Below are 138,340 nucleotides of genomic sequence, written 5' to 3' on the forward strand. Positions count from 1 at the left end.
ACAGGAAACGGTTTGGTTTGAAGACCACGAGTGCTCATCGTTCTACTGAAGATAAACTATAGAGACTTTCACACAGACACACACACACATGCTCATATCTTAACATGAGTCAATGTGTGATTTCCTGTAATCATACACCTACAAACCTCGCATCAAGACTTCAGTTTATGCCCCTCAATGCCTCCATACTTCACTATGATAATGAGATTAAAGAGACAGTTCAACCAAAAATACAATTCTGTCATCATTTACCACTCTCATGTTGTTTAAATTTGTTTGTTATGATGATTACAAAGGAAGATATTTTGAGGAATGTTTGTTAACAAATTGTTCATGAGCCCCATTCACTTCCATGGTCTTCGTTATTCCTACTATAAAAGTGAATGGGGCCTCTGATCGGTTTGATTACAAACATTCCTCAAAATATCTTCATCAGAACAAAGACATTTATAACAACCTGAGAGTGAGTAAATGATGACAGTATTTTCATTCCTTTAAGATATTCAAATGAGTCCTTCAGATGATGTTTAGACTAACAGAGAGTTAAAGTGTGTTCAGATGAATGTGATGTGTTTGGAGGTCAGAGGTGAAATAGCGCAGTTATTTGACAGCGGTACACAAACACAACCCATCTCTCTCTCTCTCTCTCTCTCTCTCTCTCTCTCTCTCTGTTTCTTTAAGAAATTACTCTGTGAATGAGGCAGAAAATCACATTAGTGTGGAGAATGAAAGCATCAGTGTTTAAACATACATACAGACAGATGAATATATGACTGTGAGTCTCTGTCAGCCCAAAGAAATACTTAGAAGAATGAAGAACTTTTAAAACCATCAAGAGGTTAAAAATCATGAAAACATCTTCACCTCCTGTAATGCAACTAATAACACCGAACTGTGAAGGATTTATTCATCCTGCTAGTGTTTCTGCATTATTATTATTATTATTATTATAACCTCTTCATATTAAAATACACATTTCAATAAAAGAGATAGTCCACATTCAACTAATTACAAGTAACTCTACAACTACATGTTAACTAACTCTCATAACAGTATTAGTAGACTGTTCAGGTTAGTAGAGTAAGATAACATGTAGATGTAAATTCAGTTGAATGTCTGTTTGAGAATCCTCACAATAAAGTGTTAGTTGACTACAACTACTCTAATGACTGACAGCTAACTGACAAGTTACTTATAGTTAGTCAAATATCTAAAGTGTGGAGTATTGAAATGAAGTCTTAACCAATGATGATTTAAAGTATTTGGGTGAGTGTGACTTGTACATGACATAACAACATTAATTAAATATACTTTAATTTCCTTTTTATGCCTTTACTCGCTTACAAAGAATAGAATCTCTTCTCTACAAAACATTGTAAGTGACAGCTGTCAATCAAAAGACAGATAATGACTGACAAACAAACTCACACAACGAATCATTTCTGTCCCATCATCATGTCTTATATGGCTATAATGACTCACACTAGCTGACTGTGTGTGTGTGTGTGTGTGTGTGTGTGTGTGTCTCAGTGTGTTTGTGTGTGTGTGTGTGTGTGTGTGTGTAAGATTTGGGCTGTCTGATTGTGTGACTGATGAGCTGTGCAGCATGGGTGCAGCTGGTCACAAAAGTCACATTAACTTATGGGACATAAAACTCAAAATGACCCATAACAAGACACAACTGATCACACAAACTCAACTAAACTAAACTAAAAGAAAAGAAAAAGTGCATCTTTAGTGAAAATCATTCACAATGTAACTGTGTCTGTATGCCGGAGTCACTTTAGAAAACTGAGAGCTTAAAGTCTTCTGCTCATCATCATCATCATGAGGATATAAAGCAAACGTCCAGAATCACAACGGAGCTCCGGATCACACCGGCATCTGGGACACAATCTTGATGTTAAGCCACATAGTGATACTGGTTGGGGTTTTCTTTATCCCGCTCCATATAATCCCGATCGATGAGAGACTCCACACGCTTCTTCAGATCTGCAGGCTGGAAACAACAACCGTCATTACATCAGCACAACACTCTTCAAACCCCCAGAACCAAGCTCTGCAGCATGGGTGATAGGGGCTTCTTATCGGCTGTCCCCAGGTTGTGGAACGCTCTCCCTGACCACCTGAGGGCTCCGCAGACTACAGATGTTTTTTTTAAAAAAAACTTCAAAACATTTCTTTTTAAAAAAGCTTTCTTTTAAACTGCTTCTTATATATTCAAATGTTTGCTTCTTGTAACTTTAGTCTGTTTTAGATTGGTTTTAGACTGTTATTCTGTAGCACTTTGAGATTGTTAAATATAAAGTGCAATTCAAATAAAATGTATTATTATTATTATACTACAGGTAATTATGGGAAGTTTTCTGAAGAAGATTAAATGCATGTTTTGGTTGCCCTCATTACTAACAGATGAAATCTTTAAAACAAAACAAACATTCACTGTAGAAATGACATCACCTTCCTGGAAATCACTGTTTTAATATTCCTCATATTTCAGGTGGAAATTCTAGAAGACATGGAAGAAATTCCTAGACAGCACAATCTAAGTACAGTGTGCAGTTGTTCTTCATTTTATGTTATACATAAAGGTCTGCTTTATTCTGATTGGTTGAGAAATCTTCCACAGGTGTTGATATTTTTTATAAACGCACAACTGAGCTGTCAAATGACTCTGATTCACGTTGTGCTGCATTTCTAGCTGCCACATTATTCTTAAATAATTTAACTGCCTGTCATACATTATTTCCTTACCTATAATACATCTACATCATCAACATCACCACCATCATCATCATCATCATCACCATCATGACATGTGTAAGATTTGAGTGAGAATCACCTTCACAGGGAACTTCAGCTGGTTGTAGAGTTCAGACACGAGGAGATTGTGGCTCAAGGTCTTTCTCATCTTCATGATCCGGACCACAGCAGCATCGATCTGATACTGACGGTCCTGAAACACTCGCTCGGTGGTGCTGACCTGTTCCTCAACCTGATAACACACACAGCATCATTACAGATCATCACAACAGTTGTGAGATCATCTGTGTTGTTTATAAACTCACCGTTTCCTTCATCTGAATCTGATTGATTTTGATGCGGAAGAGTTTGTGTCTGAAGTCGCTGTTGAAGCTGAAGCGATCTCCGTCCTCTACGTCTTTCCCACGAGGAGTTTTATTAAGAACGCGAGCTTTCCCACAGGCCAGAGACTGAAGTGTGCGTTTCAGCTCAGTGTCCTCTAATCAACACAAACACAAACACAAGATCAGGATTCACTTCAAACACATTCACTCACAGACAACGACAGGTCACATGACATATTTGACATATTAATATTTCACTGTACAAACACTGTGTGTGTATTTGTTTGTGTGTTTGTGTGTACCGATGCCTGTGGCTGTCTGCATCTCCTCCACTGTCACTTCATCCGTCTCATTAAACATCAGCAGGACAAGAGTCTGCAGGAGAGACACCTGAAGCTCCTTCTTACCCTGAACACACAAACACACACAAGCACACACACACAATCGCACACACACACACGCACACATTTGACAAGTTAGGTTTGTGGTTTACAGAGAAAATAATCAATTGAGATGAAGTATTTCATTAATATGCATTAGCACTCAGTTATTTAATATACAAACATTGTTGTCATTGTGTATTTGTGTATTTGTGTTTACCTCTTTAAACTCAGTCTTTAGCACCGCATGACCCAGTGTGGGCTGCCACTGTAGTTTACGCCCACTGTGTTTCCCCAGATAGAAGATCTTAAACACTTCCTGAAGCTTCAGCATCTGATAACACAACACACACACACACACACACACACACACACACACACACACACACACACACACACACACACACACACACACACACACACACACACACACACACACACAGACACACACACTGTTAACACACTGTTAGTCCTGCATCTGTCCGTTTCATTACTATAAACAGACGCACACACCTCTGTGGGCAGATGGACGTCCATTGGTGTGTATGTGGGCCAGTGACCCATGGTCAGAATGTTGACGGTCAGCTCGATGCTGCTGGAATCAGTCTGGTTCTGAATGTACTACACAAACACATACACACAAACACACACACAAATCTCCTGTGACCGCTGGCACCAATCCTCTCAACACTTTGTCAAACCACGTGTGATGAGCTCAAATGATAAACATCACAGTGTGAACACAATCAAGTTCATAGATATTTTACATTGTGTGTGTGTGTGTGTGTGTAGTTGTTTATATACACACCTGTTTAAACTGGATCATGACGTCTTTGGAGAGCTCCATGTCTTTAAACATGCCTTCAAGTTTACTGGTGAACGCTGCTCCACACTCTATAACACGCATACGCACACACACACAAACACACACACACACACACACACACACACACACACACACAAACACACACACACACAGACACGTTTTAACCATTGATTCATTAGGCAGATTCAAAGTGCATGACAATTTTATATTAAGTTTGATTGAATGAGTTTGTGTTTACTTAGAACAAAACCTACAGCTTTGGTGTTTTTATGTAGCAGCTACTGCATACTCTGATCACAGAGATTCTTATCATGGAGTCTGATCAAAGAGAGTCTTTTAACGGAGAGTCTTATAACGGAGTCTAATACCAGAGAGTCTTATTATTTTCACAAAGTCTGATCACAGAGAGTCTTATTGTGGGGAGTTTTACCACGGAGTCTGGTCCCAGAGAGTCTTATCATGAAGTCTGATCCCGGAGAGTCTTATTGCGGAGAATCTTATTGCAGACAGTCTTACCGCGGAGAGTCTGATCGCGGAGAATCTGATAGCGGAGAGTCTGATAGCGGAATCTGATCTCAGAGAGTATTGCTGCGGAGTCTTATCACAGAGAGTCTGATCCCAAGGTTTGTAGAGACACTCTGGATAAGAATCCTCTGTACTGATGGTGTACTCTTTGATAATCTAATGATCTGATATTGAATCCTGGTTCTGCTGTTTGAACCTTCACATTAAATCAAATGTTTGTATTCTTTTTACTGGGTCACAGACAACCATCAATGGTATTTATAGTCAATGACATTTGAATATTAAAATCATATCAGTTAACGGTTAATGTTTACTTAACAAGCTGCGGTTGTCGGTGGGAAACATGAACTGAAATGAACATCCTTGCTTCAAGACCAACTTAACCAAAGCTGTGCATTTACTTCCTGTTCACATGCTCATGTGACCCTAGTGCTTCTTATGTGGTCGTAACCTGCCTTTCCTCACTGTCTGATGACCAATCAGAAATCAGAGCACGTCTGTGTGTGAGATCAGAACAAACCGTGTTTGAGTTTGGACAGCATGGACTTCTCAGCATCCACTGAGGCGCTTTTCCCAACCAGCAGACGTTTGGCCAAATCTTTCTTATAGAAAGCCTCAAACACATCTTTACCTGCAGAAAACATCAACACACACGTTACTCTGTTACCTGACTGACATTTGATCACGCACGCACGCACGCACGCACGCACGCACGCACGCACGCACGCACGCACGCACGCACGCACGCACGCACGCACGCACGCACGCACGCACGCACGCACGCACGCACGCACGCACGCACGCACGCACGCACGCACGCACGCACGCACGCACGCACGCACGCACGCACGCACGCACGCACGCACGCACGCACGCACGCACGCACGCACGCACGCACGCACGCACGCACGCACGCACGCACGCACGCACGCACGCACGCACACACACACATATAGTTTACCATGAATAAAGCGGAATATGATCATAATTTTGTCCAGGATTCTCTCCAGCTCTTCTTCTGTGGCTTCTTTGTTTCCAGCACGGAGTTTAGAGTCAACATACTTAGCTAAAGAGACAAACACACAACAAGATTGTGTCAGAACCACACAATACACAAAAACACATGTGTGATCATCTGTGTATGTGCTGCTGTGTACACACTGACCAATGAGCTCAGCTGGTTTGTTGGGTCTCTTGTTAATGAAGCTTTCGAAGGCTTCTTTCATAGCATTGATGAAGGTGTCGTTCCTCTGGAAGCAACACTGCGTCACATTGTCCATCTTATCTTTAAAGTCCAGAAGATCTTGAACCATCTCTTTATCTTTCTCTGGAGAACTCACAATCTCTCCACCAAAGTTCTGCAGGATAAACATCACTTCATAATACAGCACAGATATACACGAATGACACAGACGTCTAAAGGCTGTTTCACACCGTACGCGGCAACCGCGAGTGTTTAGTTCTTTTTCAACAGGAGACAAGTGGCAAAACGGGGGCGGTAACAGAGGTGAAGCGGAGTTGGTCCACACTCCTTGCTTGTGCACCCAAAATCCTGTCCCTTTTACAGACAAGACTCTTAATGGCAGGTGCTGTTGAAGATAAACAGATTTCCACTGAATGCTGCACAAAACGCTTCCACTACACGAGAAAAGCTGAAGCCGCGCAGTGATTCCGCCGCTTACCGTGTGAATTGGCCTGAAGAGCTTTGTCTGAACATCAAATCTGATCTCTTATAGTCGTCTCATAAATAAATCAACTGTCAGTCACATTGCAGGATACATGTGTTGTGTATGTGTGTGTTGTGTATGTGTGCTGTGTGTGTTTGTACCTTTATGTAGTCTCTCCAGAACTGCAACAGAACGCTGAGACCTCCCTTTACTTTACTGAAGAGCTGATACAACAGAGTCAATTCTGTCACACGGTTCTCATCCAACAGTGTTTTGAGACCTGAAACACACACACACACACACACACACACACACACACACACACACACACACACACACACACACACACACACACACACACACACACACACACACACACACACACACACACACACACACACACACACACACACACACACACACACACACACACACACACACACGCACACGCACACACACACACAAAAAGTATGTACATTGTGCTATTTAACACAGTTGAACTGATTGAATAGTGATAACATGTAGACCTGTCGCCTTAGCTACTTTTCATATATGGATTAATTCCCCCAGAAATAGCATAATAATTCAAGAACAACTTTCTACACAACTTAGATGATGAAAAATATGAAATATTAATATAAAATTGAAATGTAAGAAAAAAAAGAATATTCTAAATATTTTAAAACATAAATAAATATGATCAAATATGCATTTCAATTTTAAACAGCTAATAGTGATTGTTGAGTGTTCACAGGGTTTATTTTTTTAGTCGAGTTTTACTCTGATGGCATCTGTGCGGTCACCTAAACCCTTGATATTATGATTATGTTCTGATGACTTTTTATTTGTATAACCCTTTCATTGCCTGAACAGAGTAGAGATGCTGGTTAGTTTACGTTTATTTCTTATCCTCACGTTAGAGATGTGGGTTGCAGCATTGAAACCAATTCCAGTCAGATTTATTCTTTCAAACTGTTTGTATTCACCAGAAAAACACAACATTTCAGCTTGAGTAACGCTCTCTTCACTGTCCGCTCGCTCTCCCTTTCTCTGTCTCTGTGTGTGTGTCTGTCTGTGTGTGTGTGTGTGTGTGTGTGTGTGTGTGTGTGTGTGTGTGTCTGTGTGTGTGTGTAAACATGTGGACCCTAAGCTGTGTGTCCCACTCTTCAGTGTGTAAAACACACACACACATAAACACCATGGCACTTATCATGCAATGTGTGGATATAGTCATCATCACAACAGGTCTAATAATATGTTAATGTATGTATGTATGTATATAACAAACAAACAATCATAATTACTCTACTCCAGTAATTCTTAAAGTGTGGTCCATGGACCACTAGTGGTCCACCAAACCCCCCCAGTGGTTTGCCAAAAGATGACCTAAACTAGGCAAGTGTTTATACAATCGTCACTTATTTAAGTAGATTTTTAATGCACTTGTGAAACTGCGATATCAGTTCTTGCCATTTTGTTTTAATAACATAAAAATGGATCGGTGGCTAAACGAGGAGTCAAAAGAAAAGATCAAGCATCAACTGAAAACAGCTAAAATCCACAGATCTATTAGTTTTGTAATGTACTAGTTTTTGTTTCATGTGTAAAATCCTTGTAATTTCAGTGATGTTGGACATTATTTTTTTTCAGCATTTTATTGTTACCATTGTTACAACGATAAACTTCATATACCCACCATCTCTTTGGAATGACATTAAGTGGGACCTAGGCTGTTACAGTATGTTTAATTGCAGGGTTTTTTTTCACATGTGCAGTTTGTGCTGCAACTCATTTCACATTTACTTTTTGAAATGAAATAAAATTCATATAATAATTTCTGAACATAGCATTGCATTTGTGTTTAAAAATTAGTTTTTGACTTAAAACAGTTAGTCAGCATATTAAACTTAAATGTAGCTTATCCTTCCTATTTTGTTGTTTTTTGGGGGCGTGTTAGAGTCGAATTCTGTTAGGTGGTCCTCAGAAAAAAATTGGAAGGTAAAGTGGTCCTTGGGCTGAAAAAGTTTGAGAAACACTGCTCTACACACACACACACACACACACACACACACACACACACACACACACACACACACACACACGTACCTTTCTGTAGGATGGTGTTCATGTGTTCACCCAACAGTTGTTTCTCCACAGTAGAGATGAGAGGTTTCCTGTCAGGAGGACACATCAGTTATTATACTGACAGTCACTTTAACATGATATTGATATTTTTAACACTAAACTAAATATTCATATGAATTAATATTAGAACAAAATACAGACAACAGAACATTTAATACTGAATCAAAATGTAAAATAACTCTGAACAAAAAAAAAAAATGTAAAAACAACAGGAATGATGAGATGATGTATAGATTTCAAGGGCGGCAGGTTGTGACTGAGGTGCACTTGAGCGAGTCCCCCATTACACCGGCTGTGTCTGTGTTCACTACTCACTGGATGGGTTAGTAATGCAGAGGTCACATCACATGCTTTACCATACATTGACAAATATGTCACTTTGACTTTTTCACTTTCAGATTACAAATAGAAAGACAACTTCTGAACTAATGTGCAGTCTAAAGAAAGAATTAAACAATTACCAATGAGTATAGAAATATTAAGATATCATTGCTGTCATCACAGATTTAAGCAGTCAGGTCAACAAACTCACTACAATATTTCTCATCAGATTCTGCTGTAAGTGTTTCAAGGTCTGTCAAAACCCCCAGATCACATCTTCATCTTGCATTGAGTTTGAGATAAAAATGCATGAGTGTGTGTTCTTACTGTGTGCTGTGATCTAAGTAACTGATGACACGATCATTCTCTTCCTCCAGTCGTCGTGCCACATGATGCAGATACTCTGAAACCTTCAGACAGAAGAAACACTTCTTCATAAATACACACATTTCATGTTGAGCGTTTGTGTCTGGACCTGATTGATCCTCACCTCTCTCTCCTGCATGAGCGTTTGACCCTCAGCGGCGTACAGACGCTCCGTCTCGGTTAGAAAACGATGCTCAAAAGACTCCGTATACACCTGAACACACGTCATAATATTAAACACCGTTTCATCTCAGCTAGGCTTTAACTTACTTTTAAATACTTTTCAGCTGTGTTTACAATAAAAAACCTTGAAACATGAAGTCGAACTCTATCAATCTTTAACATGTTTATCTTACGGCATTCTTTGATCAGACTCGTTTAGAAATAGTGGACAATATTGAAGTCCTGAGGATCACAGCATACACCTATCTCCATCAGTATGACATCACGGTCTTTTGTGGCCAATCACCTGCAGGTCAGAGAGCATGCCCAGTAAGCTCCGCAGCAGACTCCTGTCCACCGTCTCTCCGTTGCGCTCGCGTTCAATCTGCTCCAGGATGCCGTCCACCGTGCGACTCTGAACGCAGCCGTCACTCACGACGTGTGTCCGGAACAACTCCAGCCCCGTATCCCTGACAACACGCGCGTGTTACTATAGTAACGCAAAGCGCATCATCACTGGAAACAACTCTGATAGGTCAACTCACCAGATGGAGGGAAGAAGTGCGTTCTGAAGCACATACGTCCGATCCAAAAACAGGAAAATACTGCGAATCATGATCTAGAATAACACACACACACACACACACAATAATAAGAATCTCTTTTTCCCTATAAGTGTCTATCATTTCTCAGAGTTCTTCCCATCAGCCCCTCTGTTTGTCTCATACCGTCTGTCTGCAGTGGTCTTGCCAGCATCGGTTCATCTTCTTCAGGAACGAGAGGTTATCCAGAGACTCTGTGAGATGCTGTTAAGGGTCTTAAAGCTGACATTCATACATCACTGATGATCTGATAATAACAAAAGTATTATTGTGGACATCCAACAATTCTGATAACAAAGTCTAAACAAACATGTCTGCTGTTTCCTCCTGGTGTTTCTGTGCAAGAGATTACAGCAGCATCTAGTGGTGAAATATTCATCCAAATATCAGCTGATAGAACCGAAACAACATCATCAAAACCAACAGCTCACAAACACACACAGATGAAGGATATTCTCTGAACTGATGGATCTGAGCTTGAACGTGCTCTTCACAAACTTGACGTAACTGTTTGTATAAGATGGGTGAGACTTTATATGAACACAGATTCTCCACAGCCTGTGTGTGTCAGAGAGAGAAAAAGGATTATGGGTACTTATATTTCAGCACACCTGGAAGAAAACAAGTAGTCAATAAATATAAGAAATAAAAAAGGCTTTCTAGTTCAGATATGGGGAGATTTTCTTTAAACATTGTTTAATCACCACATTATGAATATGTGCTGCTTTGTGTCTCTATGAAACAACACATACATTATATTTCAGCCAATATTGTTCGGTGTCATTGCAATGATGTTTAATATTCCTGAATTAAACTGACAACGTTAGAAACTCCTCACACGTGTGCTGATGTCACAAGAACTTGTGTGTTTCATCATAGACATTTAACAATCATGGATCTTTACATTTATGCATTTGGCAAACACTTTTGTCTAAAGCAGAGGTTTTCAAACTGTGGGATCCGGTGGCTCAGGCAAAGTCACTTGGATGTTGTAGTGAATGACACAAAAAAGTGTTTGTGTCCTATTAATGACAATAGTTTTGATATCAGGTATTTTGGGATTGTAATTAAACTTACATTTAATTAATGAAATGACAATGAAAATATAAAATACATTTCTCTAAAAGAGAACAAATTTCTAAATATATTTTTTCTGCATATTTCTATAAAATACATTATGGTGGGTCCTGTCTAAGTGGGATGCAAAATGAAAGGGTTTGGGAACCACTGCTCTACCTTACAGTGCATTCAATATACACATTTGTGTGTGTGTGTGTTATCTTTATCATGAATAAATAAATAAATAAATAAATAAATAACGCGTGACACAGTTTGTCTAGCTGTCAGCAGGGTTAAATATGTTTTTGATAGGTGATCTTTTATTATTTTACAAGCACACCCACCCTGAGAAACAATGCTGAAGTTATTTCTATAAGTATTGAGGTTAAATTAAATGGTCAGACCTGATAAAGTTCCTCAAGGTTATATTTGATGGATGTGCTGCTCTGAATGGCACCAACAGCATCTCGAAGCTTCAGCCACGTGTCTTCAGTGTAGCTGTCTGTCAACTTCGGCCTGTCTGTCACAGAAACACACACACAGAGTGTAAGACATGTTGTTCATCTGTCTGTCTGTGACATTCAAATCTACCTCAAATACTCAATGAAACAGACAGACCAGACCTGAGAGAGATCCGAGTGCTATGGTTATTTTGTATTTAAGTTAGGTTTGACTGAAACATTTTAAAATCCAGTCAGTCATGATGTGCAAGTGAATAACACTGTAAACAACACACTCACCTTGATCATGCAAAGACACAGATTTATATACGTTTATAATGCGTCAATTTATGAAACTCACCTTTAAAGTTTTTAATAATCAATTTCTTAGACGATCCGCTTTTAGTTGTTTTAGTGAGTCCATTAAAGTTTGATTTCTGAAGATCTTCCGCCATCATCAGATCTTTAAAAGACACTCATAATAATATATAATAATAGTTTATTCAATCTCAAGGATCTGTCAGTGAAGTTGAAGTCTCGCGTTAGCTGTTAGTTAAAGAGAAGAAATAAGAAGGTTTATACAGACCGGCTGCTGTTAACACACACATAGAGAGAAATACACAGATAATCATCATATAATCATCCTACAAAACTTCATACACATTCATTACTGATCCTCAGCGACAATCATAACAAGAAAATGGCAAACAACGAATCTGCAGCTTCCGGTTGGATAAAAGTCCCATCGTCAAACACAAAAAACCGCAATATTTTACATGAAAATATATAAAAAAAATCAAATAGATTAATATACAATACATGCAATATTAGGTATTTTACACTTTTGTTAAAAATATAAGAACATTTTTTTTTCTTCATGAACACTTTTTCTATGACATTTGAACTCCTGGCACTAGGGTTACAAACATTTTTACATTTATAATAGGAAAACTTTTAATTGATTCTTAATAGTTTAAAAAGACGAAGAGGCTCTGAGATCAAGCACATAATGCTGAATTATTTTAAATAATTATTTATTTTAATAGAAAGTGCAGATCTAAATCAACTGCTTGTTCAAAGATGTAAACAGGAAGTGCTGTGTGACGTCAGCGGGGTCTTCGGCAGTGAAGTACACGCGCATCAGTAATGTGAATGAATTGAGGTAAATAAATATTATATTTCATTTTAAATGAATGCACTTATTACATTTATAGATGAGTTATTGTTTATATGACATTTGGTGAAATTCGCGTGTCAAAAAATGAATGAATGAAGGAAAACTCGATCAGCATATACGATGATTACTGGAGTTATAAAATAACCTTCATATCATATACACGTGTTAATATTTATATACTCATACTCATATTCATTTCTAATTGAATAGATATATTGTGTAGATCTTGTGTACACCTCACACTTGTGTTGGGTTTTAATTATACTTTTAATATAATATTAGCTTTTTTGAAAGGTTTTTGTGCTGATTAACATTGAATAACAACGTAAACTGTGTTTTTCAGAGTAATTCATGAAGATAACAGATGGCTCATATTACAATAAATCAATACCTGCAGCAGGTGAGTCACGTGTTTAACACCATATGACCCGATGAAAGGATGATTTTGTGTATTTTTGTGTTAAATGAGTTTCTTCTGAACAACTTTATTTTATTTGAAGGTTGTGGAGGCTATAGAGAACAGAGATGGTTCTTTCTGTGCTGAGATGTTGTCATTTAAACATCCACACGTGGCCAATCCCCGTCTGCAGGTGCATCTCTTTATAATCTTTCATAATGTTACATGTTGACTCTCTGAGTTTATTGGATTATGATGTGTGTGTGTGTTTACTCTTATATACTAGTAAATATCTGTTTAAACACATAAGTGATGATTGTGTCTGCAGTTGTCAAACCCAGAGGAGAAGTGTCAGCAGCTGTTAGAGCCGCCCTATGATGAAATGCTAGCAGCACATCTCAGGTGACTATGACATCATCATGCTTCATCTTACCGATCCTTTTGAACCCTCTGTCGTCTCTTAATCTGACTTTCTCTTTTTCGCAGATGTACGTTTGCTGTCTCTAATCATGACTTTGTGGAAGCGTATAAGTGCCAAACTGTTGTGGTGCAATATCCTCTTCTGTCATTATATGTATTGAGTTATAAATTGTGACATCATTCATTCACATACATCTAAAATAATACAGTCAGATTAAATGAAATGTGTAGTAAGAGAAGAGACACAACAGGTGTGTAGAGATGTGTTTTTAAGTGTGTGTATGATATCAGAGATGTTTCTTCTTAACTTTACTGAACATCATTTCTGAAAGCATTTCAAGCTCATAAAGAGGAGAACTGGTGAGATCTCATGTTCACTTTTCTCATCAATGTCTCAGAGATGAAGTCATTGTGTTTACATCTGATCATTGTGTGTTTCGCAGGGCTTTACCCATAATGTTCGCTGTGACCCTTGACCTCAGGATATTTGCAAATAATGTAAGTTAAACACTGTCATCTATGGATTTATAACCAAAACACTGTATCTCTAACTCTGTGTCTGTCTATTTGTTGTGCGTGTGTTTTGTTTTGTTTTGTGTTGTGTGTGTGGTGTTCTTTCAGGCAGAGCAGCAGTTGCAGGCGAGAAGTAAAGGAAAGGTTGGAGATATGCTAGAGAAAGCTGCTGAGCAGCTCATGAGTTGTTTCAGAGTTTGTGCCAGTGACAAGTGAGTTACAACACAGACACACACAAACACACACCCACAAAAGATTAATGTTACAGATTGATTTTAAATGAGTAGTTTTTTAGTGTAACTGATCATCTGGATGTGCAGGTGTGAATGCTAATACAGTGTTGTGTGTGTGTGTGTGTGTGTGTGTGTGTGTGTGTGTGTGTGTGTGTGTGTGTGTGTGTGTGTGTGTGTGTGTGTGTGTGTGTGTGTTTCAGTCGAGCTGGCATTGATGACTCTAAGAAATGGGGAATGTTGTTCCTGATCAATCAACTCTTTAAAATCTATTTCAAGGTAAAAGTCCTGACCTGTGACCTCTGAGATGATCTTCACATGATGTATCGTTTTAACACATTTGTGATTTGTGTGTTTGTGTATCAGATCAACAAGCTTCACCTGTGTAAACCTCTGATCCGTGCCATCGACAGCTCAAACTTGAAGGACGACTACAGCATGGCACAAAGAGTCACGTACAAGTATTATGTGGGCAGGAAAGCAATGTTTGACAGTGACTTCAAACCAGGTAAGACGTCCGTCTGTCTGTCTGTCTGTCTGTCTGTCTGTATGTCTGTCTGTCTGTCTGTATGAGGCTCTAACTGTTGATGATGTGTTGATGTTCTCAGCTGAAGAATATCTGAGCTTCTCCTTCACACACTGTCATCGCTCCTGTCAGAGAAACAAGAGACTCATTCTCATCTATCTGCTGCCTGTCAAGATGCTGCTGGTAAATGCTTGTGTGTGTGTGTGTGTTATTTAGCTTCATCTACAGTAGAGCATCACACAATACTTGATTCTGATTGGTTACCAGTTTTTCTGAGATGTTAGTTAATTTTCTGTAAGTGCACAGATATAAATGTGTTTCAGATTTCTTGAGCTCATTTAAGTTCATTTGATTAACTGACGGAGGTGGCTTGTCGATCTGTTTACAGGGTCACATGCCCACCAATCAGCTGCTGAGAAAGTATGACCTCATGCAGTTCGCTGATGTCACAAAGGCTGTGAGGTAAAGCACACGAGGTGAAAACGTTCAGTTCAGACTGAAGGTGATGAAGATGTGATGATAAACATGAATCTTTTGTCTGTGTGATTTTCAGCGAAGGAAACCTGCTGCTGCTGAACGAGGCTCTGGTCAAACACGAGACCTTCTTCATCCGCTGCGGCATCTTCCTCATCCTCGAGAAACTTAAGATCATCACGTACAGGAACCTCTTCAAGAAAGTGTAAGTGCACACAAACATACTCGTGCACACATACACACAGCTGCAGCACATACACACTTAACACATGCTGGACTCTTATTGCAGGTATCATCTGCTGAAGACCCATCAGCTGCCACTAGACGCCTTCCTCGTGGCACTGAAGATGATGAAGGTGGAGGATGTGGACATTGATGAGGTTCAATGCATCCTCGCAAACCTCATTTACATGGTAAGATTCACATGACACATTTCTTATGGACATCATTAGCCCTGAAGTGATTTCAAACCCAAAATTTCAATCATCCCTTTTATACAAATCACTCATATAATTGTTGTTGTTGTTGTGTACTAAATGTCTCTTCAGAGGCCTCTGCTCAATGCATAAATGTAAAATTGCAAAATGCTTTTATTCAAAGTGACGTCTGGATTTTGTATACGTAAGGCTGATGTCGTCTATAGTTTGAGTTTGGGTTTTATTTGTGAATGATTCAATTGTCCCTAATGCAGGAGATAACAAACATCATGGTTATTATATACAGTCACTCTTCAGTATTTGGGTTATTTTCTTGTGTAATGTTTTGGTTTTAGGTTTTGATATTATTCCTATCTCTCTTCAGGGTCACATTAAAGGTTATATTTCACACCAGCATCAGAAACTGGTGGTCAGCAAGCAGAATCCTTTTCCTCCACTGTCTACTGTATCATAGACATCGCTTCCCAGAATGCACCTGTGAAAATCACATGAAGCTTTTACATTTGTCCTCATTTTGTTTTGCGTTTTGCTTGTTTTTTTTACAGATTTTCTCAAATAAACATAACACTTTTTTTCTATGTGCCTGTGTTTATTTACTACTGCAGTGAATTACATCAATATAACCAATGAGATGAAAACCAGTGAATGAATCATAAAACAAATATTTCAGCCTCATAAAGATCTGTGTTGCCTTGTGGGGGTTATTTTTATATTATTATTTATATTTTCATGACCATTAGACAAATTCCCCTAAATTCTCTTAACTGTAATGTAAAGTTTTTCTCTCAAACAGTCCAGAAATCAAATGTCACCAAATGACTCCACCCATCCAAACATGCATACTTCTCTACTATACTATATACAGTAGTATGCAAAGAGCAGTAGTAGATCTGAATAAACCGTATTCATGTGAATGATATTTGAGTTGATCCGTTTCATTATCAGTCAAAAGAAATGCTTGTGTTTTAATTAAATTTGTGTATAACATGATGTGTCGACTTCTTGACACGTGTCCTGAGATGATGATTGAAATGTTTAATTATTCGATTCATTTGTCATCTTTGTCATTTCTCTGCGGCGTGCCGAAGCGGACGGATCCAGTGCAGGTATCTTGATAATTTAGTAAACACGAGTCCATCCTTACAGTCTCTACCAGACAGAGAGATTCCGGTCAGGAACGCCGTTTTTCCCTCCACCGTAGCGACTGGACTCCCAGATTTTATTTCACACCTCTTGTGTTCTCTTAATGGTTTGGACTTCACAGGTACACCAGACTTCTGCTTTTTCATGCAGAACATCTTATTGGTCATCAGGAACGTGAGGTTGAGGAATTCTCGACAGTCATCCAGTGAGAGGTAGGTGTGTCCGGCCCCACCCATGACCACGCCTTCTCGGCCGTTCCTCATCAGAATATTTTCGCTGTAATCTTTCTCCGGGAGACACAATGGGATGACACCCATCTCCTGTGGTAAGGACTCTTTCAGCACGAGGAAGGCCAGATTATCCTCCAGTTGACCGGACACAAACCTCTTGTGAGGCGTCCAGCTGGAAATCTGCAGACTCACGTTTGAATGACGACCTGCTGAAACTCCACGTAGAGAGGAAAACATGACAAACGTTCACAGGTGCTTTAGTTTCTTTCAGTTATCTGTTACTTGAAGCTCAGATCTGTTTGCTAATGGAAAAACAACAACATGTTCTGGTTTGAATGCACCTACTGAGAGTGATGTTGAGGTCTTTCACCATGGACATACACACAGCTGAAGTCAGTACAGACCTCTGGCCCAGAATCACACCATGACAGATGACATCACCATCAGTGTTTAAAAACTTCACCTACACAACACAACACAACACAAGAACAATCTCATCATCACTCTTCAAGAAGTAGTCCAACCCAAAAATGGGTCACATTAACTTTTTTTATTGTAGGAATAAAAATGACTATGGTCAAGTCAATAGGAAACATTTTTTATGTGAACTACTCCTTTCATTACACCTCAAACATCTCAGATTCAATGTATGAATCATTTTCTACCAATAAACTGATCTAAGATCAGCATGTGTAGTAGTCAGATTGATTTCTCTAACCTCCCATGAACAGCGTCCATCTGGACAGAAGATGTTACTGCTGCTGGTTTGGTTGAAGTTTTCTGAGGTCCCACAAGGGTTTAGAACTACAAACATTGAGTTTATTAATGTAACCACATATCAAAGAAATTATAATCCAGATCATTCTCATTCTGGATGAATTGAATAGATAAAAGTTCAGCTTGTGTGTGTGACTTCAGTACAAATATAAAGTTTGTTTCTGATCTATTTGTACCCTGAGGTAAACAGTTTCTCTTGTTGCTGTGAAGTGTGTATCCCTGTGCACAGAAACAGCGATACGAGCCTTCTGTGGGTCTGCAGAAATGCTCACAGACCAGCGGACCTTCAGTCGGACACTGAGAAACATCTGCAAAACATCATCATAGATATAACACAATATACTGAAGATCTTTATATCAACACAAACAGTGCGGTATAACCCACCTGTTTCACAGTTTACACCGGTGTACATCTCAGTGCATTTACAGCTGTATCCTCCAATCAGATCTCGACACGTTCCTCCATGTCTACATGGGTTTGATCTGCACTGGTCTCCATCTACATCAATGATCATTACTGTATTATAACACATACATAGAGACATAAACTCACTGGATGTTCAGAAACCATACTTACCATAATATTTACTCCAAAACTCTTCCTTTGTAGATGTGAAGATGAAGAAGATAACATTTATTTGAAGAAGATCAAAATTTATTTGATGTTGAATTACTCTGCATTTCCATCATAAATGATAAAGTAACTGAAGCAAAATAATCTTTACTAAACAAATGTTTGTCCTATAATGTCTCACAGTTTTCTGGTCATTCTCGAAACACTCTCGGGCTTCTTCACGATTGCATCTCTCTTCGAAACATTCCCGCTCCAGATTTCCCTTCAGTATCTCCTCCAGATAAAACATGTTAGCACGTCTGGGCCGCTGGAAAACTCTGTTGGCCTCTTGAGGCGGCTGAAATACTGAACGACATGATGGATGTCAGAATACAGACAACACACGCATAGACACACACACACACACACACATACAGACACGCACACACAAACAAACACACTAAAAGATTATCTTTATGTCTGCATGTATATCTGAGCTACACACGCATCAGTTTCTGCTGAATAATTTCAGAGGATTTTTTTATAGGTTTGAGGAACTGATTCTTAAACAGTCGGTGCTTCTGCTGCTCACAGTTAACATTAAGACGAATCTATTTAACACACAGAGATGATTTCTTACCGGTGTGATCCTCCAACGACAAGACTTGAAAACTGTTGAGTGTCAGTAAAAGAAAATAGCACACAAATGATCCCATCATCACAAAATTTTCCTGACGCCGTCCACCTGAAATCCAAATAATGAATGGAGATCTTCATCTGGAGCGTTGACCTCCACAAATCAATACAGTCACTACATCTCAAGAGCTTCTGTTAATGCTTTACCTCACATTTAAAACGTACTAACCCTGTAAAAAATGACATCAAATTAACATATATTTTTATGTTACTTTAACTTAATACATTTAATGAGTCAATTTCAACTTATGTCAACTTATCACCAGTCAAAACTTTAAATAGTAGGTTGAAATGACTTGCAAAACCAAGTTGTTTTAACTATAGCCTGTGCTGCATTATTTTTTTTACAGCGAATATAAAAAAACAACTTCTGAATGTCCTGCATGTGTTGTTTAAATGTCTACTTAGATCGTCTGCCACAAGAATAAAATACCAGATTAAATCAACAGTTGAGACTTAACATTCATGAATGTGTGCTTGTACTTTATGTTTGAGCTGTTAAATATTAAAACCTCAGAGCTGTTGTGTGTTTGTTTGAGTTAAACTGAACTCCAATCTGTAAACATGAGACATGTTGATCTCTGAACTCTTCTTCATCTGTACTGTTTGTGAAAAAACTCAAGTCATCGCTGAAAAGCCATTCAAGTTTATTTCTCATTAGGACATACATTTGACTTGAAGTGCATTTAACATCACAATATTGAAGAACAATTACTGAAAGACATTCTGTGTTGTATTAATCAATATATGAGACGAGACATTCACATCCCACAACAGAATATTCAATGATCTGAGCTTACGTCTCTTTATGATAGGAAATGTTTTACATTTGGTGAAAGATTACAAAAACAAATCAGTTACACATTGACTTTAACATCAGACTCTCCAGACAGGTATTTTTCTCAACAGATCTCTCTTGGCTTTCGGCTTTACAGAAGATTCTGACTTTGGCATGAATTTACTGATGGCATTTTGGATCCATTTGATGTACTTGGACACCTGCGTGTAGACGCCGTATTTGCCCTTCCTTGCGCAGCCCTCGCCCCAGCTCACCACACCTGTGACGAACCACGTGTTTTTATAACGCGTCACGTGCGGCCCGCCACTGTCGCCCTGACAGGCGTCTTTGGCCTCCTGGTCGTATCCTGCGCAGAACATGCGCGGGGAGATTTTAAAACTGCTTGACTCGATGCACACCGCTCGGTCAACATACGGCACGGTCAACCTCTGCAGAAAGGTGGACGGAAGGCCACCCTCGCGCAGACGTCCGAACCCGCTGACCATCCCGTCATCCTGACGCATCAGCACGCGCTCGGCGAAGTCGTACTGCGGTAAGCAGGCCGGGATGATGTATTTGGTAAATTTGATGGACTCGTTGAGTTTGATGAGGGCGATGTCGTTGTGGTATGTTTCGGGAACGTAGTTCATGTGAATCAGAATTTTGTCTATGTTGTGAATGGCTTCACGACCCTCGTTGACCAGCGTGTCAAATTCACCTAAGAGGAAAAAACAGCAATTCATAAAAACACAATGAGATGGGTAACTTACTGTATAAAATGGTTTTTACTTTCAAGCTACGCGCACATCGCCACCAACTAGCAACAGTAGAGCAACGTGATGCTGATGAAAGCTTGACTACTTGCGATAACACTGAAAGGGTCGGTAACTTTTGCTGACATGAAGTGGACGTGTCCAGTGAGAAAAGTTTAATTTTATTTGCATAAAATTGTAAGCGTATGATAAGTGCCTTTTGGAAGTGTCTACCAATGGGGATGGTGCAAAAGAGTTTAGGTCACTTGTCTCTCATCAGTTCAGCGGCTGAAAATGGCAGGCGGAAAACGACTTTAAGTGCTTGCCAGCTTTTTTTATCAGTCATTGAATGATGCGCCAGTTGGTTGTTGTAATATTTGTCACGCCCCTCCTCGAGTGTGATTTGATGACCAAATGTGAGAAGTGAAATTGATGAGCTGAAAGTTTCACCCAATGTTGAACATTTTTCAAGTCTCAGTTCTCAGAGCTAAGCACAGAAAATACACTGAGCACCAGTGATCAGCGCGGACAAAACTGCCAGCTGCTGGCATTTTGAAAAAGCGCAGCGCTTCCATTGGAAACAATTGAAAACATAAACACTTTGGTGTGCACGCTACCTAACTGCAGTGAACAGTTACTTGTTTCTTTATAATTGTTACTAGAATAACCAGAATTAGGAACGCCTCCTAATGACCTCATTTAAAGAGACATTCGAAGTCGCTGGCAGTGTGCACGCAGTTTCAGGGATCCCTGTCAGGGGAACAACTGTGAACATCAATCTTCTGAAGGTCACTAAAGGCTCTCAGATGTGCTTCTCGAATGTTTCTCCTTTCATCTTCTGTGTCAAACTTTCAAAGATTCTTCAAGAAAACATCAAAACATCTCTAAAGAAGAAATGAAGAGATGCTATCCATCTTCATTCATAGCTCTCTGTTCTTCAACCATGATATGAGCAGTACTCACACATACAGTAGATGATAGTCGTGTAAAAAGAACATACCTACAACCACTCTAGTAGAGAGAGACTGATTCATACAGTGAGCAGCCGATAGGATGAAGTACTCATTTAAGATAGTTCCTCCACAGAAGCCAATGTTATTTTCATTAATGAGAAGAGCCTGGGAAAACATTCATACAAACACTTTGACATGAGATGAGATCTTTACATGACGACAGGAGAGAGAAAAGAGATCATCACGAGGAAGACTGCACCTGCCACGGACATTCTCCTGGAGGACAATCCGTTCCGCTCACGATTCTTTCTTTCCCTGACACTTCTGGTAAGATCGGCTCTTCCTCAACTGGATTCACGATCTCTTCATCGATTAATCCAAAGATGTTAGTGTAATTGACAGATGAGGTCATTAAGTTTTCAGTCTCAACGTTTGGCTCCTCAGGATCTTCAGTGTCAGTGTTGTTTGGTGTGTATATGTCGATGCTTCTGGTCTTCGAAGGATACACAAAACCGCATTTGAATGGATCTAAAACAGAAAGATTGTTACTGGTGTTGAAGCACCTCCTCATCATCTACCAAGGTAAATACTAAACATCATATTACCGTCGGACTGACACGACTTCCCGTTAGATCCCAGCTTGTAGCCGTCGGCGCAAGAACAGACGACATTTTTCTGTTTCACTGAACAGAAATGTTCACAGCCTCCATTTTCAGACTCACATAGCTCCGGAATGACTATAACACAAATCACAGTAACAACCCAACATATTAATATATTCAACAGCCTAACCATCCGATGGTGTTAATGTGGCGTGCGGCTTTACCGATCTCACAGCTTTGTCCTTTAAACCCAGCGGGACAGTAACAGGTGTACGGTCCGATCACATCTTTACACACGCCACCGTTGAGACACGGCTGAGACAAGCATGCATCTCCATCTGCAAAACCAGCAAAAGATTTTCATGAAGACCTGCCAGGTTTGACTTTTTAAGACCTGGAGCCATCATGATGCACACTTACCAAAATATACATGCCAAAACTCATTCTGAAAGAAAACATATAAGTCATTCAGGTTAGGGTTACTAAAGGATTACTAACACAATAACAACACATTGAACTTAGATATAGAAGTTAAAAGATCATGAGTTGCAGTCTCTTGTAGTTCAGTTTCAAAAACCACCAACCGTCTTTCCAACGTCCTCAAAGATCTCTCTGGCCTCCTCGAAACTACATCGCTCCTCAATGCACTCACGCTCCATATTTCCTTTCTTCAGCTCCTCAAATATAGTGTTGGCACGCCGCTGACGGCTCAGAACCTGACTGGCATCACGACTCTGGAGAAAGACTGAAGAATCCCATGACATCATTCATCATGATGAAGAAAACAACCACACAACTGAAGCTGCTCACAGTATTGTGAAATAAGTGGATAGCACAGAAATAATACTCGCTGCGTGTTTGCTGTAACAATTTTAAACTTTCAATCGACTTACACCACAATCATTTATGTGAAATAAGGAATAAATCTTTAGCTCATAAACACACAAATAATAATAATACTGAAGCTCCAGTCAGATATATTGAGTGTGAAAACATGAGGTGAAGATGACCTCTGTACTCACCGTCTGATGACACACAGTGTATAAGAAATAAACACAAAAACCTCCAGAAGACCCAAGACATGGTCAGATGTTAGCGTACAGCTCTCTTACATTAGAGGAACACTCAGAAAACACAGGAGGTCAATGAACCGATTGGTCGATGGGAGGGTGAGACCGAATGAGAAAGAAGAGAGACAGGGGGAGGAGTGAACGAATATAAAACAACATCAGGAAAACTGTGTGTGATGAAGAGACCAAAAAACAAACAAAACCACATTTACTGGAATATAGCGCTGATGTCGATCTGTCAAAATAAAACAGTGCTGTGAAAGATTTCTGAATAAAAATTGATATTTAACATGAAACTAATGCAGGACAGTAACAGATTTAATATTGAGGTGTTTCCTAGCAGAATTGAGTCAGTGAAAAGAAAAAGTTAAAGCCCACATAAGATTCCCTTATACGTTTGATTTGAACACATCCAGAAGAAGCAAAAACTCTTGAGTCAGTAGTTTTGATAATCTAAAGCAGAGATAAAGACCTGCAGCTTTATTACAAACATCTCAATAACCCAAATTCTTTGTTTAGTAACCATGGTGATCTCAATCTGGAACCCATTAAGAAGACTGAACCTGTCATAGCTTATCTTAAACCAGGAGGATTGTGTATTATGGCCCCTGTATCTGTTTTTACTCATGATGACTGCTGAAGGATAGCAACTTTCACATCTTATCTGTGTCTCATACCAGAAACAAACTGTACAGAAAAAGTACAAAAACATTTCTCTCATGATTTATGAGCAAATGTATGAAACTAACACAACCAGACTGCTTTCATAACTGTTTATTTACTGTCAGTAATGAGACAAACATGTGGTGAAGACTGAATTATTTCTGAATGGACTGTTCAACAGGCGCTCCAGACGCAGCTGGACGACGCACGATATGACTCAACCGATCCATGGGGGTTTTCATAGACACATCAATCCATTTCAAGAAGTTTGACACTTTAGTGTAAATGCTGTAATACCCCAACCGATTACAGCCTTTACCCCACGTCACAATCCCTGTCAGGAAAGCCGTGCCGTGGTACTGTGTGACGAGTGGACTGCCATCGTTTCCTCTGCAGGATTCATGACTGCCTTCAGTATAACCAGCACAGAAGATGTTTGCAGTGATGTTCAGGCCACTCTTTAGCGCACACTCGCTTGGAGACAACACAGGGACGGCCAGCCTCTGCAGGATAGGACTGGATGGGGCTTTGAGACCTTTTGACGGATGGGTGTTGCCTCCTAAAGTGCGTTTACCCCATCCGCTGACTGTGTGAAAACGGACAGCGGTGAGTTCGCTCTGTGCCAGCTGTGGCGTCGGCAGACAAACGGGCACAACGTACGCAGAGAGTTTGGGTTTTTTACTAAGTTGCAGGAGGGCCAAATCGTTGTCCAGTGAGATGGGGTCGAAGTTCTCATGGATAACTTTTAGCGTGACATTATGCACCTCTTCTGAGCCGTCCGACACATCCAGGTCGTGATCACCTGGTGATAAACAAACTGAATCACATGCATCTACGGTTGTAACGACACACAAGCCCATGTTAAATACCTGTAATAACTTTCATACGCTTCATATCTCTCTTATCAACACAATGAGCGGCTGTTATGACCCAACGGTCCTCCAGTAGAGCACCACCACACAGATTCTCACCATTATAATTAATCAACACCTGTAGAGACATAAAACACACACACACACATTTACACGACACTGTGATGCTGTACGTCTACGAGGACAGAACGTGGACTGATACTGTACCTGCCAAGGACAGTGGCCGCGTGGACAGTGAAATCCACCTGCAAATTGTTTATGAGAATAAATGGTGTTGTTCTGAAGTGGGACCTTTCCACACGGTTGTTCCACTGCAGAAAATTAAACGTTTTAAAATTTAAGTAGATGTTTCAAGGCAGCTAGTTAAATGATTTGCAGGTCACCAGTAGTGGCAATGTCACACCTTGAGCAACACAAGACGTCCCGTCGGCTGCCAGAGCGTAACCTACGGCACAGCTGCACGTACGCCTCGGACCGGAACCGTCACAGAACTGCTCACAACCTCCATTAACATACTGACACTTTAGTGTCTCCTCAAACCCTACCGGTGAAATCATCACAGTAATATGAGGTGTAAACAACACAACAGTGCTCATCATCATCATCACCATCACATACCCTTCTCACAGTATTTGCCCTCAAAGCCCTCCATACACAGACAGTAATACGAGTTGTCCAGATAGATGCATGTGCCGTTGTTCTTGCATGGATTGGTCAAGCATGGCTCCTTTGCTTATTACATAAAATCATTCAAAAAGATCAATTCACAGGTAAACAAGACGACAAACATTTTGGAGCGACTGACACTGTTTGAAGGAGACCTCATATTATAAATGTACTATAGTTTTACTATGGTAACAATAACTGTTGTTTTAGTAGAATCTATGTTTACTGTGGTAATTTTTGGCATACCAGAATAACTCAACCAAAACTGCTTCTGCAACAAAAAAGAGAATACAATCAGAAACAGAATAATAATAAAAATATTGTTGTTGTTTTGGTTGTCTTTTACTCGTCGTACCGTCCTCGTTTCGTCCTCGAACACCTCGCGCGCTTCCTCATAGTTACAGACTTCTTCAATGCACTCGCGCTCAAGATTCCCGCCCTTCATCTCCTCAAAGAAGCCGGAGTTCGCGCGCCTGATGCGCTGCAGGAGCGAGCTGGCGTCATGTTTAGCCAGAAACACTGAAAACAACGATAGGCAACAAAGGTAAAAATCAACAGTTGACACTGAAATTCATTTAATGATGTGCACAAGATAAGTGAACAACTCGCGCGCTTTTAACTCTTACCGCCGCGGGACTCGCGGACTATAAAAACACAACACAGCAGAAGAGCTAAAGTTAAAGTTTTCATGTTAATCCACTCGAGTTTTCACCTGGTTCTCCACTCAAACATGAAGACTAGAGGCACTTATTGATCGTGATGTGAAGCGATCAAAGGGCTCGTGACGTGTTGCCTTTTCAAAGAAATTCACTAAAAATTAACATCAGATTCTACACAAAAGAAATAAAGCTTAGTTTTTTGACGATTTATAAGTTTTGCGTTATGACATCATATTCCTTATAAATGACCTACAACAGTAGCACAACCTAGAAACCACTTACCCAATAGTAGCAAAGGCAGATAGACACCATAAAGCTGTCATGGTGGTTTACATTTAAAATATTTAAACAACATGGTAATATTTGGTCATCTATGCTTATAGTACGTCAGAGAACAATATATTAAACGAAAATATCAGAACATCAGAAAATATGATTAATTGTCATGAAAATAATGTCACAACCCTACTGAAAAGACAAGCATAAGCTGTTAGCTGGTTTTAGCTGGTTTAAGGTGGCAGTAGCTGGTCAAGCTGGTCCTCCAAGCCTGGCCAAGCTGGTGGGTCAGTTGGTCTTCCATCTTGACCAGCTAAGTCCAGCTAGACTAGCTTAAAAAGTGACCAAAACACATTCTAGACCAGCTTGCTACACTAGCAATACCAGCTAAAACCAGCTCATCAGCTTATGCTGAACTTAGCTGGATTTTTCTGTAGGGAATGCAAATAAAAATGTATTTATGGTATTATAGGTTTCCTTTATTTAGGTTTTCATTTTCTTTATGAATCTATATTAGTTGTATTATTCTGAGTTGGTGTGTGTTCTTGATGGTTTTCTGAGATTGTACTTAATCTTGTTAAGTTGAAATGTAAAGGACTCATTATAGTTGTGCGTAGGTCCTCGACGCCGTAGCCTACATGTTGGTTTTTGTATATACTTCTGCGTCATCATCCCCGTCAACGTGCAATTACAATTATGTTGACCGCTAGTAGGCAATATATAGCGACTTTTGTTGCATTTTTTGTTTCACTCCTCAACTTGGACCATCTTTGTTCTTATCATCGGAAGCGAAAATGCCTATTAAGAAATGCAATACAGATTTTATTAGGCTACGCACAGCCTACGCATAACCTGCAGCATAGCTACAGCATAGAACCTACGCATGACTATAAATTACACTTTAAGAGTACTAAAATACTTATGTGCACACGCAACCATCAAAGATGATAAAGGCACAGGTTTATAGATTATTTTATTATTTCCATTGATGTAAGTCATCTGCCATCTGCATTAAAGAGACAACATGTACAAGCATTCATACACAATTAAACTTAAAGGCCAAACATATTTAATATTTTCAGAAATACCTGTAGAAGACTAGACCAGGAAGTAGATGAAAATGTCAGAAAAAAATCACATAAAATATAAATAGGAAAATGTGAAGATTACATGTAGAGACATTCTTTTACTTTATTTGTTTGTTTTGCTTTTGAAGCTCGATCTCAGTATGTTCATGGATCCATTGAAGGTAGTTGGAGATACGTGTATAAATACCATAAGAGCCGGGGCGGGCACATCCTTTACCCCAACTCACAATGCCCAACAGAAAGGTAGTGTTTCTGTATTGGGTCACCAGCGGACCTCCACTGTCCCCTTTACATGAGTCCTGCTTACCCTCGATGTAACCGGCACAGAACATGTTATTGGTGAGCGACACGTTGCTTTTCTCGATACACTCCTGTGTGCGAATACGAGGAACCTTAAGACGACGCAGTACTCGTGAGGTAGGTCCGCCCTCGCTGCGTTTCCCCCAACCGCTGACCACGTGCATGTTAACTGCCCACAGCTCACGCTCGGCCATGTCTCGCAGAGGCAGACAAATCGGGACGGCGTATGTGCTGTAGGTGATGGGCTTGTGCAGACGCAGTAATGCAATATCACTGTCAGCAGTCTCTGAAACGTATTTGGGGTGCATGATGATCTTCTCTACCTGAATGACCTGTTCGGTGCCCTCCTCAACCTCGATGTCATGCTCTCCTGAGGTACCAGAGACAATAAAGTTTCATGAGACATATGGTGTAATTACAACAGAGAAAGCCATAGAAACACCAGCTATGATTCCATCCACCTATTTTATACACATTCAGATACCAAAGGAGTGAACGTACCTGCGACTATCTTGAGAAACTTGACTTTGAGTTTATCCAGGCAGTGAGCAGCTGTGAGAATCCAGGTGGGTTTAAAGATCACACCACCACAGAAACCCTTCTCTCCGTACTTCAGTAACACCTGTTCATTAACACAAACACACACACTGACTGTACATACACGAATGAACCGTACAGATCCGTATATTCTGATTGGTTGATGGATGGTACCTGCCACGGACAGTGACCTTTTGGACATTCAGTTCCACCGACGATACGAGATCTTGTGTCGTCCTGAAGGTTTTTTGCACTGCCACTACCCTGAAGGAGTGGAACCTTTCCACACGGAAACGCTTCTGTAAAACATTTTATGCATCGTTTTAACCGAGAAACGAGATATTGAGTATCTGACAATAACAGGGTTATTTTTAACCCAGCGGTTGGAAAGAGACAAACCCAGCTGTTGGATTAAATTAACTGTTTATATTTGAACCAACAATGAGTTAAAACAAATATTTTAGGGTGTAATGCACCAAATGCATGTCTTCTTCATCTAGTGTCTGATGAAGAGACGATGTGATATCCTCACCGTGTGTCAGACAGCTCTGTTCGTTTGATCCTAAGTAATATCCTTCAGCACAAGAACAGTTTCTCTGATCGTCTCCGTCCATACAGAAGTGCTCGCAGTGGCCGTTATCATGTAGACAAGAATCAGGAACGGCTTTCATTTCTGAAGGAACAGAATTCATTCTGTGATCAATGTTCCTCCTGGGCCTGATTCCAAAAATGTGTTTGCTTTATAACTTTAAAAGTTGACTGTTATGTCAATCTGAAAGTCAAAACAGCTTTCACAACAGGGGTCAGATAACACATACCGTACAGTACAGGCAGTTTCCATCAACAGTGTCAAAATACAGCGATGGATACACAACCCCAAGTGATTTAATCCTGTTACTAAAATTATTGTGAGAATAAAGATTTTTTTTTACAGTTTTTAATAATAGAAGATTATCAAATTAATGTTTGGTCCCAACCTAGTGTAGTTAACCCATCTCAAATAATGGTCTTATTCCAGCTGACTTTGTTTAGTTTGAAACTTTTTTAATAGTAAACTATCTGTGTAAAGTATGGGTACTGATGTAAAGTTTTTACCCTGTTCACAGTTACGACCACTGAAACCCGGCGTACACAAACACGTGTAGAAATCTGCGTTCTGGCTCGTGCAGAGGCCGTTGTTTACACATGGGTTTGATTTACAGTGATCTTGAACTTAAAAAGAGACAAACATCAACTTTCTTCTTTACTATAGTAGATTTCACTTTCTTGTCCAAAAAATATCAAAATCTTACCATTGTAGTTTTTCCAGAACTCGTTCTGTGTAGAGACAAAGAGAATAAGTGGTTTCTTGGAGTGTAACAGAATATACAACTAAAATCTTTCAGGCTTGAACAAATAAAGAGAGACATCATGTACGGAGTATAACCGATATATAACTGAGCACGTGAAAACGTGTCTTTATCATGTATAATACTGACTGTAGCCTCCTCGTGTTCAAAAACCTCCCGCGCCTCCTCAAAGGAGCATTTCTCCTCCAGACACTCCCTCTCCAGATTACCCGTCTTCAGCTCCTCAAACCAGCCCGAGTTTGCCCGTTTGATGCGACTCAAGACTCCGTGAGCTTCGTCTCTCCCCACAAATACTGCAAACAGAGCGTCAGACTTGATTCTCCTCTGCTGCATGCGTTTTTGTATTGTGTGGATTTTGGTTATTTTGGTGTTACCTGCAGCTGCATGACAGCAGTAGAGACTCAGGAACAGATATAACACAGACAGAAGACACATGTTGACCAGTGTCTCGTGTAACCTGGACGTCTCTGTGCTGTCCTGTGCTGCAGGTTCAAAGGTCGAAAGTCTTACATACTCTCCACCCCTAAAGGGACTAAAGACCCTCCCATACTCAACCACAGATGCCAAACATTTATTTGATTTGTTAAAGAAATGACACGCAATGCAATAATCATCTCGTACTGTTATCTTTAATTACATTCTACATAGAGTCACGTACAGTCCACGTGTCTTTGAAGGTGAAGCTATCATTTAAGTGTACATTTGTGCAATTTCTGTAGAAAAGTCAGCTGTGTTTTTAGTGGTTGCCGGGGTGTTGCTGTGCAGTTGCTATGGTAGTTTTTTAATGTGCTCCTATGTAACTGTTACAGTGTTGCAGGCGTTGTTTGTTGTTGCATACGAGTCCACTTCAAAGTAGTCCACGCAAAATATATATCAAGCCCATGTTCTTAAACATTACAGGTATAAGTTTCATGTTTTTTATTGAGAAAGCTGATTGGCTACATTTGATACACCATTATTTAACACATTACAAGATTTTCAATGATTACAAGATTTGTACATATTTTGAAAGGTAATCTTCTAATACTGTTACTGATACTGGACTCAAAACCTTGACAACACGACATGAGTAAATATTTGAATGCTGAATAAGACGTTCGTTCCCCATATAAATCTCTATGCAGCGGCCACGCTCTTCATGATCCAATCCACAAAGACAGACACCCTTGTGTAGATACCATAGGCACCAGAGCGCGCGCAACCTTTACCCCAACTCACGATACCAGTCAGAAACCAGGTGTTATTATAACGGGTAACCAGAGGTCCTCCGCTGTCGCCCTGACAGGAGTCACGTCCTCCTTCTTTATAGCCGGCACACAACATATTCCTGGTGATCTTCAGACCCGTCTGCCTCCTACATTCTTCTAAAGAGACCCTCGGCACCTCTAACTTTTGAAGAACTACAGATGGAGGTCCAGACTGAGACAGGTGACCCCACCCACTGACGGTGGACATAAGAATGGACCCTAAAGTGTGAGCGAATGTGCCGTTAGCAGGTGGAAGACATACAGGAAGAGCAAAAGGGCCGAGCGTGATGGGACTTTGCAGAAGCAGAAGAGCGATGTCAGAATCGGGGATGGAGTTATTGTACAGCGGGTGAATCAACATTTTAGACACTTTCCTTTTCTGCTCCGTTCCTTCGTCTTTCAAACGGATGTGTTCACCTACGAGAAAAGCCAAAATTAGACTGAAAGAGAGATTATGAAGAGAGATAGAGTTCACTTGAACCTTTATCTGAGACCTGAAAGTGTGGGAGGAAAACCACCGACAGACTGTAAAAACTACATTCATAAGTCATTTTAACTTAACTCATTATATTTCTCTTGACAAGTAATGAGTTGTTATAACTTTTAAAATATAGTTGAACTAAGTCAACTTAAAGTGGTAGCAGTGGGAGCTGTGTGTGCAAAAGTCCTAAAACTAAATCAATACCAAGCCTTTAAGAAATAAAAGTTTATCTTCTGTCATCGCCTCACACTAAACCTGTATAACTGATGTACAATTCAATAATTTAGATTTTTGGATAAAGAAACCCTTCGGTCATGGCTACAAATGAACCTGTTTCAGTTCTTACCGACTGTCACTTGTAGAAGAGTCCGATCTCTTCTCCAAACACAGTGAGCTGCTGTGATAATCCACTGAGAATCAAGAATAACACCACCACATATATATTCTCCTTTGTACTCTAGTAAAGCCTGGGAAAGAAAGAAAGAAAGAGTCTGAGAAACAAACTCCTGTCTTCAGAAAGATCTTCATTTATCACAAATCCCCACCTGCCATGGACACTGTCCTTTAGGACACACATCTCCCTTTACTATCCTCGGACCTATAGTCACGTGCATCAATCTGCCACACGCAAAACTATCTGAGAGAGAGAAATACAGAAGAAAACCGAATCTATTTACATAGGTCACACACATCATGTCAAAGAGAAATATTAGTGAGACCCATCTTGAGAATAACACTGTTGCTGTTTGTGTCTACTACTTTTCTTACAGTATGCACATCATTTTGTAATTGCATGGATGCATTTAACATCATGTATAGGCTACAGTATAAAACGATGCATTTCACGCAACCTTCTGTTACAAAGAAGGCAAACTATCCGGTGATGACGGTGTTGGTGTAATTTCATTTTTTTAGACGGACCTTCAGGCACACAGGTGCTGTTGTCCGTGTGCAGTCTGTAAGCGGGTGCACAGTCACACTGACGCGTCGATTCACTGATCTGAGTACAGAAATGATCACAGCCGCCGTTCTTGTACAAACAGCTATAGGAATTGGGTGCAGACTTTTCTGTGGGAGGACAGAATCAATGTTTGTGAAGGTTTACTGTAACGCCGCTTAACTCGGGTTGTATTTGTGCGTTACCTTTGTCACAGTTCCTCCCCTCAAACTTAACTGGACATATACAGATATACGTGTTCACCTGAGGAACACACGTGCCATTGTTCTGACAAGGTCCTGACTCACACCAATCCACTTCTGATGAGACAAACAACACAACATCTATAGTTACAAGAAAATCTGAGTGATGCTAGAAATCTTTCTGTTAGGGTGTTGTGTCTGAGTCTGGTTGTGAGATGTGTTGTGTATTGTTGCTATTGTGTGTATTCTTCAGTCCCTCCTCAGTTCATCTTCTCAATCATTTCTTTCATGTATCATTGTATGTAAATCTTATAGAAGTCAGTTTACCGGTATATCTCTTCCAGAAGTCCTCCTGAAACACAGCATGATATAGATTTAGTTTAATCATTGGGAGGATGAAGTTTCGACTGTACATACGTACAGTATTTATTTTTATCAAAGTTTTTATTGTCACAGAGTGTCACTGTACAGAAAGAGTGCCAACATTTTTTTTCTTCCCCCAATTTGACCTTCCGTAGTATTCGAAATCTAATCTAACAGAAACTCTGATCTCATCTGAATTTAGAAATAAAAACACAGAGGTCTCTTTTCATCTCACCAGTTGTTCAGGGACACTAAAGATCTCTCTGGCCTCCTCATAGGAGCAGATCTCCTCTAGACACTCTCTCTCCAGATCTCCCAGCTTCAGCTCCTCCAGGAATGAGTTTGCACGCCGGAAACGATGTGTTAAGAGACGATTGGCATCAGACTGCTGTAGGAACACTGAAGATGATGAATCAGACACACAGTGAGTCTGACACCCAACACATCCAGTAATTCACATCTCTTGTTTAGAGGTTTACTTCTCACCGTTTGGAAGAGCAAAGGACGCTGGGATAGTGAGAAGAATCACAATCATGTGCGAGAGCTTCGGTCTGTTCAGGTTTGACTCCATGATGTTTTTGTTTCAGGATTAAAGTCCAGCGTGTTCCTCACATGTCAACTCATCCTGACGCTCTGTTGATTTCACAACACGGCTGATCTTTACATGAAATCAACAGCAGGTGGAGACAGTCTTTAAACTCATTACACCACCGCAGTCAGATGATTGGTGGTCTTCTACCTTCAGAAGTCTTTGCTGGCCATCAAAATAGAAAATGCATCTCAACTACAACTGAACATGATTGCATTGCAGATCTCTTACTGTAATCTCTCTCGTTTCATGTTTTATTTAAGGCTTTATAACTTTTCTGTCGTTTTATTTTACTGCCTGACAAGTGCTCGTGTTTCCTTCAGAGGTCTGCGAGCAGCTTTCACACGCTACCGAATGAAGGACTGTTTGAAGTGTCACACATCTATGAGCTAAAAGAGACGTGTGGTTAAATGAAACGCTAATCTACACTGCACAACTGAATTCAGCTCATTCAATTCTCGTCACACAAATACACACAGCGTCAGATTCAACTCAAACAAATGGAAAAGATTGTTAAGATAAAGAAATACAGACACATGACGTGAAGAACAGTTTAACTGTCACATCTCAACTATTATTACAACTCAAGTACTAATAAACCTGTTAGCACTACCTGCACTAATAAAGATTCAGTCTTCATAAACACAACATCCTTTAAGTTAGCAATCATTTCTGCAGTATAAAGCTCACATCAGTGTTTCACTAACAGGGCTTAAGTCTAGTCCCAGACTAAAATGCATGTTTGAGCTGCCTTCATTTAAAACACCTTGTGTATCTTAACATATATCAGTGCCATAGTTTTTGTTTTTTTAAAGTATGCTTGTAAAAACTACTTAAATGTCCTTATATAACTAAGGCCTAGTCCTGGATTAATCTAAACTCTGTCTGGGAAACAGGTCCCTAAATCATAATTAAGAATTATTAGAGTGATGACACAATGCAAACTTAGTTTTTTGTTTTCAAACTTTATTCATATAACAAGTTGTCAAGCCTGATTTATTTTGCATAGATTAAATGTAAAACGTTCACACGCCTGTCTCAGCGTCTTCTGACAGCATTCAGACTCGGAAAAACATTTGTCGAACCGCTTTGAAATCTATTTCAGGACAAAACCACACTTTAATAACACAAAGGCTTCATTTTTATCAATAACTCAATCTTGTTTCTACTTAATGCATGAATATGCAAGTAGGTCATGATATAATATTGAAAACTTAGAGAAGCAGCAGGTATATACGCTCTGTGTCGCCACACTGAAGGGTGGAAACCACATCTGTGGGCAATGTTTCCTGTGGGGGTTTATAAAGACATTTACATCAAGAGTAAAGAGCAAAAACTAAACAGTCAAGCAGTCAGAGGAGGACGTTTGAGAGAAAAACACAATGCTGTGAAGCATCTTCATTACAGATCATCCAGGATTTCAGAGATTTGCTCGTGTGCATTTCTCAGCCCGTCTTTCCACTTCTGAGGAACGGATGAGCCGACAAACGCCGTCCTGGCTCCCAGCAGAGCTCCTAATGCGGCTCCTCTGTTACAGTTCTCACCTGTCGGCACAAAATCAACTTTCTTAGAGAAATAAAAGCAGCGAGTCTGACTGACCCGTCACACACTATCTGCTTGTTATGCAAAGAAGAGATGCCGATCTGAACATCTGCTGTGGTCCACAGAAGTCGTGACATGTATCCGTATGAGTCGACACTTTCATAACCAATGTGACACGTGCAAACACGCACCGAGTCATTTAGAAACTCACCTCCACAATTGGTGTTGGTCAGAATCCCCTCTGTCACATCATTATGAAAGGAGTACGCCAGGTAAAACAAACTACTCAGAGCTCCTGAATGGGAAACAACACAAAACACACGGTTAGAAATGAAGGACATGAATGGTGAAGACACATTTATATCACACTGCAGATTATTTCTAGGTTTGCATTGGCTTATTTGGAGTTTTCTCACCTTGCATATAGCAGGCAAGACCGAGGGACGCCACAGCGCTCTGATGAACCTTGAGACGTTCCTCTGATGAGCTGGGATACCTGCAGAACAGAGAAAATCAGATAAATCAACATGTACAGTACATTTACTATAGCACTATACTAACATTTATTGTCTCTGAAATGTGTTGAAACTTTGTATTGCCTCCCTAAGATTCAATTCAGTGTTTTCTTTGTTGTATAAAAGCATCTGCTAAATATAAATCTCACAAAACCTGTCAGAACAAATCTTCATGTTTTACACCAAAATATTTGCACAGAAAGTCTGTTTTAGGGCTGAGCAATTAATTTTTTTTTTATTCAAACATTTACAAAAACAAGATAATCAAGGTAAAGCAATTATTGTGCCATAAATAAATGCATTGAGTTAAATGATCATGATTATGATTTTGCCCATAATTGAGCAGCCCTAGTCTGTTTACATTAGGAGATTTTACAATAAAGCACTTTTTATCCGCAGATCAACAATATTGTCAACATTAATCAAACTGTTAATCACATTATAATTAATGATAACTCAATGATATATCCTTTCATGATTGTGCAGTTCATTCATTTTCATTACTGTATAACAACAAGAAAAAGATGTGTGTGTGTGTGTGTGTGTGTGTGTGGTTCTAAAATAGGGCCATTTTTCTTGAAATGTTTTAATATCTTAAGTAAATTCACTCGGCTGTTGTCAGTGTTTTATCAGAAGTGTTATATAGACCTGTCTGCTCTCTGTATGAAGCATTGACACGTGTGCCATGCGTCCAGCTCCGGTGATTTCAATGCCATCTCAGCCTGACGCTTCAGACACGCACCGTTCAGTGTGGCGTACAGCACGCGGGCATACAGGGACACAAACTTCTTCAGATTTGGATGAGGATGAGTGAGATTCACAAACTTCACTGCAGCTGAGACCTCAACACATTCACATTAATACAACAGTGAGTTAACACACAGACTTTACTATCATCAGATTGTGGTTATTGGGTCACCAATGGTTCGTATTGAGTCTCAAATGTTAGATGATACTGGTGGACACTCACTGCTTCCTCCTCATTGGCTGACAGAAGAATAAATGGAATAGCCATGGGGAGACAACCAATAGCATTTAACTGACTGTCAGGAAATGATGCGTTTAACATGCGTTTGGACCGCTGCTCCGCAAACTCCAGAACCTGATGACAGAAGTCACAAATGCAAGTTAACGTTTGGTCTGCTGAAATTAGGATTGACGAGCTAAAAGAATAAGGAAGCCCATCGAGTGATGCATTTACCTCTCTTGGTGATGTGGGTCTGAGTTCCTGCCAATCAGAGAAGAAAGATCTATGGAAAGATTCTGCATACGTGTCATCGTGTGAGCCGGAACTCGTCATGAACTTCACGTAGTCGGACAGAACGGCGGCCCGAGCGTCTGCGTCCGCCACACTTCTGAACTGACCTCTGATCAGAACCCGGATCGCTCTCAGAGCACAGAGTGTGTTCAATGTGTTCTCACCGGCCTGGAGACCTACAGCATTCAAAAGAGATTTGGATCAGCCCAGGCTCAGGTGTGGACACGTGATGGTCCAGCAGCAGCAGGTCTTTACCTTGATGATAATGAACTGATCCACTTTGATCCATCCAGAACTTAAATTTATTGTGCAGTATGATGTTGCCCACCACTGGAGCTCTGCTACCAGATGAACCGGCTGTGCGTCCACTACCAGCTTTATGAAATACAATCAATCAATCAATCAATCAATGATTTATTCATCTCTGACCATTGATCAGATCCATCTGTTGTGTCATGCGCAGTGTGAGTTACCTGCATTGGAGAGCGTGAGGATGCTGGACGGGTGACGCTCCCGCGGCGCGTGCAGACCGCTAATCCAACCGTTGAAGTCTCGCGTGATGTCGCTCGTGTTGTAGTACCAGTGAACAGGCATCGACATCGCGTCTCCCGCACACATTCCCCACAGCGCGTTCACAACTGTACCACGCGCTTGACACATCTGTGCACGCATATCAGCGGAAAATAAATAGTTTACCTTGTAAACATGTATGTACCTAGGAAAGTACTATTTCTTCTTCTAAAAAAATGATGTGAAAACCCTAACTTATATAAAATATATAACAAATATTCTGTTTACGAAATAGTAATATCTAAGTACAACATTTCAAATTATTTTATCAGGAACTTAATACATGATGTTACATATCCCCAGCTAGATTTTTTTGTCATCAATATTTAAAGATTTAAATTGACCACAGGCTTGGAGAACAGTTGATATTTTTGTTAATAATAAAGTAGAGGAAGTTTTATTTAAAATAATGCACAGAATTTATCCAGCAAAACATGTATTAGAGAGGTTTAAAGGAACAGTATGTAAGAAATGTATATCAATTAATCATAAAATGGCCCTGATATGTCACTAGACATTGAGAAATCATTTTCATTTTAAATACTTATATCACTGACAACAGTGGTCTGGCCAGGATATTGTCATTTAAAAAGTGGAGTTGCAGCCCTCAACTGATGTTTATGTTGTCATGTTGTGTATTGGCCACCAGGGGCCTGTCCCATAAAACTTGGGGTTAAAGGATTAGTTTCACTTTGATAAAACCAAGCCAAAGTGAACAGGCCTTATTGGTAAAAGCTATTTTCATGGTAACCAAAACCCAGAATTTGCACAAACTAATCCTAAACTTACCTGGCTGAACAACTAAACCGGCTTCATGGGCCCCAGTTGTGTGATTGCAGTACCAGTTGTTTTAGCCACAAGTTTTGTGATTGCAATACCAGTTTTGGCCACAATCCTAGATACTGTTCATTTAAATTAAATATTGACTACTATGCATGTGTATTCTGTAATAACGTAATAACATTGCATTTATACAAAAAACTTAATACGGTTGTTAAACTGGATGGGTTGAATATAATGATATATGTTAATGATTGTGGAATAGAAAAGTATTAACCAAATGTTATTTCAATAATGGTTTTAATGGGGAAGTTTCATATACATAAAATGAAGTGATCAGGTGGCAATTGTTTTCCATTTTATTAACAAATTTAAGCAATAGTGTAATGCAACCTTATAACAATGTCTTCAAATTTGAAATAGACAATTAAACTGCACCACATTTATATTGGTGGGGGTTATTTTTTGTTTTCTCTGGCTATTTTTATGTTATTGCTTTTGTTTGGATTATGTCATATAACTTATGTAAATGCATATAACTCTCTTGTTGTTATATATCTTCATATGCAAAATATCTTATCAACATGTCAGACGTTAATTTACAGCATTACATTTGTGAATATAAAGACAGACATTAAATCAATAGACGTATATACATCGTATATAGACGACGTTACAAAATCAATGTTGTTGTTAATCTATTTGAATGTTGTGTTAAGTGTCGTGTAATTATTATCACCAGTACAAAGGTTAACGAGATTACATTACATTTTTTTCATGATATGTCTATAGTTATATAATGTCAATATAAATTAAACTTACTGTAAACGATGCGATCTGCTGTGTGTCTGTAGATCAGCTGTTACACAACTCTCCAGTATCACTGTTACAAAACCTCACAGTAGCTTTACAACAACACACATAACCTATAAACATAGCGTCATATAAAACTGATCTAGTATTCATGTTAATAACCAACGTGTTTAACTTGACACATAAATAAAAACATCCAGCTGATTTCTTGTTATATTACTCAAACAAACACCGAATAATTCACTGAAAACCCGTGCGATTAGTCTAGTCTGTCTGAGACATCGGTAATCGATTATTTAGTCTTGTACTGTAAAAACAAAATATGGAGTCTGATTCATTTTAGTGAATCATTTGATAAGTAATGAACTGGTAACATCAACGTGCAGCATTTTACGTGTGATTTTTGTGTTAAAGTGAATTAATGTTGCTGTTCATCACTATATTAATATAAAGGTTGTTATAAAGACGACGCGTGCTGTGTTGTTTACGTCTCTCTGCAGAGCGGTATGATTTACAAAGGCGTGTGAATCAATTCGAAGGAATCATTTAAAACTGTTCAAAGGATTGGGATCGCATCACTGGATTCGTTCCGTGTTAACAAGTAAAGTAATTCAAGTAATTAATACGTTTGACTTGTTCGTTCATTTGCTTCATGTTGGTAAAGCATCTGTAATCTCGTGCTGTTCCAATTCTATTGTAAATCATCGCATTCATAGGAAAAGATTTGATTTATTGTTTACAATGCTGTTTGTGTGAAGATACTCTTCTAAAGACTCTTTATGAATGATTCCTCTCGTATTTCTGACTTCGTGTCTCTGTTTGATCTCTGTAGTTTATAATCGATCATCTCAACTCATCACATATGCAGATGGACACAGGTAAGATGTTCGATCCATCATCACTTTATCTCAAGTGATTATTGATTATTGATCAGATGTCACTTTGGTTTCAGAGAGCGCGAGAAGCTTCTGGGAGGAAGTGGATGTTGATGATGTCTTTGATAAACTGCTGGATTTACTGGAACACTTAAGACAAACAATCACAACAAACACAGCATCAGACAGAGGTACACACGCACACACACATACACACAGGTTTTGTGATGTGTTGTCCTGATGCAGTAATGATTGTATTATTCTGGTGTGTTTTGTGTGTTAGATTATGTAAAGGCAATGAAGATTGTTCTAGAATCTGAAGTGAATGTTTTGAAGAATGATAACATTGAAGAGGTTCTTATTGATGAAGGTTTGTGCTCCAGCGCTTTAACACTTCTCTATAAAACTATTTCTACTATAGTACACCATGTGTAATGTTAACGTTGTGTTTCAGATATACTGACGGTCACTGTCTCAGAGTCTCAATGTTCTCCTGATCGATTGAGGAACGGTGTTATGACTGAGGAGGATCTTCTCTCACGGTGTGTTATTATAGACGCTTTCAGCACTAATAACATAAACAAACGGCTTTCATAAACCAAACATAACTTCCACAAAAGTCAACATGAAACGGAGTCCTTTAAGAGTAGTTTATGTCTGATAACAAGTAAAATAAACAACAAGTAGATTACTTTATAATTATAAAAAACTGCACTCAGCTAACTTTAAAATGTGTACTATATAATCTATACAATTTAAACCTCCTATACGTTTTGTTGTTTGTAACTCGAACCTGTTTTACACAAATGTGGACAAACCAAAGCTCGGGTCTTAGGTGGTTAACTACAAATCAGCTGGTTATTGTGGTTAACCATTAAACTGTAATCTCCTGTTTCTGCAGTATGTTCTTAAGGTTGAACACCTACATTTACTGACACTTTTTAGGTTTTCAGCACTTTTTCATGAATAGCACCTGCTGCATGTATGTTGTGTACTAATGTATTTCATGTTTGCAGGCACTCAAATGATGTGGACTCGAGCTCAGACAGTCAGATGTCATCGGCCAGTAGAAACAAAGCTCTGTGTTCACGTGACCTGACGGCACTGATGTCTCCTCTGAGCTTCTCTTCTGAGGATCCCGGTTCCCCCATCCCACTAAACTACCAACCGCACGACTGCGGCCCTGCGTGTGTCCCGCCGCTGCCCGCTCACTCCTATCACTTCCTGGGGCAGAACCCGCTCAGAGTGCCCATGCTGTGCAAGTTTCAGCGGCACCGTGACCTGACTCACCCATCAACAGAGCAGGAGGATGAGTCCGACTCTCAGGATTTAGACGTCTTTTATAAAGCGCCGTGCGGTCGGAGTCTCTGCTCGATGGATGAGGTTCTTGATTTCCTACTCCAGTCTGACACCTTTGGTCTTCTCCAGCTGGACAATTTCACTTTCAATCCACAGATCGTTCCAGAACATCAGACGCAGCGGCCTGACGCTCACTCGGTTCTGTTCGAACGAGACCTCAGCCACGGGATCGAGCCGGTTCCCGTTTCTCTCTGTAACGAGGTCGACGAGCTTCGGCCCAAAGAGTTTCGTTATCGTAAGGAGCGTTGGCCTCACGGCTGCTTCCTCGGCCGAGTGCCGTTTTTCTCGGCTTGCTGCGACTGCACAGACGGCTGCGCAGATGTCCAGAACTGTGCTTGCCTTCAGCTTTCTGTCAAAGCAGAATCCAGCGATCATAAACATCATTCATATGAACACATGCGACTCCACACGCCTGTGAAATCTGGGTGGGTTGAGCTATCCCATCAATTACCGATGGATAAAATCAGATCCTGATTTTGATGATTAGATAAAAGTAACACGTGTGTTGTAAAGGTCATTTCATGTCGTCTTTAACATGAACAGGGCATTTCTCTGTACAGTAGATTGTGATTCGTCAGGTTATTAGAGAAATGTGATTTGTTTATCATGTGATTTGTCAGGTTATTCGAATGCGGTCCATGGTGCAGCTGTGAACGTGGTCGCTGTCAGAATCGTGTGGTACAGAGAGGACTGCGTGTGCGTCTGCAGGTTTTTCGTACCCTTAAACGCGACTGGGCCGTTCGATGCCAAGATGACCTGGACAAGGGAACTTTTGTTTGTATTTATGCAGGTACAGTTACACTACATCATCCTCACGTGTTTATTGCAAAATTACATCACACTGTCATTTTATATATAATTTACTTTGATTGAAATTTAATGACAAATTGTTAATTGATGAAATAACTTGAATTCAGTACATCAAATGCTTCATCTCATTGAATTGCTTGTTTCTCCTTTTAAGTTTGAAAGAGTTTGACAGTAAAAGCAAGAAAGTGGTTCAGACTTGAAACTGATTGAATGAGCCACATTTAAAACCATCAATATGTTTTCTGTCTATATTATAATAATAATAATAATAATAATAATAATATAACTGTGGAACTACAGGTGTTGTCCTCAGACAAGAGCAGAACGTTGAACCGGTCGCTTTGAAGACCAAAGAGCCACCGATGTCTGATGATGACGTGGAGGTGGTGGACGAATGGACTCTTCCCAAAGAGAACCCAACAGAACCGTCCGAGCGCTCGCCTCCGCTGTATGTTCCTGTTATTCAGAGACCTGCGGATCAGACCGGGCCGAGTCCAAGTCAACAGAGACGACACGCTCGCCACAAGGTCATTTACATTCATCATAGAGTGTTGTGGTTATGATGAGGACTGGTAACTAATGTTCTGGAATTAGTACACTTGACCACATTTAGAGTTAGTCAGTTGAGTTTATGGTCAGATGTTTGTTAAAGCACTTTTTATGAATTGTGTGATAAAGACTCCCAATACTGGTTGCCATAGACCAGGGTGTCCCAAACCTGGTTGCCATAGACCAGGGCTTCCCAATCCTGGTCCTCGAGGACCCCCTACCAGAAAGTTTTAGATGTCTTCTTATTAAACACATCTGATTTAACTCATCAGCCTCCTTCCAGAATGTTAAATGTGTCTCGCTACACACTGGGAGGGGGTCCTCGAGGACTAGGATTGGGAAACACTGCCATAGACTGTGTAAAACATGAACGTAGTGTCCATGACACCATAGGTTTCTGAAAAGCATTTTTAAAGTGGGGGGTGCCAGTCGTCGCCATCTTGGCAAATGTGTCACCGCGTGTCACTCCCAGATGACCCAAAATGACCAAATAGGCGGAATTTGGTGGGGCTGAGAGGACAGAATCGGCAATCTACCCATCACTTAAGCAGGCAAACTTTAAGGCTTAATAAAATTTAAACATATGAGTTACACAATGAATCACCCTTTTCACAGTTGTCATGAAGAGCCAAATTCATTGTATAGACCAAAAACACTTTTTGTACCAGGCTGTAAACATATTATTTTCTACTGTAAAGTTGTAAATGAATTGCAGTTTAAATCCCTTCTGTGTTGGCTTCTTCAGAGAGATGATTCTGGTTTGATATTTCTGTTTGTCCTGCAGTGTTTATTGGTGTACTAACAGTATGTTTGTATTTTATATGAACGGCAGGTGATCTCCTCTCCAGACTGCAGTGAAACGGGTAAAATCACATGACAAAACATTCATACAGGGACACATCATGTATGACACGTCTTCAGATAATCTCTTCTTTGTGTTTCTAGAGAATGAAGACGTGTTGAGTAAGAAGCCCAGATTAACCGAGTCAAATGGACACAGTGATGAAGATGTGTATTACCTCAATGCATCTACTGAGGGAAATGTTGCCAGATTTATCAATGTAACACACAGCACTTCACCCTCATACTTACAGTCTATAGTCAACCACACATCAGATGATTTCTTCTCACAAACTTCATTCAGTTTTTATGAGCTTTATGAAACACTGATCACGTTAAGGTCATAGATGTTTTTTATGTTGATGTTGTCAGGAATGATTTCTAACATCATTCTTCTTAAACTTGCAGCACAGCTGTGATCCTAACCTGTTTGTCCAGAATGTCTTTGTTGATACACACGATCCAAAATTCCCACTCATTGCCTTCTTTACAAACAGGTGAGTGATGTCACTTCCTCTCTGTATATGTGTAGTGTATGTGTCTGTCTGGGAACCGTTAGAATAACAGGAAATGATGGGACTCAAGTTTTACAGACTGCTGTGAGAAATGGGTCAGAACCACATCTGAGGGAAAACACAGAGTTAAAATAAAGTCTGGGCTACAGCAGTGGTTAGGGCTGCATGTGATTGTCATGCGCATCTCCGTCAGTAAACTCGATTTCTTGATTAGTAATAAATCTCCATCACCTGATTTCAGATGGAGCGGCATTTACTACACAGAGCCATAGTTCACTGACAATCATAACTTTGCATTCATTATCGCTTTGCGTCGTGCCGCATTACCACCTTGGGTGTGCATTATTTTCGAATAATTCAACGGCTTGTCATCAATTATTCCTTACGGAATACACTGCTTTACATTTAAAAGAGTGAAGAGATTATAAACATAACATTTATCACATGCTGAGTGGACATCAGATTATAAGAATAAATTTAATCCAGTCCCACAAAATAAGTAAGTGAATCGAATGAGCAGTTTACTTTTAAATAAAATCAGACAGGATGAGAGATGAAACTTTTATTATATTTGATAAAATCAAGAGAGAATCAGTTTCTTAATGCTTTTCCTTAAATGTGTTCATTTTTAGGACGATTAAAGCTGGAAGTGAATTGACCTGGAATTATTCATACACAATAGGACGTCATCCAGATCACGAGGTGTCCTGCTACTGTGGTAACCGAACCTGTCAAAAGTTCATCATCTGAACAGAACATTTTAAAGCTTGGATCTGACATGATTTGTGAATAAACACCATTCATTTCATTTTAAAATCCCACTGTTGAGAAAATCTGTTATTTATAAAGGTTAATTCCTTTCAGAATTATTTTATTATTTTAATTATATAAATACATAAAGATACAATATATCAAATGAAAAAACAGACACAAAAAAACAAAAACAATGTTTCATCCTATCTTCATTTCTTCTCTTTTTATTACCTCTCAAATATGGGTAGGTGTCCTCAAAAAGACCAAAATTGAGCAAACAGCTAAGATAATTGCGTTTTTATAGAGGATTTTAGGTAGAGATCACATTCAGAGCAATGATCAAAACATACAGAGTTTTTACTGTTTTTGAATCAGTGGATGCTTCAGTGTTTTATAAGTTGGGTAAGAGCGACACCTAGTGGATAATAGCAGAAATATGGCTTGCTGTAAAAACTCGTCATTTGCAGGGAAGTGTTTTCTCTTCACAAGATAACTTGTCAATGGCAGGGAATCAGTTAATGGTTTTTTTTGGCCATTTTTGCCTTTATTTGACAGTGATTAAGAAGAGGACAGGAAAGTACAGGATCAGCAAATGACCATGAATCAAACGGACTTCACCGCTGCTGTATGATCAAAGTTTGGTGCTCTGGCGAGTTTATCTGCAATCCTGTTTTCCCATTTTATTCCCATGTTTTTAAAAACTCTGGAGAACTTTCCATTGATGTTATTAAAATGGTAAAGTTAAACCCTGCTGAAGAAAAACAGCATAAACCAGCATAACTCCCACGTGCTGAGGGAAATCTGCAATGGCTTCTGATTGAAAAACATGGCTTTACCATTAGGAATGTCGCTAGCTGTTGTTTGGCATGATGCCATTAACAGCACTTATTGTAAGGTTTTTGCATATTCTTGGAGTTTACATAAGGAGGGAAAACCCAGTTTATAAAAATACCCATGTGCATGTGGTCTCTACAGGCCTGAGAGCTGCATAGCCGGTTTAATTAATACATTTGGACTGAGAAAGAGAAGTCCAGAGCAAGAAACACATAGCGCAGATTTTAAAATAAAGTCTTTATTAATACAAAACGAGCTTTAAAAACATAAGTGCATTTCAGAAGTCTTGAGACTGAACATCTTTTGTGCTGGCATCTCTTGGAGCTTTGGTCTTTTTGGGGAGAAGTTGGGCCTGGATGTTGGGCAGAACTCCTCCCTCACTGATCGTGACGCCTCCCAGCAGCGTGTTCAGCTCCTCGTCATTTCTCACCGCCAGCTGAATGTGACGCGGCGCGATGCGGACCTTTTTGTTGTCTCTGCTCGCGTTGCCTGCGAGTTCGAGCACCTCAGCACAGAGATACTCAATAACAGCCGTCAGATAAACGGCCGCGCCCGAACCGATGCGTGACGCGTAGTTTCCCTTCCGCAGGAGACGCGCGATGCGGCCAACTGGAAACTGCAGGCCGGCGCGAGAAGAACGCGACACTGAAGTTTTACTCTTTGCTGCAGCAGCGACGATTTTCTTTCCACGGCCAGACATGATGGACAGATCTGCGTGAAAAAAAAAAACACGAGCAGTTTTATAGCAGTTAAGAAACGTAGGGTAAAAGGTTAAAGTCAGTCACAGTCCATCACACCACTATTTTAAAACGAATCTTGAGTTCATTTAGGAAGAATAGTAACACGGTTTAAACAAAGATTACGGTTTTACGACACATCATGGTTAAACTATGATTAACGAATGGACACCAAACTAAGATAGAAAAAAACCTCACACAACTTCTGAATGCAAGCGAACGCCAAACACAATAACACAACGAATCTGTTTGATTTCATGTCAGCACTCATCTCCTTTTATAGTGACACTAATTAACATTCACACCTGTGTAGATGTCATGTGACCAATTACATCATTAATGCTTTATTAGCATAATACAAAAATCTCTGGAAATTTCTGTAAACGTTCAGGGGTGCGTTTCCAAAAACCATTTGCTAACTAACTAGCAGATGCTTTTGGGAAGCACTCCAGAGCGTGATGTTTTATAAAAAGCAACAAAAATCAGAATTTCCCTAAAGAAACCCATTAAAAAACGTGCTGTATAAGTTATATTTAGGTTATTTAAAAATAACCACCCTGCAACGTTATGAGAACGTTGTTTTATGGTTGCAAAAACAACAACTTAGAAGCCGTTCCCAGAACGTTATTATTCGGTTTCCCAAAAGATAACTAAAGTTAGGGAAAAGTTCTGTTTGCTAGGTAAATGTTTCGTTGTAAAACTAGTCTTCTTTCTGTATCATCAAAGTCAACGTAATCATTTAATTTAATTAACAGCATTTCACATTTATTTCTTGTTTGTGGTGTCTGTGTGTTCACGTGTAGAAGTCACGTGACCGCTGTTGTGGTCACGTGATTCAGTGGCGAGGTTAATAACGCGCGTGACAGATCCACTGGATCATCAGTGTTTAGTGTTTGTGAGATAATAAAACTCAGTCATGATTCTGGCGTTAATCGCGTTATGTTGCGCGTCTGCACGCGTTGTCAGCGGCGCGTCGTCGGTGCCGCCTCACGAGGAAGTGGCTCGAATGGCCCGGTTCGTGGTCAATAAATGTGACTGGGCTTCGATGGCGACGATCTCGAGTCACGAGCCGGTGAAAGGACAGCCGTTCTCTAACAGCTTCTCGATCAGTGACGGACCCGCCGGTAACGGAACCGGAACACCGTACCTGTACCTCACACATCTGGAGATCTCTGTACAGGACCTACAGGTACACAAGCACAACACCTGTCAATCAGACTAAAAACAGTCAAAGCACCTCGCTGATCATTACCGTGTTTTTACTATAGTAACGCTGACTGTATGAATAAATGTCATTGAGTTTAAAACGAGAAGTTGTAGATGTTTCACTCTGGTCTGACATTAAAGCTCGTGGTTATCATAAAAATATTACAGACTTAATCTTTCATCACAAAACAAGATTACAATTCATTACAATTAATGTTAAATCTAAAAGTAATCTACACATACATGACTTTAGTTGTGCAGTTTTTGCTGACTGTTATAAGGTTTTATGTAACTTCTGATAAACACATGTAGAAGTGACACAGCGATTTCAGTTTATCTCTTATCAGCTGAAACACACTGTGTGTTTGTTTGTGTGTGTGTGTGTGTGTGTGTGTGTGTGTGTGTGTGTGTGTGTGTGTGTGTGTGTAAGAGAACATAAGCACACACATACAGAATCTCATAGATATATTTCAAATGTAGATTTTGAGTGACTGTTGTTGTGTATTTAATATGTAATGTGTGTTGTTGTGTATTTAACAGGTGATGTGTGCTGTGTATTAAACAGGTGATGTGTGCTGTTGTTGTTGTGTATTTAATATGTAATGTGTGTTGTTGTGTACTTAACAGGTGATGTGTGTTGTTGTTGTTGTGTATTTAACAGGTGAATCCTCAAGCATCTCTCTCAGTGTCTTTGGCTCAGACGAGTTACTGTAAGAAACACGGCTTTGATCCTCAGAGTCCACTGTGTGCTCACATCATTTTGTCCGGCTCGGTCCTTCAGGTCAAACATTTATCTTCTCATTGTTTTCTTTCAGGAATTCTTTGGTGTAGAAGCAAAATCTCTTTTAAAGAAGACACTTTAAACTTTCACTGAAGTGTTTATAGTTTTTATAACAATTTTTTTTTTAAATTCACAATTTAAGTTTGTAATAAAAATAATGCACTAAATTATGTATTTTATATTTAAAAATTATAAAAATGAAAATGGTTTACATCTAAAATGCTAAACAAAATAAAGCCACAAGTCTCAGCTCTGAACCAAATTTCAAGTTAAAATCACAAAAATTAGGTTTGTCACGCACTATTAGTGGTTTTACCATCAAAGTCCACTAGGTGCCAATGGTTATCTGCATACTCTTATCACAAATGAATAAATGACTGTCACTGCATTATTATTACTGCTAAAAGGTTTTAAAATATGAAAACTACAGCCTTCGAGCTTTCCGATGATATATAGTTTGTCAAGATTAGTGTTCATTTGAATAAATCTGAGACTGGAGAGAGGTTTTAGTAGAATGAAAATGAGATTAATTTATATAATACAAGTCCTGATGAATGATAATGATGATGATGATGATGATGATGTTGTTTAGGTGGATGATCGAGAAGTGTCTGTGGCTAAAGATTCGCTCTTCAGCAGACATCCAGAGATGATGGACTGGCCCACTGACCACAGCTGGTTCTTCGCTAAGATGAACATCAGTCAGGTGTGGGTGCTCGATTACTTTGGTGGGGTAAAAACTGTGACACCAGAGCAATACTACAAAGCTACACCGTACAGAAAATACCACGTTGGTGAGTCACAACATTACAGTAGAGTCACAGGACATCTCGCTTTTATTATAACTGCATCATCTCAGTTTATTATTCAGTATCTATTATCTCAATATTATTCTGCTGCTTCTAACATGAAAATATTCCAAATAAAATCCCAATATAAATATATTTGTTAGAAATGTCATTTTAATCCACAGTTAAGCCAATTATAATCCACAAGTTTGTTTTATTCAGGATGCACTTCTACAGCACTATAACAATAAATTATCATTGACAGACATATTTAATTTTGATATGTTATAGTTTAAACAGTCTTTAAACATATTTATTAGGCTTTATTAAGTTGAACTGATGTTAAAAATGATTTAATGTCTCTTCTGTATATGTAGTTTAAATCTTCAGTGGTGACACAAAGTGATTTTACTGCTGTGCATTAATAAATGACAAACTCTGTGAAAACCACAAAGCTTTTACTGTGGCATTAACAACACGAGGAAAGACTTCACAACTTTATGTAAGCAGATTTAATGTCAGAGATCTCAACATTTGATCGAAGTAACCACTGTGTTTGTGTGTGTGTGTTTGTGTGTGTGTTTGTGTGTGTTTTAACAGGAAATGACACACATAATGTTGATGAACCGCACGAGTCCACAGATAAAATTCTGTCCAGGATTTCTGCTGAGCTCCATTAAGAGACTTTATATAAGATTGTGTTGATGTGTTTTTCTTTTTAAATCATTTAGTTTGTGAGTAAGCTCTATGTGAAGTGTATTTGTGTTTATATATTAGACAAGTGTTGTTTTTTTAAATTTATAGCATTAATGAACTTTATTCTTACTTTCTCAGCAGTGTTTTTAAGCATTTTTGAAAATGCTTGATAGTTTTTGCAGTTTGCACATCTGATTATTACAAACTAAAAGTTTTATGCCTTAAAGAAAATATTTCAACTTATTTTTCTTAACACTGACATATTTTTGTAAAACTAGTTAAACTATCTGCTAAAAGGCTGTGTGTGCATTGAATGTGTGGAAATTAATAAATATTTTATCTGAGGGTTTACGTTTTATTCTGCTTTCTTCAAAGCTGCATCGCAACAGTGCCAAAAAGTAAAGAAAGTAGAAATAAATGTGAAGATAATAAACTTTATTCTTGATATATTTTTGGGAAGTTTTTTCAACCCCTAGGGAGTCAGCTGACATTGGCTTAACTCTTCTATACGTTACATCATTACTACTCTCGCTAGTATGGTTTAATCTTAGCCGCTTTACTTTACTTATGTTGTCTATTGATTTTTCTGTGTTTTTATTAATGTAAAGCTGCTTTTGAAACAAATAAATGTGAAAAGTGCTTTATAAATAATATTGAATTGAATATGATCCAGAAGAAAGACTAGAATACAGCACAGATGTTGAGATGGGCGTCTTTTGAAAGTAGGCCGTGAGTGGAAGCCTCCATCTTTATTGGCAGCTGTCTGGGTTTTTGTAGGTGGGACGTTTGTATAAACAGGTGGAGCTCAAAGGAGCCACTTCCTGTCAGCAAACACATCTCCAGCTTCAAAGAAGACACAACATCTCCACACGATATAAGAGAATATCTCCACACGACAGGAGCCATCCGACCTGTGACCTTATGCCACGAGATCTGTGAAGGTCAGCGGTCTGAAGTCCTTCATCTGTAAGCAGCACTGAAACATCATCATCATCATTGAGTGAAGGTCAAATAATGATGAAGAGGAGAACAGCGACTGTGACCTTACTGCTTTCTATAACACCTCTAACAGGTAAGACCTTCATCTCATCTATACAGACATCTGAATCAGTCCAGTTTAAAATATTCATGTTTATGAGATCTGATTGTGAGCGAATGACACACGTCTGTCTTTCTGTGTGTGTGTGTTTATCACATAAACCAATCGTGAGCATCCGCTGTAGATCTGGAAACTGAGGGAAGGCCGCCATCTTTCTTGAGGTTTCTGTGAAACCGTTCTGATGTCAAAACATTTAAAATATTTACTTAGCAAAGTCTGAATATTAGCCTAACAAATGAGCGAATAATTCATATTTGAATATTCTGCTGATAAATAACATTCAAACAATGAAAAGCTCTTCATCTTTCTGTGTGTGTATGCGATGTTATTTTCACTGTTGTGTATTTGAGGTCTTCAATTGTTTATGGACTTTTTTGACATTTTTCATATTAGACCAAACACTTCAAATGGTTTTCTTGTTCCCCCCCCCCCCTAATATTTCATTTAAAATTTGACATAAGAATATTTTAATTATAAAATAAATAAAATTAATAAAATAATTAATTATTGTATTTCATTTATCTTCAGTTTCAATTTCAAGACAAAAGTAATTCTTTAACACAATATTTGATCAGGTCATGAATAAATAAAAAAAAAAATATATATATATATATATATATATATATATATATATATATATATATATATATATATATATATATATATATATATATATATATATATATATATATATATGCTGACAGACTGCATATAGACATCATTATTATTTTAGTTTTTAATTTATAATATTTTAGTTTTATACCTTGTTCTGTCCATCAATAATAATATTCACCTAATAGTTTTTCATTTATTTGTCACTGTGCCATTAATTTGTCTAGTGTTCTACACACACACATATGATGTCGGCATCATTTTCTTAAAGCTTTAAATGTATCTGCTCAATAATGAAACTTATTTCTGTAAAATTCAAATGTTTATTCTGGTAATATAAATGACATTGAATTAAAGTAAATATGATTAGATGAACTCACATTTTTACTCCACACAAATATAAACTCAACATTGTATTTGACTTTAGACACAAACATACTGGGGCGGTGTCCCGGACAGGGATTAAACTAGTCCTAGACTATAATAAATATTAAAGCTGTCCAAACTGATTACATCTTGCGCTGACATATCTTAAAATACATCAGTGCTTTGTTTTTCCTCAAAATGCACATAAGTAATGTTTTTAGTAAGGCGTGTTTTTTAAAACTAGTTATATTTCATAATTAAACTAAGGCCTAGTCTTGTCTTTAGCTAATCTTTGTCCAGGAAACCAACCCATAAAGAGCTGTTATAGATTCAAGCAAGAATTAAAAGACGAGAAGAGCATTTTTTCTGTATCCTAACATATATCAGTGCTATTGTGTAGTCTCAAGATCCACACCATCCACACCATCCTAACCCTAACCTTATTTTTTGTAAAAACTACTTAAATATCCTAAGACGCTATATCTAAATCTATATATGACAGACACATGAATGATGAGAAATCTTCTGCAGTGAAACTCCATCAACAAACTCATGATGAGCGGAAACACTGATGAAGTTTTCTGATGTTTGTGTCACTTTACCGTTATTAATCTTCATCTCACAGAAACTGTGTGTGTGTGTGTGTGTGTGTGTGTGTGTGTGTGTGTGTGTCTGTGTGTGTGTGTCTGTGTGTTTCCATTCACACTCAGTGATATTTACACACTTAACACAGACTTCACAGTTAAAGCAACTGTTTGTCAACATCTAAGTTTAAAATGCATGTTTAAATATAAATACATTGTTGATCATATTTGTAGTTTATTCCGATACACAAAGGGTTATTTTATAATGATTATGTAGTTATAATTATATTAAATAAAAGTATATTTGCTAACACTTAAGATTGTATTTGTCCACATTAGTAAAACATTAACTAACATTCATAATTATTTTCAGTATATACAAATACATTTATGAAATCTAAAGTTGTATCTGTCAATATGAGTTAATACAGTGGAGGCCCAGTTTTATAAAATACATACATTTATCCTAATTAAACCTCAGAAAAATAGAGCTACTAACCAACAGCACTTCATTTTATATTTTGAATGTTTTGTTTAATTCAAATCTTATGTTTTACAATGTTTTATGTCATACATTTTATTTGGGGGCCGTGGGGGCCGCTGTACACAAGGGGGACCGCACACCGATAAAGTTAATACACCATGAACTCACATGAGTAACTCTATTGACGTTAACAAACATTAATAAATGACGAAGAATTTTATTGCTTATTGTTATTTCACGTTACGTAATGCATTTAATAATGTTAACAAATACAAGCTTATTGTAAAGTGTTACTGAAAGTTCGTGTATTGTTTTTACTTTTCAATGAGCTGCTGAATAAAAACACACGTTTGACACACGCTGAAACATTTGACAAATTCTGCATTAAATTAAGTTTAAAAGTAAATAAATGTTTTCCTGATATTTAATTTCAGTAGGTCATTGGAGACATTATTTGTATTATTCATCCTCTTTTAGGTTTTGTGGCGTTCGAGTGACTTTACGGATAAATAACATCGCTCTGTTTGTTTATATTCTCAATGGTTTATTTTTTCTCTCTACGCTTAATTTGTCAAAACCTATTTTCTGTTTCTTGTTTGGAGTTTGGCTTTGTTAAAAGTAGAAAGTGCTTTACTTAAATAAACTAGTCCAACAGATCAGAGATGATGCAGATATCTGTTGCTGTTTTTCATCAAACATCGCTGATGTTGTGGAAAATGATTTGACATTATAGTAGGCGACCGAGAGGATTTACAGTCAGCGCCTCACATGAGACTTCTGTGAATCAATGACATAAAACTCAATGGAAATTACAGATTACAAAAACAAAGAACATTTTGTCAAATCATTTAATCCTTCTGAGCTGTTAAAAACATTTACATCACTTATAAATCATAATTATGAATGTCTTTTACACTTTTATTCAATAAGACCCTTGGTATTTATGCTCTGTAATGTTATGATTTTAAAGAAAAAAAGATATAAAAGACAGAGCTGGGTCTGGTATCGCATGATGTTCTTATAAACTACGAGTAATCCTTTCATTATCACATCATAAAGGAAAGTGTTGTTCGTTTTAAACACATCAAATATCTGTAGAGAGAAACAAGAGCGCAGATGAAGGATCATTCAGACAGATAAATGTTACTCCTCGTGGACTTTCATTAAATCTGATGAGATGAGATCATTCATTTCTTATGTCTGTCATTAAATATTTCTCATTGGGTTTCATCTCAGTAGAAATAATTAAATAACAATGATTATAAACCGAGTGTTGGGCTTCTACAAGATTCATGTCATGCTACAAAACAAAATATTGTCAAAGAAAAGTTTCTGTAGAAATAACAGTATTCGCCAGTAATTACTGAAGATTTAAATGTATGTTATAAACATGAACAAGTCTTTGTCTTTACAGAATAAAAGTTTAAAATAACATCCACATTAAAAGCATTCTGGGAACCAGAAATCCTCATCAACCTTTTCCTGTTGTTTCCTGCAGATTTTGTTTCCCAAAATGCTTTGCATTAAGCTGTTATTTTACAGTTTTCTTCTGTAAAGATAAAGTCTTGTTAATGATTAATGTTCATTTAACTTTGAACAAACTGTTGTCAGTAAATAACATCAACTTAAATCTACAGTAAGTTACTGGCAAACAGCTGCAGAACTACAGCAACATTTTTACAGTACCACACACATCAAACCTAACCGTTAAAATATTCACAATAAGACTTAATAATCACATTACTCAGTTCACTCAAAATGTTTATTTGTGTCGTTACATCTTCAACAGTCTGTGGAGCTCTAACAGTTTACCATGGTAATTATTTACCGCAGTATTTACAGTATCTGTATTTTCTGAAGGTACCATAATAAGAGTCAATAATGAAAAGCAGCAGGTTTATGAATCCTGAAGTCAACTTTATTAGAAAATACCGATGATTTTAAAGCAGCTTTGCAGTAAGCGTTACAATACAATACAGTACTGCATGACTTTGATCTGTTTCAGCTTCATGATGATTTTAAACTAATATACAGAAGAAAGACACGGATGTCATCACATCTATTCAAATCTTTTATATCTCACCTTCAGCATGATGAACATTTCCATCTTAAACATGCTGAATATTTGCAGAATACATCAATGAAAGTAAAATTTGGTTGTAAAGCAGTGATGTTTATACTCTAAAGTTATTTTCAACTCAGCACTGGGTCACAAAGGGAGGAACTCAGCCGTTGAGTTAAATGATCCCAAAACAATCTTTATATTTGAACAATCCCAGCATTAAATTATAACGCAACAGGTGGGGTTCATTCATGTTATGACCCAACGCTGAGATGAAAATAACCCCTGCATGTTTTGGTGTCTTCAGCCCTGCTCCTGGTGATCTCCTGTCCAATCAAACCCAGCTGAAGCAGTTCATCAATGTCTTTGATAAATAATATTAACACACAGATGTGTTGCAGCTGAAGTCTGCAGGACGGTTTGATCACCAGGAGGAGGAGGTTGGAGACAAGGTTTTAGTGAGCGTACTATTAAGTGTTTTACTTTACTTTACAGCAAAAGGGAAAGATGACGTCAAACCACAATCAGACAAACTGTTTCCTATTACACACTCCGACTGATGAATGTCGTTTTCATCTTAACCATCTGCTAAAAACTTTCAATAACTGATCACAAAACGATCACAAATGATTTGTATTCAATATCACCAAAACATCAAAAGACACCAGCAGCACCAAATAATAATGACATGAAATGTAATATAATCATTTATAATAAATAAATGACACACTTATTTGTATATATAGTTTGTGTATTTTAAAGGGGAAAGAGAATGAAAAACCATTTTTATCTTGTCTTTGTTGAATAATGGTGGTCTACCCACATTCACGAACATACAAAAAGTGCTAGACATGCTAAACATCTCAGTCAGCCAGAAAACGGCCCAGTCTGAAAAACTGATGCTTATGACATCACAGGCATCTCACTGCCCCTCCACTTTAAAATAATTGGCTACATTTTTTGAGTAGCAGCAAAGTCAGCCAATCAGTAATGAGATTGCAAGTTAAGCCAGTAGGGGGAGCCAAATAGGTGCAAAACCACTTGTTTAAAATCCCCCACCCTAATAGAGCTATCTGAGAGAGGTTTTTAGGAAGCTTCTAAGACATTACAGACCCAAACAAAACACATCACAGAACAAGGATAAATACTCTGTTCAATCATACTATGTCACCTTTAAAATGTAATATATAATTACCATCAATAATCAATACACTTTGAGACTGATGTTATAATCAGCGTGATCTCATGAGAATATGTGTGTGTATTTTTATATAAAGTGTGGTTGTACAACAGATATATTAACTTACATTTCATACACACTGAAACATATAATATTAACGTGTTGCAAGGACTAATGCTTACTAATGCAACAATAATTACAGCAAACCACAACACATTCACAAAAGATGTTCATTTTATTTTAATCCACATCTTTAAAATTCATATGATTGTGAGGAACTGATCCAAATTCAGCTCTTTATCCAAAGATCTTGATCCCAGTTCTCACCAGTGAACATAAACATCAAATCTCATGTTAGTCATTCGTTCATTCGTAATTTAAGGAAGCAATAAGGTATAAGGGGCTGTGCTGTATCGTGAATAAATTACAGCTGAAGGGCATTGTTAGGCATGATGCAAAGTGGACCAATCAGAATCAAGGATTAGAACTAACAGTTTTATCAATTAAAATATTGCACCTCATGAAGCTTTAAGACACGTTGCTTTACGGCAACACTCATTGGCTCTTGTGTGTTACATCACAGATTTGTGTCATTGCAAAGGACCGCGACTGCAGCACATCAGCATTTTAAATACTACTGAAAACTGCTTTTGAAAATTCACATTAAATTAAATTAAATTAGATTGTAGTTACACTTCTGTCTGTAATGCTTTTATGTCTATCATTACATGATTTTAATCAACTGTTTTGGGTAAGACTTAAAAGAGCTTTGAAATGCTATATTGTCCATTATTGCATCATTTAAAAAGATTCAATTAAATGTACATTTGTTTTGGGTTTAGGGTTAGGTTTGGGGTTAGGGTTAAGGATTTCTGGATAAAGGACTGAATTTGGATCAGTTCCTCACAATCATATGAATTTGAATTACCAATAAAATGGTTAAAGGAAAATGATAAAGCAGTCTTTATGGTATGAAAGATTTGTGTAGAAGGTGTAACATTTTGTAGCTGTAAAAATTTTATAATGCTACGAATAAATGTTGTAAATATGCTTACATTCTCAGCTTTAGCATCTAATTAAATTCATAAAACAGTAAGTTTATTGTTTTTGAAAGTAACACATTAACAGTGAGACCATGCGCTGATATAATATATTGTATTCGGTTTTATATGTTTAAACATAACATCACATTTCAGTTGCTCACATGAGTAATTTACATTTCTCTCTCTCTCTCTCTCTCTCTCTCTCTCTCTCACACATACACACACACACACACACACACACATACACACACACACACACACACACACACGCACACACATTCAGTTACAGCATGTCATTCCTGTGCTTTGATGCCTCTGCAGATGAAACCGCCTTAACAGAAAACAGCTCGAGTGTCACAACCACAAAACATTTCACCTGATTCTACAGCATTTCTCTTCGTGTGTGTGTATGCTGTGTGTTTGTGCATGTGTGTGCATGTGTGTGTATGTTGTGTGTGTATAAGTGTGCATTGAAGATCAGAGTAAGAAAGCTTGTATGTGAATGTGTCTTTGTGTTTTTTTCTTCAGAGGCCTCGGCGTTCCTGTACGACCCCAGGTATTGTTACATCCTCGATGCTTTTCTGCTGATTTACGGCATCATCATCACAGCTTTCTTTGTGCGCGAGCGGGTGAGTGTCATTGTCTTCAATATAAACCTGCAGATCTGAAATCATCTCTCTTTATATTCAAAGTGGCTTCACTGGAAAACAAACCCACGAGCTTCCCACTGTCAGCAACAGACAGAAATCGGATATATATTGCCATATATTAACATTGAAATACAAATCCAAACCCAAAGCATTCAGTTTAATGATGAAAACAGATCAATTAAAGTTACAGTACCTCTAAAAACATCTCAGGCATTCATCTATCAGCCTTACATTATAATATCAGACTTGTTATAATGAGTTAATGTGAGACTGAGCTGAGAAACAAACAAACACAATGTATAACATGATTATATTAAAGTCTTGACTCACTCATAAACTCTCACACAATAAATCTGCACTGAGATTAACAATCAAATGTTTCTGACAATGAATCTGATGTTGTTTCCTCCTATACAGTTTGTTGTAAAGAATAGAAAAGCAGAGGATTCGCTCTATCAGGTAACACATTCACACACAAACTCATCATCTATAAACTCACACAGATATTGATCATAATGGCGTTATTGATCTTTTATAGCAAATCAATCAGAGTGGCAAGGATGTGTATGCTATGAGAAACCAAAGAAACGCTGAAGAAGCGCGCACAGTAAGTGACAGATCTGATCTCTCTCTAGATTTAATGACATGATCTCGTGTACGTGCATGAAACAAATCTGATGCATCTGATGTTTCGCAGGGTCGCAAGAGAGAAGAGAACAGCGCTTACATGGTAAAAACCTTAATCATTACATAACATACACACTTGATTATCTACAATTAATAAATAATAATTGAATCATGAAATAAGAGTTAGTTATGAGTTGAATATAGGTCAATGTTTAATAGATAATCAAAAAAGCAACTTTATATAACAAACATAATCTCATCATAATAATATCAGTATTAACTGTGATATGGATTTGACTTGAAGCCTCTGCAGAAGAAAACAGATGACACTTACCGTGAGATTGAAGCCAAACCTAATGTAAGTCTGATCTACAGTAAATGTGTCTGATTATGAAGTGTGTAAATCTGATATTTATAAATGTGTTTGATTTGATCCACAGCGTCAGCGGCGAGGTGATCAGGTTTATCAGGTCAGTCTCATTTCATTTCAAATCTATATTGACACGTTTCTTCTTTTCACATTTGATCTTTTTCATAATTATTGCTTTTGACAAATTCAACCCTGTCAGGAACAAAATCATCTTAATGATGTAAAAACATTAGCAGTGTTTTCTTGAAAAAATGAATATAAACTCGGTTTTCTTTGCGTTCAAGATCTGAAAGCATCTCTTTTTAGTTATTTTGACCATTTTTCTCCATTTCAATTTTCTGCAAATAAATGCACTTTTTATTTTGAAGAGTTGGGCAAAAATGTTGTTGGTATTTGACAATTTTTCTTAAGCCCATTCAAATGAAAATGATCTTGAAGTGGTCTCTTAGGGTGTTTTTCTAGTCTAACTCTAAATGCATGTTTGAGCTGAGTCGATTTCAAAACATCTTTCTTCATATATCAGTGCTGTTGTTTTGTCTCAGTATTTTGTTTTGTAAGGTTTGTTTGTTAAAACTACTTTGTTCCCTAATGTATAAGGCCTAGTAGTCCTGGATTAATCTAAACCCTGTCCGGGGAAACTGCCCCATTATGTTTAAATCTAGTCATACACATGACATCTAAGGAACAAAAGACTTCTTTATTTCAAGTTTATTTCAGCTGAATAAAATAAGAGACTGACATATAATGGATGTGACAGAAAATAGAAAGCATATCAACATAAAATGATAAAAAAAACCTCTCAAACTCCAGATAGCTGGGACCTCATTTATAAAGCGCACGATTTGATGTTAAAGTGTGCGTACGCAAAAATCCACAGCAAAGTCCATATTTATAAAAACTTTGTCTTTGACTTGGAAAAGTGCTTAGCAGCACATCAGGGTCTGAACAGATGAACGCACTTTTGCTTGTCAGACTGCTGCAGGTTTTTAACATTGACCGGTGCTCTTTTATATGTCAATAACATTAATTAAGCATTGTTTAAAGGTGGAGATCTGAAACTTTTTAGCTGTGCACAATTTTAAGATCATTTGTGCTTTATGCTAGGGTTGTAATTGCCATGTACGGTTATCATACTGCCAACATTTGCTTATCCAAGGTTTAAAATAAATTTAATCAGATTGCACATATGCATGTGACTTCTTATACAAATATACTGCTGAGAAAATGTCAGAACCAGACGCTACAAATTCAATTTTGTTATTCCCTGCTGAAATAAAGTTAAAATCTGCAGTATGGGAATAGTTTGGGTGTCCGAAAATGGTCCTGCACTTTTTCTCTCCCATTTATGCTGTTTATTAGCACGGACAGTTTGGTTTATTCTTGTCTGTCTATTCTTAAGAGAAAAACCTATTCCTAATTTTATTAAACTGTGAGATGTGCAGCTTTATTTTATCATAATTTTTTTCAAATGGTAGACTCATACTTTGTAAAAAGTTTTCTTTTTCGTAAAAGTTTGATATATTAAACCATCTGTTTAACCCAGAAGCCATATCTGTTTGCATTTATTTAAAGGTCATTGTTTAATAGTGTACCTTGAAAATCATGAACTGTTCTGAGAAGATTATTATTAGAAATACCCTTACAAACCTACAGTGTGCGTTTTATGAATCACACGTACACACTTTTGAGAAATGATTGTGAGATTAAATTAAGGATGTTTTCTACACATTTTATAAATGAGGCCTCTGGTGGGATATTATAAAACTGTTTTAAAACAGCTTTGAAAGTTTCTATAAATATAAACCCTTAAAGGACACACACAAGGCATACACTTCTGTTCAAAAGTTTAGTTTCTCGTGATCTGATGTAATTTATTGATCTGTAGATATTGTTATTACTGTGCCAACATTTCTTTTATTCTAAAACGTTAAGATGAAACAGCACAAATAACAGCACTCTTTACGTCTCTTCTGTCTGTCTGTCAGGGTCTGAGCTCGGTGACGAAGGACACGTATGATTCTCTGCACATGCAACCTCTTCAGCCTCCACGTTAAACTTTGATCTCATCTCCCTCAGTTAAATCAATACAGTCCAACATGTTGTGTTTGTTCACGATGAGCTGTTTGTTGTGTTGTGTTTTCTGATCATTCCCTGAGTTTGAAAGATTATTTGTGTTTCTGTGATGTGCAAAATTAATTTGAAATAGTCAGGGTTTAATTCAGTGTTGTTATTAGTCCTTGTGTCACAACGTTTATTTCTTTTTACATTTATGTTGAGCTCTCACACACAAATGCACATCATGTACAATTTTATCAAATCATATTCATATACAACATAAAATTAAATATATATACAACAAAATTAAATTCTTATGACCTTCACATTTTCAATGGTCTTTTATTCTGTAATACAACAAATAATATTTATATTTACATTTATTACAGTAATTGTTTGTCATAATTCAGAAACCTTTATTTTAATTGTAATTATGCACTTCATGTCAGAATTGTGTCTGCCGTCGTCTTAACTTGATTGTGAAGTCTGACAGATAACTGTTATCTATAAGAGTATTTCACAATATTTACACATCTATAGGATGAAAGGTTTGCAAACATCTTTTTATAACAACTGTAAGATTTCTGTAGCATAATTCTGCTTTCTTTTAAACTGAGAATTTTCTTTCTATTTTATTTAGCTGGTAAACTGTTTTGAAGTTTTGTATTGTCTTATAAAATAAAAAAGATTTTCTAGTTTCAAGTATTTTGTTCATCACTTTATAAACATAATGTGAAATATTTGATACACAACAGCCATAAAACAACAACACAATAAACGGATTGAAAACAAACAAGCATTTAATAAAATGGCTTCATAATGCGACAAATGAGTCCATTTATACATCAAACAAATGTTAGGTTTCATTAAATGTTAAAACTCATCCAGATCAATAAATCATTTTAAGAGCACATTCATCGTTTCAAGTCAGATAATGTAAGTGAAACTTTTGTTAGTTTTAGCATTTCAAAAGACACACAAAAGACACAAAACTGAACATTGAGCGGTCCATTATCAATTTAAATTTTACCACATTAAAAACATGAGACAGAAATCCATGATTACTAAAAATCATGATATTTATTTCAAATTAAAGATATGTACACATGCAGCTGTGAAAAAATAAAGATACCACACCAGTTTGGACTTTAATCATCATCAAACATCAGGGTTATTACATCAAATATTCACTATTACTAAAATACATGTAAAAATATGAGTATTGTGCGGATTATTTAAAATAAATATAAACTTGTTTTCTTAGAAGTGTTCAAGATCTGAAAACATTTTTATCTTTTTGTTAGTTTAGGGTTAGGGTTAGTTTGTCTGTTTTCAGTTTTTTTTTGCAAATCATAGCAAAAATAAAAACATGACTTTTTTTCAGGAATTTGGCAGAAATGTTGAAATTCAAACTGAAAATAATCTGAAAGTGGTCTCTTATTTTTATCCAGAGCTGTATTATATATATATAGCAGGCATGAATAACCTTTGGTCTGTGCTTCAGGAGCAACTATAAAACATTTGAGATTATATTTACAGATTATAGTCCTGGTAAATTAATGTGCATGTGTGTGAGAGAAACACAAGTTAACACACAACACTTAGAAAATCTTTGGTTTATTTCTGAAAGTGAGTGGACAGCAGAAACACAACGACTGATTGAAAGAGATGAAATGATCACCGGTGCTGTTGACCTGTGTTTAATTTCTCACATGCAGATATAAACACACAAATATCTCATAAATGTCAGACAATTTTAATGTGGGAGAACTCAACACAAACATAAATCATAAAACAACATTGACAAGACAGCAGTAGTGAGAAGACAGCAGAAGTCTTTAACTTCAATCTTTTAATTTCTTTTAAGATGTTTTGTGTCACAGCAGTAACATCAGTGCTGGAGGTATTTCTACAAACCTCACAATGACATCACACACACAGGGTTCATCCTAACAATGATGGACGGTGTGAAACCCTAACTTTGGTTAAAGCTTTTTTTACGTCGTCTGTCTGGACAACAGCTACGATTCTTAAACAACAAAGTCTTTGGCCTGAAAGCGTTGCGGCGTCTCATTCAACAAGGCCGCTTGACTGCCGTGATGCAGCGACAGGCTGAACATATTTTTGGTTTGTCTGTAAAATCTTCATCAATCAAACTTAAAGAACAAAGATCAAACCCAAAGCTGACTGTTCAAGACACGCAGGAACTCATTTAGATAATAATAATAATAATAAAATAAAACCACAGACCTCATCCACAAAACAGCCGTAGAAAGATCGCTCGAGGCGTTTGCTAAAACATTCTGATGCAATAAATTAAGCAACCGAGCAAAAACCACCAAAGACATCGGACATAAACATGCTGAAAATACACAAGTTAGGAAACATGAAGACATTTCTCTGCACGTCAAACCATTCTTATGTCATTTATCATGGTATGGTTTTAATAGGCTGTTATGTTTTGTAAACGAGGCTTCGTGTAGTGTTTATCTTGTTACGTCCTCACCTGATCAAACATACATGATGTGTAACACGCACTCATGTGACAAACAATGAGATTTTAGAGAAGACAGAGAGTCACACCCTTCTCAAAAACATGAACGCATCTGGTTAGGAGACAACGTCAGCTAAAGAGGTCATCAAATTATAATCAATCCACACGCTCGGATTACTCAACATTTTAAATAATACTTAAAAAAAAAAAAATCACAAAACGTAGACGTCAGGTCATTAAACTGTGGTTTAATGTGTGGAATTTCATTGTATAGATATAATATAAGATCAGACAAACAAAATCAGTGTTAAGACAAAGCTTGAAAGATTGTTTGCATTTCTGACAGGAGACGCTCGCTGTCATTTCTTATTACTCGTTTATAAAGCCATCTAACCGTATTCATAAAGTGATATCAAGTTAAAGTATTAGTTTTAAAAAAGTCGCCCTAATACATCTTAAAGATTTTCTGAAAAACTTCCACCAAAGATACGTTTCTCAAAACTACATAAAATATATCTGAAATGTATTTGGTTATAAATGTGAACTCAGTCATCGATAAAGCCAACCGGCGACGACATCACAGGAAGTGAATTAAACTCTGCTACACGAAGAACTTCCTGTCAGCAAAGAGTCTCACATTTTTGGTTAATTTCAACATTAGTTTAGGAAACAGACTTAAGGAAAGCAAAACTAAAGTTCATCCTTAAAGGTTTGTCAAAGTTGCACAGTGTGAACGAACGGAAACGTCACAGGGGAGGAACCACACGGGTCAGAATGCTTTTTGGTAATAGCAACAAGATTAAATAAAGTCTAACTTGGGAAAAAGCCCCACGTTTATTGGGCCTTCGAGGCCACGGCGATGCTTTTATTCGTCACAGAACTCTGCTGCACATCGTTGGTCACCTGTAGGTTGAGAGCCCCGCCTCCAGACAGCAGATTAGCGGGCAGAAACGAGAGGCCGGACGAGTTAAGAAAGAAGGGCGTGGTCATCAGGCTGGGTACGGCGTTCCCTGTGCTGGTGTTGGCGAAGAGCAGACCGGTGTTTCCGTCGAAGGATGCGATGGGCAGCGCGGCTCCCGATGCCAGAGCTGCAACGTGATGGACAGGCAATAAATGAAAGTTTCCTGAGTAAAACATCAACGCGACGATACGCTGTGAGAAGTGGATTAGGTTACGTACCCTGGATGGTGGCCAGCGTGTTATTGTTCATTAACGCCGGACTCAAAGTGTTCCCGAGAGCAGGAGTCAAACTCAACAGAGCTCCACTGAAAACAGACACACGAGCAGAAATAAACACCTGACCCATGATGATTAGAAACACATCACAGTCGTACACTCACCCTTGAGTCAGCTGCGAAGGGCTAATGATCGCCGAATTCAGCCCCGCCCCCGTCACCAGCAGTTGACCCGCCCCCTGTGTAACCGTCGTCGATGTGGAAACCGCCTGGGAGTTGTTCGACGTTTCCCGTTTCGTAGCGGGCAGTGTCGCGCCCGTGGCCGATGGGGTCAGGGACGGTGATGTCACGGTGGGGGCGGGCGTGGCCATAGCAGGTGCCATGGAGATGACGGATGGCGTATTAGACATCATGTGACCCAGCGTAGCACCTGAAACGTGGAGATGACATCACACACAAACATCCTACAGATCAGATCACTGACCGAAACTAAAGTCGTGAAGACTGACCGGTGAACGTGAGGCTTGGGATGCTGCTGGTGTTCAGAGAAACGACTGGATGATTTACCGTCAGTGTGTTTGTACCGCTGGACACCTGCAGACAAACAAAAACACAACAATAGAGCTCTGCGTGTCCTCCACAATCTACACACGACCTCTTGATGTTCTTTATATTTCTGCTTTATCGTGTGGTACCGTTGGTGTGGAGCTGCTGTAGATGGTTTTGAGATGTGTATTAGGTGAAGCGCTGCTGCTGGGTGGATTGATTCTCTTCTCTTTCTGTCTGCGGTTACAGAACCAAACGCGCACCACCTCCTTTTCCATGCTCAGCTGGTCTGCGATCAGTGTTATCTCCTCGGTTGAGGGCTTCTGGCTCTGCTACAGAGAAACGGTTGTGACATGAGGGGTTTGTGTCTATGTGGAGATCTGGTGCTGCCATCTAGTGTTACAGAGAAGCATCGCTAACCTCCAGAAAGCTCTTCTCTAATGCCAGACGCATGCAGGTCTCGATGCTGGTCCGTTTCTTTCGCCGTCGGTTCAGATTCTCGCACAGACCGGGAGACATCTCGCTCGGACTCGACACCACGCAGTCGGCCGTCATGTTCTCTGCGGATGACGGTCGACAGAAGAAAAGATGAAAGAAAACAACAATACTGTCAGCTGATGTTAGTCACGTGCTTCGGGTTGTTTTTAAAATGACGCTTCCTCATACAGCACATCTGAACTGAGCGTCTAATGTTTATATAGAGACCGAGGAGACTCTCAAATATTTCCTTACATCAGTGGTTCTCAACTCCAGTCCTCGGGCCCCCCCTCCCAGAATGTTTTAGATGTCTCCTGATATGAAACACCTGATTCCACTCATTAGGCTCCTTCCAGAATATTTGAACATTTCCTTAATTAACACACTAACAAGATGATAAACTGAATCAGGTGTTTTTTTTATATGGAGACATCTAAAATGTTCTGGGAGGGGGGGGCCGAGGACTAGAGTTGAGAACCACTGCATTACATGATTCATTGTGTTTGCATTCATTCATCGTGTAAAACAGACCTGCGTCGTTCAGCCATTTCTCCAACAGAGGTTTGAGTTTGCACATATTCTTGAAGCTCAAATTCAAGGCCTCGAATCGAGAGATGGTGGTCTGACTGAAGTCGTTCCCGTAAAGTTTCCCCATGGCCAAGCCGACGTCTCCCTGACGGATGAAGAGAGAGAGATCAAAGTCAGCATCAGGTTTTGCAATCCACCTTCGAATGACAGATCGCTCGTCTTACCTGAGTAAAACCTAACTTTATTCGTCTCTGCTTAAAATTTTTTGCAAACTGTTCCAGCTCCTCCAGATCGCTGGCTTCCTCCACACACGGGGTGTCCATGCGTTTGGGTGTGGCCACCGGAGGGGTGGGCATGGCTGCTATTTTTCTTGTCGGTGTCGCCGCCTATGAGATTCAAGAGTTTGGTTAACAGTCAAAGCGGTGCTAACCTCCAGAGAGCTACGGGTAATCATAAAGATCATCATTTACATGGTGCTTTGGATAAATGATTAAATGTAAACCAAACAAACCAGTTTCCAGATGAATGACAAAACATACAAAACCTTTTACTGCTTATAAAGTGACATATTTCTCAAGTATGGTCATCTATACCCAAAATGTGACCTCTGTATTTAACCCATTCCAGCGAGTAGCAAACACAAACGCACCCAAGACTCAAACCAACGACTCTCCTCCCAATAATAATAAACACTGAGTACTAAAGGTGTGAGTAATGACCTGTGTAGTGAGGGTGATGCTGGTCTGTGATGCCTGGAGGTTTGCTTGGCTTTGAGGTAGAGTCAGAAGATTGTGAGGTTGCAGGAGACCTGAAAGAGAGATATGAAGAGAGTCAGATATGTTGGTAAGGCGTAACTGAACGTCAATAATGATGTGTTGTGTTCATACCGCTCTGTCCCTGAGGAGATGATGAGATGATGAACTGAGGTTGAATCTGTGGTGTGATGGAGTGACCGGGTTGCAACAACACAAACTGCTGCAGGTTCAAACCCTGCGGCTGCATCACAAACATCATAACAACAAATCAAATCAACTACAAGAGTCTGCTGAAGAATAAGAAATATATCATCCATGTGATGTGCTCCAGCTGATATTAATAGACATTTAATGATGTTACAATAGATATGTTTACATGCAACCAAATAATCTGTTTGTAATCGTATCGATGGAAAAATTTTGATCATATTGAAAGGAGTGTTGTAGTCCAATCTGTCATCCGATCATTAGGGGAAAAGTACTCATGTAACGCGTTATTGTTCTATTTTCTCAATCAGATGCAAAAATACCTTGTGCACATGCACAGAAAAATGATGCTTAAGTTCACATCTTATATTTACGTATCACATGATTCTCATCACAGAAACACACAATAGCAAGGCAACGTCAACACGCATTATTAAGGTAACGGGTTCACGCGCTGTATATTCTGCAGCGTTCATGTGCACTTTCATAACATTACATAAAGCAATAAAATATCGTTGTGTCTTTTAAAAATTGTGTTTTCTTTGCCTATATCTGAAAACATCTTAAGAACAACTTTCTCCAACTCAACTTAATACAGAGATAAAACATGAACTCGACGAGAGATGATGTGCACTGCTTGCCAAGTCCTCTGTTTTTGTGGACTTCAGACTTGTGCTACTGTTTAAACTGTTGATCTTTTTTCTGCAGGTTAAAGATGAAAGGATTTTGGGTAACACTTTACTTTATTTTATGGTGTCCTTGTTACACATTATAGTAATAACAGTTAATTATGCATAATTACATGCAACTAATCCTAACCCTAACCCTACAGTAAGTACATGTTGTTGATGATTATTACTTGGTACTTAAATATATAATTACAATGTAACAGTGACGCCTTAAAATAAAGTGTAACCAAATTTTGTTTATGAGTTATTAGTATTTAGACTTTGAATAGTCATTAAAATGCTTTTGAGCTAGTTTTGAATGTCTATTGGGCTGCTTTTTATACGCGAATCTGGCAACCCTGGTTCTTGGTTTGGTTGGGATTATATTGATTGAACATGTAAACAAACATTTTAATCAGATTGCAATGTTTAGGGGGCAGGTAAACTGTATTGTCACAACCTGCAATCGGATTAAATTCCGTCAGATTGACAAAATTTTGTGCATGTAAACATAGCTGCTGAGACACAGAAAGACTTCAGCAGAAACTGAACAAATGACACATTGGACAAACATATCCACTAAAACGAAATCAACACAGCATCAAAAACAAAGCCAACAGAAATGATTCTTCTGCTTGATAAAGTACTAAAATATAAATCACTTTATGACTTCTACATCTGGTTGAGTTAAAGAGGATTCAGCGCTGAATTAAACATGACTTTATCTCTGGAGATTAACTTAATTTCATGTTATTATATCAGTCTTTATATCAAAGTAATATAAACATTAAAACGTGAATAATCTTCTTATTAAACGTCATGTAAAGGCTTTAGTCACTCTCAAGTTTGTGAGAAAGTGAGCGTGTGAATACGCTTACAGATGCGATCTGGATTGGCTGAGACAGTGTTATGGGCGTGGCCGCGGAGGCGGAGATATTTGCTCCGGTGGTGTTGCTCTGCTGACCTGCAGACTGCTGCACGGCCGCGGCGAGGAGCTGCGCCTGCGTCTGCTGCAGGAAGAGCTGCATGTTCTTCAATAAACATAAAGAAACACAAAGAAATTCACAATCAAAAATCAACATGGAATACACAGACTTCATTTGACCATCACTGACCTCAGATCTGTGACGTTTACAGAGAAAGCGTCAAATAAAACTCGCCTTATTACAGAATCTTCACATAAGCATTTTTCATCTCAAAATACAGTTTTTCTTACTTTGGTTTACCAAAAATACCCATTTATTAAATAAGTATCGATCAGTTCTGCAGTTCCTCAGGTCTACATCAGCTTTTCAGCACACATTTATGATGCCTAAGAAAGACGTCTAGATAGGCAGCTCACAGAGCCAATGAGTCTCTATAATAATCATCAATAAAACAACATGAAAGCCGCCTACAAATAAATCCCAATAAAACACAAGCTCTCCAACGCTCGCTGCTGCTCTTGATAAGTGAAACCTCATTATGCAGCGCGTAGCAATTTCGCATAGATTTGCATATTCATCTCCACCTGTTTCCGAGCGACAGAGGCGGCGTTTAATTAACACGGCACCCGTGATAAACGCCACGCCGCTGGCACAGCAGATGACTCCATGTATTTTGCAGGTGAGTTCAGTGTCGTCGTGGTAACGGCAGGTTTTACACACGCAAACACGCTGTAATCTGACTGTACTGTAATGTGTAGTTGTTGTACCTGTTGGAGTAAAGCTTGCGCCTGCACGTTGCTGATGGCACTTGTCGCTTGTCCGTTTGGTTTCTGGACGGCCAGAGCGTTTGTTTGAGCTGCTGTGGAGATAAACGCATCAGAGTCACTAAAACACCAACATTAAGACTGAGCATTACAAAACACAAAGGACATTTTTACCTTGAGCTCCGTGTGTACTGGTCTCCATTGGGCTTTCACTTAATTCTGCTGAGAGAAATAAAAGCAACTTGTGTTAACTTTCATTTTCATCAAATCTTTAGTTCATCTGTGGTTTAAAGGAAACTCAGGACATTGTCATCTTATCACACACAAATAAAACTTACAAAATAATCTGATGAATGAAAAGATCAAATATCAAGACCACTAAAAGCAGGATCACCCAACATCATTGTAACATTACAAACTACAAACCTTTCCTGCTTTTTTGATGGGTAACATAGAGCCATTGAAAGATTCTTTGGAGAAAAAAAACATCTACCAAATCTGCCATACGTTTCTCAAGAAATAAGTCACAATCAATAGTGATTTAAAAACGAAATCTTACCCGAGTCCATGAGTGACCGCTAAACCAGAAAATCACCTGACGCTCCAATAACTCTGAATACAAAAAAATCTCACGAGCAGAGCTACTATTGTTGAGAAAAATCACAACCCTAACCAGCATGCATCAGCGGCGACGGACCGGTGTGGATTCTGACGGCGTGCATGAGGTAAAGTTGTTTCTTCAACAACGACCGAAACACAAAGACTACAGGCGAACGTGTAGAATCTATAATGAACGCTCATCAGTATTCAGCTGATTAAAGCCGTATGCAAATCTGATACCCTGGCACTCATTAGAAGAACGCGGCTTTGAAGTTCACACAAACCTCTGAAAGCTTTCTGCATAATTCAAAATCATTCATAAATATTTATCAGCTCATTAGCATATTAATTGGATTGCTTTGAGGACGAAGGATACAGCAGCGAGCCAGAAGCGAGACAAGGCCAATTACTAACAGTGTGTGACTCTTAATTACTACTGACTGCTGAAGAGTAAAACTGAACCAGCATCACAGCTAACAACAACAACAACAAACCACACAACCTTAACACACTACACAAACTTACAGCTTCAGTAACTTACCCCATAACTAACTAACTCACTCATCCTCGATGTTTATGATTACCTTATTTCAGACAAACACAATCAGAGTTGTATATTATATTATCAGATTATACATGTCCTGGCTGTTCCAAGCTTTATAATGACAGTAAATGGTGCTTCTGATTTAAAGCCCAATAAAAGTGCAACCATCCTTCACAGAAGTAATCCACACAGCTCCAGGGGGTTAAAAAAGGCCATGCCATTTTGTTAGAAAAATATCCGTATTTAAAACTTTACAAACTAAAATCACTAGCTTCTGGTAACGACCCACACGCGTTCACGAGAGAGTGCGTTTCCAGCATATTCTTCTTTAATAAATGATGGGTAGCACCAACGTTAAGGGGCATTATCACCACCTACTGTGTTAAGTGCTCATTATAGTTGTGTGTAGATCCATCAGGATAGCCTTGATGCCATAGCGTCAGTTTACATATATATATATATATATATGCTTCTGCATCATCGTCTGCGTCGAAGTGCAATTATGTAGACCACTAGTAGGCAGTATCACACGTGTTACGGCCAATGAAGCAGAAGCTTGACCAACAAACAAAGAAACAGCAGCAGCTCGTTGTGTATGTTTTGAGAAGACCAATAGTGAAGGAGGTAAATAGACTTTTGACTTGTATTACTGTTGCAAGCAGAAATGCCTATGAAGAAATGAGGGGCAGTGTTTTTTACCTGACAGGAGAGGTTCTAGTGGACCAATCACAGCACTTGCAGTACACGCAGAACGGACGAGTTATGAACGAGTGATCGAGTGAGTGAGTGATCGAGTGATTTTTGAAACTCAAAAGAAAAGCAAACAGTCGAGTAAAACTTAATTAACATACTACTGCTGTTGCAAGGCTCCACAAAGCTAACTGAGACACAATACATTATGCAAATGTTTTAATAAATAGAATTTTAAATGAGCAATTAATTAGCCTTTCAAACTATTGAACGCTGTACTGAATAATTTAAACAGATAAGTGGCATAAAGCAGAAGGCAAGAGAAATGAGAACAGAGACACTTAAACTGAGCTACAGTCCAAACTTTTCTATTAGACACTCATTAATATTCATCAGCATTAATAAACCCATAATCCTGTCGTGTGCTCCAATTCTGTGATGTCTTTGTGTTTAACATGACTGGTAAACTAACTGACCCGTGTCATTTCTACACTGCACGTGAAATTCACAACACAACAGCAAGCGCACACTTTTACATTTCTGCATTATTTACAGTAACTATGTTTTCAGGATTTATCTTTTATCAGTATGTTATGAGAAGGATCCCATTCATTCATTCTCTCTCTATTCATTCTTTAAAAATATAAACACACAAACTCAAATGCAGCAGTAAAACTAAACAAAGACAAAAATTTTTTACATACTTCCATACATACAACAATCTGCTGGCCCTCCAATGACACGATCAACAAACACTCAAAGTATTTCTACATTTGACTATTTTAATAAACCTAAATGTTCTTGAAAACCTTCATATAATCATGAAAAACACATAAAATGATTTGACTTTTTAATCAACAACTTTACATAGACCATGTTTGATTTCTGTTATTGCCCAAAAAATAGATGCATTTCTCTCTCTCTCACCTCTGGATCTTTAAACTTCAAAACCAGTGTTTGTCATGTTGTGATCACTTATATTTTTCTAAAAAGTAAAGCTCAGAATGACATCAATCCTATTAACAGAGACTCAACAAAACCCCCACAACTGTTACTTTACCTCTCATCCACACGCGCGCGCGCACGCACACACACACACGCGCGCGCGCGAGAAGAGGATTAAAAAGTTAATTCTCCACAGCACTCGCATTCACATTAACGTCATAAATTAATCATTCATAAACGTGACGTTTGTGTTCATGAATATTTATGAGTAGTTCCGTATATTTAATCCGCATGATAAATAAAAACCGTGACGCATGTCTCAACCGACGCTTAAATTATGCAGAATAATGACAAACATGTGCACCTCATGCAAAACATATTTTATTCAGTTATATGTATATTTTTTGTTTTCAAAGAAATGTTCCACACATAATAATACGTTTCTAAAAAACAGGCTTTTACTTAAATTCGCCATCACCCAGGCGCGCATGCGCACACACAGACAGACCGTGAGAAGAATCTGCTGGGGTATTTATGTTACCCTGGGGGCAAACAGTTGAGTCTCAGAGTAAAAAAAGACTTTCGCGTTTCCTTCTCTATTAAGTTAACAGCAGCACAAACTAAACTAAACTAAAACAATAATATTCCGTCCCACGTGCGCGTGTACGCTGAACAAACACATGAATATGCAAATAAGAGGCCGTTTGAGTCGTCTCGTGGCTGAACGCGCCGAGCCGCGACACAAAGCGCGCAGATAGCGCCGCTGCTACCTCACACTCACAAGTACATTACAAACATCACACACACCGCGCGAAAACACAACATACAGACGTTTAGTCTCGCTTTTCACAACTGAACCGAACGCAGAAACGCAATAGTGTGTGAATATTCAACGCGCGCGCGCCATTTCAAATGATGAGAGTTTAGAAGAGGACAAACACACAACTCCCATCTTCCGAAGTGCAGCCAAACAAACTAATTACACAATCTTCGTCTGTCCGCTCGAGCTATAAATGGGCAGCGCGTGTGTTTGCTTATGTTTACTCGAGTCAGATGGAGGGAATATGAATATGTAAAATGTAATAATTACCTGCAGTCGAGCGCTCATCTTGAGTCGTTGATCCTCTGTCCGCCATTTTGAATATTTAGTGCGAGAGTGAAGCTCCGCCCACTGTAACACTAACGCACACACACTCCACTCTACCATATTTTAAATGTAGTGAAAATTTTTGAACAGAAATTAGGTAATCTTTTAGTGAAAACCTTTGCACAGGATTATAAATATCTCAGTTATATGTAAAGGAGTTCTTTACCATGTTCGGATAACTCTCAGGTAACTTCATAAACCTGTCATTCATTCACTCTTAAAGAGTAGCGCGCACATTCTGTTTCACATCACAATCAGTACATTTGTCTGTTTTTTTTTTTTGTTGTGAAAATTATTAAGATTGAAAGATAAATCATATTTGTTTATCATTTAGTTCTATATCTTACAGTTCAAGTCTAAATCTCTGCTACACACAACTCAGCTGTGAAGAAACTTTATTTTAGTTACACTTTAAGATTTAAGAATGCAGTAATGAAAGACACTTCTTTTTTTTCTTTTTTTTTTGAAAGACACTTCTTTAGCACACTTTGTTTATATACACTACTGACTAGATGTGCATATTAAACCAGCTTTATATGTCCAAGTATTTTTGCTGATGTGTCATTGAAGAGCATTGCAAAAATTGAAGGCTTAATATTCAAGACTTTTTACTTACGCACACACACCACACACTAGAAATAATCTCTATTTACAGGCAGAACTGTCACTCATCAACATGAATTTAATTCAATAGCTCAGTGGTAAAAGGTCAGAGAACACACATAGAGATCAGGATACAGTGAGTAACGTTGTGACCCGTGGGGTCTTATATGTTATAAGTGTGCATTATTTCAAACAAAGTTATGCTAAAGAAGAGGTGGTTTACTGATATATGTTAAAGGGGACATTTCATAAGACTTTAAAGATGTCAAATAAATCTTTGGTGTTCCCAGAGTACATGTTAAAATTGACACTTTATAGGTAAGAGGAAAAATTTGATGTTTTTGGGTGTGTCCTTTAAAATGCAAATGAGCTGTAGAATGCAAACACTGAACACCATAATTGTGGTTTGTTGAAATTGAAACTCAATTGTGCTGTCAATTATTTTCTCTCTCTCTCTCTCTCTTAAATGTCAGTGTCGTGGTTGGATAGTGCAGATTAAGCAGCGGTATTATTTATAACAACATCCCCTTCTGACATCACAAGGAGAGCCAGATTTCCATAAGCTATTTTTTCACATGCTTACAGAGAATGGTTTAACAAAACTAAATTACTGATTTGATCTTTTTGAATTTTCTAGATTGATAGAAGCACTGGAGCCCCAATTATAGCACTTTAACATGAAAAAGACAGATTTCATCATATGTTCCCTTTAAGATAGGTCAGTACAAGATGTCACTTTTGGGACTAGGATAAGCTCTGTCCAGAAAACCGCCCCTTAATGTTTAGTGTTTGTGTTTTTCATCCTCTGCTCACACAATGGAAGTCACAGAAGTGATCACTGCTCAAAAGTCACATTAACACACAGACTGTGATTAGGATTTATGTGACTCCTCCTGTTTTTTCCACGCAACAACAACTTCATCATCTTCCATTTCTTCTGCCACACGTGCACGAGCTCTCTGTTTAATCTGAGCGATGAAGGACGATATTTCCTCATCCTCATCCTCATCTTGTCTTGTTTTTGATTTTCTCACAGTGTTCTCCAGCAGCGAGGAATGAGTTTGTTTTTGTTTCGTCGAGTAATCCAAGTAACTAACCCTTTCCTCATCATCTGCATGAGATCTTCTGTTTCTATAACTAGTAGTCTCACCTAAACCATTATATGAATACTCAGTGGAAGGAGGAGACCTCCGAGATGAATAGTTAAACTCTGGACTTGGATCCCTACACAAATCCATGTGACCGTCCGCTCGATGTCTGGATGTGAATCTTGTGCTAAGGCTGTATTTCTCCTCCTCATCTTCATCTATTGTGATCGAGCTCCTGCGGCTTGGAAAATCAAACTCCGAGGATTCCTCAACCTCTTCGTATAATGGACGAGACATGCGGGGCTCTGCGTCACCTTCGTAAGTTTTTGGTTTGCCAGGAGGCCTAACGTTTTTGAGCCATTCATCAATATTGCCCGTTGGGTTACTCGCTGAAGCTGGCAGGTTGAGTATTCCTGAACGACCATAATCCCTTTTGGGTTTCGGTTTCCCACATGAACGGGCTTCCATGTCATTGAGCCCATTTGACTTTTCGAGATCACCCTCGTGTTCTTCATCCTCCTCCTTCTGTTTTTTCTTCTTGTATAACGTGCTACGCTTGTTGTCCTCTGCTATTTTCTTCACCTCATACGACGACATCTTGTCTCTTATGTCAGACTTAATTTCTTTCTCCATAGTGTCCAGTTTGTGAAGATTGACCTGGTCTTGGAACAGGCTGTACAATGGCACGCTGGTCGTGGTAATCTTGCTTCTCCGAGAGCCTAAGCCAGAGACCGAGGAGATGTTAGACGTTCCTCCAGATGAAATCACGGACTCGGCTCTATTGGCAGCAGACCCAACAGAGCGAGCTCTCGTATCTGCCGGCAGAACGGACTCAGCTCTGCTGCGTGACAGCACGCTGGAAGACGTCGCACCGCTTAGCACAGAGGCTTTATCATCGTCTACTCCACGACCTGGACCGACCGATGATCCGGCACCCAGGCTGAACACCGAGCCGGCTCTGGAAGGGGCGAGACTTGTCCCCATCATCATCTCAGTTTGCTTCTGCATGAGCGTCTCATTAACAACATTGGCAATCCAGTTTTGTATGTTTGCGATGTTGACCATCGGCTCCCCGTTAGGACCAATCACTGTCGCAGGCGGTGCCGGAGGCTCTTGAGGCACAGAAGGCTGCGATCGTGTGCTATGACCCGAGAGGACGGACGATCTTCCGCTCAACACGGAAACGTTATCATCTCCCGCGACACTCGCAGACGGAAAAGCACCTGCGCAGAAGGCGGACAGCGGGATGCTCGTGCTCAGAGCGCTCTCGGTTTCCCAGCCGCATACCGATTGGCTCTCCTCCAGCGTTTTCCTGGTGCGCTCCAGAAGCTCCGCTCTTCTCTGCCTCCTCTTGATCGTGGCAGCGTCCTCGCCTCGACTCATCTGCACGATCTCATCCTTGTTCTCCTCGCCGCCGTGTTTCTTCTGCTGTTTCAGTTTCCAGGTCTGATAAGCTGTTAAGTTGACGTCCTCCAAAGAAATCGCCGGCGCTTCCGACGCACCCTCCACATTCTCTGATGCGCCCTCTTTTTTGTTCCACCCGAATTGAATTCGTTTGATCTTCCACCTCTCGAGAGGTGTTAAATCCTTGTTCTTTTTACAGAAGTTGTACATGGAGCTGGAGTCTGACATTATGCTCTCTACGTCGTCATCGATTTTTTTCTGGCTTGCTTCACCGTTAACATCATCGTCCGTCTCTTTACGTCGATATCGTGCAGCCGCCTGCTCCTCGATCTCCTTCAGTCGTTGCTTCCACAGATCGGAGTAGCTGCTGCAGCTCGCCGTAGATCCCGATTCTGAAGCGGCCCTGCGTGGACGACGCCTGATCTGTTCCTTCATCATTCGCACGTCTTCACTTGTCACGCTCTCCAGGTCCTCCGGTCGTGGCATCGGACGCCTCCCTTCACCGGTTAAGGACTCGCCGCCGTCGCACCCGAGCTGCGCCTCCCACCAGTCCTCGTTCTGGTATTTCTCGTTGCGCTTTTGCCACTCCCTGATCATGCTATCCACATCTTCATCTTCTCTGTCTTCTCCAGGCAAATTGGGCTCCTCCGAGGTCACTTGCACCTCAGGTTTACTTGGACCGAAGAGAATTCCTGTTTTCATTGCGGCGGCGGCTGCGGATGATGCAATGCTACTCATGATGCTCCCGCTGTCTTCCTCCTCTTCTACCACGATGGAGTCGGCTTTAACGCCAAACATGCTCTCATCCTCGTCTGGGAGAGCCCGGGTGTCGATGACAGAACACTGGCTGAGGGTGTCGTCTTCCTCTTCATCACGTTCCTCCATCAATGTTTCATTAAGTTGACGCAGTTGCTTTATAAAACCTTCGTTGGGGTTGATGGCCCGTTTCTTCCTCATCTCCAGCAGCGCCTCCATGATGCTCATGTTCTGGAAGATCATAAGATACGCAGCAACGAGAACAGCAGAGCGGCTCACTCCCATCATCGAGTCCACGAGCACTTTACCTGTGAGGAAAAGAAAAAAAATCATATTTAAAAGCTGCTGCAGAAGATCAACACAGCTGACCAGCCCATGTTTTGAATGCTGGAGTTCAGCGGGTGGTGTGATGCTGTGTTCAATAACAGACTTAAACATGCAAGCTTCATTGTTATTAAAGGTATTACGGAGGATTTTCTTTTTCCGGGTGGATCATCAAGACTATTGGTCCTCCTAGCTGTCAATCAGGAGTGTTGTGCAATTGCATTTTTTTTTAAAGTGGAGAAGGCGGTTCTTTTCTTAAGTTCGAGAAAATCCTCCGCTTCACCATTAATTGTTATTAAAAATGTCTCTTTACGTGATCTTATTTTACTCCTAAATCAAATCAACTGCTTTCTAAAGAATTTCCTGAGGAGACCCATCACAAATCAAATCATCATCGGGTCTGAACTGTGAATGATTCTCATCCTGATCGTGTTTGTGCCAAAGTCCTGATTATCCATGACTCGTGTTTAGAAAACAAAATAATGATTTCAGATCAGGTCTGACCTCATATTCTGACAATTATAACAACACGCAAAAGATTTCAAGTAAAGATGAATGAGGCTTTTGTTTATACTTGACGCGTTTGCATGAGCTACTTGGTGCACCTGGCAAAATTTACTTCAATGACCTCAAGTTGCTCCTGTCATTTCAAAGAATAGCGCAACAGCAAGCACGTCAACTATAAACGCCTCATCCGTTTGTCCCACGATCAGTGAAGGCTCACGGTGTGGAGCAAAGCGCGAGTATAAACAAAGCTTAAGAGCCACATGGTTATTGACTGTAATAACTTCATGATGTGAGCTTGTAATGTTTGCAGCCCAACAGACTCTGAATTTTACAGATGAAGAATAACTGCTGACAACAAATCTCCACATGCAAACATGCAAAAACCAGACAAAAATGAAAAAGGAATGCATTTGTCTCAACTCTTCCCTGAATCATTCAGTAAGAAATGAAAGAAGTCACTGATTCAAAAGAGTCACTTTAGATCTAAAAGCAATGAAACAAACATTCGACTCTTTCTCACCTCTGTGGGTCAGCAAAGCCTCATCCAGAAACTCGGCACACCTGCGGAAGTATGGTGAGATGTCAGCGTCGGGGAAATCGTCCACCTCGATTCCCATATAAGTGATGTTCATGTTCTGATAGAAGTTCTCTCCCGTGTAGACTCCGGTCCCATGAGCTGCGTTCACAATATGAGTGATGCCGAGTCGCTTCAGACGGCCTTTGTTTATAGCCACAGACCTGTAACACACACACACACCAGAGAGACGCGTCATTAGAAATGAATTTACCAGCGTTCAGCCCAACAAATGAAGACGAGACGACGCACCTCATCATCGAATACCTGCAGTCCATATATACAGTATATATCAGTGGTTTTCTAGAAATATTAAAGTAATATCACATCACGCAAATGTGAGAATGAGAAATGCTTCAGTGATCACCGGCTACAAATAAATGTCCACTGAGTTTCTTACTGACGTGATGTTGTTGAGTCAGAGGAGAACTGATCTTCATCTGATGGTTTGGTGCGAGTATGTGGTGTAAAATGTGCGACTCACTTCTCTGCGATGTAGATGTTGGGCCAGACTTCATCCACTTGGTTTAGTGGAGCTTCCAGACGGTCTTGAAGCAGAGCTCTCTGGATGTCCAGTACACACGGTGTGTTGTAAGGGCTGCGGTCATCGATCATGTCTTTAACTCGGTTGTACAGATCCTCCACCATCAGCTGCTCGGCCGTTTCCATCATGCTGTCCGGTGTCGGTGTCGTCCTCACGTCTCTGCTCTTCAGCTCTGATCAATAAAATAATCAACGTCTCACTTCAGTCTATTGGACTTTTCAGTTGTAAACTAAATTCAATTTGATAATATTATGATTGTAGTACAAATACAAGAGACTATTTATTAGATCAGATATGGATGGTGTAACACAAGCCAATGTAATCCTCTGGTTTATGAAGGCATCAGTTCAGATCGGCTTTGATCAGACCCACTGATGCTGGATGTTTTTATTTACTAACCTTCATTTATGATCTTTTTAGCAGCGATGGCAGAAGACAAATGGATGGGCTCCATGAAGATACTTTCAGCGTCTGATCCAGAGATCATGGAGAAGCGGTCTGATGCCATAGAGAAGCTGTGGATGAAATAAAACACAAACAGAGTATAATGAGCACAACTCACCAGCGCTTTAGATCAATGATCAAACATCAGAGGTGTGTGTTTGTTGTGTGTGAGGTGTGTGTTTGTTGTGTGTTATTTGTGTGTGAGGTGTGTTTGTGGACCTTGGGGATGAACAGCGCAGGTAATGCGACTGAACATCTCTGACTGAAGCTGATTCATCTTGATCTGGAACCTGCTGATCCGTTCCAGCGGCGCTCTCACCAGCTGACGCCATGATCCTACAGACAGATACACAGACAGAGAGAGAGACAGACAGAAATAATGGTATGATTAATTGTCGAGGGATAAGTCACAACATCATGATTGAACAGAAAGTTCAGGAGGCAAAGACAAATCTTAAAATAATAAGCGAGAGATTAAATGCAGAAATGATCTGAGATGAACTTAATCTTCCTGTAACCCAACAGATGATCAGAAGAGTAAAACATCATCGATTTATTTATTTAGTTCAAACAACATTTAGACACTACATGTAGGTATTTCATTTACTGGTTACTTAATATTAACTATTAAACAGTAACACAGACAGGACACTTTATGAGATCACACTAAACTAAAAGACGTGTGTTTAAATGTTAAGTTTCACTAGTTAGTTAATGTGTAGTTAGTTATAGAGACACAACAAGACTCCATTGATATATGATTGTGTTAAAAACAAAAGAACTTCTCATACACTAACCAGGATTATGTGATATTCACAGATGGGTTAAAGATATACAGTAATACTGAACTTTCATGGCAAATATAAACTAGTCAATTTCTGAAGTGGATCAAAACTTTTCAGAAAAACTTTCTTAAAACCAATACACAATACCTGTTCTTGTCTCAGGACAACTTTGATGAACTTTTTTGATCCCCTTTAAATGTTGACACTGTAGTTTATTAAGGAGCAACAAGGTTACCATGATAAAGTTTGGTAAGAGGATACATCTGTCAACCCATGACGAATAATAAACTCACAGAAAACTTCAAATCATCAAATCCTTCACCTAACATTTAAAACTCACACACATTTAAAAACTCCTCTTATCTGTGTGTGTGTGTGTGTGTGTGTGTGTGTAAGAGTCTATATATAGAGTCTGACAGCTGCACAGATACTTCTAGATGAGAGGGTGTTAGTAACACACACACACACACACACACACACACACGCAAACAAACACACACACACACACACACACACACACACGCAAACAAACACACACACACACACACACACACACACACGCTAGCACACACACAGACACACACACACTTTTCAGTCTGAATCTCTTGATATAAAACAGTATAATTGACAGATGAATAATAAAGTGTTTGTCTGACCTGTGTGTGTTTGTCTGTCCGTCGGTCTCTCAGATGCTGTGACTGAGTTCAAACTCTAAACTTAGAGGCTCCTCACAGAGTCCCCTGACCCTGGGGCCGCCCCTGTGACATCATCAAACATGTGATGGGCTCTTAAAGAGACGGATGATTAACACAAACACACTTTTACTTTATTACTGTCAAATAACTCAGTTTACATTTAGGAGACATTTTTATCCAAAGCGACTTACAAAGATTAGGAAAGAATAAAAGCGATGTGTCATAGGGAGGCAATAGTACAAAAGATGCTTATACCAAGATACAAGTGTTCACTATTCCTGAACAAAACCTGTTGAGAGAAAAAGAAAGATTTTTTAATAATCATTAATCAAGAAATACAGTCAATATCTATGTCAAGTATATTTGGAAGAGATGGGTTTTAAATTGTTTTTTTGAATATAGTGAGAGATGTGGCGGACCGGATTATTCCACCAGCAGGGAAAAGTGAAGGAAAATCATCAGGAATATGATTGAATGCCTCTTTGTGTGCCGCTCCTTTGCTGAACATAAGATTGTGGATGGGATGAAGGAATGTATGAAGATGTGAAAGTATGTCAGTGCAGTGCATATATGACTATTGTGTTCGTCCACATACAAAAGAAAGAAATGTATTATTAATCAATTCAATCATAAATTAAGACGTTACATTAAACTTTTCCTCTCTACCCGCATCAAAGTCAAATCACTTTTCATATTACAAAACATGAAGACAAATGAATTGAACATTCTCGCAGTGTCTTTACAATAACAGACTTACACCGCTTTGCATAAATGATGTTTTTATTTTGTCAGATAGCTTAAAGTGACACAAAGAGCATTTCAGGTACGATCATTTAAAGATGAAGACATTTTTAAAGTATTTGAATAAAAGTAAATAATGGGATTGATCTTGTTATGCACATCTGCTACCATCTGCTGGTGAAACAGAACAACGGCAATAAACAACACAATTACACAAATGAGTTACACAAAGGTCCAATCTGTTCCTTTGTAGTATTTTCTGCATTTAGATGAGAATAAAACACATTCAGCCCATCAGATACGCATCCTTACACAGATGATAAAAGTTTAGTGCTCAGAAAGTTCACAAAAATGATCTCGTGTACAAAAAACTATATTTTATACTCGAAATATATACTGTACTTCATCTCCAGTCAATATATGTATTACTGTATAAATCTTTCTTTAAATATAGAAGAGCTTAATATGTAGTTTCTTTTAGCTGCAGGTACAACAAGTGCATTTACATTTATAAACTCACGTGAGCAAAGGCACAAAACACCAGAAATAAACCTCACAATAAGGAATAACGCACAATAAAAATGTAACAGAAACAAATAACGCAATGTTAAAGTCTCTAATGTACACCAAACCCATTACAATAATCTACACACAAACATATACGTATAAAAACTGTAGTTAACGTGGCACTTTCCACAGCAGTCAAGTGTGAATGTTGCTTAGTTTAAATGATGAATATGAACTGATCAGACACAATGTGTGTTAAATCCCTGAATGATGACACTGATTTATGTGCATGTAACAATTTTTATACGAGTGGACACATTTATTATTTATATATTAAACATCACTTTAACAGATCATTATTATTTGTGTTTGGTTACAGTTCTTAATGTCTTTGGGAAATCAGTTCTGGGAAAGTGCCATCGTCTTAAAAAATAAACTCAATATTTGCAAAATAAAGTCAATGAATGATTGAGTTCAGCTTTGTTATTTACAAATCAATCTGTTTCATATCTCAATCACTGTGTGTGAAGCTTTAAATATAAAGCTGATAAACATTAAACATTCTCAAGTCAGTTTTTATAATTCTGTAAAAAAAGTAGATAGTGTTATACACTTTGAAATACATTTATATATTTGACATTTAACCTTTGACATTTTTATAGCTTTTATCATTTATATTTATCTAACATATCTAAATAAACCTTTCTCTGGTTTGTCCTGCAGTCTCTTTCAGCGTATTTACTTCATACTCTTAAAGATATATTCCTTTAGTAATGTGCTGATGTTGAGTTATAGAGGTTTATAAAGTGTTTAAGAAGGTTATAGGGGTTTAAAGAGTCTTTGGTGTGCATGTTGTTGCATACATGACTTAAACTTGTTAAGATATCTTTAAAAATAACATTTGATTATTACCCATCAGGCCAGACAGTGAAATGAGCGAACGGCTACAGCAACAACATTCTGACAATCAATCAATCGCTGAGGGAAAAACACTCTTATTGAAATTCTCTCATCTGATTGGTCCTCTGAGATTTGAAAGTGTTTTTCTGTAGCTGTTAATAAATCATTCGGTCTCCTCTCGTCCCTGTCATATTGATCAACTGTTGGTCATTAAACACTGGCGAGTCAATCATGTTTTACACTGGTGAAGCTGACATGCGTATAAAAAGTGGTTTGAGTGATTGTTGTTTGTGGTGAACTGCTTTACACATTTAAAAATGAAGGCAGTTTCCTGTAATTAAGTTGAGAAATATTCATATTTGAGATTTTTTTTATTTCACAGTTGAACCCGAGATGTGTTGACATTAGTTTATTATTAGGGTCTAAAGTCGTACGACCCTAAATCTAATGGCTTTAAAGAAGAAGGCCCCAAAAACAGACGGTGTTGTTTGCATCATCTGTGTTCTTAATTTTGCAAAACTACTAAAATGACTTCACTAAAAGTGAGCTATCATCAATACATACTCAGGCGAAAGCAATCATCACTACCACTTTCATCCAGGTAAGTAAACAAACACAGACACAAACATGTAGACGTCATCAATGATGGTTTACTTCCGTGAGTTATTGTGATTGTGTTGGAACATGAATCATACCTAACCGCACCCTTTTCATGTGAAGGCAGGTGTGGTTTCTGGAGGTCCCTTCAAGTTCAGACACAAACTAAACTCTGATGTCAATCAATCCTGAGTCTTGATTCCTAAATAAACTCATCATGAATTGGGTTTTCTTTACTCTCGGTTTAAACAGCATTGGGTTTATTAATGGCTGTGCAGTGAAGATTCAGACATCTAGTGTGTGGATTTGTGTTTTTAAATGTGTCTGGGGATTAAAGCACTAAGTGTTACCTGTTATTTTTAGGCACAATGTGACTTTAGATATTTCAGTGATCGGTCTGTTTGACTCTGTGAAAGTGAAGTGACAATGACATGATTGTGAAGAAATTGGGCAAAGGGTAATCGCTCAAGGCCACCAGAGTCACAACTTGCCTTTGGGTTAAAAGCCCAACTCTCTAACCATTAGACAATAAGGCAACGACTGCCCCTGATGGACCACAGAGATGCTCAAGAGCTTTCTCTCTCTCTCTCTCTCGCTCGCTCTCTCATATTTCATGTTTTCCACTATGATATTCACTAACAATCATATGAGCCACTGTTAGGGTGAACATACTTGCCATTCTTTCCGGACACGTCCTGGCCAGGATTTCGGGTTCGTCTTCCAGAAGTATTATTTGTCGACCGCATGAGTCATAGAGGATTATTATTATTATTACAGAAATTAACCATTACAGTTTAAGGTAAGAATGAAACTACGATTGTATGTCTTATGTTTTTAACTGAATGGCGTATGCGGTCAACAAATATGACTTTCGAAAGACGCACCGAAATCCTGGCCAGGACGCGTCCGGGAAGAATGGCACGTACGGTCACCCTAGCCACTGTGCAGATACTCATAACCTGAAGGTGTGTGTGTTGTGTGTGTGTTTTACACAGCACTATTGTTGTCTTGTTGACCAGTAAAATATCTGAGCATCCTTAAAGCAACATTCATTTACTGGAAAGCAAGAGAAAACTATGAAGGAAATGTTTGTTGTTTTACTGTAGCGTGCGATTGTCTGTCGCATGTGTGTGTGTGTAACCAAACCGATCCAGCAGCTCAGTTCTGGTCCGCTGAATGTGGAGGTGAAGGCACTGCAGAATCGATCTGCTCCGTCTCACCCGCATCATCCAAACCAGATAAAATCTTCATCTGTTTCTTTAGCAGAGCCGCTAACTGGACGCTTTTGTCCGAGTCGTCGTCGTTCGGTTCGTTTTTAAACTGCAGGTAGGGCGTGTTTTTAAGCGCGTCAGGCAGGCAGGGCACCAGACGGACCACTCCGGTGGGTGCAATCTCACTGACGCAGGTGTAGAAGTCCTGATGGGCGGGCTGTATCGCGGCGGGGTCCGAGTTCAGAATCATTGTGTAATCCGTTCCCGGGAAAGACATGAGCTCCGGCTGTGTCTGGCTCGCCCCTGCAGGATTTTGAGAGGGCTCTTCAACGTTCGTCTGAAGTAAGGGTTGATGCTGAGGGAACGCTGTGCCGTTCACCCTGTCTTCTTGTTTATAGTAAGACAGAAAGTTGTCGAGCGTCACGGCCGGACTCGCGTCCACGTTGACCTGGTACCAAGTCTCTATGCAGTACTGCGGAGATTTATAGCCGTGAAAAGAGGAGAAATGATGATTGATCTCATCGATCTTTCCCTTCTGGAGAAACCGAGAGGTCAAGATGGACAGGAAAGACGAACCGACAACAACAGAAAAAAGAGAAGGTCAAGGAAAACAATTCTTCATATATAAGCTGCTAAATAACATTCATGATAGATTTTTATAATCACAAACTAGGTTCAGTATGATCAACAGTACAGTAAGAGTGATGCTTTACTTCAAACACTTGTGTGCTGTGGTGCCAAAGCAAAATTCTGCAATACAAACCTTTATGAGCATGGGGTCGAGTCCATGGATGCGTGGTTTGGGAATCGGTGACAGGAGGTAAGCTTTAATACTGCAGAAACAACACAACCAATGAGATGAGCTTCAGAGAATCAAAGACATACACAAACCCATTCATCTGAACTGTTCTGGACTGACTCAGTTTTAGTTACCTGACAGAGTGCATGACAACAGTAATATCAGGTAAACAGAACTAGAGCTATGATGTCACTGACCTCTTGCCCCGTGGGATGACCCCGATGCCGACGATGAGGAAGGTCATGACTGCGATGGCCGTTACCAACATGAACACGATCACGTGAACTGTAAGACAGATTAAACATGGGTTAGATAGACAGGCGGCCAGCGCGTGCGTGTTAAATACCAGGGTTTGTCTTTGTTTACCAGGCAGACGTCCGGTAGTGATGGTGAAGTAGATCGAATCGCTCCATCTGCTCCATAATTTACTTTTAGTGGATCGGCAGCGCACCATGACCTCATAACTGCCCACGGGAAGATCCAGCAACTCTAGATTAGCAAATTGCAAGCGCTGCTTCACCTACACATAAACACATCACATCTAAACCTTAACACGCTCTCTTAAAGAAACCGTCCAGGTTATTTTCTCTTATTTTTCTTTCATTAAAACAAAGACACCATCTCTGTGTTTGTACCTTCCAGCGGTCCGGGTCTGACAGTTGTCTGTATCGCAGCTCATACTCCAGCGTGATCCATCCACCATTGACATGAGATGCAATTGGATACAACCAGGACACCAGCACAATGTTACTCGATTCGTCATCGGTTTTGTTCAGTATGCTGTAAGTCAAGTTAAATGGCGGGTCTGTCTCCACTGCAGAGAGAGACAACTGTTATTAAATCAGCTTCAACCAAAAAAACTACAGAAGAAACAAGACAACCTGGGTTTGATCATTCAGACTATACTGTAAGACTTGGTAATGATTATCTTGGTTTACATCACCTATATCAACCACATCCAGGCAGTATTTGGGTGAAGTGATTGGACCCGTCCGGGTGTGTGCGGTGACATTCAGACAGTACACCTCCCAGACCTGTGTGTGTTTGCTGTCAAAGTAACAGGTGTTAGGACCGCCGGTCACATAATCCGGACACTCCTGAGCGACGCCATCACTACACAGCGTAAGAGAGAAGATCATGATGACGTCTGTTTAGTGTTCACAGCGTGAGACTGAAACTAATATGAAAACTTAATATAAACGTATATTGTTATGTCAAACTTCATTGATTCATTCTTACCCGATCTTGTATATGAACGTGTAGGTGATGTTTTCTTCGCTATCAAGTGGAGTCCACTGACACGTGAAGTCCTCCATGTTTGGTGAGCGGCATTTGGAAACATTCAGCCGTATGACATCTGCGGAATAGCATTAGGTTGGGTTAAATGATTAAATCCTTAAGTTTATGACATGTAGGCTAATGCTAGCAAATATGCTAATCTGACCACAAACAGAACAAACTCCAGTGACCCCACTAATGTCCTCCACAAAACAGCACAGATTTAAAGTTCAACAAAGTTTAAAAAGATTTATTCAAAACTAAAGCTGTTATAGTTTGTGGTTAATAGAGTCTTTGCAAAGAGAAAGAGAGAGAGAGAGAGAGAGAGAGAGAAAGAGAGAGAGAGAGAGAGAGAGAGAAAGAGAGAGAGAGAGAGAAAGAGAGAGAGAGAGAGAGAGAGAGAGAGAGAGAGAGAGAGAGAGAGAGAGAGAGAGAGAGAGAGAGAGAGAGAGAGAGAGAGAGAGAGAGAGAGAGAGAGAGAGAGAGAGAGAGAGAGAGAGAGAGAGAGAGAGAGAGAGAGAGAGAGAGATTTCTATATTCTCTAATATTTAATGTTACTTAAAGAAGTAAGAGTGGAATTATGAAAATGAGCGTCGTGTCCACATCAACAGGCCGAGGAAGTAAACTGTTGCCTACAATTTGTGTGTTTGTTGTAGTACAAAAAAAGGGATTTAAAGCTCCACTGTGTAGTTTTTTGAGTTAATTCTTAGCAAAAACCTATGTTTTCTTTCAAAAGTATGTGCTCATTCATGTGTAATTACTTCCACCCACTAATCAAAGTATTCTCGTAAGTGTAGAATCTGCTATTTAAAATACATACGGTTGAGTCGCTCGACTGGCGCATCCATGTTGTGCCTCCATCTTTGAAATACATTCGCCAACGAGAGACATTCCTGAAATTTAAGCTCTGCCTTTCGCACTTTCAGACTCACGCTGGCCGCTAGCTGAAGCCTCCGGAGGTTGCATGTGTAGGCGGTATACGTCATCAAGACAGTCTTATTTCAGAATATTAACATTAAGTTCAGTTCATTTAAATAAACCAGGCTTGATGACGTATGCAGCCCACATATGCGACCTGTGTAGACTTAATCCTTCGGATTCAACAACAGCTGCACACCGTGATGAACCTGCGATCTAATGCTTTGATTTCAGGCAGATTTGAAAGCCTGTTGAAGATCTATTTTCGAGGACATTAAAACACGTCGCCAAGGAAACGAAAAGGGGATTTAAAAATTGACCAAAGTCAATATTGGAGGAATGTTAGTTTTCCAAGATGGGACTCAAGGGACACAGAAGTTGCACTTTATATCTTCTCCACAGGTAATTCAGCATATTTGTTTACATCTATACAGTCCATGTTGTAAACTTGAAGTGTAAACTTGCTTGTGTAACTATAGCATGGTTATGCATAACACTTGTTAGTGTAAACACGCATGTGGTTTAATGTGTTCGAACAGCCACACGCCGTCTCTCCGCCCATTTATGTAATCTGAGGTACTGAGATAAATGTTTTTCATCTTTTCTAACCTCTAGCACAAACCCTAACCATACATAATATAACTATGACTCAAACTACTGATCCACTCTGATTGGTTGCATGTTTGTGACGTAAGAAACCGGGGTGATTTCAAACCGCAGGAATGAGACTGTCTTTGGAAAACTTTGGGTTTATGGAGAAAATACTCAGCAATGGTGTTGAATGCGCACATGGTTTCCCTTAAGCATATTAAAAACATCACAAAGAAATATAAACAAAAAAAAAAATTTGATTTTCACTACAGGGGGACTTTAAGAGAACAAAAAACACACGCTAAAGGCGACTGTGGAAGCAAATCCTAAGCTTCAGAAGATAGCAGGCCAATTCGCCTCCGTCCATACAGAGTAAACACAGTGTCAATACTGTTTAACTAACTTCATTAAAGTCTTATAACTATTAACTGAGATATTTGTGCACACAAAGAGAATAAAGACTCAAATCAGCTACATAATGAAGATCAGCCAACCATCCCCACAAGAAGAACTAAACATACCAAATAAAGCTTTAATGAAGAAATTTAGAGACATCACAGACATTAAGTCAATGGAAAGTCCCACCGCACGGTAGAAAAAGAAACGTTTGTATGTTTGTTTTCCTGTTGTTGCGGGCGGTAAGTGAACAATTCTACTCAGTCTCAAACAGAATTAACTCCCATTAACAAACATGACAACAACAGACGTCTAGCTGTCCCCTAACTGGAGAAACACAAGTAGAAGATAAAGTGAGACACATTCAAGCTTTTGTAATTGTCAATTGTTTTTTTTCCTAGTATGTGTTGTCACTGGTTATCAAAACACATGAAATTGTTTGGTACTTATACATTGGTTTGGTCTGAAGACATCTGTCTGATTCTTTCTTTAAAGTGTTTAAAGGACAACACCACAGTTTTTCAATATTTTACTATGTTCTTACCTCTACTTGAATTATTACATCCCTATCTTTTTTCAATGCATTCACTTTTAATCTTTGTACAGTGCTTCTTGAATGTGTTAGCATTTAGCCTAGCCCCATTCATTCCTATGGCTCCAAACAAAAGTTTTATTTTTTACCACCATACTTACTCATGTAACTACTCACGTAACAGTCTTTAAATAGGGAAAACATGGAAACTGTTTTAAGAGCAGTGTTTGATTTTGAACACATGTGAAACTGTTTTGAGAACAGTGTTTGATTTTGAACACAGGTAAAACTGTTTCGGGGCAAAAGTTTCATTTCGCAAGAGTCATCAGAGGTTTGGCAAATAGTGTTTGAAGATGAGGTTTTGTGTTTAATGTTTTCAGAAAATTGAGCAAGGTATTAGAAATTGTGTTTTAGCAATTGAGTAAAACTGTAATGTTTTTGTAAACTCCGTGTTTTTGATACATTATTATATGTCATTTTAAAGGTTAATGCTCACTTGGGTCTATTTTTATTACCAAAAAATATCAAATTACTTTAATTAAATTCAATTACATTATCAATTACCAAAATAATTAAAACATTTCAAAATTATGAGATTTCAGTTTCCCAATCATACATTTTGTCATTGAGGATTTCTTGTCTCATCTTGTAGAGTAGGTGTCTCATCACGCCTTAAATGTATCTAATGTACATATACACTGACTCTCTGATGCCTATACATCTGTAGATAAACTATACAGCTATTGTAGAGGTGGATTACAGCGGTAAATTTACCCAGTCAATAACTCAGACCCCAGAACAGTAAGACGCAAGTCATTTTATCATTTAACATTCACTCACCCTCCAGTGGGCCGGTGGCGGCCGGTGTCCACTGTTGCAGCGAGGCACTGACCGTCATCCAATGAAGAGTCATGAGCAGAAATTGCATCATCACGCATCACTCGCACCTGAACGCTGCAACACAAGAGAGCAAGGACGTTAACATACGACAAACACACACTTTTGTGTGTAAAGACACCCTGATTTATACTATTGTCTATTGCGTGTACTTGATTATTTCATTTCATTAGTTAACATAAAGACATTAACCCACTGTCAATTTAGGAAAATGTTGCTGTTGTTTTCTGTAGCTCAACAGAAAGAGAGATGTGTGCGATTTCTCAGAAAATGTGCTTATACTGGCTCATATACAAGATTGAGATTATTCTTACATGGGAAGATTTTTACTGTTGTATCTTTATACATGAATAATAATAGGAGCTCATATGACTAAAAATGACAAAAAAAATGACTAAAAACTTTTGACTTTATACCCGTCTCCAGTTGATCTTTAAGACCCGTTTACATGAAACTATACTCAGACATAACAATCCCAAGGTGAAACTAAATGTTTAAGGAACTTTGTTATTGAGAAATATTTGACATGACAAATGTATCCGTAATGCAGATGGGATGAGGAGGGATCATGATATTCTGGGAATCTCCTGTACACTGAAAACATGAGATCATATGAAGCAGAAAATCTTGTTTGACTCTGAAGAAAGACAAACTGCCATAGACTGGTTTAAAGGGTTTATTTCAGCAGTGTTTAAACAGGAATTTACTGACGCAACAAACACATACAGACAAATCGGTTAATTTTACCTCAGGTCAAATGTGGTAAACAGATGAATGAAGTGAATTACACAGTGAATTCCTTCATAAGAGACAGAGAGAGCGAGCGAGTAAGAGCGAGAGAGACAGAGAGCAAGATAGAGCGAGCGAGAGAGAGAGAGCGAGCGAGCGAGCGAGCGAGCGAGCGAGCGAGAGAGAGAGAGAGAGAGAGAGAGAGAGAGAGAGAGAGAGAGAGAGAGAGAGAGAGAGAGAGAGAGAGAGAGAGTCATGAGACACATCACAGGACAAACCCATCCATTGCTTGTGTTCATGTAAGTAGGGCTGTTCGATGCCAGATTTTTTGGTATAGATTCCGATTCCTGTGTCTGGAATCAAAAGAATCGGTTCCATCGATTCCTCACTGTTATTTTCCATTCTTATTTTTTTAATACCAAAATGTGTCTAACATCTTGCTTCCTGCGTCAGGTTTAGACAGTAGACACAGTGTAAAGAAAGACTAGGAATACGTTCACCATATACATATATGCAATAGATTCTATTTACATACATACCTACCCCCCCCACACACACAAACACTTATGTATGTGGATGGATAGGTTTTTATTTATTTGTGGTACATATATTTCATCCAGTATCATAAAACTATAGCTAAACTTCTTGTTAAATTCTAAAAGCATTTTGTTCAGAAACAGACTCATGTTTCCCGCTACACAACAATGTTAAGAAAAGTTTAATTTTATGCAAATAATAAGCAACTTTCGAAAGGGACTAACAATGAAAATAAAGCGGTGGAGTTCATGCCATCCGTCTTTCGTCATTTACTGAGAGAGAGCTTTTTGGAAAAAAAAAACTTTGCTAAAAGGGGTCTGGAAAATGGCTAAATCTAGCGACAAAGTTGCCAAGTTGGGAAAAGAGTCTGTGTCTGAAACCACTAGTTCCATACTATGCATACTTATAAAACGGTTAGTTCCAATCCTTGATTCTGATTGGTCAATAGCTGTGCTTTATTCACGATAAAACACTGCTATGACCGCTTCACCCAACGGTTCTGTTTATCACTGCGCCCTTAGCAACCACACGTATCGGTTTGTTGTTTTTATTTGAGCTTTCATGCATATTACACATTGGAACACATTTTTGTTCATGGTCAGGGACTATTTTTTCTAGCGAAAGGACTGCTTTTTATGGATTTAACTTTATGAAAGTTGCACTAATATTTTTTTACTTTAATATTGTGTGGTAACCGTTTTATAAAAGCAATAAGGTACTTGAAGCAAGTGCTGTATCGTGAATAAGTAACGGCTGAAGGGGTTGCAGGCACTCTGCCCTTACTTATTCACGATACAGCACAGCCTCTCGTACCTTATTGCTTACATATATAAGGCGAAAAACAGAAGGCAAGGTGAGTAGTATGTCTGAATTCATAGTATTCCAAAAACAGACCTCATTGAAAGAGACGGGCGACGCATAGCGACAAAGTGGCTGTTGGTGTGCACTAGGTCTGCACGATAAATCGTATGCGATATCACGCGCATCTCGTCAGTAATGGCGGTTCCTTGATTAGGGTTAAATCACCAACAGCTGCTTTCAGATGGCGCAGCATTAACTGCACAGAGCCGTAGTTCACTGACACCGTTTCTCAATATGCGTTCTTGTCTGTACTTGTGTTCTTGTGGACTTGTGAAACGTCATCAGTCGCGGCCCAAGTACTGTTCCAATTCAAAGTTCGCATCAAGCCCAAGTTCACATAAAATCCCCGGATGTGTTCTTGATCCACCCATTTTATCGAGGATGCATCAGAGGAGACTTGTGTGGACTTATGACAGCGAAGTTTCCCAGAATGCATTTCGCGTCAGGAGTTCGTTCTTCCGAGTCTGAACCATAGACTGTAAAAAAAGATGGACGACGCCTGTTCGCTCCCTTCCATTGGTGAAAAGTGAAGCCGCCAGAGTCCCGATATGGCGCTGACATCTTGGGTCTTGAGTCTGCGCAGTAGCGATTTCGGGACCAGTCATGCGCAGTAATGAGCAGGAAGTGAACCTGCGAAATCAAAACCCCGCCCTCGCAGAATGCGCATATCACACGATATCACAGCTGTCAATCATGACGTGACACCACCGTTTTTATGTCATTAAATAACTAACTAAACACAAACTTATTTTAAAAACAAACATTTGAATTTGCATCAGTGTGATAAAAAGTACAATAAATGACAGAAACCATCTCCGGAAAAAAGATAATTAAAGTGTAATTAATTTTTTTAGTTGGTCTCAAGTCCCATTGAATAACATGGGGAGGCGGGGTTTATGACCTATACTGGGACCAGTCACTGGGGGGCGATCGAGACGTTTTGGCTTCACTTTTCAGGGCTTGTGCGGCACGCTTGGTCTGAACTTGCAAGTTCGAACTACGAAGGACACAAGTCCGAGTTCGGAGTACTTGGTTTTGAGAAACGGCCTGACAATCGGGACAATTTCGCATTAATTATCGCGGACGTATCGCCTGCTTTATGGCCCAGCTTGTCAGTGAACTACGGCTCTGTGCAGTTAATGCCGCGCCATCTGAAACAGCTGATGGTGATTTAACCCTAATCAAGGAACCGGCATTACTGATGAGATGCGCGTGATATCGCATGCGATTTATCATGCAGACCAAGTGCACACACAGCATTACAGTGATTGTATGAGCACGTGTGTGCATTGCTACGGAAAAGTGAGGATAATGTTCACAATAACAGCAAGAATGAGTAATGTGAAGGTAAATGGTGTTGTCTGTCTATCACTTCTGTTCACGAGTGTAAATGATAAAAACAGAACATGTGTTTAACTGATCAAACATCACAAACACACATCAGACCAAACAGCATTATAACATCCAGATGGGGAATGAATGTGATCAATGTTATGTAATGTATGTGATTAGATCACATGTCAGGTCACACACACAATACAGGTGACGCGTATCTCTGAACACCAGGAACAATTGCACTTAAAGTGATGGGAAATTAATAAAAACCTTCAGCAATAGAAATTAAATGTTGTGTTTGAAAAGCTGAGAAAATCTAGAGGAGCTTAACGGCTTAAAAAGAACAGCAAGAACCCAACACACAGTCCTGCCCAAAAGCTATTGTCATTGGATTAAATCAGCTTGACTGATAATCTGTCTTGTGTCTTATGAACTACTGCGGTACGCTCATGTTAAACAATACATTTACTTCTGTCTGATCTAGTCTGATCTCTTCATTCTTCACTTCAGCTGACCGTCCATGAAGAATAAAGATTACTGATTGATAATCTGATCTCGACCCATCACTACGGCCCATAGCGTCCTTCTGCGCTTTACAAACACAGCGTCTCATTGTGTTATTCCTGTAAACTTCACTACAGTAGGTTTAAGATCATTTACCAGCAGAGACGTCTGGGTATATCAGTCAACTAAACCTTAACCAGCAGAAAGTAAAACTCACAAGAAGAGCAAATTAATGCTCCAATAACCTCCAAACCACAGTAAAATCAGCATTCAAATAACAGCTTGAGCAAATCCACGCGTAGTAAAGATCACCTTCGGTTAAAGCAGCAAATTAGAGACTGAACCAAAGTTAACTAACTAGAAAACCATCCAGAATCCCATTCTGACACTTCTTTACATCCATTCAGTCTGTAGAGATGCTTTAATCTCTGCTTGTTTTGGTCTTTTAGTCTCGTACATGTACATATATACTGAAATCACAAAATCCAGAAATCATCCGAGCGCAATGCCACAAAATAAAGAAAAGAAAATACAAATATGAAAGTATGGCAGTAAATGATGGAGAGGGTGAATGTGGCTGTAAAGTAGTGAGTAAAGAAATCCTTTCAAATATGAAGAAATGTAAATGTGGATAATGCGATTCTTCATTTCTATAGCGCTTTGATGTGAGCCAGCTTTATAGAAAAAAACTTTTAGTAGTAAAAAGCCAGCAGAGACGTGAATAAAACAAATGATGAACGGTTAATCTGCTCTAATACCATAAAACATGAAGACCATTAACTCAATCCTCTTAAGTTTACAATCTATTAAACCTTCTGCTTTCCTCACCTGCATGTCATTATAGATCAGAAACTCTGTGATGTCTTTGGAAATAATGTGTAAGTTAGGATAATAAAACCTCATTCACACAGCACTTTGGTCCCCGAAAATTTCCATAAAGCTGTCAGAAAGCTATGTTTACATGGACACCTTTGAACTCAGTCTAAATGAAATGATTCTGATTGATAAATCTATCATAGCGTTTACATGAACACTTAATAATGTGATGGTATTGACGTGCTCGTTGGCCTACTAATCATTAATTGTCTATATGACTCGGTCTCCTCTCCACTAATAAGCTGGTGGGCGGTGGGCGTTCTGGCGCCATATTGTTGCCGTCATATCATTCACGTTTATGCTGCACACAGGTGGTGGATGAGAAGATTCCCCCAATCATATGTAAAGGGCTTTGGGTGCTGCAGAAAAGCGATATATAAATGTAAGTAATTATTATTATTATTATTATTATTATTAGTCCTTTAAAGTAGATTACAATATAAACCACATCAGATTTTTAATCCGTTTAGGTATTTATATTCTGATTGAGGTGTTTACATGGAGTACTTTAATTCTGAACATTTAAACCAATCGTCCATGTGAACGCAACTATTGCCGTTACATTCAAAGAAAGCATTCTGTGTAAACAAGAGGCAGAAACAATGGCGTAAGGGGTGTGCTGTAGTGAGGATGGGCGTCTCATCGCAACAAGAAGTTATGGTTCAGCTCTTTGACACAGCACAGTCATTTAGCATTGAAGCTGAGATCATTCACCAGCATAAAAGAATCACACGCTTCTCTTATCAGAAACTAAAATGTACGACAGAGAAATCACGGATAATTAGCAAACTTCAGACGCTGTGGAAAAAAGCTACCATGTGCAGGACTTTAAATACATCACGTGATTTTACGGGATCTTTACGGTATGCGTAGGAATGCACGCACAGATTCTGGAAAATCATTGGCAGTGTGAATGAACCAAAATTCAAACGATCCCAAAAAATTCCTGGATGCATTTTCTGTGTTTTATAATCTCTGTGTGAAAAGGTCTTAAGTGAGCTCGTGCCTTATCTTATCTTATCTTATCTTATCTTATCTTATCTTATCTTATCTTATCTGGACAAACAAAAATCTGCCATAACTGCTCAGAGTCAGATTAAATTAACTTTCTCAACCAGCACACACAACTACAATCTAAGCAAATATTTATTTACAGTCACAGTCATAAAATCAAGACCATTGCCCAGCATTCAGTACATCTGCAGTGAGGACACATATGATGTACAGTAATACTTGACTACATCTTTATACTTCAGACACTGCGCATCATTAATAACAAGTTGTTGTCACGATAGTCTCTTCCTACTGAAGCTCTGGGAACGTTGGCAGCCAATATATTTCTGGACTTTAACCTGAGATCAGATATGTGAGCACACACACGACTCACAGCTCGGCTCTTTAAACGACTGCAGGTGAGTGGATGTTCACCTACACGTGACACCAAAGCTGCTTGTGATCTACTTTACATCTAATTGTCTTTGAGCGTTGGGTTACTGGAGCAACATCTAACATGGGAAATCTCCAGCGCTTTAAGTCTCCTGTGGCCCTCACACAACCCTATGAGCCACACGTGATGACCGCTGACAGATCCATCACACCTGACGCTTCATTTACAAATCAATTCATGACACTGTTCATTTGTTTTTCTCTCTCATTATCCTCAATTATTTTTGATCTATTTAGGGTTTTACCCTGACTGTGGCTTTAGATTCTGATATAGATTCAATTCAATACAATTTTATATAATGCTTTTCACAATAACTTTATTGTTTCAAAGCAGTGTTACATTAACCTCCTAAGACCTGGATGTCCACATATGTGGACATAATTTTTTAATGTTTTAATTCTGTGTAACTGTAACCTGTTGTACACAAACATGGACAAATACACTGCTTCATGTTCTTAGAAAAATATTTGCTTATTATTTATTGGATCATCCTAACTCCAAAACAGCTGGTAGAAATCTGAAAAAAAGACCAACCAAATCCAGGGTCTTAGGAGGTTCATAAAAACACAGGACAACAAAGTACAGCGGCTAAAATTAAACCATACTAGTGAGCCGTGTAATAATGTATTGTAACGTAGCGTATTTCTAAGTTAAGCTAATGTCAGCTGACTCCCGAGGGGATGATAAAAACTCCTAGGAGAAAAACCCTGTGGGAAAAAATCTTAAGAGAGAGCCAGACATAGTTGATCCTATAGAAGATTTTTATTATAAAATGTATGTAAATTAAAAGCTAAATTTAAATGAAGCAGTTGGTTTGTCGCTGGGACATCCAGTAGAAAATAAATAAATAAGAATTTATTTTGTTTTGTAAATGATTTAATCTGTGATATTACTGATTTACAACACAACTGTGAATATTGTCAGTTATGCCTACTTTTAATAATTTTGTGTGTGTGTGTGTGTGTGTGTGTGTGTATCCTTGTTGTCTACTGTTGGTTGTTTATTTATACTTCTGTGTTTGTTAATGTAACTTTAAAACTTTAAATAAAATATAAAAAAAGTAAATGATTTAATCTGCCTCTGGTCACAAGAGAAACACAGAGATTTCTTTATTTCTTGCACTGGTTGAGTAATGGATGTTTCTAAAATAAATGTATTGAAAAGTGCCATTATTGCCGCTAAATAACCTTGTAGTTGGAACAGATCAGAAAGGATCTCACCGAGCTCATGCTCAGTATTTGTGGCCCTGCTTCATTTCTGTCCTCTAACCCAGATATTGAACAATAAAATATAAGTCACTTAATATACTTCAAAAGTCTTAGTTTATTTAATTAAAGTGTATAAAATCCATTCAACTAAAACAATGAAGTGAAATGAACTTAAAATGATCAGTACCTGTTGTGAGGAATACCCACAATCCCTTGTGCCGGAATATTTTGATAATTTATGCTTTATCACCGAATAAGAACTGATAAGAACTTTAAATATTTGTTATAAAAATGTCATGTAGGTTTAAGCTCTTATATTATTGATGTTGTTTTGTTGTAAATGATGATCATTTTGTGAAGTCACGGTGATCAGTATTTACTTACATGAACCCTCTTCAGCACATTTCTCTTTACAGTACTGACAATTCAAATTTAACTTATCCCGGTTTACAGCGTGTGCTTTTAATTCATAAACTCACTTTAATTACTTTAATCACTTATGTTTTGGGTGAATGCAAAACATCTCCTGTGTCCTGTATTTATAAGTTAATAGATCACATGCCTTGTGGACAGAAAAAGAGTTTTCTCAGCTAGTATATTTAACATAGCATATGGTTTTAATTTCGTCATCATTTACTCACTCAAGCATGAATCGGATGTAAACGTCTGGTGCTTTCTGAAGTTTAAACTGGACGGGAACAGAGAGGACCTGAAGAGGGGTGTTGTGGTTATCACAGAGGGATTATTTTACAAAAATATACTGATATGAAAAATGAACAGCACAGCACGTTTTTGACCTAAATCAGGCTCAGGTTGGTGAGCCAAATCTCTTCTGTACACAAATCATATGGTCTCAATGTTGGTTAATATTCATTTAGTTTCATACATGACAGAACGACGTTACTTTATGCACAATAGTTGAACAATAGTTTTAGTTAAGCTGCATTCACAGAAATATAATGAAAGCAAAACAAGAGCTCATGGGAGGAACGATCAAATGTCTGTCATTTGTGAGGCGTTACTGTCGCTATTGGCTATAGGACAAACCGAGTAGATTAAAGCGATGGCACCTGTTGTTTTATCTCTGTGTGTCTTTGTGAGGGAACTTCTGCAGATTTTAAAGGAAATGACGCAGGTCATCTACTGGTTCCCATTTCAGCCAAAATTAAATTAAATAAAAAAACACAAAACTTTATATTTTACATTAAGCAGCAGCTGGCCATCGGCCAAACTCATTTTCTTGTCTTTTGTTAACATAGCATGTTATTTAAGACGCCTGTGAATAACCTGGATACTCACACTATATCACATAACGCCATCTAACAAAAGACCAAACTGAACTGTTTAAACACCAATAGAACCAGTTTAACCAGATTAACCACTCAACGTCACGGTGCAATAAACAAACAAATTTATTGAAGCTGCATCTTTCACAAACACATTTCAGGTGTACTGACTGCCATACCGAAATAAACACAAATGTACAACAGTAAAGATGGACAAAAATCATACAAATCTGCTAAAGTCTAGACATCAATCCACCCTTCAAATCTCAAAACAATCAATCTGAAAAAAAAGCATTTTTAATGCCAAAGGGATTTCTAATAATATCATTCCTAATCACATTATCCGTCTTTGTGGCATTGTATGGCGACCATTGGTTAGAAATGAACACAAGATTATGTAATTTTAAAGTGAAATAAATGAATCTGAAATGTTTATATTTCACATCAGTGCTGATTTTAAGAGATATTTTAAACAAAATGACAAAATGTGTTACACAAAGCTGAAACTGCTACACTGAAAGAATCAACACACAACAGACAGCGAGTCACATTTGATTAAGCGTTAGACTAAATACATAAGTATCTACAAACTACAAAAGAAAACTTTCATTTTCAGCTCATAGATTTGTGGACCAAGAATTTCTTACAGCAGTTTCAGCAACGGTCAGAAAAAAATCAATACTGTATCTCCCTCATCCCATCCACACATGATGAGAAATCACACAGTCAACACTTTCATCTGGGTCACTGAATCAACCAACAACACACAAACTATACACGCTTACACACACAGAGACATATGAAGAGTGACACAGACACATACACACAATTTACATTTTAGTAGAATTAAAACTCTTTCATATTTATGATGTTGGTCACGTATGATTGTCTCCATCTGTTTAAGACTCACAACATGAGAACATACAGCAGTCTGAGATGAACACAAACAAACTGACCTTTAATGTCCCAGTAGATCTGATCACAACAGCTTTAATGAAGATGAAGAAATGTTAAGCATCTGTTTCTCTCTCTCACACACACACACACACACACACACACACACACACACACACACACACACACACACACACACACAGCTGAGTAACGCTTCACAGTAAAAGAAATCAAACATTTTCTTTACTGAATGATTTTTAATAACATACAAACCTGATGAGAGTGATGATATTTAACTTCTGCTTTCAAATATATTAAGCCTACTTTTAAAACCAAAATGTCATCAACTGTTTAAAGCAAACACTTATATCCCAATATCCCATAATACTCCTAAGACTCGCTGTTGCTATGGCAACTAAAACAACATCAAGCACTTGACATGACACACTGCCACGTTTGTAGACTTCAATATTTTCAAATGAACTTCTTTAATTGATTCATGGAGAAAATGAAAAATAGCCGACACCTCTGAGTATCATCACATACAGCAGTCCACACAACACCCAATGTGATGTGGCATTCATTTTTTACAAGAATTTATCTCTCGCCTGGTAAAACAAGCACTTTTTATCCTCGGTTTAGTTTAGTCTTCACTTATACACCATTGATGTTTTGGCTTCTCATCAAAGGCTGCTGCTGATGTAATCACTCTACTTATACTTTATTAATATCACTATAAAATATAAAAGTTCAATTACTGTCCTACAGACACTCATTGTTACACTAAGGAACACTAAAGTACATTTTATGTCAATTTTCATAAATAATATTCATGTTTTTACATCATTTCTTTGTTAATTTCCCTGTAAGCTGTAGTTTAACATGATACCCATCATCTATCATTTCAGACTGTGTCTCCTCTCATAAAGCATCAAATATATACGAGTCTTCAGATGAATGACAGCGAGTTTGATGAACATTCATTTCTTATAATGGTTCACATTTATGCAGCTATCATCATTTAAGACAACTTTCCATTCAGAAGTGTCTGAGTCAGCAGGTACATGAGATCTGTGTGTGTTAACCCATTTAACATATGATCATATAAACACAAACCTGCTTCATTTCAAAGCGTTTATTGTCATAAGACACAATGATATTATCTGTCTGCTGTCCACACTGAAATGATATGAAGAATGTAAATAAATAGAAAAATAACATCCTTTAGACTATTATCTTTATGTTTAGTAATATTTGCATTAACACCACATATTTTAATGTTAGTTCACAGTGCATTAACTAAAGTTAACAAGATTTTAATAAAGTATAAGCAATTGGTGAAATGAACATGAACAAAGATTAATAAATGCCGTATAAGTGAAGTTCATTATTAGATCTTGTTAACTAATGAACCATATTGTAAAGTGTTACCATAACAATTAAACAATTGTGCTATAGGACTAAAAATGAATTGAAGTGAATTACTCCAGAGTCTATTGGACATTTCTGCAAATCAGTTTAATAGCATTTACAAATAAAAGAAGAAGACTGCGTGATATAAATGTTTATTTTTGACTTTTCCTTACATGGAGGTGTGGAGACGTTTCATGTTCATGACAAATAAGGTGTGCATTACAACACAATAAAAGAACCACAACCAAAATATTCTCACAATTAAACACTGCACAACATTCATGTAACTCATGATGACCAATCAATGATCAATGACACGACAACACCATCAACACCTAAAACCAGAACAAATATGAGTCCATCAGATCTATCTCAGATTTCAAGGGTTGAAACAGATACCGTATGCACACACTCACAACACAACTTCAACACTCATACACATTCATAACACACAACTCCAGTGACGCACAGGCACAGATAGACACGAGCGTTCATGTGTGTGTGAGTGCCTAGGATAAATGTCACAGTATATTTTTTAAGGATCGTCAAGACAACACTAAAATATAGATCCTGAGAATTTACTATCATATATGTGCAACTTTATGAGCTGGAATGACAAGACGCGCTGAGAAAAGCGCGACAAACGCGTCAGAATGAACCGACAGATTTCTAAGCGCGAACGCGTTTATTCACATCTGAGCTGTGATGAATTAAAACATCGAGTCTCCACAGAGAACTGTCGTGATAAATTTCTCCTGTACACCGATCCACACACAGCAGAAGAGTCAAAACAGATCATCACACAACCAGACCCGCACAACATATTCATACAGAGCCTCAATTTACATCGTCTTACCTGTCACAAGAGATTTACACTCGACCACCAACCTGAAGAGAAAAAAAGACGCGACGCGAGCAGCAGCAACAGTCGAGCACCGAGCCGGTTTAATCACAGACCCGCTCGTCTCGTGTCTTCGGTTCTTCTGACGCGGCGGCGGCGCGGCGAGCGCAGAGTCGCTCCACCTGATCGCACGTCATCGCGCATTCAGCAAACAGCAATGAGACAAACAAACATTCAGATCAGTTCCTGTCAAATTCATTTCATGCGCATTTGTTCATGGTTTTGGTATCACAAGACCTCAAATGAATGTAGATTTTCATAATACATTTAAACGCAGACGGCACAAAAGTGATTCACTCACTTCTGTTTATCAATCCATTTCAAATCCCGTTTGGAAAGAAACATTAAAGGAGATTTCTATATTAAAGAGATTTTATTACATAAATAAGAGCATAATCGCTTTACACTGTAGACTACTAAACAAACAATTTAATTATTCACTTTTAACAACAGGGAAACTTATTCAAAATGCTCATCCTATTGTATTATAACCTTCACATTTTGCTCCTGTGTGTCATTTTTTTTAAAGCTTTTCCCAATGTGGCAACAAACCTGATCAAACAAAACCCTTAAAAAAATTGGTAAAAGTTTAGTTGCAGACAAAGCAAGATAAACAGACATTATTGAAATGCTTTTCATTCATTTATAATAAGCATTTAGCAGATGCTTAGATCACAAGCAACAAGTGAGAAACACAATAAAGTCATTCCTCTGATTTGCAAGAAGATAAAGATGATTTTCATTGGCATCCCCCTGTGAGAATATTTCAGTTTCTCCCAAATGTCTGTCAGATGCTCTCATGTACAAACTCAACTATCACAAGCAGATATATTTGATTTATATACTGTGTGCTGTTGTTTTTCATAGATTTTTGTGCATATGATGTGTGCATATATTTCTTAACAGAGTTTTCTATATTTCAAACATGTCTGTACATGTGGGTGTTTTTAAGGTATTAAGCAGATATGATGCATTAAAATGATTGCACCACACATAACAACAGAATATTGTGCATCTGATCTTTGCTCTGCAGAACATGCGACGATAAGCTGCAGACGACGCAGACGCATTACGGCAGAGACCAGAAGTCCATGTGAATTTCACAAACTCTCAAATATCTCTGAAGATGAGAAAGTCAAACCCACCGTAGGCTCTACAAACGCTAAAATGACAGCTGAAATGAAAGCTTGTGATTTTCTCTTCATTCTAATAGACTTGCAGAAAAATCACAAGCACAGAGGCGCAATCATTTTGCATATGATTATATTCCTTGAAACTGCTTTTCAAATGCATGCAAATATGCTTTGATTTTGAGAAAGTCTCTCCTTCCAACAAACACGTGTTAGTTTCAATCAGAGCTCCAGAGATTTTCTACTGCTGTCAAATTAAATTAGTTTGTCGCGTGTCTCTTGATTAAACTTTGATCATACGCAGTGGAAAGATTGAGGACAAAACTGGGCCACATTTACTGTAAATGATTCATGTGGTTAATTCTCAATGGATGTTAATGTACAGAAAAGATCTTTGAGCAAATCTCTTCATATGATTTGGAGCACATGACACGTCACATTTATCCCTACAGAACTGACAATGAATTCATTGTGAAATCTGCCGTAACATAACCAACCCAAAACAATACTGTAAGATTCACACCATGACTTTAAACAGTGAAAGAAAAGAGGAAGATTAATGCAACCTAACAGGGAACACACATACTGATGATAAAGTGATCCCTTAAATCTGCTGTAAGTCAGCTGTCAAATGCATACATATACTGTATAAACCAGATCATGTATCATATGTGCACACTGGATTCAGGCACGTCGTGAAACAAATCATTCAATGAGATAAAAATGTTACTTTAGCTTATTAAATCAAGTTGAAATTGTTTAACTTTATTTGTTTAAGTTATGTTCTTACCACAAGCCAAAACTTCAAATAGTAGGTTGAATTGATTTGCAAAATCAAGTTGTTCTAACTTCATGCTGCATTTTTTTTTAACTGTGTGTGATTTTTTTCAATGTGAAAACTGATGGTTGGATGGTGCATTGTATTAAACAGACAAAAGGACTGATGAAGAGATGTTTGAGTGGTTGTTGATTTGATTGAAGACCAGGAACTGAGGATTATTTCAGTTTCATTGTGAGCGTGAATGAAGCGTGTTAGGATATTTCTCTCTCGTTTACACAATTTACAATATAATAAGCCAAAGTGCTGCAGTATTAATGCAGTGTGTCCCAGGCTACAGAATGAAGAGAAACGATCTCATAATGAAGACAAATGATGTTGAAAAGCAGGTTTTACCACAGGCATGTTAAGTATGGTTTATGTAGATCAGCATTACATTCTTTCTGCAAACACACCTGCGCAGTCACGTGTCCCTCGCATGCAACTCTCCTGTGCTGTCTGAACGCAGGTAACAAACCTTTTCATTTGCCGAATCTATTCCAACCATCACTCTTGTCTCATTTTAAAGATCAAGTTATGGGTGATCCTGCCTTCAGCCCTAATCCAGAGGAGATTTGCTGTGATTATAATGAGAGCTCTCAGTCTCAGTGAAACGACAGCAGCATTGTGTCTGTCTGTCTGTCTGTCTGTCTGTGTGTGTGTCATGCACAGCTCAATACAACAGATCTGACTGTCCTGAATCTGTGCATCAGTCTGATGGGCTTCTTGTGGTTTTACAGTCACATTAATCACAAGTGCTTGAACTTCACACACATCAATCAGACATCTGACCTTTCCCATCCATACTGAAGACTCACAAGACTTGGGTTTATGACTTGTTTCTGTCTCATCTCCATTCTTACCCCTGCAGTTAAATGAGGTTCACCAAAGTTAGGAATGATCCTTCACTTTATGATAAATAATTCAATGATACCTTTCTTCACTGCTGAATTGTCTCCTTCTAACAACAGATTCTGACAGCTGGACAGAAAACTGACAGATTGTTGCTTTGAAACTGTAATCAGCCGGACAAACGTATGCTAAAACATCTGATAGAGAAACCAGACAAAAATTTAGATTTAAAAAGAATGAGAAACATTTTTTTTGTAAAGTGGTTTTCTTGTGTTTTTTTCCAATTTGAATGAACATATTAAACAAAACACAAAGATTGACAGAAGAACTTGGCTGTTTGTATGAGCGTATTAAAAACACGACAACCACTGATAACAATTTATTCATCCATGAATTTTACTTTACAAATCATTATCATTTATGAAACACGTCTCTGCCTCACAGGTGATCCCACTCACCCATCACACAGCTTCTTCAGTCTGCTACCATCAGGGAGGAGACTGCGGAGTCTCCAGGCCAGGACCAGCAGACTGAAGGACAGCTTCATACACCAGGCTGTCAGGAAGCTGAACTCCCTCCTGAACTTGCCACCCCCTCCCCTCTTCTGCCCCAGGCACCACTGAACTATGAACCCCTCCCCTACACAAATTAAATGATGGCATGCACTAGTCACTTTGTGCAGCGTTGGTCTGCTAACTACCTCATTCAGCATGGAACTGACGTCATTCCACTACCTCATCAGTCCGTTAAATAAAATAACTGCTCTGAGCCCTTTGTCACTCACTTTTAATCAGACTTAAGATATTTTTTAATAAGGAAGTGTTTTGCACTAAATATCTTTTACCTGCACGGTTGTTCACTTAAACTGATTTGCACTATATTTGTCATTTGCCTTGCGTTGCTTTATTTAACTCTTTAACTTTATTATATGCCTTTTTTCCTTCTTTTCTTACATTCCCTTATTGTATAGTTGTTTCTAAATTTTATATTTGTTCTAGATTTTTTAGGCTTTAATTTAAATGTTATCTGTAAGCACCGGGGTCTGAGAGTAACGCAATTTCGATTCTCTACATGTATGTACTTTATATGTGGAAGAATTGACAATAAAGCATAATTGACTTGATCATCATATGTTAACGTTGTATTGTACGACCTATCTTTGTTATTTGTTTTGCCTCGCCTTTTATTTCTGCAACACTTCTTTATTTACTTCACCCTGTTAATCGTCAGTATTTAGCAGCTACTGTGAGTATTGTGTACACTTAAACTGTAAATACTGGCACTAAAACTTTGTTGATCATCACTAAATCATTCACTGCATGTGTCAACACGCACACATCTACACACCCGTGTGACAGTGTTCCCGAATCTCATCCTTAACACCTTTTGGACAACAGTGACACCTATAGACAATTTCAAAAGATGTAAACAACACTGGCCCAGAAGCACTTCCTTTTTCAGTTTTTTAACACTAGATAAACGTTGGGATAAAATACAACCAACAGAACACATAGAACTGAGTCAAAAAGTTAAACAAACATCTTTAAGATAATGATATATGTGTGAAATAAAAAAAACAGTCACAAACTGAAACAGGAAGTGCTTCTGGACCAGTGTTGTTTACATCTTTTGAAATGGTCTATTGTTGCAAAATAGGCATTGAATTGTTTATCCAAAAAAAGAGAAGTTGTTAGGGATGCGTAACGATTAATCTATAGCAGAATAAAAGTTTTTGTTTACATCATATACATGTGTGTCTGAACTGTGTATAATAACTTTGTATAAATAAATCCACACACATGCATGTATATATTTAAGAAATGTAACATGTGTATACACATTTGTATATTTATGTATAATTTATATAATTAATTATATTATTATTATTATCATTATATACTTATATTTTTTCTTAAAATGATACTTGCATGTGTGAATATTTAAATATACATAATTATTATACACAGTTCACAGAAATATATGATGTAATCAAAAACTTTTATTCTGCTATAGATGAATCGCGATAAATCGTTATGCATCCGTTTAAGGGGTGTAATCCTGTAAAGATAATAAGTGAAGGCTTTAACTGTAGTAGATGGATGAGTTATGATGAACTTATTCTCAGTTAGTTAGTTGTTACCACTTTTTTGGAATACGAGTACGAGTACTTGCATTTCAGTACTTGCCGATACCGATACAGAGTACTTAATAAAAAAAACATGATTTAAATTTACAGGTAACAGCTTTGGTCATATAATTTAACAAAAAAAAAAACAAAGGACTAGTTTTCCAGTTTGTTGTAAACTCTGCCTCTTTGGACAACACAAGAGGCATTAACCCTTTACACGCCGCTCGAACATAGACATTTCTCAGACCGTGGTATCGATTCCAGGTATCGGGGGACTTTTAACGAGTACGAGTACTTTAGAAAATGTGGTATCGAGGACGATACCCGATACCAGTATAGGTATCGGTGCATCCCTAGGCACAATAAGACTTTTAAGAGATCTACTACAGGACCAGATCTGTTTTAAAGCAACATAACATTCACGTTTATGATGTTATAGCCGAAGTTCAGCAGAATCACAGTTTATTCATAAGAATGCATCAACTCATAAAGACAAAAATGTTAACACAATCACAACCATCTATTTTACAGTGTATTTTGCACACAGTCCGATTTTTCTTTGCGTCTCTCCGCTTGTATTTCATCTGAACACTGCAGCTCTTTAGTAGTTTATCAGATTAGATCAAAACAGATGATCCTCTGGTTACAGCTGATCTCAGGTCATCTCTCCGTCTTTCATTAACACACAGATATCTCAGGAAACAAGACGGAAAGCTCTGCTTTATCACAGACATCACGCATATACACGTATGCTAATTACAATCCCACTGATTTGCTAAACTACCGTCTTCTCATTGGTTGGACTCAAGACAAGAGTTAGCCAATCACGAGTGAGAGAGCTGATTTTCTGAGAAGCGTTGATCTTGGATTCACAGTGTTTAATTTGACATTTATTCACAGTTCTCTATGACTGTATGTGTCATGGGTCACAGCGTCTGTCTGTCTGTCTCTGTCCGTATGAAGACAGAATTGTATAAATCTTCATTTCCGGACACATCTCTTCCAGAGTTTAGAGCTTCATTAAAAACATTCAGAGACTCGAATCTGCTTTACAAACATTAATAATATAAACTGTAATGTTTTACAATCACATTTTTATCGGCCCTCGCTCTATATTATTATCCCACATTTCACTATAAATGCCCCAAAAAAGATTGAAATTAGAGAAAGACATTGTTTAAGTAATGTCATTTCATTCAGTTGGTGTGACTTTACAATAATAACATTTACTAGTATGTGCTCGCCTGTCAGTTTTGATCAAAGCGATAGGTTTTAAACAAACTGTATTAAAAAAGATCTTGCTTTACTGATGGATTATTATTATTAAGTCACAACTAAAATAACCCTATAGGGGTGGTTTCCCAGACAGGTACTAGACCTTAGTTTAATTAGGAAATATAACTAGTTTTAACAAACATGTCTTACTTGTGTGCATTTTGAGGCAAAACAAAGGGCACTGATGTATGTTAAAGGTCACTTTCTTTCGGTGTTTTTGAAGCTTTGATTGTGTTTACAGTCCGCAATATAACATGTTTTCATGTTTCACGTGTAAAAAAACAAAGTATTTTTCACACAATTTACTCATCCCGCTGTATACACGGTCCTAAAAACGGGCTGATGTCTTCCTTGAACTATGAAAGTCCTCCTTCAAAAATATGTAATGAGTTCTGATTGTGTAGTTTGTTTAGTGTGTTGTGATTGTGTAGCTGGTTTAGTGTATTGTGATTGGATAGCAACTTAGCTTAGCAGAGCCATTTAAGCTTACTGACGTATTCCTATGAGCAGAGTTTAGTTAGGGTTAGGTCAAACTCAGTCCTGGAGGGTTAACGTCCTGCACAGTTCAGCTTTAACTTGCCTCAGCACAACTGCCTGTAAGTTTCTAGTGTGCTTAGTAAGAAATGACAAGTAAAAGCTATTAAAACTCTAACATAATACAATTATTATAGTGAGTTGTTTCCAAAGCCTCTTGACATACTGTGAGTGTGCTACTGTACATACCATCATTGATTTATAAAACACCAGGCGGCAGTCAATAGCTATGAAAAGTGGGCAAGCCAAGATCTTGACTGATCGTGAGTCGGTTTCAATGCTGCCAATCATTTTTGCATTCAATTTAAATGACTCCTCTTGCGATTAGAGTCATTCATTGTGGTTGAGCTCCATCAGCAGACATCTGTAGAGTTACAGTGTTATTAGAAACAGATTAAATCTGATCATCTATATACAAACTGACAGCATAGAAACAACTAAATTCTGCTACTGAAATAGTAAAGGTATATAACTCTGTTAAACCTTTACTAACCTTCCATAGCATGACCTGAGAAAAAAAATAAATCAAAGTATGATAAAAGCTGCTTAAAGATGAAAAAGAAACTGAACTCGGCAGAATAATTGAAGAATTGACATTCCGGTGCGTCGGCACATTTCAATCAATCAGTGAGATCAGAGGCACGCGCTGCGCTCGAGGGCGCGCTCATTACTGACGCCATTATCACCAATCAAACCAATCAAAAACCTCCATCCGCCAATTCAAATCCAACATCAGCCAATCATCAGCCGTGCGTGAGACATATATCTGTCATTTAAATCTGTCTGTCTGTAATCGTGTTTTTCTCTCTTCCTCTGACTTCGAATTGAAGAAACAACTTTCAGTAAGAGCTCGCAAGCTACACGCACGCGCACGCGCACATCTTGTGGTGTTTTACACTCAGTGTTTGTGTAACTCGACTGGTAACATTCATTACTGTCAACACACACAACACACAACATATAACTTCATTGCACTGTAATGTAATCTTATAGATGTGTTACGTGTTTGCGACAGTTTAAATCACTTAAACACTTTGAGGTCCCCACGAGGAAACGTGCTTTTAAATCAAACAGAATGATGTTTCTTGAAAATATGAACTAGGAGAAGGGTTTCGGTGACAGTTTGGGAATAGAATATACAGTTTGTATGGTATAAAATGCATTACTTCTATGAAATGTCCCTACAAAACATGGAAACCAGAGTGTGTGTGTGTGTGTGTGTGTGTGTGTGTGTGTGTGTGTGTGTGTGTGTGTGTGTGTGTGTGTGTGTGTGTGTGTGTGTGTGTGTGTGTGTGTGTGTGTGTGTGTGTGTGTGTGTGTGTGTGCGTGCGTGCGTGCGTGCGTGCGTGCGTGCGTGCGTGCGTGCGTGCGTGCGTGCGTGCGTGCGTGCGTGCGTGCGTGCGTGAGTGAGTGTACCTGGTAATTATCACGGAGGAATACCAGTGTTTTTGTGACCTTGTGGGGACATTTTGATGTCCCCATGAGGAAACAAGCTTATAAATCAAACAGGGTGATGTTTATTGAAAATGTGAAGTAGCAGAATGGTTTCTGTGATGGTTGGGGTTAGGGAATGGGGTAGGTAAGGGGAATAGAATATACAGTTTGTATGGTATAAAATGCATTACGTCTATGGAATGTCCCCATAAAACATGGAAACCAGAATGTGTGTGTGTGTGTGTGTGTGTGTGTGTGTGTGTGTGTGTGTGTGTGTGTGTGTGTGTGTGTGTGGTGTGTTGGCAGTGCACTCCTTCCTCATGTGGTTCTTGTCAAACCAGTCTCTCCGGATGAGATTCAAATCATCAGTGTATGTTTTTCACTAAGTTCACAGACTCACAACCATTTTAAACACCACAGTGTCTAAACTTGAGAAATGAGTTTATTTTTTTAATTACTGAACAGAATGATCATAAATAACGAATGATGTGAAATTATATTCTCTAGTTCTTCTTCAAAAGAAACATCAAACACAGTGAGTTCAAGAGAAATAGTGAGCCATCAGAGAGCTGGAGGGCAAGACGAGACTCGACTTTTAGGGCGGATCTTTGCTGTGGATTTCATTTCTGCTCTCATTGACTCTGTGACTGAGTTTCAGGTAACACACCTGCAGTCGGCCGTGATCCTTTCATTTTCTCTTCCAGCACAAACTGACTGCGGCTCACAGGAATGGCTTCTATAAATGGAGTATTTGGGATTTGTCTCCTGCTTTTTGGTGGTAAGTTTTAATATAAATGAATTTCTTTATTGTTGCAGAATAGAGACACACCCAGAGACAGGGAGAGTCGATTTCAAACTGATGGTCATATCCAGATGAACTGTAACGCGTTGAGACACAACAATGCTCTTTAACATTATACACATCTCATAAAATAAAACAAGGTGAAAATAATCAACCAGACTTCCACATGTATTTACTAGGTAACTTTGTATGTTTGGTTTAATAGAATAGAAAAGTAAGTAAATGGAAACCTTAGTAATGCAAAGAGACAAAACTGTTTCTAACCGAGTGATAGTTTTTAAACTAGATTTCATGAGAATAACTAAAGTTTACCAGATGTCACCTGAACAACAACTGATCGGCCTGCAGGCTGCGGCTCACGGCCAACGCCCTAAACACTTGCAATGTAAAAAAACACTTTCAACGTTAAATGAGATTAAATGAAGTCTTCAGTCTCATTTCGCCTAAGGAAATGTTTTAGAAAGAAAAAACTTCTACTCTTATTGTATGTAAACCATTATTATCCTCCTGAGGACTTTAAGGAGAAACATCTTAAAGTAAAAAAATAACTTACGAATCCAATAATCTCTGAGCAATGATGAAAGGGTGATAAAATTTCATATTACTCAAATGAGAAATGGAAAAAATGAATAAAACTGTGACTTCCTCAGGATGTTAGCAGCTACAGTACAAACTCTTTTCCCTCCAAGTGTGTGCGCGCGCGCGTGCGTGCGTGTGTAAAGTCTGTTCTGTGTGCAATGTTAATCGCATAAAAAGTCTTTTGTATTTACATGTATGTGTTTTTCTACAGGAGTACATGTGAGTTTGGCAATGACTGTTACCATCCCACAGAAAGAATATAAGGTTGCCAGAGGAGATGATGCAACTTTGCCGTGTACATTTACACTCCCAGCGACTGGCGTTTCTGCTCCTATAGTGTCATGGACAGCAGTTTCAGTCACGCAGGATGTTCCTGATGTAAGAAATCAGACAAATATGTGTATTGTCACAAATCAGCTTTATAGAAAACAATTCAGTACATAAAAATGATTAACATTGCTAAAAACGTGCAAAGTATCACCCTATGAGCAAACCAAAGACCATGACTAATGATGTTAGTTAGGAATAGCTCAACTCAAAATTCATCTGAACTACACCAAACTAAGCATCTTCACTCATATAAGACCAATGTCTGATTGTGTGTTTGGTTTTGTGTCTTTTTAATGCATCTATGCTTCAACACTAGACAGCAGAATATCATAGAGACTTGGGCAGCTAGTCAGGTTAACCACTTACTGTTACTGTAACAATGCCCAGCATCCCAACCAATAATACATTGATTTTATCATTGAAGAAACATACAATTATTGTGTTGATATTTTGATTTGTGCACATGTGTTTTTAATGAAAATGTTCACCTCTATTTAATCGTCTAGAGTACATGTGACCACAGCTATACATCACCCCTTTGCATTTCCTAAAGTCTAATAGGATTACATACAAACTATAAATAATTCAATGTGAAAATGCAGTATTTGAACGTTTTGTTGGTTTTCTCCTCTACTGTCATAGAGCACCATCGTCACATATTTCGGCGCTGATAAAATTACAATCAGCAAGAAATATAAAGGCCGGGCGAGTTTGGAAATCATCATCCCAAAAGGAATCGCCAACCTTAAGCTCAGCGGCGTCACCAGCCTCGACACGCGGAGTTATGAGTGCAAAGTTCAGGATCAGAATGACGAAGAGGGCGCCCAGTCGGCCAAGACCAAACTTGTAGTCTTGGGTAATGATGTGACTTTATCCTGAACTCTCATCTCATTTTCTTGAAATATGTTAAATATGACACAGATTTTACTGTAAATGTCCATCCATGTGGTTAAAACCTCTTTATAATCAAACACCGTGTGATTATCTACCTTGTGACAGTGGCTCCATCAACGCCTATCTGTAAAGTTGCTGGAGCAGCGGAGTACGGTCAGAACATTAACCTCACGTGTTTCTCTGAAGAGGGGACGCCAACACCCACCTACAAGTGGCAAAACTTTGATGTCAATAACGTCCCTCGACAAAACCCACCCAAGACCACTGACCGTACGTTGTGTTTTGTGTGTATGAACGTTTAATGATGTTTAAATGTTAATGCGTGCGTTATCAACCGATGTATCTTGATCTCTTTTTAGAAAATGGAATCTTGTCACTCTACAATATTTCCAAAGACACGTCTGGTTACTTCCTCTGCACGTCCACCAATGAAATCAGATCGGCAAAGTGTAACATCACCCTGTCCGTCATGCCGCGTAAGAAAAGCACTCATGAGTTTTCTCTCTCGTCACCAATAACTCACCTGTGATCATTACACTCGTCTTTGAACTCCTCGTCGCTGCTTCTGCTTCTTTCCAACAGCATCCATGAACATGGCGTCCACGTTTGGAATAATCGGGGCGATTGCTGCAGCGGTTCTAATCTTGGGAATCATTATCTTCTGCTGTTGCTGTCGGAAAAAAAACAAGCCTGAGGAATACGAAATGGGGTATGTGAATAAACATACTGTACCCTAGCTAAAAAATTGTTTGGTTCCCAGAAAGCTGTTCAAGTTTTAAGCCGATATGAAATGTTTGTTAGTTTTTGGTTCCCTGTAGCATTCTAGGAATGTTAAGTTGTGTAATGTCCTGTTTATAGTATGTTTTTTGTGGATTAAAAAATAACCTTTCTGCAACATCTTAATGTTAATTTATGGTTGCAAACAGTATCTCTAATGTAATTATATGATTTCCAATAAATAACACATGGAACCAAATGGGAACCAAATTCTAAAGATAGGGGAGCATTCTGTGTTGGCTGATTTGACCTGACGTCTGCCATCCTTCTACTTTTCATTGTTCCTCAGAAATCCTGAAGTAGAGGAGTACAGAGACAAGGATCCTACAGTTGTATCAGAGAGCCACGCTGAACGTGTAAAGTCCGAGGAAGAATATCGTGTCCAAAATGCGGACAGACGCGATCCACGAGACGACCGCAGTGAGAGGAGCTACGATCGGAGCGAGAGGGACCGCTACGAAAAAGATGACCGCTATGACGACCGGCGAGATCGCAGAGACCGCTACGATGACCGCAGAGATGACGACCGCAGGGACCGCTACGATGACCGCAGAGATGACAGCCGAGACCGCTACGACGACCGCAGGGACCGCTACGATGACCGCCGAGATCGCTATGATAGCGATCAGAACTCCGACCGATACGATAGTCGTGACAGACCTCCGATCATCCCACCAAACAAACCCAGGGACCCAAAGATCTGATATCAGCTTGGATTTAAAAACAGACAGCAAAGTTTTCAATCATTTGCTTCCACACAAGAGTTTGTGTCTGTTTTCAAATGTGAAATTCAAAAGGTTAAATGTTTTTGTATATTGTACTGTATGTAAAAACGGGATTGGTGTATAGCCTACTTAAATTCTTATATTGATGCAATGTTGTTTGTGTTGGACAGACGATGATCTCAGGTAGTATTGCTTATCAACTATTAACTGTTTAAATCTAGAGACTTTGTCTTGCATCTTTAGTCCTGTAGATTAGATTTAGAGTTAATGTCTCCTAACCTTTAAATGATAGTTTGGAGGAATAGTGTCTACAAGATTTAAGTTTATGTCTACTTTCTGAGTTTTGTGTTCCAGAGGATATCAGATTATCACTTCGTATCAGATGAGCATTCTGTTTAAAATGACAGAAAACACTTTCAGTTTCCGGCCAGCGTCTGGATTCACTGCAGCTCATGTACTGTGATTCACTGTGTGTGTGTGTGTGTGTGTGTGTGTGTGTGTGTGTGTGTGGTGTGTGTGAAATATAAACTTGTTTTTTTAATGATTCATGTTTTTTTAAAATCCTAAATAGATTTGTGGTTTTAGCTTGTTTGTAATATGTTGTGTTTTCTAAACATTATGGCTGTCAATAAATCCATATTTCAGAATTACAGATGGGAAGACCCCAGTATAGTTGTTGTCACACTTTTTACTCCAGTGAATTATTTTCTGTTTGTTCTGTTGACCAACAGCTTTAGCATTAACACAAATGTTAAAGTTATTGCCCACTGTTCATTTAATAAACATTAATAAACATGTAATAAACTTTGATCCTATTTAAAGGGGCATGTTGTCACAATGGGAGCTTGCTGTGAAGTGACACTTTTTTTTGTAAAGATCAATACACTCCCTTACCAAAGATAACTATAGTTTTTTTAGAAGTAATACTACAATTTTTGTTACATGTAGAAAAGACATGAAAAACTGTGATTTTGCAGTATAATAGATGTCATTTAACCAGTTCTACATGAGTAACTGCAGTAATACAACTGAAGTACTACTAAAGTATATACAATACATCTACAATACAACAATATATTTGAAGTATTACTAAACAACAAATGCAATAGTATTGCAGTACATCTAAAGTACTACCACAATACAATTGAAGTGCACTGCTTGGCCAGAAACATTTTTATTTCTTAAACCTCTGCATACAGTATAATAAAGGTACAACATAAATACTGTAGGTCGGCACCCACTAGTTGTGGGTCACATAGTGGGATCAAGTGGGTCGCGTCACTTGGTTGTTGTAGTGAATGACACAAAAGTTTTTTTGCATTAAGCCACAGCATTGGCTACATTTTGCACCATACAGCATAACTGCAGTACAAAGGCATTATACATGCATTACATTCATTAATAAACTGCAACTTGTACTTCAAAAGATTGCAAACCTACAGCTGTATTTCATTTTACTGCAGTTGTAGGCTACTGTACTGCTCTGTACTGCAGTTAATCTATAGTTATTTTTAAAGGGTTTGTTTATAATGTACTGTGTGATGTTGAAATAGACCCTCTTCCAAAATAACTATTTGATAAGTAATGGATTTAGGGTTAAATAAAGTCTGTAAATTACTAAACAATTAATGAAGCAGTAAAATGTGATACATATCCCACCCAGTTCCTGTATTTCAATAAAGAGGCTGAGAAATAATTATACAGTATACGGTCAATATATCGTTGCAGAAACTACAAATCTAATGATGACCTAAGACTGCACAGTTACGACTTAGTTATAATCATCAAAATTAAAAGAAATAACCATGCAGTCTGTGTGTAATGAATGAATATAATATGAAAGTTTCATTTTTTGTATGAAAATAGAGAAATAAATCAGCTTTTTGATAATTATATGACCAGCACCTGTCCAGTATATATGTGTGAACTCAAAATGTGTTATCAGTTATAATGTTTTATTTCTCTCATTGCTCACTGTGCTTATATGAATATAATGTTTTTCTTGCTGTCTACAAGATGTTATGTTTTTTTCTTATAGATTTGAATGTTTGCACAATTGTCTGTAGCTGCTATTATGAAAATGAGTTTGGTTCATTATTCTTGGCAAATGTCTGTTTGAAGTATGGGTCACGTGGTCTCCTGCTTCATTTACTAATAATACACCGATAGAAACACTAGAGGGCGAAAAGACTTTAAATTTAGTTTTTTAACTTAATGTTATAAGCTTGACAAATATAAAGACATTTTAGGGTTTAGCTAAATAAAGCAGTAAAGCAGTTTACTTCAATAAAACACTTTATTGTTTAAGCTATTTGTTTAAACTTGTCTACTCATAAACGTTTTGTGCTTGTTTAATAATCTTTTCTAAGGACTAACATCGACTCATTGTTTTTTTTTTTTTATAAATATTTCTTATGAATATAGGAGAAAATGATTTTTTGTATCAAGGCTACATATGAGACATTTATAAGAAACAAAGCTTTGATGGACGGATCGCTCGCACTACACTGCAGTGGTGGCTCGTGATCGAGTTGAAGGCGGATCTTCAGTCCCGTTAGTTACGCACTGACCGACTGAAGAGCAGCCTATAAACCAACTGAACATGAAGGAGAAAACACGAGAAAAACACCACAAAACTCAAGGATTTCGACTCATCTCACTCTTAACATGCTGGATTTCACTCGTGGCTTTCACAGGTGTGTCATGTGTTAAAGACTTTAAATGTCCTGAGGTCTTTTTACCTCAGTAACTTTTACTGTCTGTAGCGGGAGACTTTGAAAGTTTAAAGTTAACCTGCAGGTTGTTGTTTTGCTGTTGTTGTGAGGTTGGGTTTCTTTACCTCAGTAATAGAGTTTTACAGTAAATAAGCTGCAACTTAAATATAATGTGTGCGCATTATGGGATTTTTATTTGCAATCAATTTGTAACTCAAGTTATGTGTTGTAACGTTACACAATAAAACGCATCATCATTGTCAGTACTACTAGTACTGTAAAGAGTTACAGCTATGGTTAGGGTTACCATGGTAGCCTCAGTGAAGTTGACTGAACCTGTTACGTTGTGATGTTAAAGGAAAACACCAACGTTTTTCAGTATTTTACTATGTTCTTATCCCAACTTAGACGAAGTAATACATCACTATCTTTATTCAATGCGTGCACTTCATCTTTGTACACACGTTGTGAATGTGTTAGCATTTAGCCTAGCCCCATTCATTCCTTAGGATCCAAACAGGGATGAATTTAGAAGCCACCAAACATTTCCATGTATGATTTTCAAAAAACCCAAAGATCAATATTTATCAGACATTCCCATTTACAAAGATACCTGTGGCCTCATTTATCAAGCGTGCGTACGAACAGAAGTGTGCGTAAAGTGTGCGTAGGAACAGTTTTACGCAAAGTGTGGAATTTATCAAATTGTACTTATACGTAGAATTGTGTGTAAATATACGCACACCTCGGAGTATGCGTACGCAGAGCATCTAGTGGTAGAATAGCGATACTACACAGGACCATCCATCCACAGCGTTAAAAGAACACTTTGCCTATTTATTATCCACCCCAAGGTGTTAAAAATGATTACTGTTAATAAAGTAACTGCAAATCAGTATTGAAGTTAATTAATGAAATAAGTGTCTAACCCTATATAAGAAAGCTCCGTCAAATGCTTGACACAGTGGCTTATCTTGCATTATTGGAAGACTTGGCAAATCATCCATTCCGCCGGGAGCGCGTTTTCAGAGATCGCGCCGATGATGCTGGTTATGCGGCTGTCCAAGGAAAGTTCTGTCATTGTCTGTCCTCCTACAGATTTCACGTCGGTGTGCTGTGACGCGTTTTTTTTTTTTTTTTTTTTTGGCTGATAATTTAATGTCAAACCACTTTTTTATTTCTAGAAGTGTTCTCATACCCAACGGAATTAAACTCACTGGTAACATGTTCCCATGCAGATTTGTTTTCTTTTGTTAGACATCCTCCCGTACTAAGTGAACCAAACAGATGTGTTATTAACCTCATCATCCACCAGTAACTCAATTTCTGTGTCTGTAAAGTTCCTCTTTTACGCTCTCTTTGCCATTATTGCGATGAGGGAAAAAGCACAACCACGTGACTTATAACTGGAGGTGTTGACACCATATATGGTTCATTGGAGGCGTTTAGGAATGCAAATGACCATGAACGTGCACGAGCATGGTGCTTAAGAACAAGTGGGATTTATCATCAAGGATTACTTACTGATGTGCGTACGAACCCCGTGCGCACGTTTGATAAATCCCGATTTTTTTGTACTTAGACACATTCTAAATTTCATTCGTAGGTACAAATATAGAACATTTTCTACGCACTGTTGATAAATGAGGCCCCTGGATTGTAAAAATCCGCTGAGGATTGAGAAAGTTGTGATATTTTTAATATTAGAAATCAGTGGGGAAAAGTTATATATGGATGTCAATGGAAGGTGTTTGACCAAAAATGCTGCTTATTGACATGTTTTTGCTTGTAACTTTCTCATTCGTGAGATATTTGCATGAAATTTTAACAGAAGGTAGAATTTTGTTAGTTCTTTTAAAATGAACATTTACCGTTTAAGTTGGAATGGGCCATTTAGTTGGATTCAGACTCAGACCTATGGTTTTTAGAACAATGCCTGCGGTTTTGATGTTTGTGACTACCAAATTTCCGCGATTCATTTAAATACCTTCTCCTCCATAGATTTCATTGAAATTTTGTCAGTACCGATAAAAGATATATATTTTGTCACACCTACCTTTCATTAGTGCCCTGAGTTTAGTGGAACTTAAGTTGCTGTAAAATAAAAACACCTCAGGATTGAAAGCTCAAAATATCAAATGCTTCTGGTGGTTTTTCTTCATGTATTTATTTTATGTAGTATTCAGTAAAGAAAATACTACAACCATGCGGCGAGAACTTAGTTGATATTGCATGACACGCTTTTCAAAGTAACAAGATTTTTCGACCCAGAAATTCAACGCACGTGTCTGCGATGTCAGCATTGCTATATATTGTATGACTGAAGAGCACTTAGTTTGCAGCAGTTCGATCTCAGTGAAAAAATAGGTATGTGTTAATTTGTCTAAGTTGAGGTAAGAACATAGTAAAATACTAACCTTAAAACCCAGTACTGTAATGTGTATATAAAACTGTTAACTTAAACCAGTGTCAATGAGCAAACACTTAAGACTTCAGACTCATAATAATAGAAAAACATACAGTAACACACTGTCCTACTGCTGCTCTCTCTCTCTCTCTCTCTCTCTCTCTCTCTCTCTCTCAGATTTGAACCAGATGTTTTAGGTGTGTGTTGGTTGACTCCCAGAAAATCTCTTCTGTTGACCAACTGGATTGATCGTAGACATTTGGGAGCAAACGTGTGTGCGTGTGAGTGTGTGTGTGTGTGTGTGTGTACCTGGTAATTATCACGTTGTGGGGACCAATTGTCCCCACAAAGATAGGAATACCAGTGTTTTTGTGTGTGTGTGTGTGTGTGTGTGCATCCATGTGGGTGTGTATGTGTATAGACAGAATTTGACATGGATTTATTCCTGACTTTCAGACATGTGTTATCAAGATATTTCTGTATTTAAAAAATCTTCACATTGTTTCATCCACAGACATTGAAGTCTAGCTGAAATAAATTCTGTTTACTAACCCTAAACATCAATTACTTTATCCAGCTCATCACCTGCTTCTCTTATTCTTCAGCATCCTATCATACAGTGGCACTGGCATGCAAAGGTTTGGGCACCCCTGGTCAAAATTTCTGTTGATGTGACCAGTTAAAGGAATGGTTCAAACCAAAATGATAATTTTGTCATAAATCTCTTTATGACACATTTTTAGATACCGGGAGGCTTGTGTCTGTCCCATAGACTTCAGTTTGTTTCACTGTTTCCCAGATGCCGACAAAGAAGGAGAAGGCTGTAAGAAGATAGCAAAGCATTTTAATGGTACCAATTTCCTCAGTTTGGATTGTAATTAAGAAATGTCAGTTAACAGGAACAGTGGAGGTCAAGATAAGGAAAAGCAAGTCAAAACCCCTGTTTTGACTGCAAAAGACCTCCAAAAGATTGGTCAGACTCTGGAGTTGTGGTGCACTGTTCATCTGTTCAGCGACACCTGCACAAAAATGACCTTCATGGAAAAGTCATCAGAATAAAACAACATCTGAGTCCTCACCACAAAAATCAGCGTCCGAATGCACGATACATTTTGGATGAAGGTCATGTGGAAAGATGAGTTGAAAATAGCACAATGAGTAAATGTATGTTAGGAGAACAAAGTGCACAGAATTTCATGAAAAAAAAACACCTGTCCAACTGTTAGCATGGGGGTGGATCGATCATACTTTGGGGTTGCATTGCAGCCAATGGCACTGGGAACATTTGGAAAGAATAGATTCAATTAAATGCTAACAATCTCTGCACGCAAACATAACACCATTGATAAAAAAGCTAAAGTTGAAAAGAGGATGGATTTTAGAAATGGATAATGATCTGAAACACAACTCAAAATCCATAGAAAGGAAAAATCCCTCAAACAAGAACTGAAAGACTCGTTGCTGGCTACAAAAAGCGTTGACAAGCTGTGATATAATAATTATATTTATATTGACCGGGGTGCCCAAACTTTTGCATACCAATTCGCTTTTCAACCATCAGTTCACAAAGGATGACATCAAGTCATTTTTAATGTCTCCTGTTTTACTCTGAAGTGCTTCGCACATTATAGCAAAGTAGGTAGTAAACATCTTTTTTCATGCTAACTAGAAGGCTGCAGGTAACTAAACAGGTTTAAGACAGATGTGTTTCAGAGACTCTGTATTCATGCATTGCAATATTATAGCTGCATTTTGTTTGTCTTACTGAAACTCTTCTCCTGTTTATCCCTTTCTGTTATCCACTGTCTTTTTTCTTTCTTTCTTTTTTGTCTCATCTCAGAGGTGTCACGGTGTGACGCTGTGCAGGTCTCCGTACGTGATGAGCGGCGCTTTGCGATGTTGTTTCAGTCTGTGGTTTTACCGTGTCAGTACACCAGCATATCCACGCAGACTCCGGTGGTCCAGTGGTGGTATAAGTCATACTGTCGTGATCGCACCCGCGACGTTTTCCGCTTCCCTGACACACTGACGGTCCAGGGCTCTGAGCTGGGGTCTTCGGTTTACCTCGACTGCGGGGACGCCGGGCGGACGGTCCGCATCGTAGCGTCTGGACAGGGGTCGTCCATCACCCTCGCCGAGTACTACAAAGGAAGAGACATCGCCATCATTAACAGTAATTTATATTTATTTCTTTAGTTTTTTTTTACTCTTTCTTTAAAGATGAGCATTGAAATTGAGGACTTGTGTGTTTTCTGAAGTTCCTTATGTTTCTAAAGTGTGACAAAGTGAACACCACTGCGTATTTTAATGATAAATTAAAAAATTAGATGATAGAAAGAAAAACAACAAAAATATCCTGCACACTTTAAAGATGCGGTTGGCAACTTTTTTGATCATATTTTTTTATCATATTCACTGAAACCGACACTATGCTTTGATAGAACGACATAAATTAGACTGTTTAAGAAAAAAAACAGCGCTTCTAGCTCTACCTAGAGCCTGTTATTTGTTTTGCAAAAATCCACCGCTCCCGGTTCACTTGGTCCAATCAGCGCAGTGATGTGTAAAATCTGCCTGTCAATCACAATACCTGCACGCGCCATAGATCCCCCTCGCCCTTGCGCGCGTTACAATATCACATGCATCCGCCTGAAGTTCACGGGTGTTTTGGTTTGAATGCAGCGTGATGGCGGAGAGAAGATTCACTAACAAACTTCCGATTCCTCGGTTAACAACTAGGGCTAGGAAAACAACCAATGAAAAGAAGGAAACAAAGATAGAAAGCGACCGTGACCGTAATAAAACTAGAATCAATATCGGACCGTCATTTGAAAGTTGGAGGAATCTACGAGATTTTAAAGGGTTCAAGCTAGATGCAGAGAAATTTTGTCACATTTCTTCTCGACAGGTAATTGTTGTTCTTTACTTACTACTTATTACTTACTTACTTATTACTTTATTTGTCCCTGTTAAGGGAAATTTGTCTTGGGCAGTACAGGTAAAGGTAAAGTAGGGCTGCACAACAGAAAACACCTTCATCAACACCGATTTCACAATCATAGAGTCATGTCCTTTGAATTTGAATTTAACAGCCTTGTAGCCAGAGGAACAAAATAATTCCTATAGCGATTGTATCTGAACCATTTATCAACCATTGATTGTATTTCAGAGTGTTATGTAAGTAATCTAAGTATTCTTGCTAAGTATGCGTTCACATTAATACTGGTGCACACGCACTGACGAGGGCGAGCTCGAAGGGAGGTTGCCCGTTGGTTGTGGTGGAGGGACCTGAAATTGTAAATATTTGGAAACTGCTCAATCCTCCAGAGTTGCCGACGGCAGCTTTAAATCTTGCATAAGTATCAAAAGAGAGAGGGAGAGAGAGAGAGAGAGAGAGAGAGAGGGAGAGAGAGAGACATGTTCCCTCAGGACTGTAATGTGCAATGAAGCATTATGGGAAGTTGTTTCTCATTGGAGAGGTGTTCAGTTGGGGTGTGTGTGTGTGTGTGTGTGTGTGTGTGTGTGTGTGTGTGTGTGTGTTGTGTATTTATGTTTTACAGGAAGGGCTACTCATTGTTCAGACTGTTTCCTGTTCCTGAAATTATTCTGTTATTCTTCAGCAGCAAAAAGAATTGTCAAGTTATTTTGCCCCCTGCCCATGACAAAATATAAAATAAATAAAAAAGTTTTATTACTTCAATTTGTATCTTAACAGTTTATTTATTTTTTTAAAACAGGTGACAAGTTAAAAAGTGGTGACTTAAGCTACAACTGCTGTTGATTGAGCTTAACTAGTAACATTTCCTTTAAAACTTGTTGTGTGTGCCCTGGTATTATTACTCGACCATAAATTCAAATTCATTATGATTCACTTTATTTTGAATATAAAATAACAGAAGAATCTGCAGGAGCTGTGCATTATTTCAGTGTTTCTTTGCTGAAAGTGAGCCAGACATTATTACACTCAATAGACTCATTCTGTGTCTGTCTGTCTGTTTTTTTCTGTCTGTCAGAGGCTGACCTACGCATTGGTGAGCTGCAGTGGGGTGACAGTGGTATTTATTACTGTAAGGTGGTCATCTCTGATGATCTGGAGGGTCAGAATGAAGCTCATGTGGAACTGCTCGTGTTAGGTGAGGTCACACATCAGACATCAATACAGCCCAGTGTTTAGACTTCAGCTCTGATATCTCTGGGTCTCTCTTCTTCATATGTGTGTGTTGTGATTTAAAATCATTTACCCCTGGTTTCACAGACAAGGCTTAAGGCTAGTCCTAGATTCAGACACATGTGTGAGCTGACTCAACTTAAAATAACTAACACTGACAGACGTTTTAAAAGAAAGTTGCCAGCCAGCGGCAGCATTTTCTGTGACTTCCACAAAAGTTTAATGCCTTCCAAAAACATTTCTTCTTCATCTATCTATCTACCTACCTACCTACCAATGGCGGGGAAAGAGTTAAACAGCTTTAACCTGCTCTGTTTCAACACAACTGTGAATGTCTGCACGTAACGCATCTCTTTCAGCAGCTGAGTAAGAAAGCACAGTGTAGTTTATGTCAATGTCAGGCCCGAGCGATTACTCTTCTGTGTGGTGTCTTCACTCAAGTAGACTTTAAAGATGTTTTAAAGCTGTTGTTCAGTCACAGACAGAGATTATATGGCATGCATACAGTTTCTCTGAATGTAGACTTTAAAAAGCACCAATTATCCACCTAAATCTCTTTTCTTGGACTACAACAAACACACGGATTGTAGGCAATGTAGTAAAGACAGACATTATCATAATTCCTCCCACTTCAGACTCACAGCCTGTAAGTTATCTCCTGTTAGCAACCTAATCTTTCAAACATGGTAAGGAGCGTCACATTTCTAGCTGACTTCAAAGGTATTCAGGCCAAACAGATTAGCTGGCCAATCAGGGACACAGATCTTTAGATTGATGAGTTTTGTACAAAATCAGTGTGTTTCAGGAAAGGAGGGAAATCTGGAGCTACAAAAATGTACGGAAAATAATGTGGTTTTTTTTTACCATAAACTATGCAAACACATTGTATTATATTAAATACACAAAATAAACTTGTTTTTTAGCAATGAAATAGGTGCCCTTTAATCAGAAATCAAGAGGGATTTAGGTTCTTTACTAGTGAAAGAGGAACTAACTAAGTGTATATCCCCTGCTGTGACATGCCCTGCTGAAAATAAAAGCATACCAGCAAGACCAGCACATGTTGTGTTTTGGTGCTGGTTTGCTAATGAACACCAGCTAAACCAGCATCAGCACCAGCATTAGCACCAGCTAAACCAGCACCAAACCAGCATTAGCACCAGCATCCCATGCTGGTCACACCAGCAAGACCAGCATATGTTGTGTTTTGGTGCTGGTATGCTGGTGACCACCAGCTGAACCAGCATCAAACAACCATAGACCAGCATAATTCCCATGCTGGTACATGCTGGTTTGATGCTGGTTTTTTCAGCAGGGTGATCACCATTTTAAGGTGATTTTGTGCCCTTTTTGCAGCTTTTAAAACATGAAGACACAAAGCTGTAATGTACTTCATATAGTAAGTGTATTGTGACGACTCAGGCAAGTGTGGATCCATTTCCAACACTTTATTGTTCAGTGATAGCAACGAACAGAAAACAAGCCAGGCACAACAGCAGTAAATCATAAACGTTAATACAGTCCAAGGTCGGAGCAGGCAGAGACCATCCAAAGTCAGGGGCAGGCGGCAAACAACAGTAATCCAAAAGAGAGTCCGAAATAAACACCAGGAAAACAAACACGAGAAAATACCAGGAAAACGCTCAGTAATGTTGCCGGGCAAACAAGACTTTGCAAAGTCCGTGTGCTCGAGTCCCAGGTTAAATATGGCTGCTGACCCGGAACAGGAACCGCGGGAACAGTGGCCGCGGGGAATGAAGGGAAAGGTAGTACAGTTAATAATCGGGTGAATGTGAGGGTTGCGTACCGGGGCGTTGACGCTGACATCCGTCACATGTAGTTTGTATGATGATTGTTAGGCTAAATGTTCTGCAGTTATATGCAAAACTCTACTTTTCTTATCAGGACACTTTCAAATTTGTACTGGATCCTAACCCCCTCTGTCAATAGGAGAGCATCATGAGTTTCTAGATGTGCTTCCATGGCAACAGTAAGGCTTTAAGTGTCCAGCAGTGAGGAGCATGACGTAAAGACTTATTGTGTGGACGTGAATCAGAGAGAGACAGAGATGAACTGAATACAACAGATGCGTCATTTAACCTTCAGTTGCTTTACAGCAAGAACCTCGACAACTAGACTCCAAGATAAAGGACAAAAAATGTATTAAATCTGCCAACTACAGAACATCTTCAAACAAATGACGACTTAAATGCTCAAGACCAGTAGTACAATACACATAAAAAACTATATAAAAGAACAAAATACTGACCGTTCTAAACATGTGTATTGATTAAAGCTGCAGTCGGCAAAATATTTTTGATCATATTCACTCAAACCAACACTATTCTCCGATTAAACAACATAAGTTAGACTGTTAAAGAAAACAATCTGCGTTAGACTGTTAAAGAAAACAATCTGCGTTAGACTGTTAAAGAAAACAATCTGCGCTTCACGCATTGTCCCTCATTGTCCCTCACTCATTCCAGCCACGGGTAGTCATTTTCCCATTCAATTCTACAACCCCAAATCAGAAAAAGTTGGGACACTGTAGAAATTGTGAGTAAAAAAGGAATGGAATAATTTACAAATCTCAAAAACTTATATTTTATTCACAATAGAATATCTATAACATATTAAATGTAGAAAGTTAGACATTTTGAAATGTCATGCCAAATATTGGCTCATTTTGGATTTCATGAGAGCTGCACATTCCAAAAAAGTTGGGACAGGTAGCAATAAGAGGCCGGAAAAGTTAAATGTACATATAAAGAACAGCTGGAGGAGGACCAATGTTTAGGAATAGGAATGTTGTCCCATTTTTTGTCTAAATCAGGCTTCTAGTTGCTCAACTGTCTTAGGTCTTCTTTGTCGCATCTTCCTCTTTATGATGCACCAAATGTTTTCTATGGGTGAAAGATCTGGACTGCAGGCTGGCCATTTCAGTACTCAGATCCTTCTTCTACGCAGCCATGATGTTGTAATTGATGAAGTATGTGGTCTGGCATTGTCATGTTGGAAAATGCAAGGTCTTCCCTGAAAGAGACGACATTTGAATGGGAGCATATGTTGCTCTAAAACTTGGATAAACTTTTCAGCATTGATGGTGCCTTTCCAGATGTGTAAGCTGCCCATGCCACACGCACTCATGCAACCCCAAACCATCAGAGATGCAGGCTTCTGAAATGAGCGCTAATAACAACTTGGGATGTCCTTGTCCTCTTTAGTCCGGATGAAATGGCATCCTAGTTTTCCAAAAAGAACTTCAAATTTTGATTCGTTGGACCACAGAACAGTTTTTCACTTTGCCACAGTCCATTTTAAATGAGGCTAATGACACGGTGGGTTGTGTTCACCGACAATGTTTTCTGGAAGTATTCCAGAGCCCATGTTATGATTTCCATTACAGTAGCATTCCTGTATGTGATGCAGTGCCATCTAAGGGCCCGAAGATCACGGGCATCCACACTGTAAAAAAATTCCGTAGAAATTGCAGCTGGGTTGCCGGTAACTTACCGTAGATTTACATTTATGTTTTTTACTTGCAACATTTTGTTCAAAGTTAAATGAACATTAAACATTTACAAGTATTCATCTTTACAGAGTAAAACTAAAAAAACAGCATCCAGCAAAACATTCTGGGAAACAAAATCTGGAGCAAAAACAGAAAAAGGTTGATGATGATTTCTGGTTCCCAGAATGCTTTGCATGAGGCTGTTATTGTATAGTTTTATTCTGTAAAGATAAAGACTTGTTAATATTTTAAATGTATTTAACTTTGAACAAACTCTTGCCAGTAAATAACATAAATTAAAATCTACGGTAAATTACCGGCAACCCAGCTGCAATAACATTGTAAATTCTACGGAATTTTTTTACAGTGCAGTATGGTTTTCCGGCCTTGACCCTTACGCACAGAGATTGTTCCAGATTCTGTGTCTGTCATGTTTTTGCACTGAAATGATTTTCAAAAAATACGGAACACAGTGCGTTCCTTATCAGTTCAATACGGAACAGGAATTTTATGTGTCAAATACGGGACGATTCCGTATTATACAGAACGGTTGGCAACCCTAGTGTTTTTGCTCATCAAGAAAAAGCATCTTAATTTAAGAATTTTTAGGTATTTTTACTGAAAACAAGACAAAAATACTAAGAATTTTTTTCTTGAAAATCATTTTTTGCAGCCCAACCCTAACAACCAATGAAAAGAAAGAAACAAAGATAGAAAGCGACCGTGCCCGTAATAAAACTAGGATCAATATTGGACCGTCATTTGAAAGGTGAAGGAATCTATGAGATTTTAAAGGGTTCAGGCTGGATGCAGAGCTTGCCAAATTTCTTCTAATTGTGCTTTATCAACCATTGATTGTATTTCTGAGTGTTATGTAAGTAGTCTAAGTATTCTTGCTAAGTATGCGTTCAAAATAATACCGGTGCACACGCACTGACAAGGACGAGCTCGAAGCGAGGTTGATCGGTGGACACAAAGTTCCAACTTAGCCTAACTGTGACGTAAAGAGGACACTAACTTACAACTTGCACTACTAAATACCGTATGTTTGCGTTAAACTTACTTTGAGCATAACTACGTATAAAGTAAAGCAACTGCAAGCATAGCATCACTTTCATGACCTTTGTGATGAGTTTTGCACATACAAACACTAATCACATTTACTCTTTCTTTAATAGCACAGTCATAAGATCTGAATGTAACGCAGTGTTTTCTCTTCCTGACACAAATCTTCTCAGCATGTAGCAAATCTTTCTCTCCATTCACCCTTAAATCTTTCAGATGGTTCTTCTGCATCAGCAGCTCTTGCTCTGTGCTTTACCTCTGTCTCTGTCTCCAGGTCAGACAGGTATGGCCGATGATCTTCTACCTGGGTTTAATGTGGAGATTATTCCAGGTAACCACACAGATTTCTGTTTCCTGTTTCATTCACCTCACTTTCTAATGTCATTAACTCATTGATGGATCATCTTACACTAACAAATGTTTTTCAGGTAACCTACAATGCAGTTTTTTTAAATGAACTGATTTGAATTTTAATTATTTTAAATTATTTATGTACTAATATTATTTATATTATTATATGGAAATAAATCTAATAAAATATAAATGTTCACCCATAGTGTTTTATATGGTATGGCCTTTGAAGCTTTCCATGAATAAACCCTATTAGATTTATAGTCTGATGTCCAGTTTGCTGTGTGTTAAATGTTAAAATAAACATTAAATGATTTGAAGTTTTATCTTTTTTGTCATTTTTACACACTGAAAACTACAGGAAGTAATAATGTTACACCCAATTCAATTAAAATTTATTTGAAAAGCGTTTTTCACCATTGTTCAATGTTACAAACAGCTTTACATGGAATAGAAACAATCACAATGACATTAATAAAGAAAGCATGGCAGTTTGAGAATATAGAGCTCCAGCAGTTTGACGTCATGCTCGATAGTTTTGACAGGCATTCGTAGAGGGCTGTTGCATTGGTATTGATAGACGATAATTTGAAACCAGACTGTTTACACCTTACAAACCTTACTATTTTAACATGTTGTATAAGGGTTTTCTGTTTAATAATAACCCTGAAATGACATGAAAGTGTAGAAAATAACTGGGCTGATAGATGTTAAAAGGCATTATAGGGATCTCTTATGTTTATGGATGTACATATCTGCATCTTTTGAAATAAAGTTTGCAGTAAACTCTGTTGCCATGAAACTCTTACTGGTGGCATTCGTTTTATATTCACTCCCGGCTGTCATTGTCTGCCAATATGGTGGCGTAAACAGAATGGGTCAAGTGTGGAGCAAGTGTGTGTGTGTGTGTGTCTGTGTGTGATCTGTGTCTGTGTTTGTGTGTGTGTCTGTATGTGTGTCCATATGTGTGTGTCCGTGTGTGTGTGTATGTGGTCTGTGTCTGTGCGTGTGTGTGTGTGTGTGTGTGTGTATGCATGCATGTTACAGAGGACAGATAAGATGTTTGGGAGATGTAATAGTTGTACTTCCTGAGTTCCACACCCCACCCCTCTGATTTAAGGGCCTGATCTCTTTTACTAACACAATTTTTCATAATGAATCAGTTTTAAATGAAAAGCAGAAACATTTACACTTCTATTATGTGTCATTTATTATCCAACAGTTCTTTCTTGAGCTCTTCCCAGCCCTGAGATGTTCTACTGATAACATAACAGTAACCGCTTCACTGTTTGTATCGGTCCACCACATATAGATAGATATAAAGATAACATCATTGACAGACGACTGCACTGCCCCATATCACTGTTTAGAAGAAATTGTTAGTAATCAGCTAGATAAAACATATGGCCAACAACACAAACAACACCGGCCTAGTGGTTTTAGGATATTTTACTGCAAATATCTTACAAATTCTACCATTAATTTGTATTTTTAGTAAGGCTTAATGAAACATTCCTCAACAGGACATGACAGTCTTGAGTGTGTTCTCCAAACAGGGCAAAATATCTTAGGACAAACTATACAAATCACAACATACATTATGTACAGTATGTACACATAATAAGATACACACAAAAGACACAGAGATCACATGAAGTGAACAGTGAGTGTGCGCAAGGACAAATCATTCAATCAAAGATTAAAACATTTTCAAGAATGTTCTTATAATGTTATACAGCAGTGTGTGTAGTAATGGCTTGTGTTGTGTTGTGTGTAGAGTGGGTGTTTGTGTGTGTTGTAGTAGTGGGCAGTATTCTCTTCATTCTGCTGGTGGGTGTGTGTTGGTGTCAGTGTTGCCCTCATTCCTGTTGCTGTTACGTGAGATGTTGCTGCTGTCCTGAGACCTGTTGCTGCCCACGACATTGTGAGTAGAAGACAAACTCCATCCTGAAATTCACAAATCACGAATTATTTTTTATTACAAGCATTGCCTTAATAAAAGAAATAATTCTGTTTAAGACTCTGATGCTTTTATAGTCATTTCATTTGTCAGGTTTACACATGTTTAGGTTTTGTTTAAACATTTAGTCTTTTTTTTTTAAATAGTGTACGAAGCAGGGAAAGGAATCAAACTGGCACCATCAACGTCAGTGCCAGCGTACCCTACATACTACATACCTGGGATGCCGACCATGCTGCCCATAGCACCACCGTCCCTCATTGACCCTAACCTGACCACAGCACCATCAGTACAGAGCAACAGCACAACAGGTGGGTTTCTATTACTGTGTTATGCACATTTTTAAGCCATTTTTGTAGTTATATTTATGTGTATCACCTGTAGGGCACAGTGGCTTTCATCCGCAGCCGTCGTCAGATCAAAACTCTCTCAAGGTGCTGCAGTATGTGGAAAAGCAACTCGCCGAATTCAACCCATCATCACCGAAACACAGCAGCAGTCGAGACAGTAAGATCCAGACACAAACGCTCACTGCGTATTACATTCGTCTCTGTGTAATAGTTTTTGTCTCCTGTTAACTTAATCTTGTTGCTTTTCATACACTTTTGAGCTTTTCCTGTGATGTAGTCAACGCTGTTCTGTGTTCTCTTTGATTTCATCGCTGTGAGTTTTTCTCTCTGTTTGCAGCTTGCAGTATGTCTGAACTGAGTTCATTACATGATGCAGAAACTGAGTTTCATCAAAACTACCGACAAGTCCAAAAAAAAGCTCTACCGTCCATCCCTGACCTCGATGATCTGCCTGACCTCACGACTTCAGATTTATTGGATCTACACGAGGGAAGAAACGCGCGCCAGCCACAGCGTAGACTCCGGGAGTTGGACGACAATCCCAGGTAATAATAGAGGAATGAAATGAATCCAGTTTGATGTCAGTCATTCTGGATTTGTATGTGATAGGAGAATTGTTATAGACAATGTCAAGTTTAGTGTTTATCATTACATCACACGAGACTTTTTTGTCATTTTTATATCTGAATTTGCAGGTGGAACCCACGCTCAGAACACTTGGAGAGAAAAGCTTTCCTAGAACGAGGACGCACGGGATCACTGGATGAGCTTGAGGAGTTCGCCATGACCTATATGCAGCGAGGACGTCGTCACGGGGACCCGGGATTCAGGGATAAAGACTACAGAGCGCGGGAGCGAGAAAGAGAACTGGAACTCGATCGTAATCCGTTTTATTGCTCCAAACTGCACTCTCAGAATAAAGGACCAATGAGACAACCACCAAGTCCCCCACCTTTACCTGGTAAAAGGCGTGGCATTCGGGATTCTGACCAACCAGATCGAGATACACGACATCGGGATCAGGATAGGGGGCGAGACTACAATGATGCCCTTCTCAACAGTTTCTTTGAGCATAAAGGTGAGAAAGTTTCTTCAAAAGCAGGGAGGACTGAGGAAGATTCAGACAAAACCAGTTCCAAAAAGAGTCAAGAGCGAACGGCAAACGCCAGGTCTCCAAGCAACCGGTTACCTCGCCAAAAGACGGCAGAGGACACAGAATCCTTGCCCCCCTACACGGAGAAAGAGCATTCCCGTGGAGTAGAGTCCGGACAACGACCTTTTAACTACACGCGCTCCAGTCACGGCTCTTCACCAGGACGACAGGAGGAGCAGAACCGCCCTCGTAAAGTGGTGAGTTATCTGTAGAGCTCTTTGTTACCCTTTCATTGGGAGGTTCAGTAAAAACCCTCTGGAACTGTAGGTTTAAATAAAAGCATTCGTGCAATGAAAGAAAAGCGCCGACACTACAGAATGAAGGCAAAAGAAGGAAGGCCATTAAATCTTTCAAGTCTTTGAAAAGATAAATAGTGCACTAGCGGCCAAAAGTTTGGGGTTCTTTGACTTGATCTTTAAAAAATCTTTTGATCTAAAGGCGTAGGCATATATATATATATATATATATACAGTTGTGTTCAAAATAATAGAAGTGTATAAAAAGGAAATAAAAATGTATTTCCTTATTTTAAATGTATTGACAACATTACACATTTAATTCCAAATCAAAGCATTTTATTGCCATTTCAAAACATTTGAGATCATTTTAGCTGAGGATTTTAAACTTTGCTGCATTTCTTTATACGTTTTCCACTCTCAAATCAACTTTTTACTCAAATTACGTTGATCCTCTGAGCAATGGTGAAACGGAAATTCAGCATCAGATATATTTTATAACAAACATTTGCTTCCCCTCTTTCTAAACAAGTGACAAAAGAAGCCGTTTTTTCACAGAATAAACTCATTTACTTATTAAACTTCACACTGCTATTATTTTGATCACAACCCTTTCAATAAATGAGTCTATAACTCAGCACAAGTAGTGTGGATATTGTCACACATGGGTCTATTGTCTTTCTATTACGCTACTAAATCTATAAGTAAATCATTTCCAATGCAGAAATATTACTATTACTTATAATATCAGGTTACTGATGTTGCACTGCTATTTTATTGAACACAACTGTATATGAACAAAACAAATTCAATATAAAACATAGATTCATTTCTACATCTAAAATCTAATTTAAAGAATGTTTTTGAAAAGCATGGCTTCATGACAGAGTTAAGTAAAATCAGACAATACCAGTAAACTCCTCTAAATAAAATCATCGGAGTGTGAAAGACCATGAAAAAAAGACTTATTTATACACTTTGTTAAAGATAATATCACTTTGACCCCGAAGAAACAAACATTTGAACATTAATTGTATATCTGTAATGACAGTCAATATATTTGACTTATTTTCTGTTTGTATAAGAGCCTGTATTTTACTGTTACTGTTTTACAGTCTCTAGTCTCTTTTGATTACTGCTTGTATGTTTAGATTAGCAAGCACACAGCGCAGGTTGCCCCAATATCATCGTGACTAGGTGACCTTACATTATCATGATTGATCAGATTGAGGTGATCATGTTTATCATTAAAGTGAGCAGCTACTCGTTTAGATTCGTGCTCCCTGATCTTATGATAACTTTGTATTTCAAAACTTGTGTGCCAGTCTACACAGGACTGTTTGCGTTGATAGACCCTCAATCTATATGTTATGTGGTTTTCCGTCTTTGTAGTGTAAAGAGAGGAAAAGCCACAGGCAACTGTGATGAGGATGTTACAGAATAATCATTTTGACATTTATTTTTTCTAACTTATTTTTGATTTTTCTGAAAATGTTCCAGCGTGATATCCGACGGACGGGTTTTCCCAGAACGCAAATGACATGAGAATGATTTCTGCTAATGCTACACAAGACTGAAGATCATCAAATAATAAAATATTGATCTATTTTGGATTTAGTGTTATTCTGAAGTAAGGATGGGTTTAGTATTACTGTAAAATAAACTAGCCTGAGTAAATGACTTTTATACTGCTGATGCTTAGTGTGATATCGATATAAGTTTTTCATCTGTCATGAAAGAAATGAAAAGATCAAACAAACCGAGCTTATTGCAGACAAATGTACTCTATAAGATCTCCTGCCGCTCATCATCCTCATTATTCATTATATTTATTTATCTCTTATAGACGTTTTTTGATGAAAAAACTGCCGAGTTTGATTCTGATCTAGGTCTTTCAATCACGGTTCGATATGCACCTCGATTTGACAACAGAAAATAACTTGTACAGAGGTAACAAGAATGTAACAAAAGATACAAAATATATATATATATATATAAAATCTACTTACTTGCTTAATTCCTCCCCTCACAGTGTGTTTAAATATACAACGATTAAACTTTAACACAACTAATATTGACATTGTTTATCATTAAAAGCTGAGTTGCTGTTCATTCAAAGTGCTGAAAATCCTCCTTGGAAAATGAAAACGTTTTAAACAGAAGTAAAGATGAAAGAACCATGCATTAGGAAAATAAATAAAGGCTTTATTTTAATTGACGTGTAAAACCATACTTTGGCGGACTGTTTTACTTTTATTGTTTCACAAGTTTGCCTGCACATTTATACTTAATAATTGAAAACTGAACCAGCTAATGTGCATGTCAAGATCATAGAAATATATATAAAATGACATATATTATTGTTTATAGTGTTAAAAAAGCTTGTTCTCATGATGAATTTAGCATGTATCAAGATCATTCAATCATTTTTACAACCAAATATAGTAAATATAGCCTAACTTTAACAAGCACATTGGAAATGATCATAAGACAGTAATACTACACAAATGTTTTGTGTGCACTGTTAGTGCCGATTATGAGACTGATTCATAGTTGTGAAGTTTGTTAGAGAATTTAGCTCAGTGCTGTAAAAAATGTTAGGGAACATTGGATCTCATTCATTCACTAAGCATGTGTACAGCGTAGTTGTGCGTGAGATGTGTGTATGGACGTTTTCATGACTAAATCATGATTCAACAAAAACTTTCATACAAAAATTTCTTCTAAATGTACAAAATATTCAAGAACAACTAATGTACGCAACAATCACCTAGGCTATAATCAAATACTAGGCTATAATTATAATATATATAAAATGTACATTATTATAATATTTTCTATATTGTTATATACATTATCCAAACCAAACATCATCTCCTGTCTATTTTATTTTAGATTCAGAGTTTTGTCCCTCTGGACAAGCGCTGTGCTGCGTAAAGCCCTTATATGGAGCTGGTTTGGGCGTGTAGTATGCAAATTAGCAACCTCATGCACACGACCACTCATTTATATCACTCCAAGTTCACTAACGTAAGAACGAGTATAAGAACAAATTCATGTGCATACGCACGTGTTTCCGTAAAAAGTTCAAATGTGCGTATTTATAGGAAAAACTATTAGTGTACGAGATCCAGTGACTGTAAATTCAGATTTGAAAGGAAAGATAACTTTTGCTATAAAAATCCATCATTTCTTCAGATGAAGGGAATCTTATTGAGTACAATTTGAAAAAAAAACCTTTAGATGTTTATTTGGTGATATATTATTTAGGAACAACTGAACAGATGTCTGCTTATAACAATTTCACAATAATCACTTGACAGAAGCTTCACCGGCTGACTGTTTCTCCTCTCACTGCTGCTCCAGTCCAGACTAATCTGATCTGATGTGATCTGATCTAAACTCTAATGGTTAAGAAGCGTATATATACATATATCACTTGATCATCTGCTCGGTCTCTGCACTCATCTGGACTCTTGTGTCCTGTCTTTAAACAGAACACGCTTCTGACCAGAGACTTGCTTGTAGTCTGATGTCCTGAGACACGCTTTCACCACGCACGGCTTCTCTGACCCCTGCGGACCCCCTGTATTATCACAAACACTAAAGACAGCTTGTGCTTTATGAATGACTTTGTAGGGTTTCACTCCATCGATTGAAGTCCCAGAAAAGAAGTAAACACAGAATTTGGGTGATCTTCAAATGAAAATGTTTTAAGCGTTACTGTGTATCTGAATGTAGTTTGATTTAAGTAGTAAATATATTCATCAGGACATTTCATATTTTGGCTTTCTTCACCACCAACAGAATAAGTAAATTCAAAATGTTTAGCTGGTAAATTTTAATTGACATCTGAGATACTACAGCATACTGAATAGACAGTGGAGTCTAATAATGTAAAGAAATGGATTTGTGTGCCATGAATATATTTACCAGACAGTATTAAAGGTCTGTATTATTATTATTATTATATAAGTTTATTGCTGTGAGCTTTTCTCCATTATTTTTCATTTCAATACAGAGGTTTAACTGTCCATTATAAACACACACACGCACACACGCACGCACACACAAACACACACAAACACACACACACACACACACACACACACACACACACACACACACACACACACACACACACACACACACACACACGAAATGTACAACTTTGATTGATTTTTCCCAATTTATTCACAATTATGCATAACATTTCTGTGAAAATGACATTTTTTCAAAAGGTTTAAAAAATCTTTTGAGTGTTTGAGAATCTTGCACAAATGTTTTTTTTTCATCATTTAAACTTTAACTTGGTTAGGGTGGTTAATAAGACATTTTTCTGTGGTGTGACAAACTGAGAACATAATATCATGACTTTAATTTAATAATTGCTATGTAGTTATTTTAGTTCCTATAAATGATTTATAGTTAACAACACTCCACACACAGACACACTGTATTTTGTCAGATTGAATAAAGTGTAAGCTAGTGTAGTTTTAGTAATGAAAGCAGCCTGATGTCCACGTGATTGAGTTGTAGTGAATGCTGGATAAATGTTGATCTTTCTCTCTATGGTACCTGCTGTCAAAAGCTTATTGACAGAAAAGAAGCAGCAGTCACTGGATGATGATGTCATCAAGCATCACATGTTATGGAGTGTTAGTCTGTGTTAACTGGTTTGTGTGTTTGGTTCTGTAGGAGATCTGATCCTTCATCTGACTTTTCTTTTACTCTTAAATGTTTGTCGTTGCTCTAAAACTTATAACAATTGAATCCCAATACTTGAGAAAATCATTTAACTGCAGTTTGCCTGTGAGGACTGAAAATCTTTCTTATGTTTACACTTTTGTTTTCATTATTGTTGTTTTATTTGTATATAAGTTTGATCCAAGCACATGAATCTACTTAACTGTATCATTATATGAAACCTAATAAAGAACAAAACAATTCAATTATTTCCCTAAACGACTCATTTCATTAAATATTCACTGTAGCATTACAGTAATGTCTTATATTACTATGTGCTGCAATCGTCATTGCTGTGTGTATTACTGTGTGTGTGTGTGTGTGTGTGTGTGTGTGTGTGTGTGTGTGTGTGTGTGTGTGTGTGTGTGTGTGTGTGTGTGTGTGTGTGTGTGTGTGTGTGTGTGTGTGTGTGTGTGTGTGTGTGGTTTCTATGTCAGAATGTAAGAGAAGTCGTGTAGTGTCTTCATATGAGGCTTCTTTCACTGCTTAGACAATGAACAGAGAGATTTATGACACACACACACACACACACACACACACACACACACACACACACACGTAACATTACGATGGTTTCTATGTTGTGCTGGTGCCTTGCAGGGATTTGACCAAGTGCTGGTGGTGGAGGGAGGAATCTGGTAGGTATCTCTCTATTTTTATTTTATTGTGGTTTATTGAATTCTCAAGAACAAAGGGTTAATTTTGCCCTTCATGACAACTGTGAGGGGGGTGAATTTTTTTGTAATTCATCCTTTTTAATGATATTAAGCCTTAAAGCTTAATAAAGGATGTGTGTTATGCAAATTGCCAACCTCATACACGCAGCTGCTCACGTATTACACTTCAAATTTTAAGTATAAGAACAAATTTATGTGCGTTAACGTTTTTGTGAGAATTCAAATGTGCGTATAAAAAACCTGTAAGCAATTATTAGTGAATGAGACCCAGGCTGCGTCTAAATACC

General features: G+C 38.4%; 18 protein-coding genes across 35 annotated transcripts in view; 7 read left to right on the forward strand and 11 right to left on the reverse strand.

Annotated features, from left to right (window-relative positions):
• Positions 1-1,297: 1,297 nt before the first annotated feature.
• On the reverse strand, positions 1,298-12,322 carry cul4a (cullin 4A). Of its 2 annotated transcripts, XM_073814381.1 has the most exons (21): positions 12,240-12,322; positions 11,941-12,125; positions 11,544-11,659; positions 10,534-10,638; positions 10,207-10,275; positions 10,024-10,097; positions 9,786-9,948; positions 9,441-9,530; positions 9,278-9,360; positions 8,591-8,658; positions 6,646-6,764; positions 5,983-6,175; positions 5,779-5,883; positions 5,338-5,448; positions 4,275-4,360; positions 3,980-4,087; positions 3,687-3,800; positions 3,389-3,494; positions 3,069-3,241; positions 2,843-2,995; positions 1,298-1,999 (listed from the first exon to the last, which is right to left on the reverse strand). In XM_073814381.1, the coding sequence occupies exons 2-21, from the start codon at positions 12,035-12,037 to the stop codon at positions 1,904-1,906; spliced, it is 2,229 nt and encodes a 742-aa protein (XP_073670482.1). In that variant the 5' UTR covers positions 12,038-12,125; positions 12,240-12,322; the 3' UTR covers positions 1,298-1,903. The 2 variants fall into 2 exon arrangements, with proteins under 2 accessions (XP_073670482.1, XP_073670481.1); XM_073814380.1 differs by having other exon boundaries at positions 11,941-12,291.
• Positions 12,323-12,658: 336 nt separating this feature from the next.
• pcid2 (PCI domain containing 2) lies at positions 12,659-16,328 on the forward strand. The gene is made up of 15 exons (XM_073814383.1): positions 12,659-12,741; positions 13,100-13,156; positions 13,257-13,346; positions 13,482-13,555; positions 13,640-13,705; positions 13,892-13,933; positions 14,017-14,071; positions 14,195-14,298; positions 14,520-14,595; positions 14,683-14,824; positions 14,925-15,025; positions 15,231-15,304; positions 15,396-15,521; positions 15,606-15,729; positions 16,118-16,328. Exons 2-15 carry the CDS (start codon positions 13,121-13,123, stop codon positions 16,205-16,207), a joined length of 1,200 nt encoding a protein of 399 aa, XP_073670484.1. The 5' UTR covers positions 12,659-12,741; positions 13,100-13,120; the 3' UTR covers positions 16,208-16,328.
• A 67-nt stretch (positions 16,329-16,395) lies between these two features.
• On the reverse strand, positions 16,396-19,201 carry prozb (protein Z, vitamin K-dependent plasma glycoprotein b). The gene is made up of 8 exons (XM_065254016.2): positions 19,097-19,201; positions 18,659-18,822; positions 18,481-18,505; positions 18,289-18,402; positions 18,080-18,211; positions 17,845-17,930; positions 17,472-17,589; positions 16,396-17,341 (listed from the first exon to the last, which is right to left on the reverse strand). Exons 1-8 carry the CDS (start codon positions 19,173-19,175, stop codon positions 16,818-16,820), a joined length of 1,242 nt encoding a protein of 413 aa, XP_065110088.1. The 5' UTR covers positions 19,176-19,201; the 3' UTR covers positions 16,396-16,817.
• Positions 19,202-19,782: 581 nt separating this feature from the next.
• f10 (coagulation factor X) lies at positions 19,783-23,417 on the reverse strand. Its single transcript, XM_073814382.1, has 8 exons — positions 23,260-23,417; positions 22,822-22,982; positions 22,658-22,682; positions 22,462-22,575; positions 22,241-22,372; positions 21,895-22,163; positions 21,683-21,800; positions 19,783-20,648 (listed from the first exon to the last, which is right to left on the reverse strand). The coding sequence occupies exons 1-8, from the start codon at positions 23,318-23,320 to the stop codon at positions 20,029-20,031; spliced, it is 1,500 nt and encodes a 499-aa protein (XP_073670483.1). The 5' UTR covers positions 23,321-23,417; the 3' UTR covers positions 19,783-20,028.
• Positions 23,418-24,065: 648 nt separating this feature from the next.
• Positions 24,066-26,644, reverse strand: f7i (coagulation factor VIIi). Its single transcript, XM_065254916.2, has 8 exons — positions 26,135-26,644; positions 25,864-26,027; positions 25,755-25,779; positions 25,461-25,574; positions 25,246-25,383; positions 25,050-25,153; positions 24,840-24,960; positions 24,066-24,772 (listed from the first exon to the last, which is right to left on the reverse strand). Exons 1-8 carry the CDS (start codon positions 26,196-26,198, stop codon positions 24,126-24,128), a joined length of 1,377 nt encoding a protein of 458 aa, XP_065110988.2. The 5' UTR covers positions 26,199-26,644; the 3' UTR covers positions 24,066-24,125.
• Positions 26,645-27,399: 755 nt separating this feature from the next.
• On the reverse strand, positions 27,400-30,284 carry f7 (coagulation factor VII). The gene is made up of 8 exons (XM_065254014.2): positions 30,092-30,284; positions 29,847-30,010; positions 29,661-29,685; positions 29,464-29,580; positions 28,901-29,041; positions 28,543-28,667; positions 28,333-28,453; positions 27,400-28,201 (listed from the first exon to the last, which is right to left on the reverse strand). The coding sequence occupies exons 1-8, from the start codon at positions 30,150-30,152 to the stop codon at positions 27,630-27,632; spliced, it is 1,326 nt and encodes a 441-aa protein (XP_065110086.1). The 5' UTR covers positions 30,153-30,284; the 3' UTR covers positions 27,400-27,629.
• Positions 30,285-30,327: 43 nt separating this feature from the next.
• Positions 30,328-33,594, reverse strand: f7l (coagulation factor VII, like). The gene is made up of 8 exons (XM_065254015.1): positions 33,435-33,594; positions 33,184-33,347; positions 32,913-32,937; positions 32,589-32,702; positions 32,367-32,513; positions 31,991-32,082; positions 31,792-31,912; positions 30,328-31,381 (listed from the first exon to the last, which is right to left on the reverse strand). Exons 1-8 carry the CDS (start codon positions 33,517-33,519, stop codon positions 30,834-30,836), a joined length of 1,296 nt encoding a protein of 431 aa, XP_065110087.1. The 5' UTR covers positions 33,520-33,594; the 3' UTR covers positions 30,328-30,833.
• A 938-nt stretch (positions 33,595-34,532) lies between these two features.
• LOC135735596 (uncharacterized) lies at positions 34,533-39,254 on the reverse strand. The gene is made up of 9 exons (XM_065254019.2): positions 39,025-39,254; positions 37,326-37,512; positions 37,108-37,227; positions 36,796-37,028; positions 36,565-36,696; positions 36,243-36,436; positions 35,496-35,575; positions 35,291-35,374; positions 34,533-35,081 (listed from the first exon to the last, which is right to left on the reverse strand). Exons 2-9 carry the CDS (start codon positions 37,510-37,512, stop codon positions 34,939-34,941), a joined length of 1,173 nt encoding a protein of 390 aa, XP_065110091.1. The 5' UTR covers positions 39,025-39,254; the 3' UTR covers positions 34,533-34,938.
• Positions 39,255-39,394: 140 nt separating this feature from the next.
• Positions 39,395-44,779, forward strand: setdb2 (SET domain bifurcated histone lysine methyltransferase 2). Of its 2 annotated transcripts, none has more exons than XM_065254012.1 (12): positions 39,395-39,630; positions 39,848-39,893; positions 39,968-40,081; positions 40,174-40,260; positions 40,345-40,432; positions 40,907-41,674; positions 41,870-42,039; positions 42,360-42,586; positions 43,441-43,471; positions 43,554-43,669; positions 43,857-43,945; positions 44,596-44,779. In XM_065254012.1, the coding sequence occupies exons 2-12, from the start codon at positions 39,878-39,880 to the stop codon at positions 44,711-44,713; spliced, it is 1,824 nt and encodes a 607-aa protein (XP_065110084.1). In that variant the 5' UTR covers positions 39,395-39,630; positions 39,848-39,877; the 3' UTR covers positions 44,714-44,779. The 2 variants fall into 2 exon arrangements, with proteins under 2 accessions (XP_065110084.1, XP_073670485.1); XM_073814384.1 differs by having other exon boundaries at positions 39,395-39,615; positions 39,846-39,893.
• Positions 44,780-45,770: 991 nt separating this feature from the next.
• Positions 45,771-46,565, reverse strand: h2af1al (H2A histone family member 1a like). Its single transcript, XM_065254021.2, has 2 exons — positions 46,486-46,565; positions 45,771-46,261 (listed from the first exon to the last, which is right to left on the reverse strand). Exons 1-2 carry the CDS (start codon positions 46,556-46,558, stop codon positions 45,828-45,830), a joined length of 507 nt encoding a protein of 168 aa, XP_065110093.2. The 5' UTR covers positions 46,559-46,565; the 3' UTR covers positions 45,771-45,827.
• Positions 46,566-47,094: 529 nt separating this feature from the next.
• creg1 (cellular repressor of E1A-stimulated genes 1) lies at positions 47,095-50,107 on the forward strand. The gene is made up of 4 exons (XM_065254020.2): positions 47,095-47,476; positions 48,155-48,274; positions 48,867-49,068; positions 49,663-50,107. Exons 1-4 carry the CDS (start codon positions 47,204-47,206, stop codon positions 49,740-49,742), a joined length of 675 nt encoding a protein of 224 aa, XP_065110092.1. The 5' UTR covers positions 47,095-47,203; the 3' UTR covers positions 49,743-50,107.
• A 453-nt stretch (positions 50,108-50,560) lies between these two features.
• Positions 50,561-61,592, forward strand: cd247 (CD247 molecule). Its single transcript, XM_065254022.2, has 8 exons — positions 50,561-50,830; positions 57,717-57,817; positions 58,256-58,297; positions 58,377-58,445; positions 58,536-58,568; positions 58,770-58,823; positions 58,906-58,935; positions 60,821-61,592. Exons 1-8 carry the CDS (start codon positions 50,773-50,775, stop codon positions 60,887-60,889), a joined length of 456 nt encoding a protein of 151 aa, XP_065110094.1. The 5' UTR covers positions 50,561-50,772; the 3' UTR covers positions 60,890-61,592.
• A 1,135-nt stretch (positions 61,593-62,727) lies between these two features.
• Positions 62,728-73,376, reverse strand: pou2f1a (POU class 2 homeobox 1a). 9 transcript variants are annotated; one of them, XM_065254003.2, is made up of 14 exons: positions 73,300-73,376; positions 69,605-69,652; positions 69,434-69,525; positions 68,619-68,771; positions 66,998-67,106; positions 66,830-66,918; positions 66,335-66,496; positions 66,114-66,255; positions 65,526-65,665; positions 65,255-65,434; positions 65,069-65,153; positions 64,725-64,989; positions 64,564-64,649; positions 62,728-64,472 (listed from the first exon to the last, which is right to left on the reverse strand). In XM_065254003.2, the coding sequence occupies exons 1-14, from the start codon at positions 73,343-73,345 to the stop codon at positions 64,219-64,221; spliced, it is 1,851 nt and encodes a 616-aa protein (XP_065110075.1). In that variant the 5' UTR covers positions 73,346-73,376; the 3' UTR covers positions 62,728-64,218. The 9 variants fall into 9 exon arrangements, with proteins under 9 accessions (XP_065110075.1, XP_065110073.1, XP_065110076.1 ...); XM_065254001.2 differs by having other exon boundaries at positions 65,255-65,437; XM_065254004.2 differs by having other exon boundaries at positions 65,255-65,437; positions 69,434-69,522; positions 73,300-73,373.
• Positions 73,377-74,018: 642 nt separating this feature from the next.
• On the reverse strand, positions 74,019-81,718 carry dusp27 (dual specificity phosphatase 27). Of its 2 annotated transcripts, XM_065253999.2 has the most exons (7): positions 81,042-81,718; positions 80,533-80,590; positions 79,820-79,936; positions 79,556-79,671; positions 79,097-79,328; positions 78,559-78,776; positions 74,019-77,515 (listed from the first exon to the last, which is right to left on the reverse strand). In XM_065253999.2, exons 3-7 carry the CDS (start codon positions 79,930-79,932, stop codon positions 74,832-74,834), a joined length of 3,363 nt encoding a protein of 1,120 aa, XP_065110071.1. In that variant the 5' UTR covers positions 79,933-79,936; positions 80,533-80,590; positions 81,042-81,718; the 3' UTR covers positions 74,019-74,831. The 2 variants fall into 2 exon arrangements, with proteins under 2 accessions (XP_065110071.1, XP_065110070.1); XM_065253998.2 differs by lacking the exon at positions 80,533-80,590.
• Positions 81,719-81,842: 124 nt separating this feature from the next.
• LOC135735590 (growth hormone receptor-like) lies at positions 81,843-102,546 on the reverse strand. The gene is made up of 9 exons (XM_065254013.1): positions 102,394-102,546; positions 90,391-90,504; positions 87,075-87,192; positions 86,779-86,948; positions 86,471-86,649; positions 86,202-86,355; positions 86,033-86,120; positions 85,800-85,869; positions 81,843-85,571 (listed from the first exon to the last, which is right to left on the reverse strand). The coding sequence occupies exons 2-9, from the start codon at positions 90,479-90,481 to the stop codon at positions 84,984-84,986; spliced, it is 1,458 nt and encodes a 485-aa protein (XP_065110085.1). The 5' UTR covers positions 90,482-90,504; positions 102,394-102,546; the 3' UTR covers positions 81,843-84,983.
• Positions 102,547-111,179: 8,633 nt separating this feature from the next.
• On the forward strand, positions 111,180-115,382 carry gpa33a (glycoprotein A33 (transmembrane), paralog a). Its single transcript, XM_065253997.2, has 7 exons — positions 111,180-111,386; positions 112,201-112,367; positions 112,962-113,175; positions 113,319-113,483; positions 113,573-113,689; positions 113,796-113,922; positions 114,280-115,382. Exons 1-7 carry the CDS (start codon positions 111,338-111,340, stop codon positions 114,692-114,694), a joined length of 1,254 nt encoding a protein of 417 aa, XP_065110069.1. The 5' UTR covers positions 111,180-111,337; the 3' UTR covers positions 114,695-115,382.
• Positions 115,383-117,259: 1,877 nt separating this feature from the next.
• Positions 117,260-137,595, forward strand: LOC135735581 (immunoglobulin-like domain-containing receptor 2). Of its 7 annotated transcripts, XM_065253984.2 has the most exons (12): positions 117,281-117,411; positions 120,014-120,033; positions 121,677-122,009; positions 123,850-123,969; positions 128,855-128,911; positions 130,709-130,855; positions 131,038-131,202; positions 131,276-131,398; positions 131,579-131,786; positions 131,937-132,591; positions 134,477-134,580; positions 136,128-137,595. In XM_065253984.2, the coding sequence occupies exons 1-11, from the start codon at positions 117,383-117,385 to the stop codon at positions 134,567-134,569; spliced, it is 1,950 nt and encodes a 649-aa protein (XP_065110056.1). In that variant the 5' UTR covers positions 117,281-117,382; the 3' UTR covers positions 134,570-134,580; positions 136,128-137,595. The 7 variants fall into 7 exon arrangements, 6 of the variants coding, with proteins under 6 accessions (XP_065110055.1, XP_065110058.1, XP_065110060.1 ...); XR_010527660.2 differs by lacking the exons at positions 120,014-120,033; positions 134,477-134,580 and adding an exon at positions 134,131-134,260 and having other exon boundaries at positions 117,260-117,411; positions 136,128-137,594; XM_065253983.2 differs by lacking the exon at positions 120,014-120,033 and having other exon boundaries at positions 117,260-117,411; positions 136,128-137,594.
• Positions 137,596-137,905: 310 nt separating this feature from the next.
• ildr1a (immunoglobulin-like domain containing receptor 1a) overlaps positions 137,906-138,340 on the forward strand; it is an 11,630-nt gene continuing 11,195 nt past the window's right edge. The window contains exon 1 of the mRNA XM_065253993.2: positions 137,906-138,014. The gene's annotated coding sequence lies outside the window, so the exon portion shown is untranslated. The remainder of the gene's footprint in view (positions 138,015-138,340) is intronic.

This window comes from Paramisgurnus dabryanus, chromosome 4, assembly GCF_030506205.2.
Source record: "Paramisgurnus dabryanus chromosome 4, PD_genome_1.1, whole genome shotgun sequence".
Taxonomy (NCBI): Eukaryota; Metazoa; Chordata; class Actinopteri; order Cypriniformes; family Cobitidae; genus Paramisgurnus; species Paramisgurnus dabryanus.

What these genes read in the sequence shown, in the direction of transcription:
- pcid2 (XM_073814383.1), top strand. Translation starts at nt 13,121, where the DNA reads ATGGCTCATATTACAATAAATCAATACCTGCAGCAG. An exon ending in ATGCTAGCAGCACATCTCAG is followed by an intron (nt 13,556 to 13,639) that starts GTGACTATGACA and finishes TCTTTTTCGCAG; the next exon opens with ATGTACGTTTGCTGTCTCTA. An exon ending in GCTCATAAAGAGGAGAACTG is followed by an intron (nt 13,934 to 14,016) that starts GTGAGATCTCAT and finishes TGTGTTTCGCAG; the next exon opens with GGCTTTACCCATAATGTTCG.
- creg1 (XM_065254020.2), top strand. Translation starts at nt 47,204, where the DNA reads ATGATTCTGGCGTTAATCGCGTTATGTTGCGCGTCTGCACGCGTTGTC. An exon ending in TGTCCGGCTCGGTCCTTCAG is followed by an intron (nt 48,275 to 48,866) that starts GTCAAACATTTA and finishes GATGTTGTTTAG; the next exon opens with GTGGATGATCGAGAAGTGTC. An exon ending in GTACAGAAAATACCACGTTG is followed by an intron (nt 49,069 to 49,662) that starts GTGAGTCACAAC and finishes GTGTTTTAACAG; the next exon opens with GAAATGACACACATAATGTT.
- f7i (XM_065254916.2), bottom strand. Translation starts at nt 26,198, where the DNA reads ATGAAAACTTTAACTTTAGCTCTTCTGCTGTGTTGTGTTTTTATAGTC. An exon ending in AGTCCGCGAGTCCCGCGGCG is followed by an intron (nt 26,028 to 26,134) that starts GTAAGAGTTAAA and finishes CGTTGTTTTCAG; the next exon opens with TGTTTCTGGCTAAACATGAC. An exon ending in GGGCAAATACTGTGAGAAGG is followed by an intron (nt 25,384 to 25,460) that starts GTATGTGATGGT and finishes TTTCACCGGTAG; the next exon opens with GGTTTGAGGAGACACTAAAG.
- cd247 (XM_065254022.2), top strand. Translation starts at nt 50,773, where the DNA reads ATGATGAAGAGGAGAACAGCGACTGTGACCTTACTGCTTTCTATAACA. An exon ending in TTCTATAACACCTCTAACAG is followed by an intron (nt 50,831 to 57,716) that starts GTAAGACCTTCA and finishes TTTTTTCTTCAG; the next exon opens with AGGCCTCGGCGTTCCTGTAC. An exon ending in GAGGTGATCAGGTTTATCAG is followed by an intron (nt 58,936 to 60,820) that starts GTCAGTCTCATT and finishes TCTGTCTGTCAG; the next exon opens with GGTCTGAGCTCGGTGACGAA.
- dusp27 (XM_065253998.2), bottom strand. Translation starts at nt 79,932, where the DNA reads ATGGCGTCAGCTGGTGAGAGCGCCGCTGGAACGGATCAGCAGGTTCCA. An exon ending in AACATCTACATCGCAGAGAA is followed by an intron (nt 78,777 to 79,096) that starts GTGAGTCGCACA and finishes TGTGTGTTACAG; the next exon opens with GTCTGTGGCTATAAACAAAG. An exon ending in GGCTTTGCTGACCCACAGAG is followed by an intron (nt 77,516 to 78,558) that starts GTGAGAAAGAGT and finishes TTTTCCTCACAG; the next exon opens with GTAAAGTGCTCGTGGACTCG.
- LOC135735590 (XM_065254013.1), bottom strand. Translation starts at nt 90,481, where the DNA reads ATGATGCAATTTCTGCTCATGACTCTTCATTGGATGACGGTCAGTGCC. An exon ending in CGCCACCGGCCCACTGGAGG is followed by an intron (nt 87,193 to 90,390) that starts GTGAGTGAATGT and finishes GCTATTCCGCAG; the next exon opens with ATGTCATACGGCTGAATGTT. An exon ending in TCGACCCCATGCTCATAAAG is followed by an intron (nt 85,572 to 85,799) that starts GTTTGTATTGCA and finishes CGGTTTCTCCAG; the next exon opens with AAGGGAAAGATCGATGAGAT.
- gpa33a (XM_065253997.2), top strand. Translation starts at nt 111,338, where the DNA reads ATGGCTTCTATAAATGGAGTATTTGGGATTTGTCTCCTGCTTTTTGGT. An exon ending in TTGTCTCCTGCTTTTTGGTG is followed by an intron (nt 111,387 to 112,200) that starts GTAAGTTTTAAT and finishes GTTTTTCTACAG; the next exon opens with GAGTACATGTGAGTTTGGCA. An exon ending in GACCAAACTTGTAGTCTTGG is followed by an intron (nt 113,176 to 113,318) that starts GTAATGATGTGA and finishes ACCTTGTGACAG; the next exon opens with TGGCTCCATCAACGCCTATC.
- f7 (XM_065254014.2), bottom strand. Translation starts at nt 30,152, where the DNA reads ATGTGTCTTCTGTCTGTGTTATATCTGTTCCTGAGTCTCTACTGCTGT. An exon ending in CTGCTGTCATGCAGCTGCAG is followed by an intron (nt 30,011 to 30,091) that starts GTAACACCAAAA and finishes CTCTGTTTGCAG; the next exon opens with TATTTGTGGGGAGAGACGAA. An exon ending in TGGTCGTAACTGTGAACAGG is followed by an intron (nt 29,042 to 29,463) that starts GTAAAAACTTTA and finishes CTGTTCCTTCAG; the next exon opens with AAATGAAAGCCGTTCCTGAT.
- f10 (XM_073814382.1), bottom strand. Translation starts at nt 23,320, where the DNA reads ATGTCTTGGGTCTTCTGGAGGTTTTTGTGTTTATTTCTTATACACTGT. An exon ending in ACACTGTGTGTCATCAGACG is followed by an intron (nt 22,983 to 23,259) that starts GTGAGTACAGAG and finishes GGGATTCTTCAG; the next exon opens with TCTTTCTCCAGAGTCGTGAT. An exon ending in AGGACAAAGCTGTGAGATCG is followed by an intron (nt 22,373 to 22,461) that starts GTAAAGCCGCAC and finishes TTTGTGTTATAG; the next exon opens with TCATTCCGGAGCTATGTGAG.
- cul4a (XM_073814381.1), bottom strand. Translation starts at nt 12,037, where the DNA reads ATGATGGCGGAAGATCTTCAGAAATCAAACTTTAATGGACTCACTAAA. An exon ending in ACCTTGAGGAACTTTATCAG is followed by an intron (nt 10,639 to 11,543) that starts GTCTGACCATTT and finishes TGACACACACAG; the next exon opens with GCTGTGGAGAATCTGTGTTC. An exon ending in TACTTAGATCACAGCACACA is followed by an intron (nt 8,659 to 9,277) that starts GTAAGAACACAC and finishes TCCTCCTGACAG; the next exon opens with GAAACCTCTCATCTCTACTG.
- LOC135735596 (XM_065254019.2), bottom strand. Translation starts at nt 37,512, where the DNA reads ATGTGTCAAGCGCGTGGTACAGTTGTGAACGCGCTGTGGGGAATGTGT. An exon ending in CAGCCAATGAGGAGGAAGCA is followed by an intron (nt 36,437 to 36,564) that starts GTGAGTGTCCAC and finishes GAATGTGTTGAG; the next exon opens with GTCTCAGCTGCAGTGAAGTT. An exon ending in GACCAACACCAATTGTGGAG is followed by an intron (nt 35,082 to 35,290) that starts GTGAGTTTCTAA and finishes TTGTGCCGACAG; the next exon opens with GTGAGAACTGTAACAGAGGA.
- h2af1al (XM_065254021.2), bottom strand. Translation starts at nt 46,558, where the DNA reads ATGAGTGCTGACATGAAATCAAACAGATTCGTTGTGTTATTGTGTTTG. An exon ending in CGCTTGCATTCAGAAGTTGT is followed by an intron (nt 46,262 to 46,485) that starts GTGAGGTTTTTT and finishes TTTTTCACGCAG; the next exon opens with ATCTGTCCATCATGTCTGGC.
- f7l (XM_065254015.1), bottom strand. Translation starts at nt 33,519, where the DNA reads ATGGAGTCAAACCTGAACAGACCGAAGCTCTCGCACATGATTGTGATT. An exon ending in TTAGTGTCCCTGAACAACTG is followed by an intron (nt 32,938 to 33,183) that starts GTGAGATGAAAA and finishes GCTGTGTTTCAG; the next exon opens with GAGGACTTCTGGAAGAGATA. An exon ending in GGGGAGGAACTGTGACAAAG is followed by an intron (nt 32,514 to 32,588) that starts GTAACGCACAAA and finishes GTCCTCCCACAG; the next exon opens with AAAAGTCTGCACCCAATTCC.
- setdb2 (XM_065254012.1), top strand. An exon ending in GACGACACGCTCGCCACAAG is followed by an intron (nt 42,587 to 43,440) that starts GTCATTTACATT and finishes TATGAACGGCAG; the next exon opens with GTGATCTCCTCTCCAGACTG. An exon ending in ATGTTGCCAGATTTATCAAT is followed by an intron (nt 43,670 to 43,856) that starts GTAACACACAGC and finishes TTAAACTTGCAG; the next exon opens with CACAGCTGTGATCCTAACCT.
- prozb (XM_065254016.2), bottom strand. Translation starts at nt 19,175, where the DNA reads ATGATGGGATCATTTGTGTGCTATTTTCTTTTACTGACACTCAACAGT. An exon ending in GTTTTGGAGTAAATATTATG is followed by an intron (nt 18,403 to 18,480) that starts GTAAGTATGGTT and finishes TCATTGATGTAG; the next exon opens with ATGGAGACCAGTGCAGATCA. An exon ending in GAGAAACTGTTTACCTCAGG is followed by an intron (nt 17,931 to 18,079) that starts GTACAAATAGAT and finishes CAATGTTTGTAG; the next exon opens with TTCTAAACCCTTGTGGGACC.
- pou2f1a (XM_065254001.2), bottom strand. Translation starts at nt 73,345, where the DNA reads ATGGCGGACAGAGGATCAACGACTCAAGATGAGCGCTCGACTGCAG. An exon ending in TAGAGAAGAGCTTTCTGGAG is followed by an intron (nt 65,438 to 65,525) that starts GTTAGCGATGCT and finishes GTTTCTCTGTAG; the next exon opens with CAGAGCCAGAAGCCCTCAAC. An exon ending in CACGCTGGCCACCATCCAGG is followed by an intron (nt 64,473 to 64,563) that starts GTACGTAACCTA and finishes ATCACGTTGCAG; the next exon opens with CTCTGGCATCGGGAGCCGCG.
- LOC135735581 (XM_065253983.2), top strand. Translation starts at nt 117,318, where the DNA reads ATGAAGGAGAAAACACGAGAAAAACACCACAAAACTCAAGGATTTCGA. An exon ending in GAGTTGGACGACAATCCCAG is followed by an intron (nt 131,787 to 131,936) that starts GTAATAATAGAG and finishes CTGAATTTGCAG; the next exon opens with GTGGAACCCACGCTCAGAAC. An exon ending in AGAACCGCCCTCGTAAAGTG is followed by an intron (nt 132,592 to 134,476) that starts GTGAGTTATCTG and finishes TATCTCTTATAG; the next exon opens with ACGTTTTTTGATGAAAAAAC.